At 43.8% G+C, this 132,638-nt stretch overlaps 1 protein-coding gene and 1 pseudogene across 1 annotated transcript; both read left to right on the top strand.

Annotated features, from left to right (window-relative positions):
- The first annotated feature begins 20,280 nt into the window (after window positions 1-20,280).
- Window positions 20,281-101,542, top strand: Gnptab (N-acetylglucosamine-1-phosphate transferase subunits alpha and beta). Its single transcript, XM_004650224.2, has 21 exons — window positions 20,281-20,443; window positions 35,338-35,423; window positions 43,979-44,098; window positions 44,626-44,667; window positions 46,577-46,782; window positions 52,699-52,763; window positions 53,113-53,247; window positions 72,874-73,035; window positions 73,554-73,733; window positions 73,954-74,124; window positions 76,701-76,824; window positions 78,523-78,726; window positions 79,269-80,356; window positions 82,373-82,572; window positions 82,775-82,994; window positions 84,258-84,371; window positions 85,780-85,865; window positions 86,701-86,799; window positions 90,079-90,246; window positions 97,125-97,215; window positions 99,981-101,542. The coding sequence occupies exons 1-21, from the start codon at window positions 20,327-20,329 to the stop codon at window positions 100,056-100,058; spliced, it is 3,756 nt and encodes a 1,251-aa protein (XP_004650281.2). The 5' UTR covers window positions 20,281-20,326; the 3' UTR covers window positions 100,059-101,542.
- A 17,483-nt stretch (window positions 101,543-119,025) lies between these two features.
- LOC123461911 lies at window positions 119,026-119,111 on the top strand (annotated as a pseudogene).
- Window positions 119,112-132,638: the final 13,527 nt, after the last annotated feature.

Raw genomic sequence — 132,638 nt, 5'->3', positions numbered from 1 at the left:
GGCGGCCGCCGGGTCGCGTCCCGCGGTCACCTCCGCGCTTCCTTTCACTTTTGGTTGTTGGCTCGGTGGCGGCGGGGACGCGGTGCAGGATGCCCGCCCGCCGGGCCGTCCCGCCCCGCAGCGCGCCCTGGCTCTTGCGCAAGTCTGGAGCTGGATTGTGTTCCCAGGGGACCTCTCCTCCCCTCGGGGGTTTCCGGGACTCCTGGGCTGCCGCGTGCCCATTCACACCCCCGAGGTCTTCCCTCCCAGGTCCCACTGGTGGTCTTGTTTACCAGGGGAAGAGGGTGGACGCCGCCTGGGGAATGCCCACCCCACCTGCTTCTGCAAGGGGTCCGCCGCGGGAGTCTTGGCAAAGGTGTGGCATGGAGTTTGCCAGGGCACTGAGCACTGGATGTGACAGCCACCTGGATGGTGTGCAACTAAAACCAAGACCGCACAGCTGCAGGCCTGGTGTCGCGGTCACTGAGGTAGGAGGATCAGAGTTCAAGGCTTGCCTGGGAAACTTAGGCCTATCTCAAAAAGGCCAGGCGGGGCTCGTGAGAGCGCTTGCCCAGCGTGGTTAAGGCCCCTGGGCTCTGGAACAGACGGAGCACACACAAGGAGGGACCCACACACGAGCAGAATGCAGCTCAGGGTGACCCCAGCCCTGGCCAACTCTGCCCCCAGCTCTCACCAGAGCTACTTAAAAGTACTTGTTTCCTAGCAAAGAGGCAACCTACAGAATGGGAAAAAAATCTTCGCCAGCTATATATCTGATAGAGGATTAATATCTAGGATATACAAAGAACTCAAAAAGTTAACCAATAAGGAATCAAACAAGCCAATCAAAAAATGGGCTAAGGAGCTAAATAGAGAGTTCTCAAAGGAAGAAATACGAATGGCATATAAGCACCTAAAAAAATGTTCTACGTCACTAATCATCAGGGAAATGCAGATTAAAACTACATTGAGATTCCATCTCACTCCTGTCAGATTGGCCACCATCATGAAAACAAATGATCATAAATGTTGGCGGGGATGTGGAAAAAAAGGAACCCTTCTGCACTGCTGGTGGGAATGCAATCTGGTCCAGCCATTGTGGAAAACAGTGTGGAGGTTCCTAAAGCAGCTAGAGATTGATCTACCATATGACCCAGCTATAGCACTCCTAGGCATATATCCTAAGGACTCATCTCATTTCCTTAGAAGTACATGCTCAACCATGTTTATTGCTGCTCAATTTATAATAGCTGGGAAATGGAACCAGCCTAGATGTCCCTCAACAGATGAGTGGATAATGAAGATGTGGTACATTTATACAATGGAGTTCTACTCAGCGGTAAAGAAAAATGAAGTTATGAAATTTGCAGAAAAATGGATGGACCTGGAAAGTATTATACTAAGTCAGGTAACCCAGGCCCAGAAAGCCAAGCGCCACATGTTCTCTCTCATATGGGGATCCTAGCTACAGATGACTGGGCTTCTGCGTGAGAATGAAAATACTTAGTAGCAGAGGCCAGTAAGTTGAAAAGGAGACATAAAGGGTGGAGAAAGGAAGGGAGGAGGATACTTAATAGGTTGATATTGTATATATGTAATTACAATGATTGTAATGGGGAGGTAATATGATTGAGAATGGAATTTCAAACGGGAAAGTGTGGGGGTGGGGAGGGAGGGAATTACCATGGGATATATTTTATAATCATGGAAAATGTTAATAAAAATTAAAAAAAAAAAAGTACTTGTTTCCTGCCAGCCCCAAACAGGGTGATTTGACCCACTCTGCAGAAAGGACTGGTGTTCCCTAGGAATTTGCAGGTACAGTGACTCGCAAGTATAGCTTGGAGATTGTGACACCACATTTGGTCATAGGTGACCTTACGTGCTTCATTTCAGCCACATAAACATTTCCTGGGTGCCACACGGTGTAAGGGGAAAGCCTACAGAGGTTAAACAGCACCATCAGAACTAGGAGAGTAATCTATAGCTGAAAAAAAATATTCAAAATAGGCCGGGCTTTGTGTCATATGCCTTTAACCCACACCTGGGAAACAGAGGTAGGAGGATCTCCATGAGTTGGAGGCCACCCTGAGAGTACATGGTGAATTCCAGGTCACCCTGGGCTAGAGTGAGACCTTACTGCGGAAAACCAAACAAACAAATAAATAAAATAAAATAAAATTCAGAATAGGAAAAAGAAAATAGAGAGATTCCCAGAGCTGGGGACCAGGGCTCAGATGCTGGGTTAGAAAGGTTATCTAACTACAGAGTTTTCAAAAGGAAAGAATTATTTTATATTAGCGGTATGTAGGGTGGACCCAGGACCTCCCTTTACCACTGAGCCACAGCCCAACCCAATTAGACAAAAGTGAGATTAGCATTTCAGGTCAAGAAAAGAACAGGAGGAAATACACAAACTGAAAACACTTCTCTGGAGCTGAAATGACATTTAAAATACTTGTGAGACAGGGTCAGAGGCCAATTCACCAGAACCTTCCTAAGAAGCTTGGTTCTACTGGTATGTGTGGTTCATGCCTATAATCACAGCACTCTGAAGGGTGAGGCAGGAGGATTTCCACATTTCTTGGTTAGCCTGGGCTACACAGTGAGTTCCAGGCTAGCCTGGACTACACTGTGAAACCCTGTCTCAAAAAAATAAAAACCCAGCCTGGCCTGGTGGCGTAAGACTTTAATCCCAGCACTTGGGAGGCAGGGGTAAAACGACTGCCAAGAGTTCGAGGCCACCCTGAGAATGCAGAGTGAATTCTAGGTCAGCCTCAAACTCACAGCAATCCCCTTACCTCTATCTCCTGAGTGCTGGGATTAAAGGCATGCATCACCATGCCCAGCCCACATTCCTCTGTTTTGGAATGCTAATTTTTATCTGTGCTGTTACATATTGAAAATGTGTAATTTGTTTTTCTATTTTCCAGTGAGTCACAGTTAAGGGATTGGCCTGAGCTGGGCGTGATGGTGCATGCCTTTAATCCCAGCACTAGGAAGGCAGAGGTAGGAGAAAAAAAGAGAGAGATTGGCCTGAGCCTCAGAAGATAGTATGGACTTTTGAAAAGTGTTCGGACTGTAAAAGGCTATGGAGACTTTTGATTTTTCTTTTCTTTCTTTTTTGTTTGTTTTTGATTTTCGAGGCAGGGTCTCACTCTAGCCCAGACTGATCTGGAATTCACTTTGCATTCTCAGGGTGGCCTCAAACTCAAGGCGATCCTCCTACCTCTGCCTCCCGAATGCCGGGATTAAAGACGTACCTATGACGACTTTTGAGGTTGGACGAAGTGCATTTTGCATCACGAGATGATCGTGAGCACACGGGGTCTAACGGCAGAAAGTTGTAGTTTGAATGTGAGATGTCCCCACTTGCTTCCCAGCTAGCGGTGCTTATCTGGCAGAAGTGTGGAATTTTAGGCACTGGGCCTTGCTGGAGAAAGTGGGTCATTGGGGGTGCATGTGTCTTGAGGTTTTAGAGCCCTGCCTCTCTTCCTGCTCCTTCTCTCTTCCTGACTCTGGATGCAATGAGACCAGCTTTTCTTCATAGCCCTGCCACCAAGCTTCCCTACCATAATGCAACATATCCCTGTGAAACCGTCAATCAGAATAAACTCCTTCCTTCCTTAAGCTGCTGGCTGTCAGGTATCTAATCACAGCAGTAAGAAAATACCTAACACAATAGCAATTTGGAATGAATCCAGACCATTGTACGGTGTAGTTTGGGGGATTTTGTATTTTCTGTCTCTCTTCTCACCTTTGTAAACTGTTTTATTCCACATGCTGTCCATACGGCCTCACTACTTATAATCTATCTTTATAAAGAATTGTCTAGCTGGGCGTGGTGGCACACGCCCTTAATCCCAGCCTTGAGTTAAAGGCTACCCTGACACTACATAGTAAATCCAGGTCAGCCTGGGTCAGAGTAAGACCCCACCTCAAAACACACACACACACAAAAAAAAAAGAATGAAAGAAAAAGAAAAAGAAATAGTCTAGCCAGGCCATATGAACCAACGGGTGCAATAGTGGCATGTCTGTTATGGGGGATCCAACTGCTCTGTAACTGGACTGAAGGCTCCATGGGAGGGAATACATCCCTGATTACTGAAAATCTATAACAGGGGTAGTCATGAGCCCTAGGAGTGTAACATCTGCTGATGTCTGGCTAAATGTATATACTATGCTCACCAAACTGCCCAGCAAGCACTTCTCTTACTGCTCATACCCGTATATTCTAATCTCACTTTTGGTTACAGAACCTTCTCTTTTCAGATGGCAGTGACCTTGGAATGACTCATAAGGCACCATGGTGCTGAGAAGAAGTGACAGAGGAGTGCTCAGCACTGAAACATCTCTATCACACCTTCCAAAGCTCAATGGCAGAAGAGGTGGTAGAAAGAATGTAAGAGCCAAAGGAAGGGCAGGACTCCTTACAACATGCTCCTCTAGACACAAAATGACCTGGATATCCATGACCTCACATTGCCTGACACTTCCTACACAAGACCATCACAATAGGAGGAAAAGGTGATGACATCAAAATAAAAGAAAGACTTATTTAGAGGAGGAAGAGGTATGATGGAGAGTGAAGTTTCAAAGCGGAAAGTGGGAGAAGGGAGGAAATTACCATGGGTTATTGTGTACAATTATGGAAGTTGTCAATAAAAATAAACTAAAAAAAAGAAAAGAAGGGCTGGAGAGATGGCTTAGCGGTTAAGTGCTTGCCTGTGAAGCCTAAGGACCCAGGTTCGAGGCTCGGTTCCCCAGGTCCCACGTTAGCCAGATGCACAAGGGGGCGCACGCGTCTGGAGTTCGTTTGCAGTGGCTGGAAGCCCTGGCGTGCCCATTCTCTCTCTCTCCCTCTATCTGTCTTTCTCCCTGTGTCTGTCACTCTCAAATAAATAAATAAAAAATGAACAACAACAACAAAAAAAAAAATTAAAAAAAAAAAGAAAAGAATTGTCTAGGTATGTGCCTGAGGGTAAATCCATGTTTCTACTGAAGTATATAGGCTTTGTGACATCGATTTCCAAGTTATCATGTGGCTTACATTTGAGTTTACTATAGTCTTCCCAGTGGTTATTAACTAATGTAACTAATTCATCATGTGAAAGACTCACTCTATGTGTGTGCATACATGTGTACCTGTTCCTATATGCAAGTGTATATGTGTGTGTTTTCCATGGTGAAGCCCCTGACCTGTGAATGGCTTCTGGGCCCTGTTCCCAGACATGCAAGAAGTCATTCCTTGTATACAAAGTCAAAACTCACCATGTTCCTGGATTACACAGATGGCACAACGATCTTGACCTTCCTGATATCTAAGCTGCACTTGCTTGTTTCCTTTAATTGGCCTTCAAAGTTGAAAGGTGTGGTGGTTTGAATAGAATAGATGGCCCCCGGTATATTCAGTTGTTTGCAGTTTGCATCTGCAGACACCGGGCTGGAGGCAGTATCACTGTGTGGATCTTAAGGTGTGGTGGTCGGTTTCAGATATGCAAAGTATGCCTAGCTGGAGTTCCTGAAGTGTGCTGTGGATTTTGACCTTTAGGCTTGTGCTTCTCTCTCTGCTTGGGCCTGTGAAGGCAGGCCAGCTTCTTCTGCTATTATGGAACTTCCCCTGGATCTGTAAGCTTCAATAAATATCCCTTCCTCCATAACTGTGTCTGGTCTGGAAGTTCATCTCAGTGAACCTGAATATGTCTGCTACAAAAGGTTAATAGCCTTCCCCGAATATAGAGGGAGCTCAAGAGTTAATAACTCTTTCTAAAACTAGCAGACAATAAAGAAGTCACAGAGGTATTTGGCCTCATTAAGTTTGACACCTTCCCTGATTGATTTACTCCCCTAAAGATCAGATGGCCTTGAAGGACCAGAAACCATCTGAGCATCCTCCCTTAGACAATCTTGGCTGAAGAAGCCTATTCTGAGCAAGGACACAAATGGCTCTGATTTTCCTATCAACTGTACGTGGTACAGTCTTTTTCTTAGGATCCTCCTTATAAGTCTGAATCCTAGCCCGACCCAAGGCTTCAGCCTTCATCCCGCAGGCAGACTGCTGCCCCTCGCTGTTTCTCTCAATAAACAGTCTGTCTGTAGGGACCAAGTCCAGTGTTCTCTTTTGCTTTTCTCTTACACTTTCCTTGCAAAATACAGGAGTGATTTCTTTTGAGATTATTCCTCTGGCAAACTCCTGCTTTTCAGATCGTTCTAGAATATATGCTTCATGCAGGAAGGAAGACCATTCTGCCTCGTTCACTGCTGTTATCCAGACGTGGAGCTGGGCTTGAAGCAGTTGCTTAATGAACATCTGTTGAGTCATTTGCCTCAGCAATGGCCTTCTTTGGGAAACCTTCCCTACCACCCCCAGTGTTTGCCCACTGCGCCACTTCTGTACATTCTGGGACTGTTTTTGTTATGTATTTCATGCTGACATGCCACTCTGCCAGCCAAACTCTAAAGTTTTTGTGAGCAGTAACAGAATCACCTATATTTCTATCTACAGTGCTAAGAACTAGCAGAGTGTAAGGGGTTAATAAATGTTCACTGAAACAAATATGCACAAGTGAATTCTCAGCTAATATGGTCATAGACAGTCTTACATACCAGTTGCATGCTAACATCTCACAAGAGGCACTATTAACGCCATGGCACTGAGCACAGCAATCAGAAAGAGGCAGCAAAAGTTGAGAAATGTCCCTTACTCAAAGGGGGAGAGCAGCCGGGTGTGGTGGCACATGCCTTTAATCCTAGCCCTTGGGTGGCAGAGGTAGGAGAATCACTATGAGTTCGTGGACACCCTGAAACTGCGTAGTGAAATCCAGTCAGCCTGAGTTAGCGTGAGACCCTACCTTGAAAAACCAAAAGAAAAAAGAAAAAAAAGGGGGGGTAGGGGAGAGCCAGCACCAAAGCCCTGTGTGCTTACTGCCGTGGTAACAGTGGTGTTATTGCATGCTGGGACAATGGCATCCGAGACTTCTCAGTTTTGTAAGTTTCTGACAATTGATTTTATTAGCACTAAGGGGGAGGGCAAGCATGAGAGAGAAAGCACTTCTGAGAAATTTGGAAATTTCCACTATGACAATGAATGTAAGAATTTCTCGTAAGTTAGAAGAGATGATGTTTTTTTCCTGTTCCCCTTATGCATAGTTTCTAAATTAACTCACAAATATAGAAAATCATATGATCTGACTTTCTCATATGTTCTGACTTTGTCATATAATTTGACTGATTTGAACATTTCTACATAGGACTTAATTTATGTTCACTTGTCATTATCTATGGAGCTACTGAGGTATGCTGTTGGTATTTGTAAAGACGCACTGATTTATTTCTCCATGTAGTACAGATTTTACAGAAAGGGAGGATAGGCTATGTGCTCCTCTTTTTAAAATTTTTTTAAAATTTATTTGCAAGTATATGGAAGAGACAGAGAGGAGACAGAAAGAATGAGTGTGCCAGGGCCTCTAGACACTGCAAATGAACTCCAGATGCATTAGCCACTTTGTGCTTCTGGCATTACATGGGTACTAGAGAATCAAACCTGGGTCATTAGGCTTTGCAGGCAAGCACCTTAACCCCTGAGCCATCTCTTCAGCCCACTGTTTTGGTAATCTATATGCATTGAACAAAATGTCAAAGGGCTGGAAAACGATAGAAACATCAGGTCAGTGATTAACTGTTTGTTTTACTACTCCAAAATAGCAATCATTTTTTGAGGGAAAAATCTCTTTATTAGTACATTTTTTTTAACATTTTAAACTTTTCTTTCCTTGTTTTTTTCAAAGTAGGGTCTTGCTGTAGCTCAGGCTGACCTGGAATGTACTATATAGTCTCAGAGTGGCCTTGAACTCACAGCAATCCTCCTACCCCATGCCCAGCAGTGGCTACTTTAAAAAATATATTTTATTTATTTATTTATTTATTTATTTATTTATTTATTTATTTATTTATTTATTTATTTATTTATGAGAGACAGAGAAAGAGGCAGAGAGAGAATGGGTACACCAGGGCCTCTAGCTGCTACAAAGGAACTCCAGACATATGTGCCACCATGTGCATCTGGCTTACATGGTTCCTAGGGAATCGAACCTTAGTCCTTTGGCTTTGCAGGTAAGCACCTTAACCGCAAAGCCATCTCTCCAACCCAGAAGGTAACTTCTTGTGTCAAAATTTTTGCTAAAGACTTTGACATGTTTGCCAGATATGTAAAAAGAAGCATGATTAGCTTCAAAACCATGAAGCTTTTTAGCAGAAGTCACTCACTGATAAGTTCATCACAGAAAACCATGAAGAAATGGCTCTGTTTCACCTAGAATGAAAGCCACATCTTCAAGAGAAAGAATGTGGGGTTGGAAACAAACTTCCAGGTGTCAGCAGAGGCTATGCCAGTGAAGAGTGAGAGGTAAGCTTTCATCATTTGGAATGCCACCTAGAAATGTGTACCACCACGAAGAAGAGATGAGGAGATAGGGAAGGGATTGGGAGAGGCTAGACAGTTTTTTCTTTCTTTTTTCGAGGTAGGGTCTCACTCTAGCCCAGGCTGACCTAAATTCTCTATGTAGTCTCAGGGTGGCTTCAAACTCATGGCGTTCCTTCTGTGTCTGCCTCCCGAGTACTGGGATTAAAGGGTGTGCCATCACCCCTGGCTTTAGGCAGTTTTTTGTGCTGCATTTTCCAAGGTAACTTCCCAACATAGGATGTGTGAGGAAGCGCTGTTAGTTGCCCTAATGGACCTGTAGTGACAACTAACAATATTCTCTCATTTCCAAGGGCTGGATAGATGACTTAGCGGTTAAGGCATTTGCCTGCAAAGCCAAAGGAGCCCGGTTTGATTCCCCAGGACCCACGTAAGCCACACACAAGGGGGTGCATGTGTCTGGAGTTCGTTTGCAGTGGCTGGAGGCCCTAGTGCGCTCATTCTCTCTCTCTCCCTCTCAATCCCTCTCTCTCCCTCTTTCTCTCTCTGCCTTTTTCTCTCTCCCTCTCAAATAAATAAATAAAAATTTTTAAAAAGAGGAAAATCTTTTTTTTCCTTCATTTTTTTAATTGACAACTTCCATGATTGTAAACAATATTCCATGGTAATTTCCCTCCTTCCTCCTACTTTCCCCTTTGAAACTCCATTCTCCATCATATCCCCTCCCCCTCTCCATCAGTCTCTCTTTTATTTTGATGTCATGATCTTTTCCTCCTCTTATGATGGTCTTGTGTAGGTAGTGTCAGGAACTGTGAGGTCATGGATATCCAGGCCATTTTGTGTCTGGAGGAGCATGTTGTAAGGAGTCCTGCCCTTCCTTTGGCTCTTACATTCTTTCTGTCACCTCTTCCACAATGGACCCTGAGCCTTGGAGGGTGTGATAGAGATATTGCAGTGCTAAGCACTCCTCTGTCATTTAAAAAGAGGAAAATCTTAAAAAAAAATTACCTTTTTATGGGAATTTAGAGTGAAGAATGGGAGAGAAAAAGACAACATTACATGTGTGTGTGCACAGGGTGGTACTGGGATCAACTGCAAGGCCTCATGCACACTGTACAAGCTATGTTAGACTTTTAATAAAAATAAATCTTGGGCTGGAGAGATGGCTTAGCAGTTAAGTGCTTGCCTGTGAAGCCTAAGGACCCCGGTTCAAGGCTCGGTTCCCCAGGTCCCACGTTAGCCAGATGCACAAGGGCATATATATATATATATATGTATATATATATATATATATATATATATATATATATAGAGAGAGAGAGAGAGAGAGAGAGAGAGAGAGAGAATGGCCCGGCATGGTGGTACACGCCTTACGCCTTTAATCCCAGTACACGGGAAGCAGAGGCAGGAAGATCACTGTGAGTTCGAGGCCACCCTGAGACTACATAGTGAATTCCAGGTCAGCCTGGACTAGAGTCAATCCCTACCTCAAAAAACCAAGAAAAAAAAAATAAAAAGAGAGGCACGGTTACACACTCCTGAAACTCTCGTGTGGGGAGGAGGATGGAGACTGGAGAATCACTGGGGCTTGCTAATGGACAGCAGCTCCAGGTGGAGGAAAAGACCCCACTTCAAGGAAAGAAATAAACAGATGAACAATAAGAGAAGGACACCTGGGCTGGAGAGAGGGCTCAGCCATTAAGGCACTTGCCTTCAAAGCCTAAGGACCTGAGTTTGATTCCCAGTACCCACTTAAAACTAGATGCAGAAAGTGACACATGCATCTGGAGTTTGTTTGCAGTGGCTGGAGGCCCTGGCATGCCCATTCTTTCTCTCACTCTCCTTGCAAGTAAATAAATTTAAAAAATTTTAAAAATAATAATAATAAAAGAGGACACCTGATGTTTTCTCTGGTCTCTGCACACGTGAGCATGGAGCACACATCTGTACACCCATGTAAACACCACACAATGCAACCACACACGTACTACACACACACACACTCACACTCACACACACACACATACACACAAAGAGAAAAGAATATTAAAGTTCATAGTGATATATAGAGACAGACATTTACTATTAACAGGTTTCTTTAATGCTTAACCATGTTTATTAAAAATGATCTGAGCCGGGCGTGGTGGCGCACGCCTTTAATCCCAGCACTCGGGAGGCAGAGGTAGGAGGATCGCCGAGAGTTCGAGGCCACCCTGAGACTACATAGTGAATTCCAGGTCAGCCTGAGCCAGAGTGAGACCCTACCTCGAAAAAAAAAAAAAAAAAGATCTGAAAAGCTGGAGAGATGGCTTAGTGATTAAGGCACTTGCCTGCAAAGCCAAAGGACCCAGCTTCGATTCCCCAAGACCTACATAAGGTGGCACATATGTTTGGAGTTCATTTGCAGCAGCTGGAAGCCTTGGCACGCCCATTCTCTCCCCCCTTCCTTTCTCAAATAAATAAAAACAAAATATATTAAAAATTATCTTGCTGGGCTTGGTGGCACATACCTTTAATCCCAACACTCAGGAGGCAGAGGTAGGGGGATCTCCATGAGTTGGAGGCCACTCTGAGACTACATAGTGAAATCCAGGTCAGCCTGAGCTAGAGAAAGTAACTCAGTCTCTGTAGTTCCATCAGGAAGGGAATAGATTCTAATCTTTTTGTTGTGGTTTTGAGGTAGGGTCTCGCTCTAGCCCAGGCTGACCTATAATTCACTGTGGAGTCTCAGGGTGGCCTCCAACTAGCAGTGAGCCTCCCTTTTCTGGCTCCCAGTGCTGGGATGAAAAGCGTGCGCCCCCACACCCAGCTTTCTATTTTTTTTTTAAATTTTTTATTCATTTATTTGAGAGCAACAGACACAGAGAGAAAGATAAATAAAGGGAGAGAGAGAGAATGGGCGCGCCAGGGCCTCCAGCCACTGCAAACGAACTCCAGACGCAGGCGCCCCCTTGTGCATCTGGCTAACGTGGGACCTGGGGAACCGAGCCTCGAACCAGGGTCCTTAGGCTTCACAGGCAAGCGCTTAACCGCTGAGCCATCTCTCCAGCCCCCAGCTTTCTATTTTAACCACACACTCATTGCTATTGAAGTTTCCGTGGCATGCTTGCTGGTACCGGGCCATCTTTGTAAACCAGTCATTGTGGATACTGCCACTTAGTGGTGAAATATATTGACTACTGCCAAATTATGTAATTTGGTCAAGGAATACAGACAGCTTTTATACCTACGTCCACTATGAACAGATCATTCATTTCATTTGTTAACTAACATTTTCGGAGTCCCTAATCACTGAGCACAATAGGATATGAAATGCGAAGACACAGTCCACACCCTGAAAGTGTTTGTGCAACAGAGTCACGCAAAGAAAGTCTACTTAGAACCATCATATTACAAACTAAAACAAATGTGGCCTCCAGCATCTCTAGAGGATTCTAACCACTGTTAGAATACATTGGCTGTTGGTACCAACAAGGAAGAGATGAAAGAGCAGTCTCTGAGGACCCCTGCATCTCGTGACTGCAGTTTTAATGCCTCTGCTTTAAGTGAAGAACAGAAATGGTATGCCATCTCTAGAAAGAACTAGAGCTGTCCACAGTGGAAGTGAACTTCAAATGCAGCCTTGTAGGATCTTCTTGTTTCCCAAGTACCTATCAGTGGAACAGTTGAGAAAAACATGTAGCCGGTTTTTGCAGGATGCTAGAAGAAAAAACAAAGGAAAATCTGTTTTCTCTTTCACAAGCTACTCAGCATTCACATTATCCCTACTGATTTTAACTCTTTCTTTTCTGTTTTTGTTGTTGGCGTTTTGAGGAAGGGTCTCACTCTAGCCCAAGCTGATCTGGAATTTACTATGTACAGTCAGGGTGGCCTTGAACTCATGGTGATCCTTCTACCTCTGCCCCCTGACGTGCTGAGATTTAAGGTGTGCGCCACCACATCTGGCGAACTCTTTCCTTTGGGACCCTCCAGAGGTACAGTCATTTCCATAGCCATTTCCTTATTCTTTTAGCCAGAAAGGTCAGAAGCACGGGCGCATTCACTTTGGTTGTGACATGAGCACTTAGATCAGCCAACTCCAGAATGTGATGCTCTAAGAACAATGCCGGGCACCACTTAGTTGGATTGATGTTATTTTCTTGGCATTGGTTGTTGTGATAGGGTGGTATTGAAGAGCCCAAACCAAAGTAATGCCATGACAGGCTTAAGAAATATTAATATTAATATTAGAATAATATTTCTATAATAATAGAATAATAATAATAGTTCCTATAATAATAGAAATATTAATAGGCCTAAGTTTCTGTTTCCCTGCAGGGCCCAAGTTATGGACACAGCACTTTGCAGTTACTGGAAAAACCACAAACTGCCCAGTACCCAAAATAACCCCGGTAATGGGCCAATCAAAAGGGACCAAGTAGATGTTATACATTCCTGTGGCTATAGATAAGTTTGCTTAAAGTTCCTTAGCAACTATGTAACCAGTCAGCTTGTAACATGTATACTCTTGCTAAATGTCAACCAATCATGTTATAAATTCCCCTTTTCTTTGTTTGAACCCAGTAAAAGCTTCTCCCAAACACCACTCCAGACCCACTGCATTGGTAAAGTCTGGAGCCCAAGCTTAAGCCTGAAATTAAGGTCTTTGCTATTGCATATGTGTCCTAGTCTCTTGGTGGTCTTTGGGGACTCTGTGATCTGGGCATAACAGCATATATTTCAATCAATTCAAAATTTTTATTCCAGGAATTCTAAGTTAAAGCTACCTCCCTAAAACAGATCATAGAGCCCAGGGTTTCTCTAGCCAGGTGTCGTGGCACATTCTTGTAATCCCAGCACCCGGGAAGCTCAGACAGGGGGACTGCCACAAGTTCAAGGACATCCAGGGCTTTATAGTGAGTACTGGCTGGACTGAGCTCCAGTATAGGGACCTATCATAAAACATATACCTATTGTGTTCCAAAAGCTTGGAGGTCAGGAAATGGAGCCAACTTCCAACATCAAGATAGGAGCTTGCTTTTGTAAATAGGTAAGTTCTGCCAAGTATATCACGAGGAATTGATAGTGGTTCCTGGGACCTATTTAGAACCTATTGGCAAACAGAAGCCTTGGGAGAACTTAAGCATGGAAGAAACTAGGAGCCAGCAGAGAAGGGCAAGAAGAGACAGGGAGAGAAAATATATTCATTTGAGTTGCCCGGGCAACTAAAGAAGGCTCAGTGATGAGTTTTGAGGAGTTAACATCCTAAAACTGCATTCTCTTGATAGGTTTTGTTCAGAGTGATTATTTCTAGGCTAAAGAATCCACTCGTTGGGCTGGAGAAATGGCTTAGCGTTTAAGGCACTTGCCTGCAAAGCCAAAGGACCATGTAAGCCAGATGCATAAGAGGGTGCATGCATCTGGAGTTCATTTGCAGTGGCTGGAGGCCCTGGCGCGTCCCTGCCTATTTCTCTCTCTCAAATAAAGAAAAATAAAATATTTAAAAGATTAAAAGAATCCACTCATTGCTTTAAGTAGAAGTGAGTTAAACTGGCCCACCTACAAATCCTTGGGCACACTGAACAGAGGGATTTTGGGTTAAATTTGTAGGGTCCACTGAACTGGCAGAGGCACTGATGGCTCTCTCACTCGCTCTTTCTCTGTCTCTCCCTCCGTCCATGAAAGTCATGCTTCCAGATTAAAGTCCGTGTAAGTCACAGGCGGATCTCTAGCTGCAGGCTTGTGCCTTTAATTCACTGTTACCTTTCAGCTCATAATTCACCCCTCTGAAAACCTGTTGTGCACTAATGGAGACGTCCTTTGCACTAAGCGTGATATTAAGCTTTGCCAGCAGAGGGCGATGAAGGGCTAGATTGCAGAAGTTTTATGTTATGTTTTTAACACCTTTCTTTCTCCGTGGCACGGTGAGTTAGTACGTGTGTGAGAAGGGCAGTAGTGATCTGTCCCAGCCATGCACGCCCAGAGAGCAGTCTCTTAGGGACCTTGTTACTCTGGTGTGTTTGCTGGCACTGTGTCCCACGCTTGACACTCACAGCAGCGCTCCAGCTTCCACTGAAAAACGGCCAATTTCCATGGGATGCAAAAAAAAAGTGCTCAGAAGGATAGTTTTTGTTTGTTTGCTTGCTTGTTGTTCAAGGTAGGATCTCTGGCCTGGGCTAGCCTCGTGGAGAACCCCCAATCTTAGCCTCCCACATTCTGGGATGAAAGGCATGTGTGGCCACTATGTTCAGCTAAATTTATAGTTTTAATTCTTTTTTTTTTAATATTTATTTATTTGTAAGCAGAGACAGATAGAGAGAGAGAGAAAGAACGTGAGTATGGGTACGCCTGGGTCTCTAGCCACTGCAAATGAGCTACAGATGCATGTGCTACTTTGTGCATCTGGCTTTACCTGGGTGCTGGGGAATTGAACTCTGGTTGTTAGGCTTTGCAGGTAGTTACCTTAACCACTGGGCCACCTCTCCAGCCCTAAATTTATAGTTTTGAAAAGATTTGTAAGCAGCAATGTACAAGACCCAGGGTTCAAATTTCCATCACTGAAAATCAAACAAAACAAAATTAAAAAATAGAAACTGGACTGGAGAAATGGCTTAGCGGTTAAACGCTTGCCTGTGAAGCCTAAGGACCCCAGTTCGAGGCTCTATTCCTCAGGTCCCATGTTAGCCAGATTGCCGGAGCCTGCCGGCTGAAAGGGTTCACGCCTGATGGGGAGTGAGGATTAAGGAAAGACAGAAGAAAGAGTGAAAGAATGGACTCCAGTCCAGGGCTGAAGCCAGGACTGAAGACATGGTTTATTTCACAGCATTCCTTTTTATATCTCTTTACAAACAGTTTTTCCATAGACAAAGATTTTATGAGCTTTACAAGTTCCTATCAAAAAACCTTCCTGTTACAGAGTTTTTGCATTTCAATCATTTCTCAGTACAAAGGACCAGCCAAATGGCTGAAGATACCTAATCTTGCTTACAGGTAGGCTGCTATAGTTTTGCTAATGCCTTGTTGCCAGACGGCTTCCTGACACTGCAGATACACAATCTTACTTGTAGGAAGGCTGCTATAGTTTTGCTAGTGTCTTGCTGCCAGACAGCTTTCTGACACTGAGGATACACAATCTTACTTGTAGGAAGGCTGCTATAGTTTTGCTAATATCTTGCTGCCAGAAGCCCAGAGCTATGGATACAAGTCCAGCCAGAATGGCTCCCGACACCAGATCCACAAGGGGGCGCACGCGTCTGGAGTTCGTTTGCAGAGGCTGGAAGCCCTGGCGCGCCCATTCTCTCTCTCTCCCTCTATCTGTCTTTCTCTCTGTGTCTGTCGCTCTCAAATAAATTTTTTAAAAAAATTAAAAAATAATAAAAATAAAAAAATAGAAACTGAAAAAATTGGAACTAAGTAGTATTAAATATGAGAAACTCAGCCGGGCATGGTAGGTCATGCCTTATCTTTTTTTGTTTGTTTGTTTGTTTGTTTTGTTTTTCGAGGTACCACCGGGCTTGGTGGCGCACGCCTTTAATCCCAGCACTCGGAAGGCAGAGGTAGGAGGATCACCATGAGTTCCAGGGCACCCTGAGACTACATAGAGAATTCCCTGCCAGACTGGGCTAGAGTGAGACCCTACCTTCAAAAACAAAACAAATAAACAAAACAAAACAAAAAAAGAATTAGAGGGATGAAAGTTAACCAAGACAGTGCTGGAGAGATGGCTTAGTGGTTAAGACCCTTGCCAACAAAGCCTAAGGTCCTGGGTTTAATACCCCAGGATCCACATAAAGCCAGATGTACAAGGGGACACATGCATCTGGAGTTTGTTTGCAGTGGCTAGAGGCCCTGGAGTGCCAATTCTCTTTTTCTCTCACAAATAAATAAATTATATATATATATGAAAGAAAGTTATCAAAAGAAAGTCACAAACCACTGAAACAGAAAACCACAGGAGCATAGGAGGAATGAAAGAATACACAAAATGAAACAGTGAAAACACAGAGAACAACGTTTGTTTTTGAGATAGGTTCTTATTATGTAGCCCAGGTTGCTCTTGAACTCATGATCCACCTGCATCAGCCTCCTAAATGTTGGGATTACAGGTGTGTACACTATGTTCATGGCCACAGAGAATTTTAAATTTAGGTGAATGATTATAAATTCCCATATAAAAATGATTCCAGTAGAAAGGAAGGGAAGAGGGACTTAATAGGATGGTATTGCATATATGTAAGTAGAGAACAGATTAATGGGGGGTGAAAAGGCCTAAGTGAGGTCAGGGGAAGAGATTGAGTAAAGGAAAGGTGGAGGGAGGGCTAATCAAAATCTAAGAGGATATATTTAAAAAGGAGACATAAAGGGAAGAGAAAGGAAGGGAGGAGGGTACTTAATAGGTTGCTATTGTATATATGTAAGCACAATGATTGTGATGGGGAGGTAATATGATGGAGAATGGAATTTCAAAAAGGAAAGTGTGGGGGGAAGGGAGGGAGGGTATTACCATGGGATGCTTTTTATAATCACAGAAAATGTTAATAAAAATTGTGAAAATAAAATAAAAATAAAAATAAAAAAGTATGCAATGTCACAGATGCTCAGAAAGATGATGTTTGACCACCCTCACCATCCCATGCTCAGTGCCATTTGAGCCAGGCATGCCTTTAATTCCCTGAGACTACATAGTGAATTCCAGGTCAGCCTGGGCTAGAGTAAGACCCTACCTTGAAAAACCAAAAAAAGGAAAATATATCTCATATATATATATGTATGTATGTATGTACATATACATATACATATATATATATATATATATATATATATATTCTTCATAGATTACTAGCTTTTATCAATCCAAAACCTAAGAATATCATCACATAACATTCAAACACTATTACAGAGTCCCTTCTCTTTGATGTAACCCACCTACCTGCAGTTTCCTCCAATATATTTGGTAAATGCCTTGATTTATGGCTTTCTTTGTCCACTAACTAATGAAATCCCATCTATTTTCACTGTGGGAACATTTTGTTGAGGGAAAGCTGCATCTGTATTTACAGGCCATGGTAACTCATATTTCTCATATTTGCCTCAAGAATAAACTCTTGAGGGCTGGAGAGATGGCTTAGCGGTTAAGCTCTTGCCTGTGAAGCCTAAGGACCCCAGTTCGAGGCTCAATTCCCCAGGACCCACGTTAGCCAGATGCACAACGTGTCACATGCATCTGGAGTTCATTTGCAGTGGCTGGAGGTCCTGGTGCGCCCATTCTCTCTCCCTGCCTCTTTCTCTCTCTGTCTGTCGCTCTCAAATAAATAAATAAATAAATAAATAAAAGAATAAACTCTTGAGCTGGGAAATGATTTAATCCATAAAGCGCTTATCAAGTACAGACGCTAAGACCAGAGTGGCAGGGAAAACGCCAAACGTCTGTAAACCCAGGGCTGGAGAGGTGGAGACAGGAGAATCCCGGGTTTGCTAGTGAGCTAGTTTTGCCCAATCATAAGCTCCAGGTTCCATGAGAGACCCTATCTCATAAAATAACTTGAGGGTTGTGGAGACCGCTCAGTGTGGCTAAAGGTGCTTGTTCTGCAAGCCTGCAGACCTAAGTTGGGATTCCCAGCACAAAACCTTATCTGGGGAGGAGTGTCCAGCACTGAAACATCTCACGCCCTCCAAGGCTCAGGTTCCATTGCTGAAGGGGTGGCGGAAAGAATGTAAGAACCAAAGGAAGGGTATCACTCCCTACATACAACTGTCCAGACAGAATTTGGCCTCAATTTCCAAGACCTTGCAGTGCCTAGCAATACCTGCACAAGACCCTCATAATAGGAGTAAAAGATGATGACATCAAATTAAAAGAGAGATTAATGGAGAGAGGGAGGGGATATGACAGAGAGCAGAGTTATGAAGAGGAAAGTGGGGGAGGGGAGGGAAATACCATGGTTTGTTGTCTGTAAGTAGAAGTTGTCAATGATATATATATATATATATATATATATATATATATATATATATACACACACACACACACACACACACACATTAAAAACAAAAAACTGCATCTGGGGGCTGGGGAGATTGCTTAGTGGTTAAGGCGTTTGCCTGTAAAGCCTAAGCAACATAGTGTTAAAAAATGGTCCATTATCTGTAATTTCAACCGGCCCATGGCAATGGGAGGTGGAGTCAGGAGAACCCACAGGCTCAAGAGCCAGCCTGGTGTAGCCCCAGGGAATAAGAGAGACCGTCTCTGGATGGAGAGATGGAGGGATGGTTTAGTCGTTAAGGCGCTTGCCTGCGAAGCCTAAGGACCCAGGTTTGATTCCCCGGTACCCACATAAGCCAACTGCACAAGCTGCAACAGGCATCTGGAGTTAATTTGCAGCAGCTGGAGGCCCTGGCGCGCCCCTTCTCTGCCCCCACCCCGCCTCCTTCTCCCTCTCTTTCTTTCTCAAATTAAGAAAAAACATTTTGTTTTAAAAGAAGAGACTGTCTCAAGGAAGGTGGAAGGCGGGGACCCACATCCCAAGGTTCTCCTCTGACTCCACAGGCAGTGGCACACCTGTGCCCGCACACACACCTGTGCCCGCACACACACACAGACACGCCCTACTACACACTAACACACAACCTGGAGAGCGACAGAGAAAGACACCCGATAGCATCCTCAGTCTTCCCCACGCACACACATGTACACACACCCCCACACACGAACTTCATGGAAGCCTACATCTATCTGCAAACCCCAGTGCTCGGGATGCTGAGGCAGGAGCATAATTGGTTTCGACTTTTTGTTGCTGTTTTTGGTTTTCAAGGTAGGGCCTCACTCTAGCTCAGGCTGACCTGGAATTCACTATGTAACATCAAGGTGGCCTCGAACTCACAGCGATCCTCCTACCTCGGCCTCCTGAAGGCTGGGATTAAAGGCGTGTGCCACCACGCCCGGCTGGGGCTCAAAAAAAAATTCTTAGCCTCTTTTTGTTTTATTTTTACTTATTTATTTGACAGTGACAGGCAGGGAGAGAGAGAGAGAGAGAGAAATGGGCACACCAGGGCCTCCAGCCACTGCAAACGAGCCCCAGATGCATGCGTTACCTTGTACATCTGTCTTACGTGGGTATTGGGGGATTGAGACTCGAACCGGGGTCCTTAGACTTCACAGGCAGGCTCTTAACCGCTAAGCCACCTCTCCAGCCACAAGGGGGTCTTAAAAATTTAAAAATAGGGGCTGGAGAGGTGGCTTAGCGGTTAAGCACTTGCCTGTGAAGCCTAAGGACCTTGGTTCGAGGCTTGATTCCCCAGGACCCACATTAGCCATATGCACAAGGAAACGCACGCGTCTGGAGCTCCTTTGCAGTGGCTGGAAGCCCTCGCACGCCCATCGCTCTCTGCCTCTTTCTCTCTCTCTCTCTCTCTCTCTCTTTCTCTCTCTGTCGCGCTCAAATAAATAAAAATAAAACATAAAAATTTTAAAAATAATAAACTCTTACTTCTTTGGACTGTGACAACTTTGCGTCAACAATACCCTGTGTCATGGGGCTGCCCCCAGGGGGAGCAGGGCAGGGCACATGCCCACCCAGCTCCGCAGCCAGGCTAGCACAGCCCGCCGCGCACGCGCACGCGGGAGGGCAGGCGCCTGTGCTTCCCGCCTCCGCCCTGCAGGTGGCGCTGACGACCGCCCTACGCCTCCGCGGCCGACTCGGGCGGCGCCGGGGCGCCTCGCGGGCCGCGGGTCCGCCTCCGCCGTGCCGAGGGCGTGGGCTGCCGGCTTCCGGAAGCGGCGGCCGCAGGCGCGGAGCCCAGCGCGCGTCGGTCCCCGGAGCGGCAATGCGTGGCCGCCCGAGGCTGTGAGCTGAGATCGGCGGGCCGGGGCCCGTGCGTGGCGGCTCGCTGAGGCCACGGTGGCACGGCTCCGGCTCCTCGGGGCGCGGGGCGGCGCGGGCCGGGGTGATGCTGCTCAAGCTCCTGCAGAGACAGACCTATACCTGCCTGTCCCACAGGTATGGGCTCTATGTCTGCTTCGTGGGCGTCGTCGTCACCATCGTCTCTGCGTTCCAGTTTGGAGAGGTGAGTAGCGGCGCCCCTGCCCGCCGCCCTCCTGCCTCCCCATCCTCCCCGCAGCCCCGGGGGCCAGAACCACCGCCCGCCTCCCCGGCGCGCAGCGAGCGCGCATCTCCTCCGGGTCCCCGCGGCTGCATCTCCAGTGCAAGTCCCACGCCTGGGGGACGGGGAGAAGGCGCTCGATCTGCCGGGAACCCCCTTTCCTTTTCAGCGCTGTCCCCAGTCATTTTAACTTCTCCCTCTCAGGCCTTGTACACTCCCCTCTCTCTAGCTAAGAGTGTCTTTCCGCCTTCTCCACTGCTCTACTTCCCCTTCTGTTTCTCTCCTCCCGCCATCCTGCTAATCTTATCATTAGGCAAATATATTATCTTAATCCCATTTCTTCCTGGATCTCAAACTTTGCCCAAGAAGCTTGTATATCAATACATACATACATACATACATACATACATACATTCATTCATTCATACACACACACACACACACACACACACACACATATATATGTGGAAAGCATATATACATACATATATATGTGTATGTATGTGCATACATATATACATACATATATATGTGTATGTATATATTTGCATTTGAATTTGCGGGCTGAATGGGGATTCAAAGCTTTAAAAGGGATATATATATAAAAAAAAAACTTTCACACGTTTGCTCGGTTGTTCTGCACGGCTGAGGCCAGGCAGAGTGCGGAGGCCCTGCAGATCGGCGTGCGCACTGGTGGGGGCCCCTCTCTTGGCCACACGAGACGCTTCTCCAGGTTAAGCAGAGAGTAGAGCCCCTGTTAGGTGACCGAGACTGGGTAACAGTCTTGGAATCCAGCCCCTGACCCCTTGGGAGCCAGCACAGGTTCTTTGGGTCATGGGATATGTTGATAATTTAGATTATGCAACTTGGGCTTTCTTGATCTGCTCTCCTGGTGAGTGGGCCACCAAGCAGTTGAGTTACATTGTAAACTCCTTCAGGGTCCAGACAACCTGTTTGGTTTCTGAAGTGGACTTGGTCAGGTGCAGTGGACTTTGTGCTCTGTTGGAGACATACCTACAACTCTCTTGCTTGAAGTAAGACTTTGGTTTAAATCTCATTGTTACTTCATTCTTGGCAGTCTAATGTAGCATTTAAAAACATTTTGTTGGGTTGGGGAGATGGCTTAGCGGTTAAGCGCTTGCCTGTGAAGCCTAAGGACCCTGGTTCAAGGCTCGATTCCCCAGTACCCATGTAAGCCAGATGCACAAGGTGGCACATGCATTCTTTCCCTCTCTTTCTCTTTGCCCCTTTCTCTGTCTGTTGCTTTTGAATAAATAATAACAATGAACAAATTTAAAAATACTAAAAATATTTTGTTTTGGGGCTGGAGAGATGGCTTAGTGGTTAAGGTGTTTGCCTGCAAAGCCAAAAGATACCAGTTCAATTCTCCAGGGCCCACGTAAGCCAGATGCACAAGGTGGCGCATGCATCTAGGGTTTGTTTGCAGTGGCTGGAGGCCCTGATGCATCCATTCTCTCTCTAAAGTAAATAAAATAAAATACATTTAGGAAAAAAAATGTTTTTATTTATTTATTTGAGAGAGAGAGAGAATAGATGTACCAGGGCCTCTAGCCACTGCAAATTAACTTCAGATGAATGTGCCAACATGTGCATCTGGCTTACATGGTTACTGGGGAATCAAACCTGAGTCCTTAGGCTTTGCAGGCAAGCGCCTTAACTGCTAAGCCATCTCTCCAGCCCTAATAATAGCATTTTTAAAAGTTTTTTTTGAGCCGGGCGTGGTGGCGCACGCCTTTAATTCCAGCACTTGGGAGGCAGAGGTAGGAGGATCACCATGAGTTCCAGGCCACCTTGAGACTAACTACATAGTGAATTCCAGGTCAGCCTGAGGTAGAGCAAGACAGTACCTCAAAAAAACAAAACAACAAAAACAAAACTTTTTTTTTTGGTTTTCCAAAGTAGGGTCTCAATGTAGCCCAGGCTGACCTGGAATTCACTATGTAGTTTCAAGGTTGCCTGGAACTCATGGTGATCCTCCTACCTCTGCCTCCCAAGTGCTGGGATTAAAGGCATGTGCCCAGCTTCTAAAAATATTTTTATTTATTTATTTGCAAGCAGAGAGAGATAGAAGAAAGACACACACACACACAGAGAGAGAGAGAGAGAGAGGGAGAGAGAATGGGCATGCCAGGGCCTCCAGCCCCTGCAAATGAACTCTAAATGCATGTGGTACCTTGTACATCTGGCTTTACATGGGCTTTGCTGGCAAGTGCCTTAACTGCTAAGCCATCTCTCCAGCCTTGGATGAATTATTTTTATTAAAGATATGCTTTTTACGGACACATTATGTGTTGATACCATCATTTCCCTTCTCCCTGGTCCCAGACTGCTTTGCTTATATTCCCCATGGAGTTGTGGGTTATGACTTGTGAGAACAGAAGTCAGTCATTGGGGGGAGGGTATTGCCTCTGGGTATGACTTCCCAACCTGTGGCTCTTAACAATCTTTCCGCCCCCTCTAATGCAAAATTCCCTGAGCGGAGGAGGTTGGTGTGTTTTTAAGTGTATTTTAATGTTGAGCTCTCAGGAACTTCTGGATTTTTGCTTTGGTATGCGTTGAGAGTGTCCTCAGTGTCTGTCTCTGTCACCCTGGTGTAGATTGTCAGGCTCACCATGAGCTACACTCGTGTTTGTCTCCTCAAATCCTCTGTGGTTTCACCTGGGCCTTGGCTGAAGTGCCAGGGATGCTTTACCTGGATGGATTTTTTTTTTTTTTTTCAAGGTAGCGTCTCATTGTAGCCCTAGGTTGGCCTTGAACTCATGGCAGTTCTCCTACCTCACCCTCCCAAATGATGGGGTAAAAGTGTGTACCACCAGCTGAGCTCTCAGTTTTTTTGCAGGGGAGGCAGGGGTTTGAGGTAGGGTCTCCCTCTAGCCCAGTGGATGATTTATATTTACTTGAGAGAGAAAGAGGCAGCAAGAGAGCCAGGGCCCCCCGCTGCTGCAAACTCCAGACATGTGCATCCTCTTGTATATTTGCTAAGCCAGCCCTTTATATATATATGTTTCTTAACTTGATTATTTTGAGCTGTTGATTGACTACAGTATGAGGGTGACTTAAAAATATCACTTTAGGGCTGGAGGGATGGCTTAGCACTTAAGGAATCTGCCTGCAAAGCCAAAGGATCCCGGTTCAATTCTCCAGAACCCACATAACCCAGATGCACATGGTGGAACATGCCTCTGGAGTTCCTTTGCAGTGGCTGGAGGCCCTGGCGCACCTATTCTCTCTCTCTCTCTGTCAAATAAATAAAACGTATTTTAAAAAACATCACTTTAGGGGGCTGGAGAGAAGGCTTAGCAGTTAAGGTGTTTGCCTGCAAAGCCAAAGGACCTTGGTTCAATTCCCCAAGACCCACATAAACCAGATGCACAAGGGGGCACTTGCGCCTGGAGTTTATTTACAGTGGCTGGAGGCCCTGAAGCACCCATTCTCTCTCTCCCTCTTTGCCTCTTTCTTTTACTGTCTCAAATAAATAAAAATTAAATTAAGAAAGTATCAGTTAAGAATTGTTTTCTTTCTTTCTTTTCTTTTTTTCTTTTTTTGAGGTAGGGTTTCACTCTAACCCAGGCTGACCTGGAATTCAGTTCACTGTGTAGTCTCAGGGTGGCCTTGAACTCAGGGCCATCCTCCTACCTGTGCCTCCCAAGTGCTGGGATTAAAGGCATGTGCCACCATATCTGGCTAGAACTGTTCTCTTGTATACCGTTTTTCCTTTCATCTACCCATGTGCACCACCACACCTGGCTAGAATTATTTCCTTTTATACTGTTTTTTTCCTTTTATTTACCCCTAGGGCAAGTTATAGCCACATCAATAATGTTTGAAAAATAAACAATAACTACATATATTATATCAGAGTAGGAAACTCATTACTGGAAAGGAGCTTGAACTGATGTGGGTGACGACCACTCAATTCATCCACCCATCCATCTGTGGTAGTTTGAAAGTAAGCCCCCCATAGATGCTGGCATCTTAAAGCTTGTAACCAAGTCCCCAGCCACCTGGCTGGTGGAGGTGTCACTGGGGGCGGATCCTAAGGTCCAACCCAAAGGTGCATTTGCGCGTGGATCTGAATTCCAGTCCAAAGGTGTGCGGAGCAGTCTGAGCTGTTTCTTGGTGGTGTTGGCTTGTGGTTTCTCTCTGGCGCACAAGGATGAAGCAACTGCGAGGTCGCACATGCCCACTAGGTGGCGCAAGCGTCTGGAGTTCGAATGCAATGGCCAAGGCCCTGGCGAGACAATTCTCTCTCTCGCTCTAAAATAAATAAGTAAATAAAGAGGATAGACCCGCTTAAAAACAAAAACAAAAACAAAAAAACTGTGTCTGTTTGGAAGTTCATTCCAGCAATGTGAAGCTGTCTCCAACACCATCCATCCATCCATCCATCCTCATGCTCTAAAAGTTATTTTATGTACTGTGACTTTTCTCTGAAAATCAGGCATTTGCTGTTATATGTACATAGTAGGTACAAGGTGCTAGCAGAGATGCAAAGAACTGCAGTCAGGCATTTGGCCATTCTTGTCTAGGTGAAATGAGGCTACTGTGTACATAAAGTCTGTGTAACAATATAAGGGAAAAGCAATTGAATGTCTGAGTAGGTATACAGTAACTGTTTAGAAAAAAAATGGGAAGAAGCCGGGCGTGGTGGCGCACATCTTTAATCCCAGCACTCGGGAGGCAGAGGTAGGAGGATCACCGTGAGTTCCAGGCCCCCCTGAGACTACATAGTGAATTCCAGGTCAGCCTGGATTACAGTGAAACCCTACCTTGAAAAACCATAAAAGGGGGGGGGGGGATTATTGGTTACAATATTTTGGAGGCAGTTCAGAGCCTTTTGCATGTAAGTACAAGGAAAGGAGAGGAAAAGAGAATATTTGGGGCAGTGAGAATATAGGAGTATTTGAGTTCAAGCTTGAGAAATTACTCAGAAGAGTTTGTGATCTCTTTTGCGTCTCGAATTACTTAAACTACTGCGGGTGTCTCATAGAGCTGGCTTGAGAAGGGAGCGTGTTAGCTGGCAGAAGTGGAGACAGAGTGAACGTGTGCTGAAAGTTGGACCAGGGTTCTCCGATTTTGTCACAGGAATCTCTCCATCCCGTTCTCCCCTTCAGTTTACTTTTCAGCCAAGCCTTCTGCGGGTAGGAGCAGAGGTTGCTGCTGCCAACTCTGTCCTACCCGTTTCATAACCGTGGCAACTCTCTCTTCAGTGCCAGCTAGACCCAGAGCTGCTTGCCTAGCTCGAGGAGAGAGTGCCCTTGTTAACCACTGGGATCGGCGCCAGGGCGCTGGGCAGGCCTGAGTCACAGTTGAACCACGTGAGTGGAGATGGCTTCCAGAAGGGTAGTCACCAGGCTGTTACCAAAGGACAGGCCACAGCAGCAGAGGTCCTGGACCGGCTTGAATTCAAACCCGTTTTCTTTCCTTGCCTTTGGCATTAACACCATGTCTGTGATAGCCATTAGCCCTTTAGTAACCTTGGTTTGTTTCCTTGTTTAATACCTTGTAAATTAATTGATTTGTGACACTTACATTCTTAGTTTTTAATAGCTTTATTTATTTGTTTATTTCATTTGCTCTTGATTGCATATTAAACTGTGTTTAATGAATGTATTTTGTTGAGAAATCTTGCTTAAATGCTTTTCTCCCATTCAGAGCTCAACCCTAGCTTCTAACTGATGTTATCTTAATATTTATTTATTTACTTAGTTTGGGTTTTCGAGGTAGGGTCTCCCTCTAGCCCAGGCTGACCTGGAATTCACTATGTAGACTATGGTGACCTTAAACTCACAGCAGGGCTCCTACCACAGGCTCTCTAGGGCTGTTTTTTATTTTTATTTTTATTGTTTTTTTTTAAGCTTTATCTTTATTTATTAGAGACAGAGAGAGGAAAAGAGAGAGAGAGAATGGCTATGCCAAGGCCTCTAGCCACTGCAAATGAACTCCAGATGCATATGCCACCCCATGTGCATCTGGCTTATGGGGGACCTGGAATCCTTAGGCTTCACAGGCAAGTGCCTTAACTGCTAAGCCATTTCTTCAGCCTCTTTTTTTTTGACACCTTACATAATTATAAACAATATGGAATATGGAATCTCTCTTATCTTCAAACTCTGTGTCCCAACAGAATGGCTGGTTCATTCGTTTGGTTGAGTGCTGAGCCAGGCCCTAGAGGTCACAGCAATGAAGGTAGCTGGTGCAGTCAGGTTGGCATTGCTGATAGAAATCACCCAACCAAGAGCAGTTTGTGGGGAAAAGAGGTTTATTTTGGCTTACAGGCTCAAAGGGAAGCTGCATGATGGCAGGGGAAGTCGATGGCATGAGCAGAGGGTGGACATCACCCCCTGGCCCACATAAGGTGGACCATAGCAACAGGAGAGTGTGCCAAACCCTGGCAAGGGAAAACTGGCTATAACACCCATAAGCCTGCCCCCACCAATACATGGCCTCCAGGAGTTATTTCCCAAATCTCCATCAGCTGGGAATCTAGCATTCAGAACACCTAAGTTTATGGGGGACACCTGATCAAACCCCCACAGAAGCAGAGGTGACTTCTATATACAGGAAGCTTGTATTAGGGTTGTTCAGTGAGAGATTGAATGCTGCCTCATCACAGCTGTGAGCCAGGCCGCAAAGATGCAGGGTGTGGCGGGAGAGACCAGTGGTGAGAGCCGACTTGCCTGGTGGCGGGTGAGCTCATGCCTGGGCAGGAATGCCCCAGGCAGAGGATGGAGAGGGCCAGGCATTCACTTTCTTTCCTCCAGAGCCTGTGTCCCAATGTCTAGAGACCTTATAGATGGCAACAACATCTGGGCTTGGAATGGACCGGGTGCTGCTGGCCTTAGTGGTAGAAGGCAGGAATTTTGCAGGCGTGTGGGGGAAGCAATGATGTGGAGTTTGAGAAAGTTGAAGTTGCAGGAATATTCAAGAAGGGTATACGAAGGTCTTGTGGTTAGAGATAGAGAACAAGACAAAGGTGACCTAGGGTGACTGGTTTTGTTGCAGTACTCCCCCCCCCCCCTCGCCCCCAGCATCTCGTAACTAGGTGTTTGGGGCTTTGGCGTTTGTTCAGTGGGGTACCACTAAGGGTTATTTTGTGATGCGTGGTGGCACATGCCTTTGATTCCAGCACTCTGGAGGCAGAGGTAGGAGGATCGCTGTGAATTTGAAGGCACCTTGCGACTACATAGTGAATTCCAGGTCAGCCTGGGGCTACAGTGAGACCGTACCTTGGAAAAAAAACAAAACTGTGATGCATACCTCATCCCACACAACAAAGACTTATCAGGCTCCCAAAATCAATGACACTAGAATTGAGAAATGCTGAGCTGGAGAGAGGCCGCAGGGCAACCTCAGCTGGGAGAAAGGATGGAAAGGAAATGGGTGGACTGGGAGGTGTCGGAGGCCCAGCCATCTTCTCTGTCTTTCAGACAGTCCACTAACGTCTTGATGGTAGACACGAGCAAGAAAGACAAGTTCATGTCCTCTCCCAGACCTTCAGCTAGGCATTCAGGAGTATTTGCTGAAGGAAAAACTGGTATCAGAACTTCCTTTTGCTCATTGACTGTGACTTAAGCGAGTGGAAGACAGGTGGGCTAAGGAAGGTGTCTAATGTCTACAAGGCACCTTGCAAATGCAGGGCAGAAAAAAAAAAGCCAGTGCAGTAAATGCTAATTAAGTACCACCTGTGCCCTCTTGACATTCTTCTGGCCCCGATGTTCGATGTTCATGCAGATAGAAGTAGAAAACCCACCCTGTCTGGTGATAACCTGTCGGTTTCCCCTGGAGATAGAGCAGAACTCACAAGGATTACCTCAGGGTGCTGTGTTCTGGTTAGAGTATGGTGGAGGGGCGAGCGGTTGGATAATTTAACACAGCTATATTTTGTAATTACCACGTCGACCACCTCTGTGCTTTCTTCGAGGATGTAAGGAGTCGTCTGTTCATCGCAGTACGTTTTTTCAGGTTGCCCCAGTCCTGGAACCGTTTGTGATCCAGAAGGCCTTGTCTTCAGCAGGCGCTTAGTCAGCCTGTGGTGATTCATACATAGGCTGAATTAAGCTGGAACAAAAAAGCAGTCTTTCAGAAACATCACAGACTAAGTCCTGCTCGTACAGAAGGAAGGGCTTTCTGTGATCACACCAAAAGCCACATAGTCTCCCTTAAAATTTCTAAGATTGTTTCTTTTGTAGGATTTTAGTTTTCAAGTTTATCCTTTTCTCTGAACATGCCTATTTTTTCCCTTTATTGCTTCATTCCCTTAATATTTTGAGGGGGGGGTGGTTCGAGGTAGAGTCTCACTCTAGCTCAGGCTCATCTAGAATTTGCTCTGTACACTCAGGCTGGCCTCGAACTCATGGCGATCCTCCTGCCTCTGCCTCCCGGGTGCTGGGATTAAAGGCGTGTGCCCCCACACCTGGCTTCCTTAATGTTATTTTTGACTCATTAATCTCACATTGAAGCTTCTTTGCCAACATTTAAGAAGTTATCAGGACTGGAGGGATGGCCTAGTGAGCAAGGCAGACAAGCTCCATTTCTCACCTGTCAAGCCACACCCTGAAGGGATTTGAGGAGAGGTGATGCTGTTACAGCATAGTGGTATGCACCTATAATCCTAGCATTTAGCAGGCTGAGGCAGGAGGATTGTGAATTTGAGATTAGCCTGGGCTATATAACAGTAAGAGCTAATCTCAAAAATAAATAAATAAATAAAGGAGCAGTGCCACACGCGTCTAATCCCAGCCCTCAGGAGGAAGAAGTAGAATCGTGTGAGTTCGAGGCCACCCTGAGACTACATAGTGAAGTCCAGGTCAGCCTGAGCTAGAGTGAGACCTTTACTTGAAAACCAAAAAAAAAAAGAGGGGGTTCTCTGCAGAGATGGCTTAGTGGTTAAGATGATTGCCTGCAAAGCCAAAGACCCAGGTTCAGTTCCTCAGGACCCCGGAGGCACAGGTTAGACTGGAACTCGCCGTGTAGTCCAGGCTGGCCTCAAATTCAGACCCTTGGTGTTACATTACGGACATGCTTCCCCATGCTCAATCCCCGTCCCTCCCCCCTCCCTTGTACTTTAGTTTCACTCCGAGGTTGTGTGTAAATATATATGTTTTCTTACTTAATGTCTTAATCTCTCTGCGATGCAGTGTGGGAACAGAGACCCTTCTGTCTTAATTCACCACGGTATCTGCAGCCCCTAGAAGTCTGATGTCTAGAAGTAAGCCGAGTACAGAAATACCTTCTTCTATCTAAATATGGAAAGGTCACCTGCGATGAGCAGTTTCTAAATTTGAATTTTAAACTATGTGAGTTTAGTATGTGTGTGTATGAAATTTTGAGACTCGATTTTTAAGCCGTTTGAAAGTACAGAAAGTTCCCATATGCTCCCTTCCCCAGAGTAGTTTTTTTATTTTTATTATTTATTCATTTTATTTGTAAGCACACACACACACACACACACACACACACACAGAGAGAGAGAGAGAGAGAGAGAGAGAGAGAGAGGAAAAGAAGGGGCACACCAAGGCCTCTAGCCACTGTAAGTGAACTCTGGATGCATGCGCCTCTTTGTGCATCTAGCTTTACGTGGGTACTTCGGAATCGAACTCAGGTTGCCCTGTGTTCGCCTAAGCCATTCTTCTCTTTTCCTCTCCCACTATGGTCACTGTGCCTTTTCCAGAGTGTTATGTGCTTGGAATCATGCAGCTTGTAGCTTTTTAGATTAACTTCCTTCACCTAGCAATATTTTTTAAAAACTTAAAAAAAAATTATTTGCAGGCAGAGAGAAAATGGGTGTGTCAGGGCCTCTTAGCCACTGCCAATGAACTCCAGATACATGTGCCCCTTTGGTGCATCTGGCTTTATGTGGGTACTTGAGAATTGAACTCAGGTTTTTAGGTTTAGCAGGCAAGCGTCTTAACCACTGAGCAATTTCTCCATTCTATCACCAAACAATATTTTGAATTGCTTCTATATTTAATTGTCTTTTAAAAAATATTTTATTTTTGTTTATTTGAGAGAGAAAGAAAGAAGAAGAGGCAGGGAGAGAATGGGTATACCAAGGCCTTCAGCCTCTGCAAATGAACTCCATACACATCTGCCATCCTGGGGAATCAAACCTGAGTCCTTAGGCTTCACAGGCAAGCACCTTATCCACTGAGCAATATCTATAGCCCATAATTGCCACTGTTTTTGTTGTGGTTTGTTTGTTTTTCGAGGTAAGGTCTCCCTCCAGCCCAGGCTGACCTGGAATTCATTATGTAGTCTCAGGCTGGCCTCGAACTCATGGTGATCCTCCTACCTTGGCCTCCCTAGTGCTGGTATTAAAGGCATGGACCACCGTGCCCAGCTAATTGCCACATTTTGTGACTTGATAACTCACTTTTTTGGTGGGGGAGGCTTTTTTTTTGTTAAGGTAGGGCAGGCTTACCTGGAATTCACTAATTTTAAAAATATTTTATTTGTGTATATTTATTTGACATAGTAAGAGGGAGAGAGAGAAAATGGGTGCACCAGGACCTCCAGCCACTGCCAGTGAACTCAAGACGTGCACTCCCATCGGCATCTGGGTCCTGGGGAATTGAACCAGGGTCCTTTGGCTTCGCAGGCAAACGCCTTAATTGCTAAGCCATCCCTCCAGCCTGGTTTTGGCTTTTTGAGACAGAATCTCATATAGCCTAGCCTGGCAGTTGTGTGTACTGAGGAAAAACATACATTTTTTTTTTTAAATGTGGCCATGGTCATTTATAACAGCAATAGGGAAATCATTCTGGATCATTGGATGACTAACTACTGTGTTAGGTAAATGCTGGTTTCAGAATTGATGGATGGCTGCATTCACAAAGGTTCATGTGGCAAAGCCAGCTCTGTCAAAAGTCCGAGGAAGCTGCCAGGGCACGCTAACTAACCTGGGCTAGAGTCTCATACAAAGCCCAACCCACCAGCAACACGTGAGGGAGCTTCTGGCTACAGAGTGAGGCATTGCAGGATTTGTTCCATATTTGGCACCTTGTTCACAGGAATTTAGTGGGGTGCAGACCAGCTGTGGCTGTCATTTTATTAAAACTGGCCTGCCACTGGTCTTGAATGCTGCCACGGTTACTAAAATGGAGCCCTGGAAGTGCTAACTTTTATTTTCTTTTGGGTTTTTTTTTTTTTCAATTTAAAGATTTTTTTGTTGTTGTTTTACTTTTTTTAAAATTTTTTAAAATTTTTTTATTTATTTATTTGAGAGCGTCAGACAGAGAGAAAGACAGATAGAGGGAGAGAGAGAGAATGGGCGCGCCAGGGCTTCCAGCCTCTGCAAACGAACTCCAGACGCATGCGCCCCCTTGTGCATCTGGCTAATGTGGGTCCTGGGGAACTGAGCCTCGAACCGGGGTCCTTAGGCTTCACAGGCAAGCATTTCACTGCTAAGCCCTTTTTTTAAAAATTTTTACTAGCATTTTCCATGATCTTTTGGGTTTTTAAGGTAGGGTCTCACTCTAGTTCAGACTGACCTGGAATTCACTGTGTAGTCTCAGGGTGTTCTCAAACTCATGGATGCTCTTACCTCTGCCTCCCGAGTGCTGGGGTTAAAGGCGTGCGCCACCACGCCCGGCTACTTTTTTTTTTTTTTTTGCTTAGAACAAACTCACACCCTATGACATATACATTTCCTCAGTAACACACTGTACAGGGCTGCAGGCATGCCAGGCAGGCACTCTACCAGTGGAGCTACATGCCCAGCAAGAATTATTTTCCTCATGTATTAAAGCTCTCTAGAGGTGGCAAGGTTGGTTTTTCTGGTGAGGAAGAAAGCGCGCACTGAGGGCACACAAAGGATATGGGCAGGTCTAGGCCATTTGAGAGGCGCACCCTCTCTTACGCCCACTCTCCATCTTCTGGGAAAACCACTAAGCCAAGAACAGTTTTATGGAGCATATCAAAAATGAACTACATGAAGCAGGGAGTGGTGGCGCACACCTTTAATCCCAGCACAGAGGTAAGAGGATTGCTGTGAGTTCGAGGCCACCCTGAGACTACATAGTGAATTCCAGGTCAGCCTGGGCTAGAGTGAGACCCTACCTTGAAAAACAAACGAACAACAAAAAAAAGGAACAAACTGGCTGTCCTATGGCAAACTACAAACTACATACAGATACTGATGGCGAATCACTTCTGCTTGTACTCAGTAAATTGATAGTTGCACAATTGTGCTATTGGAACTGGACACACTGGTATTTAGTGCTGTACATGGCATTGTTTTTAAGCTGTGGGCTTGGTGTTGTATATAATCTCAAAGGCAGCGCTCACTCTTCCTCCTGGAAGAATTCACAACTGAGTTGGAGAGGCCAGTTGTATGCGTGTTCCGCCTCATTCACCGTGATGAAAATGGGGCCCTGGACCTCAGCAGCTCTCAGCCGCACCCTCCACTCAAGCGACAGTCCCCATTAATCCTCTTCCTCTCCTTCACTGCTTCTTCTAGTCTGGTGTTCAAGTTTCCAAATGCCCCTGCTCTCCACGCCAACTGCTCCCTGGCTCGTGTTAATCCTTCAAGACTGGGAACATTGCTTCCTCGAGGAAATCTTTCCTGGTGTTTTCCTAGAAGAGCCCCCACTCTCGGCAGTGTGGCTGCAGCCAGCTGTCAGCTTCTGCGCTAAAGACCACCGTAGGGCGAGGGGAGATGTTTGCTAAAGGGCACAGTTTCAGCTAGAGAGGATGAGTACATTCTGAAGTCCTGATGTAACAGCTAATAGTTCCACACTCGAAAATTGCCGAAAGTAGGTCTTAAATGTTTTCACCACAACATAGTGGTATGTATGTGAGATAATGGGTCTATTAATTCGATTTAATAACTTCATATACATATATCAAAATGTCATATTATAAGCTGGGTGTAGTGATGCACACCTTTAATCCCAGCACTCGGGAGGGAGAGGTAGGAGGATTGCCATGAATTCAAGCCACCCTGAAGATTACATGGTGAGTTCCAGGTCAGCCTGGGCTAGAGTGAAACCTTACCTTAAAACACAAACAAATAAAAAATGTCATATCAGAAGTATATGCAGTTTTGGTTTGCCAGTTGTACATTAATGAAACCAGGGAAAACCAATGAGTCATAGGTCTTTGAAGTCAGAAACTTAGCTCTTTGTAAACCTGCAGCCTGATAGACTAGACTCTCATTAAATGTGTATAAACCAATACATTGAGTTAAAGGGGTTATTTGCAGTGCTTGTGAGGGGACAGTAAAGGTAGGCAAAGGTCTGATTTTTTTTTTGAGGCAACCCCGACAGACTGGCCCCCCTTTTTTGTAAAATGAGAGAGAGAGGGGAGGGGAGGGAGAATTGATGCTTCAGGGCCTCCAGCTACTGCAATCAAACTCCAAAATGTGTGCTACCTTGTGTGCATATGCAACTGAATGAACTTGGGTCACTTTGTGCGTCTGTCTTACATGGGACCTGGAGAGTCGTACATGGGTCCTTAGGCTGTACAGGCAAGTGCCTTAACCAGTAAGCCATCTCTCCAGCCCAGGGCTTGATTTAAAAAAATTATACATCTATATCTATATCTACATCTACATCTACATCTACATCTGTATGTATGTATGTATGTATATTTTGCAAGGAGAGAGAGAGAGAATGAATGGCACACCAGGATCTCTAGCCCCTACAAACAAACTCCAGATACATGCACCACTTTGTGCATCTGGCTTTACGGGGGTACTAAGGAATCAAACTGTGGTTGTTAGGCTTTATAGGCAAGTGCCTTAGCCACTAAGCCATCTCTCCAGCCCCAAAGGTCTGATTTTGAGGTGTGCAAACACTATGAAAAGTGAACAAGTGTGACAGGACAAACTGCCGCCGCCGCCCCCCCCCCCCCCCCCCCCCCCCCGTAGCCATTTGTGACATAACTAAGTTCTGGCCGAGGAAAGCAGAAGTGGCAGGTACATTTCACGGGGTCTCTTTCCTTGCCTCTCCCTTTCCGTTGACTGGAATGAATCCATGGATGGGGGAGCTCAGACCCCCGTGTCCAGGTAGAGCAGTCACGTCCTAGGAGTAGAGCAGGAAGCTCGAAGACGCTGTGGCAGGAAGAAGAGCGTTCAGGAGGAGGGACAGAATGAAAGGATGCCCTTAGAGACCAGAGCAAAGATGACCTGAGTGATAGAAGGTAAAACAATGTTTCTAGAAAGAGGAAACTCTGCGCCACTGAGTGTATAGAAAGCCATGGGCTTGGGGAGATAACTCGGCAAAGTGCTTACCTTGCAGGCATGTGATCGTGGGCTTGCACATGTGTGGATGCAGAGGACAACTTTAGGTCCTCCAGAATGTTACTGCCCATCTCTGTCTGGGATAGGGGCTCTCACTGGCCCGGAGCTCACCAGTCAGTCAAGGCTAGCTAGCAAGGACCAGAGATCCTCCCGTCTCTGCTTCCCCTGTGCTGGGATGGCAGATGTGTGCTGGTACATATTTTATGTGGATACTGGGGATTGAACTGGGATCCTTTCGCTTGGGAGAGACAAACACTTTACCTTGCTCCCTTTAGCAGTTATTAATGATGGAAATGAAGGTAGTACTGAATTCTTAGATTTTGATGCAAAGAAAGCATTATGTCTTTATCTTTTTTTGTTTGGTTGGTTTTTGTTCGTCTCCACCCCCACCCCCACACACACACACACACACACTCAGGTAGGTTCTCACCATATAACCCAGGCTGACCTAAAATGCACTCTGTTGCCCCAGGCTGCCCTCAAACTCACGGTGATCCTCCTACCTCTGACTTGTAAACACTGAGATTTTTAAAGGTGTGTACCACCACGCCTGGCTCATTGTTTCTTTCTTTTTTTTTTTTTTTTTTAATTCTAGGTGGTTCTGGAGTGGAGCCGGGATCAATACCATGTCTTATTTGATTCCTACAGAGATAATATTGCTGGGAAGTCCTTTCAGAATCGGTGAGATGAGAGACTTTAGAGATTATCTGTTATTTGGACTTAAGCATTGAGTCATGAAATCATTCATGTTTTTGAAATGATGTTTCTAAGTTATATGTGTAGGCATGAAACAGCTCTTAGTTCAAAGAGAGTATGAGATAATTCATTAGTGAACCAAAGATGAGTGACCGTGACCCAGGAACATGGGCCCATTCCCAAGTGTAGCAGCTTTGTGACATTTTTATAGAGTGTGAACCAAGGAACTTTTCACATAGATGAGTGGAAACATCAGCTAGGCAGATTCCAGCAGAGTGGGGAAATCTTAGAATTTTCAGGTACAGTCTGTTAACCTTCTTTGGGTTGGTGGAAGCTAGTGTTCTATTGATATATTCTAGAGTGCTTTACCTGATAATCACTAGGTTGTTAGGGTGGACTAGCTATGGATGACTAGTTAAGGAACTAAAGATAACCCAAGATAAACATTTGGCTCTGGGTCTTCAGCATTCCAACCCTTCACAATCACAAGATCAGCCTTGGAGAATGTTTAACACAGGTGTGGCTTTTTTTTTTTTTTAACCTGGAAACTTCAGTTCACATGTATGTGGTTTTATTTTATTTTATTTTTTGTTCATTTTTTATTTATTTATTTGAGAGTGACAGACACAGAGAGAAAGACAGATAGAGGGAGAGAGAGAGAATGGGCGCGCCAGGGCTTCCAGCCTCTGCAAACGAACTCCAGACACGTGCACCCCCTTGTGCATCTGGCTAACGTGGGACCTGGGGAACCGAGCCTCGAACCGGGGTCCTTAGGCTTCACAGGCAAGCACTTAACCGCTAAGCCATCTCTCCAGCCCGTGTATGTGGTTTTAATATATAAGAATTCTACCCAACTGAAGAAACCTAGAAATTCACCATGTTTTGTGAGTGAGAAGTTTTGATTCCAAAAAATAACCTTGCCTTGCCGTGTTAAGTACCTTGCACTGTGAGATCCCAACCTACCCTGCCAGTTCTGTGAGCGACACAGTTTCATCCACCTTAGGATGGCTGCCAGGCTCACTATTGACAACACTCTGTCAGCCGTGACACTGCCGCAGTCACCGCCATGGCTGGACCCCGTCCCTGTGGTCGCATATCTTGCTGTATCTGTCAGGAGAATGCAAGCAGCCTCACTGTCTGTCTCTCTCTTTAGGCCTCTCATTAGAATGCTGCCTTCAATGTTGTCCTTGTGGATTTTTCTCCTTGTTACCTGCAGGGATTGTTTCTGACATTCCTTACAGATACATTACATGGATATCCCTCTCTCTCTTTCTCTTTTTAAAAATTTTTATTTATTTATTTATTAGAGGGAGGAAGTGAGAGAGAGAGGGAGGGAGGGAGAGAGAATGGGCGCATCAGGGCATCTAGCCCCTGCAAATGAACTCCAGACGCATGCATTCCTTTATGCATCTGGTTTACCTGAGATCTGGGGAATCGAACCTAGGTCCTTAGGTGAAGCCATATCTCTAGTCCCCTCTCTCTTTTGTTTTTCATTTTTGTTTTTGCTTTTGTTTTTCAAGGTAGGGTCTCACACTAGCCGAGTCTGACCTGGAATTCACTATGTAGTCTCAGGCCAGCCTCAAACTCACAACAATGCTCCTACCTCTGCTTCCCAAGTGCTGGGCTTAAAGGTGTTCACCACCATGCTTGGCTTTAGATCTCTCTCTTTTTGGTCTATAAAACTATTATTTATGTCCTAAATAATTTATAACAGTAATGTATTTCTGTATTGAACACAAACACACAGAAAAAATAAAAAGTTTAGGTCTCTGTCTTCCACTCAGAATTCCTTCACCTAGGAGAACTACTCAGTGAATTTTTGCTTTTGATTTTTATTTGCTCATTCTTCTAGCTTCAGGGGGAGGGAAAAACAAACAAAAATTGAGTCCTTTACTTTTTGGTTTTTTTTTTTTTTTTTTTTGAGGTAGGGTCTCGCTGTAGCCCAAGCTAACCTGGAACTCACTCTGTAGTTCCGCGCTGGCCTACAACTCACCTCCTACCTCTTCCTTCTCAGTGCTGAGATTAAAGGCGTGTGCCACCATGCCTGGCTTTTTTTTACTCACTTTTTTTTTTCAAGGTAGGGTCTCACTCTAGCCCAGGCTGACCTGGAATTCACATTGTAGTCTCAGGGTGGCCTTGAACTCACAGCGATCCTCCTACCTCTCTCCCAAGTATTGGGATTAAAGGTGTGTCCCACCATGCCCAGCTCTTATTTGTTCACTTTTATATAGTATTTATTGACCTTCCTTTCCACAAACTCCCCAGGGTAAGTGATAGGATGTGACCAAAATAAACCCAAGGGAAATGAACAGAGGTGATAAATCCTATACAAGACATGGCCTAAATGTATGACTGTAAAGTTCTCTGGAATCTGGCTGAACATTTTCCCCTGAAGATAGGTTTCATAAACCCTTATCTCTGTTTTCACTGCTTCAGAAAGCCTAATTCAATTCAGCTCGTATGCCTTTGTGGTGGCTCATTTCTGAGCACCTCCAGGTTCCACATCATCTGTGAAGGGACATGCTTAAAGCGCTTTCTTGTCTATTTATCTGCTACAAATGCTTATGTAGTTTCAATCAAATAATTTATTTAAAAATTTTTTTTTATTTGAGAGAGAGAGAGCAGTAGAGAGAGAGAGACAGACAGAGAATGGGCGCTCCAGAGCCTCCAGCCACTGCAAACGAACTACAAACGCATGCGCCACCTTGTGCATCTGGCTTACATGGGTCCTCGGGAATCGAACCTAGGTCCTTTGGCTTTGCAGGCAAGTGTCTTAACCACTAAGCCATTTCCCCAGCCCTCAATCAAATAATTTCTTTTAAAAATAACTGCTAGCTAGGCATGGTGGCTTATGCCTACAATCCCAGCATTCAGAAGGCTAACAGGAGGATCACCATGACCTTGATCAGCCCAGGTTAGAGTGAGACCTTGCCTCAAAAATGTCAAAACAGGCCAGGCATGGTGGTGCATGCCTTTAATCCCAGCACTTGGGAGACAGAAATAGGAATACCATGAGTTTGAGGCTACCCTGAGACTACATAGTGAATTCCAGCTCAGCCTGAGCTAGTGTGAGACCCTACCTCAAAAAAAGAGAAGGAAAAAAAAAATCAAAAACACATGTGTAACCTTACTACTGGGAGGCTGGAGCAGGAGGCTTGTTAGTCTAAGGTTAGTCTGGGCTATGTAGTCAAAACCTGTCTCAGGAAAAAAATCAGATGTCCTGCTGGAGAGCTGGCTTAGCAGTTAAAGCACTTGCCTGCAAAGCCTAACACCCCGGGTTCGGTTCCCCAGTACCCATGTAAAGCCAGCTACACAGAGTGATGCATGCATCTGAATGACGCTCACTTGCAGTGACTGGATGCTGTGGGTGCATTCATTCATTCCCCCTCTTTCCTTGCAAATAAATAAATAAACATGGGTTGGAAAGATAGTCTAGTGGTTAAGGCATTTGCCTGTGACATCTAAGGACCCAGGTTCGATTCCCTGGTGCCAACATAAGCCAGATGCACAAGGTGGCACATGTTTCTGGAGTTTTGTTTTGCAGTGGCTGGAGGCCCTGGTATGCCCATTCTTTCTCTCTCTAAATAAATAAATAAATAAAATAGATCTTAAAAGAAAAAACCCACCCAGATGTGCACTCAAGGCTTGAGATCACATCTGTGTATTATTCTAGGTGATGCACACATTAACTGCCTGGGGTTGAGGAAGGTTAGCAGCCAAGCCTTTCATCGGGCTGCTTCTTGGTAGACAAGGACAAGTGACAGGGTAGTTCTTTAACTTTTTCTTACTTTCTTGACAACAAAGTAATCGTGGTACCTGATAAAAAGCAACTAACAATGTTTTTTTTTTTTTTCTCCCTAATGAGAATATTTGAGATTTCAGGTGAAAAATTAAGTTCCACCACAGCAAGCTTAACAAAAACTTTTACAATGTCTTTCTGTGATTAGGTTTTATGGTGTTACCCTCCCCCCCCATATCACAATTGCTGATGTAACATAAGAAGATTATTGAGATAATGTCAGCATTTGGCAGCTCTCGTAACTGAGAAAGCTGTTGTTTTTCGGCTAATCAGTGCATGTTACAGAATCCTGCATACACGAGCCACTCAGAGTGCAGGAGAGAGCACAGGTCTTAGCAAAAGCCCCCGAGCTCATGAGTGTGTTTCCAGAGTCCGGTCTTGCAGCTAGTCCTTCACAAAGCTTTCACTCTTCCCTATTTCTCTACAGTCCTTTTTGGTATTATTTGCCTTGAATGAAAAGAAATCCCCTTCTGTGTGTCAGTAACTTGGGAGTTTGTGCAGCAAATTGCAAGGTATTTTTGTTCAGTCTGGACCTACATTTTGTCACCTGTGAAACATGGATACTAGGTGATGATATGTAAAATCTCTTCCAAGTATTTAAGTCCTGTTTGTTTGTTTATTGTTGTTTGCCTCCTTATAGACTGTAGAACCAAGGGTTACTTAAACTAAAGAATAGTTATAAAAAAAATTCTATCATACTTTTGTCACAATTACTTTGGTTCTGAGTCATAGGTGATTGATCTTCAGCTTCCTTCCCATCTGGGAACCAAGACCATGGTCCAGTGGTCAGAACTAAATGGTCAGAGTCATCTCTGCCAGTCTCCTGGAAAAACAGCTGACTCAAGACCTTGAGACCTTGAGCAGATCATAGGATCTCCCATGTTTCCAGTTTCACCAGAGAATTAAAGTGATCGAGAAATTACGGGCTTCTTAGAAGAGCCAGTATTTAAATGAATTAATGCTTGTTTTCCGTAAGCGAACATGAACCTGTATCTCTTGATTCTATTAAAAATCATAGTGGGGCATGGCACATGCCTTTAATCCCAGCACTGGGGAAGCCAAGGTAGGAGGATTGCCTTGAGTTGGAGGCCACCCTGAGACTACAGAGTGAATTCTAGGTCAGCTTGGGCTAGAGGGAGACCCTGCCTTAAAACCAAAGTAAACAAATAAATAAATCATTAAAAGGAAAACTTCAGAAAAGCCACTTAAAATGTTTTTAAGATGTTTAATTAATTTATTTGACACACACACACACAGGGGGTCGGGGAGAGATGCAAACACAGAGAGAGTATGATGCACAGTGCTTCTTGCCACTGCAGGCAAACTCCAGATGCATGTGCCACTTAGTGCATCTGGCTCTGTGTGGGTACTGGGGAGTCAAACCTGGGCCATCAGCTTTGCAGTCACCTTTCACCAAGCTCTCCCTCCAGCCCTTCTTTTTTTCCCCTTTATTTATTTGAGAGTGACAGAGGCAGACACAGAGAGAGAATGGGCACGCCAGGGCCTCCAGCCACTGTAAACAAAGTCCAGATTGCATGTGCCACCTTGTGTATCTGGCTTACATGAGTACTGAGGAATCGAGCCTCGAACTAGGGTCTTTAGGCTTCACCGGCAAGCGCTTAACCGCTAAGCCATCTCTCCAACCCCGCTCTCCCTGCCCCCCACCACAGCTGTTCTTTAAGTAGAGCTTTGCAGTCTGTCAACATCAGTATTACTTCTTAGAAAAGAATTCTGAAGCGCCACTGGGGGACCTACTTAGTTAGAACTGGGAACAGGGCTGGAGAGATGGCTTAGCGGTTAACGCGCTTGCCTGTGAAGCCTAAGGACCCACCTTTGATTCCCCAGTACCCATGTAAGCCAGATGCATATGGAGGCATATGCATCTGGAGTTTGTTTTGTTTGCGGTGGCTGGCAGCCCTGGCACCTTTCTCCCCCCTAATAAATAAAAAATAGAGCTGGGGATAGAGGCCAGTGATCTGTTTGGGAAATGTTGATGCTGGCTAACACTTGAGGACTTTGATACTGACAAGAAAGTCCTAGCTGGGAAGCTTTTGTGTACTGTTGCCCTAAGGGGAGAGAGCCTGAGGGTGGAGGAGAGAGAGGAAATCACAGGACCTAACATGCTCTCTTCAGTTCTTTCCTAGAAGCAGGGAAACGTGCGTGCATTCAAAATAGTGCAGCAGAGTATACTGAGAATTCCTTCCAGTTCAAAGTACTTTGTAAGCTACATGTTATGAGTGAATTCTCTTTGTAGGGGAGCAGGGCTAAAGAGAGATGAACAGAGAATGAAGGGAATGAAAAGGTGTTTACAAGAAGCGTGAAAGATAAGATCAGGCTGGGACATGGCTCTGCAGTTAAAAAGCAAGCATGCATGGGGGCCTCTCAGGCCTGAGACCCCCTACCCCCAAGTTTGACTCCCTAAAACCCGTATGAAATTCTGGGTGTGGGGCTGGAGAGATGGCTGAGCATTTCAGATGTTGCTTGCAAAGACTGACAGCCTGAGTTTTATCCCCCAGGATTCATGTAAAGACAGATACTCAAAGTGGCACATGCACCTGGAGTTGCTTTGCAGTGGCTGGAGGCCCTGGTGTGCTCGTTCATTCCCTCCCCCCTTCCTCTTCTGCTTGAAAAAAACCCAAAAACTCAGTGTGGCCACACACATTTGTATCCCAGTGTTTAGGGTCAGAGACAGGAGAATCACTGGAGCTCCGTGATAGCAGCTTGGGTTGAGGGAGAGACCCCAGCTGGTATTTCATGACCCCACAGTGGTCACCGGTATCCCAGCAAGTCCTGCGCTGCCCCGAGCCCATCGGCATGAGAACGTGGAGTTCAGAAGGGGACAAAAAGAATGTGACAACAAATGAGAGCAAAACCTACCTAGAAAGAGGAGGGTCCTCACTGGAATGGGGGAGGGGACCAAAAGAGGATAACAGATAACAGGACCAGAATATGATCAGACACCAGTATGTCCCCGGATTAAACTAGCAGTGGAGCAGGCGAGGAAGGAATTTGTCCTTTTGTCTCATCTGTCTTGTGAACCCATCAGAACTGCGAGGCACCTCTGTGCCAGGCACTGTGCTGTTGGGAACAAAGCAAGGAGCCTTTCTGCCTTCTGGGACCTTACGTCCAGGGGAGGGACAACTGTAATCCACCGTGTAGGCAGCTGGTTTGTGATTTAATGTGTTGGGGAGGTGACCAGTGCTGCGAAAGGAAACAGAATGAGGAAGGCTGGGCTTGGGGCCATCCTGGAAGGTAGCTGTGTGGCCCCAAGAAAGCCAGGTCCTCCTCCTAGGCTGTGGATAGCTTCTGTTGTGTGATTAGTTCTTTAAGCTTCTGATTCCTGTTTGGCCATTTGAACCCCAGCCTGTTTATGTGTGATAATACATGAGCAGTATCAGATAATCTAAAGTGAGCTTCCAAGATAGCTCCCAGATCATCTTTAGCACCTCCCCCTCCCCATTGGCATGGTTTTTATTGTAGCATGATACACATACATAAGCACTTCAACCTTTCTTTCTTTCTTTTTTTTTTCCAAGGTAGGGTCTCACTCTGGCCCAGGCTAATCTGGAATTTACTATGTGAACTCTTGAACTCTCAGCCATCTTCCTACCTCTGTCTCCTGAGCGCTGGGATTAAAGGCTGCTGGGACTAAAGGTGTGCGCCACCACGCCCGGCCACTTCAGCCATTTTAAAGTGGACAGTTCGGTAACATCAAGTGCGGTCACAGTGTCAGGGGATTGTGACCACCTTCCGGCTCCATAATTTATTGAACACTCTGTTGCAGTCCGGTTCACATTGCTGGTAGAAATCACCCAACAAGAGTAGCTTCTGGGAAAAAGAGATTTGTTTTGGCTTACAGGCTCGAGGGGAAGCTTCACGATGGCAGGGGAAAACGATGGCATGAGCCGAGGATGGACATCACCCCCTGGCCAACATAAGATGGACCACAGCAACAGAAGGGTGTGCCAAACACTAGCATGGGGAAACTGGCTATAAAACCCATAAGCCCGCCCCCAACAACACACTCCCTCCAGGAGGCATTAATTCCCAAATATCCATCAGCTGGGAACCTAGCATTCAGAACACCTAAGTTTATGGGGGACACCTGAATCAAACCACCACACACTCTACTCGGAAACCCCACATCCACTGAGCGCCCTGCCCCACCTTACCCTACGCTTGCCCTAAGCCACTTTGCCTCTTGGCTAACCCCCAGGGGATCTTTAAAATGGAAAGATAGCAGTCTTTTTACAGGGTACTTGTGAGGACCATATGCTAAAAATTTCATAAAGTTTCTAGCATGATGCAATCCACAGAGAAGCCATTTGACAAATGCTGCCTATCCCAGCTCCAGCAAAACATACAGCTCTGGGATATATGTGTGTAATAGTCCTAGACCCCCCTCCTGGATTATTTTTATTTATTTGTTTATGAGACAGATGGGGAGAGGGAGGGAGGAAGGGAATGGGCACAACAGGGCCTCTAGCTATTGCAAATGAACTCCAGAAGCACTCACTACCATGTGCATCTGGCTTACCTGGCTTCTGGGGAATTGAACCTGGGTCTTTTAGGCTTCACAGACAAGTGCCTTAACCACTAAGACATCTTTCCAGCCTGATTTTTTTTTTTTTTTGCATGTCAAATTTTAACCTATGTTAATTTTAAAGTCTGTTATAATCTTGTCCCTAAATATTACTGGAAGAACTTCATGTAAGATGGAGGGCTTGTGGGTTTACCTTAGGCTCTGCCTACCCATGCCAATCGACGTGGTGTACACCTGGGTGAACGGCACAGATCTTGAGTTGCTGAAGGAACTGCAGCAGGTCCGGGAGCAGATGGAGGAAGAACAGAAGGCAATGAGGTAACATCCATTAAAAACAAAGCACACATTAGCACAAGTAGGTGCACATTTGAAAAGGGCACAGTGATCCTTCCAAGCTGGGATTCCGCTGCTGTGCTTTCTCCCCCACCCCCACCCCGCCCACCCGACTTCTCAGGATTATTTCTTAGGAACCTCCCCATTTATGTCTTTAGAATGTCACCAGCACACCCTGTTTGCAGATCATTGGCACCTTATGCTGCAACCACATTTTCTCTGTGTGAGGGAATGTAAGACCCTCCCAGTGCATAAAAATTGACTGACAGCCTCATTCCATGTTTTACTAGTAAAATGACAAGATTGCATCTTAAGTGAATGAATATTCTTGGTTGCAGTGGGAGGTATAGATTTGTGGAGAGAATTTAATTGGAACTTACAATTAACTTGCATTTAAACATTATGGTGTTTCCTATCGGCGTATTAGTTCCAGTGAAGTAATGAAGAAAACTCGCATTGCAGAATTCTTCTAGTGGACGCATGTGTAACTAGCTATGTTTGCTTTTCATTAGAGAAATGCTTGGGAAGAACACAACAGAACCCACGAAAAAGAGGTAAGCATTTTGATTTCATCTCAAGGAGAAAAATTCATTGAGGGACCAAAGTGGACCGTTCAGATTATGGCTTGTTTTTGTTGGGCGCACTCTCTTTTGCTTAGTATTTAAGCCTCTGCTCAGATTCCGCCCCTCCCCTGCTAGCTGGGATCCACATTAAGTGTATGCATTAGATAAGAAGCTTGGCAGTACTGAAACATGAGACTGAGAACTCTGGGCTTGGGCTTCTAGCCAACCAGAGCCTTCTGGTTTTTGGCAGGGTCGGAGTTCTCAATTTTCTGTCTTGATGCATTATTCTTTTGGGCTCCAGGTTTTAAAAAATATATATTTTATTTGAGAGAGAGAAAGGCGGGGGGGCAGAGAATGGGCATGCCAGGGTCTCCAGCCATGGCAAACAAACTCCAGATGCATGTGCCCCCTTGTGCATCTGGCTTACATGGGTCCTGGAGAATCCTCTGGCTTCCCAGGCAAGTGCCTTAACTGCTAAGCTATCCCTCCAGCCCCAGTTTTTTTCTTTTAGAGATTGTTTATTTTTTATTTTTTTTATTTACAAGGAGAAAGAGAAAGCATGAATGAGAGAAGGAATGGGCACACCAGGGCCACTAGCCACTGGAAAGAAACTTCAGATGCCACTTGGTGCATTTGGCTTTATGTGGGTGCTGGGGAATCAAACCTGGGTTGTCAGGCTTTGCAAACATGTACTTTAACTACTGAACCATCTCTCCAGCCTCTATATGCAGTTTTTTTTGCGGGGTGGGTGGGTTTCAAGGTAGGGTCTCAGTCTAGCTCAGGATGGCCTAGATTCACTTTATAGTTTCAGGTTGGCCTCGAACTCTTAGCAATCCTCCTACTTCTGCCTCCCGAGTGCTGGGATTAAAGGCATGCACCACCACACCTGACCCTATGTGCATTTTTTTATTGTATATTTTAATTATTTATTTATTTATTTTTATTTATTTGAGAGTGACAGGGGGGGGCAGCAGGCAGACAGAGAGCGAGAGAGAATGGGCACGCCAGGGCTTCTAGCCACTGCAAACGAACTCCAGACGCGTGCATCTGGCTAACGTGGGTCCTGGGAATCGAGCCTTGAACCGGGGTCCTTAGGCTTCATAGACAAGTATTTAACTGCTAAGCCATCTCTCCAGCCCCCTATGTGCATTTTTGAGTATAAAATTTATATCCACTATTTACTTATGTGTTCCCGCATCTCTCCTTATCTTTTGGAGCTGTCAGGTTGCTTGTATTATGGACCTGGAAGACAGTTTAGCCCAATGACAAGAATCAGATATATCTGTCATGCTTGATGTATTTGATTTGAGTCACACTTGGCTCTGATATGTCCTTAAAACAAGGTCTCTCAGGGCTTGTTGGCACATGCCTTTAATCCCAGCACTCAGAAGGCAGAGAGGTAGGAGGATCACTCACTGTGAGTCCGAGGCCAGCCTGAGACTACATATTGAATTCCAGGTCAGCCGAGGCTAGAGTGAGACCCCTAACCTCCAAAAACAAACAAACAAGCAATATATATATATATATATATATATATATATATATATATATATATATATATATAGTTTATTTTTATTTATGTGAGAGTGACAGAGAAAGAGGCAGAGAGAGAGAGAGAGAGAGAGAATAGGTGCACCCGGGCCTCCAGCTACTGCAAACAAACTCCGGACGCATGCGCCCCCACGTGCATCTGGCTTACATGGGTCCTGGGGAATCAAGCCACGAACTGGGGTCAGGCTTCACAGGCAAGTACTTAACTGCTAAGCCACCTCTCCAGCCCCCTCCCCAAATTACAACATTTCTGTATAAGCTATAGAAAAAAATTTCAAATTGAGTAGCAAGCTTCTTGTTGTCGGCGGAACCTCAGGAATGGTGTGAGGAACGTGGTCTGTCTCTGCAGCGAGAAGCAGTTGGAGTGTCTGCTGACACATTGCATCAAGGTGCCCATGCTTGTCCTGGACCCACCCCTGCCAGCCAACAGCACCCTGAAGGACCTGCCATCTCTTTATCCATCTTTTCATGCTGCCAGTGATATTTTCAATGTTGCGAAACCAAAAAACCCTTCGACTAATGTCTCCGTTGTTGTTTTTGACACCACTAAGGATGGTAAGTATTTTGGGGGGAGATGTTTTTAAATCATGCCGTCATCACTGATGTTCAGAGTGACAAAATTATGAAGAAAGCAGAATTGGTTTTGTTTTAAGAAATGTCTCCTAGAGTAGAAATGTACACAGAGAAGTGAAAAGAGCCACCACTGTGTGGTCTTTGTGCGCCCTCATCTCAGGAAAGACCCCTTTTAGCCCCATCCGTGCCCTGGTGAAGACCTCCCATCTGTACTCTATTGTGTGGGCACAGAGTTACCCTGGGGCTGATTTGCAACCATATGACTCCTCAACAAGGTTGTTTGCTGACATCTGGCCAGAATTTACCTGGAGCATTCTTGCTTTTCCTTCTTTTCTTTCTTAAGATTTATTTATTTATTTGACAGAGAAAGAGAGAGAGAGAGAGAAAGCATGAATGGGCGCGCCAGGGCCTCCAGCCTCTGCAAACGAACTCCAGACTCGTGCGCCCCCTTGTGCATCTGGCTAACGTGGGTCCTGGGGAATCGAACCTGGGTCCTTTGGCTTTGCAGGCAAGCATCGTAACCACTAAGCCATCCCTCCAGCCCTGCTTGTCCTTCTTAAACATCTGTTTATACAGGTGTTGGGGACTGAGTGCTTGTGTTTCTGTTCTATCAGGACTCACATACAGAAATCCCAACTCTCAACAAGGATGGTAATAGGAGGCGGGTTATTTCATGAGTGGAATTGGCACCCTCATATAACAGGCCCAGGACTCCCCTCTCCCATAGGAAGCTAACAAGATGATTGACTACCCCTGGGAAAGGTCCTTACCAGAACCCAGCGGGTTGGCACCCTGCTCTTAGACTTCCAAAGCTGTGAAACCTCCACTTGGTTTGATTATAAGACAATAGTTATTTGGGGTGGCTAATGAAAGTAAAATAGTAATTCTTGGCAGAAACCTGTGTCCATATCCTGAGAAATCCCATTGTCTCACTTGGCCACTGAGCTGCTGAGCCCACAACCGTGTCCCCAGATGTCCTCTGTTAAACATCCTACCTGCGGGCCCTCTACAACTCAAGCATTTCTTCTGGCCCCTGTCATGCCTTCCCCTCCCCCAGCCCAAAGTTTAGAACCAGCTTTGCCTCCTTCCTACTTCTTTTTTTTTTTTAAACCATCACAAGTCCTTTATTTAATTCATTTAAGATATTTTATATCCTTAAGTGGTACTCACTGACACCACAAAATACAATACTACATAACAAATGTCAAGGGTAATATAAACACATCCATTCATTGAAATACAACATCCTTTAAAAACCATGCCTAAGCACACTGTGATCGGGTGCATGGTGAGAGTCATTACTGGTTGCATGTAAGGATGAAGCACAGAATTTTCTAAATGTCCTGTTCTCTCTCTCTCTGAGTAGCCATCCTCACTGCGAAGAGTGACCATTGCTTCTTTACCCAGAAATCTTGGAAATGTGGGACTCCTTCCTACTTCTTACCTCATAACTAACAGCTAACTTCTTCCTGTCGCTTGATTTTGCTTTGCCAACAAAGCTTAGATTCCTCTCCTGCTAATTTTATTTCCTTCCATCTGAATTCCTTCACAGACCCCTGGAGTAGACTCCTCTCAGCCGCTGTAGAGCTCTTGTCTGTCTCGTGTGTATCTGAAAACCCTGATCTCATGGGTTCACTGTCTATGAAGAGAGTGCATTTGCCTTGCACATGGGCATGAACAGCTCCCCTGGTGCTGAGGATTCTGATTAGCTCGGGCCACAACCACCTCCCTCCTCTCCCTGCCTCCCCCTCATCCCCACCCACCTGCAGTTCTGTTTCCTCCGCGAGCTCCTGGACCAGCACGCTCACAGTGGCTTCCTACCTTCCCATGGACGTGGAGTCAAACTCATCATTTATTTCCAATTACAGTGGGGTTGATGGTAGCCTCTGTAATTTTTTTTTTCTCTGTTATATTTTGACTGAGCCACCACCTTACACATGCCAGTTGATAGCTGGAATCGTGGCATTTAGTTGGAAGGAAAGTCTAATGTTTCTAAGAACATTGCTCTCTCCTTCTGCCCCAGAGGTGCCTTCCAAACTGCGGGGTGCTTCAGCCATCACCCCGTCCTGCCCCACAGCTACTCCTCAGCAAAGTAGCTTTTCCACTCAATCCTGTACCCTTTGATTCATAGGAAACGGTTTCTTCCTGTGGCGGTGAATTTTACCTCTGGATTATACTGGCTTTTAGAAGAAATTATAAGCTGCCTTCTGGTAACTTTGTTTTTTTTTTTTAGTTTTTCGAGGTAGGGTCTCACTGTAGCCCAGGCTGATCTGGAATTCACTCTGCGGTCTCAGAGTGGCCAAGTGCTGGGATTGAAGGCCAGGCTTCCTTCTGGTAACTTTCTTGCACAGGTTAAAGGTGTACCCTGCAGCCATGGAGAAGGAATGTCATCTCTTCCTTGACACATTCTTTTCATTCATCTCTTGGTCCTAGATTGCTCTCCCCAGACTGCCATCACAGAGTGTCTACTGGCTGGGGCTCAGGGGCAGACTCTTTGCCTAGCTTGCACAAACCTCCCCCCACCCCAAAGCCCCAGTGCGATCCATTGCTCTACAAAAGGAATAAAATGTCCAGGCCGTGGTGGCACGTGCCTTTAATCCCAGCATTTGGGAGGCAGAGGTAGGATCACCATGAGTTCATTTCCAGGTCAGCCTGGGCTACAGCGAGATCCTACCTTGAAAAACCAAAAAGAGAGAGACTGGTTGAGAGGGGGAGGGGATATGATGGGGAGTGGTGTTTCAAAGGGGAAAGTGGGGGAGAGGAGGGAGTTACCATGGGATTTTGTTTACAATTATGGAAGTTGTCAATTTAAAAAAACCCTCAGAAAGAACAAAGGAATGAAATGTGTCAACTGGAAATGAGCCTTCTGTGGGGGAAAACGGGCCCATTTATTCAGCAGTGATTTATGAAGTGTGCACTACACTGCGGGTTCTGCCTCAGCGTTGAAGATACGGCAGTGAGCAGAAGGACGTATAACTCGTCTTCGTCAGGGATACACACAGAGAATGAGGAAATTAACACAAAGGAATAAATTATATAGTTCACAGATAAATGAATGGTATAGAAAACAAAAAGCAGGGAAAAGGGGAAAGGAAATGCCAGTTAGGGAAGGGGGTAGAAATTCCGAATTGGGTGGTAGAGGCATGTTCCATGAAGAGAGCGACTTCCGAGTGAAATGTGGGAAGAAAAGATGGAGCCAGTGACATGTCCGACTGCCCAGAGAGTGTCCTGGGAAGTAAAACAGCAAATGCAGAGCCCCAAGACAGGAACGTGTCTGGCAGGTTTGAGGAGGAACCAGTGAAGCTACAGTGGAGCCTGCAAGAGAGGGGATGCAAGATGAACCCAGAGAAGTAGAAGGCAGGCCATGGTGTTACAGCAAGGACTTTCGATCTGACCTGTGCTCCCTAAGAATCGTTTGACTGCTGTGGTGAGAAAGACGGAGGAGGGACAGGAATTGTCCTACTCCAGGCACGCAAGGTGGCTTAGATCAGTGGTGCATGAAGGTGAGAAGGTTTGGATTCTGGACATTTTTGTTTTGTTTTTGAGGCAAGGTCTCACTCTAGTTCAGACTGACCTGGAACTCACTCTGTAGCCCAGGCTGGCCTAGAACTCATGGCCATCCTCCTACCTCAGCCTCTTGAGCACTTGGATTAGAGGTGTGCACCACCACACCTGGTCCATGAATTCTGGGTGGTTTGAAGGTCAGCCTAACAGGGCTTCCTGGTGAGTCAGTGTTGGGGAACAGGTTTTCTCAGTCTTAAGTGCCTAAATGTGTTTGGAATCACGAAAGCGCAAGGGGAATTCAGAACTGAACTTACTTACTGCCAACCCCAACTCGCCTGTCCCCTTAAAACAACTGTATGTGCTAATGTGGAAATGCCTCTTGAGACTGATCTAACTTTTGTTTACAGATTTTATTTTGCTGGATTTGACTCATTGCTCCAAACTGTCAAAAATTTGGGAAGTCCTTAGCCTGTTTTCTATGATAACAGCCTTGTGTAAATCCACACACTTCACAAACATAGCTCCTGCTAATTCCAAAAACTTGCTGTCGATAAGAGCTTGTGGCTGACTTCTAGGTTGGTTATGGCTATATTATTCATAGCCTTCAGTCATTTTGGGGTCGTAATGTACACTGCTGTGTCCAGCCTTGTCTGTTATAACCATGAAGCTGACCTGCAGTGTTGTAAGGACTTTGCTCAGTTTACACACAAGTACATCTTACGTAGACCAGACCTGTTACACTTCACCAATTTATCAGTGCAGAGCCCACTACATATAACAGCGTAGTAGGGGTTCAGGAAAGCCCTTGAAACCCAAACCCTAGGTTTGTGTCTAATTTTAAGCAAACAAATGAATAAAGTGAGGCTGAGAAGGAAATTAGTAAATTACTGTATTTATATAGGGAAGTACAGAACTAAGGGAAGGAAGGTGAACACACCCACTGGTCTGAGAGCCCCCGTGGTCAGCCTGGAAAAGCTGGAGAGAAATGAAAGCACAAAGAGCTGCTGCCATGTGGAGGGCACGAGGGGGTAAAGAGCCCATGTGGAAAGTAGGGACTGGGGGGTTCTCCCCTTGGCTTGGTCCAGTTGGGCCAGACTGAGGAGAAACTCAACCAGAAGTGATGAACGGATGCCGAGAAAAAAGGCTTGTCCCCTCACACCCATGTCTTCATAACCCCATGGTGGGGGCCCTGCCTTCCAGCTCAAGTAAGTGACCAACCACAATGTTAGAGCTAGATTTAAATCATAAAACCTCCCTCCCAGGAGGGGCCCGGATTGTTGGTGGAAAAACAGAGCTAGGGAAGAGATAAGAAGTCATGTCATACTTGGGACTCTAGCAAAGTGGAGGCTGCAAACATAGGCCCAAAGACATTCCTGCTGCTTACTTTCAGGGGTCCAGTCCCCCTAACTGCCTAACAAAACTACCTGACTCCCTTTCACTTATCAGTGGAGACTGAGAGAGTTAGCTGGTAAGTTTACTTGGAGTGGATTTAGAGTTTAAAGCCTATTGTTTCTTCCTTTATCTCTCTCTCTCTCTTTTTTTAAATTTGAGACAGCATGTTGCTTTGCTTATATTCCTGCTGGCCTAATATTCACTGTGTATCCCTGCCTGGCCTTGAACTCATGACGTCCTCTACCTCAGTGTTAAGATTACAAGCTGACCTCCGTGCCTCTTTTAAAAGAAACACAGCCTGTTTCGAAGACGCTTTCCTACTCCAGTGTCCACCAGCTGCGGTTCTGTCTCTCTGCCACCCTGTGCCCCCACCCAGGCGCTTGCCCACTGAGCAGCAGCCCCGGCTCCAGCTCTGTGCTCACAGTACACGTGGGACCCTGGCCCAGGGTGCTGTTCATCTTCCCAGGGTGACATTTGCAGGACCTACCTTCTTCGCCCATCTGAAGGTCGGAATTGGAGCTCCCACCGCAAAACCCCTTCTGTTTCCCTCCGTCTGGACGGCAGCAGCACTGTTGCCGAGTCACAGTGCCCTTCGCTGCTGATTCTCGCAGTTGGCCTGTGTCCTCTGCCTCAAGTAATCTGCGCTGTTTGCACCACCTGGTGAACTTTAGGCCTCTGCCTGGAGAAAGTTGTGTGTAGGCAGCTGCCCGCTGTTAGCATAAAGGCCTCTGCCAGGTGTTCAAGGACCTTCTTGTCTGGTGGCCCTGGTCTGCTGGCACACTCCCAGAGGTTTACTTTAGTCAGCCATGCTTGGTGTAACATCTGTGATTCCTCTGTCAGCTCAACTCTGTTTCTGATGCCCTTATACAGCTCTCCTGGCGATATTTAATGGTCAATTATGTACTTGGTTGTGTTGCTTCCCCTTGGCTGAGCACTGCTGTGCCAGAGGCATAGTTAACTGTTGTTAAAAATTTGCTTGTTTCTTTGTATTATTTATTGTAGTTGAAGATGCCCATGCTGGACTGTTCAAAGGAAACAGCAAGCAGACAGTTTGGAGGGGTTATTTGGTATGTCGTTTTAAACTTAATTTTAATTTGCATCAGCCTAGAACTAAAACACACACATATACACACAGAGAGAACATACACACACAGACAGGATATCACTGTGCAGCCCAGGTTGGTTTCAAACTTGCAATCCTCCTGCCTCAGCTTCGTGAGTATTAGGAGTATAGGCCCAGTTCTTTGACCAGCTTACTAGCATTAATTATTCATGTCAACAAGTACTGATGGAAGTAATGACAGCTTTACTTTGAAGCCTAAATGTCACAGTAGACTTGTACTGGTTTCTCAGCTGTCGGTTTTCACCAGCCTCCTACGTGCAAAGTGGATTGAGTTCTTCCCTCGCTTATTTTAGACCACAGACAGAGAAGTCCCTGGGCTGGTGCTCATGCAAGAGTTGGCATTCCTGAGTGGATTTCCACCGACATTCAAGGAAACAAGTCAACTGAGAACAAAGTTACCAGAAAACCTTTCTTCTAAAATAAAACTGGTAAGAACATAGAAGTGCCACCAGCATGGCCCATCGCGTGGGACCCTCCTCTCGGACCCTTTAGTTCAAACGACAGCCCGCTGCAGTAGGCACAGAGCCTTTGTTCTGTTAGAAGAGCTGAAGATTTTCACTCCATATTCCTTCTTCCCTTTCTTGAGACAAAGTCTTCCTATATAGCCCAGACTAGTCTGTGGCTTTCATTGATCCTCCTGCCTCAGCCTCCAAAGTGTTGGGATTACAGGTATGTGCCACCACACCCAGTGCCAGAAATCTTTGCTTTTATTTGTGTGTGTGTGTGTGTGGTATGTATAGTGTATACACACATGTGTGCAGCATGCACGCGTGTGTGTGTGGTAGGGTATGTGTGGTATGTATAGTGTATACACGTATGTGTGTATGTGTTTGTGTGTGTGGTAGAGTGTGTGGTGTGTTTAGTGTATGTACGCATGTGTGCAGCATGCGTGTGTGTGAAGGCCAGAGTGGACTGCCGAGGGTCATTCTCTGTCGCCCTTCATTCTTCACATCTCTCACTGACCGCGGGGCTGCCTCTTTCAGTCAGATTGGCTGACGAGTAAGCCCAGCGTTTCTCCCCAGTCCACCCCGTTCAGGACTGGAGTTGTAGGTGTGGGTGACCAGGCCTGGCTCTTTGCATGCATGCTGGGAATCAAACTCAGGGCCTCACGCTTGCATAGCAAGTGCTCTTATATACCGAACAGCTCTCCAGCTCCTTTTTTTTTTTTTTTTCCTGTGGTTTATCCAGGTAGGGTTTTGCACTAGCCCAGGCTGACCTGGAATTCACTCTGTAGTCTCAGGGTGGCCTTGAACTCATGGCAATCCTCCTACCTTTACCTCTCGAATGCTGGGATTAAAGGGGTGTGCTACCATGCCTGTCTCAACTCCTCAGTCCTAATTAGGGCAAAACTCTTAATTAGTTTGCTGGTTTCCCAGATAGCAGTGGGATTCATGTGTTTAACCAGTGAGCTCCCACTCTGTGTCTGGTGGTAGCTGCTGGGATGTAACGTTATACAAAACAAACAGGGCTTACTTAGGGTTGTAAGGAAATGAAGGTCTCGGAGAGAAAGACGAGAAATGTCATAAATGCACCAAGAACAGATTCCAGTTTGCATAGTTGTGAAAGCTTTCATTTATAAGAGAATTGTGCTTCAGAGAATTGTGCTTGATAAGGTGGAATTCTTACTTACTATTAGCTGATCGAGGCATTGATGGATTTACAATATATACTTCTTATCTTATCACCCCGGCTGTTAATTCTTGTGGGGAGGTTGACTTGAGGCTCCCCTGTGACAGGCCTTTTCCTTCTCATTTGCTGTCTTCTGAGTCATTTACTGGCAGATAGAGAACCCAGTCCGTTGGGGTGTGCTTCCCAGGTGGCCATATGTCAGGACACTCCCTCTCCTGGTTGGCAATCCAGGTAGTAAATCGAGAGTGTCTCTTAGAAGAGGGGCTTGCAGTCTTTGGCTCAGAAGCCGTTAGGATATGGTCTTTGATTTTATAAAGATGGCTGTCTAAGGGTTAGCATGTCTGATTTATACTTCTTCCTCTTACTCTGTGCCATTTGACAGTTTGGGGGAGGATGACGTGGGGCCAGTGGAGGGGAGCTGGGAAGGAAGTTCTTAATCAATTCTTACATTAATCATGGTTCCTAAAACTTGTCCAAGGGTTCTCTTAAAAAACGTATATATATATGTATATATCACTGGGGCTGGAGAAATGGCTTAGTGGTTAAAGCACTTGCCTGCAAAGCCAAAGGACCATGGTTCAATTCCCCAGGATCGATGTAAGCCAGAAGCACAAGGAGGCACATATATCTGGAGTCGGTTTGCAGTGCCTGGAAGCCCTGGCATGCCCATTCTCTTTCGCTTTGTGCCTCTTTCTCAAATAAATAAATAAATGTATTTAAAATATTTTATTTATTTATTTGCAAGAAAGAGAGAAAAGCAGATAGAAAAAGAGAGAATAGGCGTGCCAGGGCTACCAGCCACTGCAGACAAACTCCAGACACGTGTGCCTCCTTGTACTTCTGGCTTATGTGGGTCCTGGGGAATCGAACCTGTGTCCTTTAGGCTTTGCAGGCAAGCATCTTAACTGCTAAGGCATCTCTCCAGCCCCCAAAGTTCTCTTTGATTCATTTCTTCTCTGCTTACTGGGTTTCTCCTTTTAAGTTGCATTGTTTCATGTTTGTAATACATCAGTAACATGAATGATATTTACTCCTTCTCTTTTTCATATTTTCCCCCCAGAGCTAGTTAGTTAGTTTGCTTTATTTTCACTTCTTTCCCTCTGTTTCCTTCCATCCCTTCTCATTCCCTTCCTTTCCTCTTCTTCATTTTTCTTTTCTTTTTGAGACAGGGTCTTGCTAAATAGCCTTGGTTGGCCTTCAACTCACAATATTGACTAGGCTAGCCTCCACCTTGCAGTGATCCTCCTGCTCCTGCCCCCCCCCCCCCCAGTGCTGGGAATATAGGCACACATCACCGTCTGGCTGTTCCCCATAGTTTTCTGTATTGTGCTGTGAAATATGATGGCAGTAATTGATGAGTCTGAGGCATTTGTGCAAAATATAATAACCCTTAGCTCTATCTGGTTTGAACCTGCTCTAAATCTGCAGTTTTTCTAAATAGGTATCACATCTTCTCCTTCCCCTGAGTTATTTTTAGTACTGCTTTGAGCACATAAAACCATAGATTAGCTTTTTGTTTCAATCAAAGTTTATTTGACTTTTTGGCTCCTTAGCAGTTAGTTCTAGAACTATAGATATAGGTAAGTACACTTTGCACTGACAGCTCAACTCCTGGTAAGAATGGCCTTCTTCATTCTGTTGCTCTTCCAACTGTGACAAGTTTTTGAAGGAGAGGAGAGGTCCATTCATTCCGCTTCTCCATCCTCTGCTCCCGTGTGAGTCTCACAGCTCCTGCTGGGGACAGGTGTGTCCCACCAAGGTGTGATGTGTGCTTGTAGAGGTCGAGTAGGTGGTCTTTGGAGTTGAACATGGAATACCAACGAGTTTCCTCTACAGCAAGAGCCCCTTTGCACAGTCCGTTCCCCAGGTGGATTCCCATGTGTGGGGGGTGCCGGCACCTCTCAAGCGCCTTGCTGTTTGTCTTGACTTTTACAGCGGGAGTTTTCCTAATTCCCGCACCTGAGATCACCTTGGGGTTGGGGGGAAGGCTAGGAGTAATGTTTAGGGTTTTTCTTTCTTTCTTTCTTTCTTTCTTTTTTTTTTTTTTTTTAAGGTAGGGTCTCACTCTAGCCCAGGCTGACCTGGGATTCTCTATGGAGTCTCAGGGTGGCCTCGAACTCACGTGATCCTCCTACCTCTGCCTCCTGAGTGCTGGGATTAAATGTGTGCGCCACCATGCCCAGCTTAGGGTTTTTATTTTTTAAAAACTTATTTACAGGGCTGGGTGCGGTGGCACATGCCTTTAATCCCAGTACTTGGGTGGCAGAGGTAGGAGGATCACCATGAGCTTGAGGCCACCCTGAGTCTACATAGTGAATTCTAGGTCATTCTGGGCTAGAGTGAGACCCTACCTCGAAAAAGAAAAAAGAAAAAAGGACTGGATAGACAGCTTAGCAGTTAAGGCGTTTGCCTGCAAAGCCAAAGGACCTCAGTTCGATTCCCCAAGATCCACATAAGCCAGATGCACAGGGGGCGTATGTGTCTAAAGTGTGTTGGCAGTGGCTGGAGGCCTTGATGCACCCATTCTCTCCCTGTCTCTGTCTCTCTCAAATAAATAAATAAAAATAATTTTTTTTGTTTTTTGAAAAGAAAACTTATTTACACATCATATACAATTATCTTCAATTTTGATGCATAAAGGGCTTGTGGTTTGGGAAGGCCGTGGACACTGGAAAAGAGGAAGAACAGGCATGCCAGCATTCAGCCCAGTTCTTCAAGGAACTGTTTGCTTAAGCTGGACTTCCTGGTTTAATTACAGGTCCTCTGAGGATGAAGTTTCCCATCCAAATAGGTGGCATTTATTAAGTACCTCCTGTGTTCCAGGGACTATGAGAGGGATAGCCAAGAGGATAAAAATACTGAAGATGGGCTGAGGGCAGGGCTCAGGAGTTGAAAGTGCCTGCTGCCCCAGCTGGACAACCAGAGGTTGGATCCCCAGGACCCACGTAAAGCTGATGCCAGTAGTGTTTGGGTCTATAATCCCAGCACACCTATGACAAATGTGGGTGGAATCAGGAGGAACCTGAGGTTCACGGGTAGGTTTACAGAGGCAAACACAAGAAGAAGGTGAAGACCAGTACCCGGAGGTTGTCCTCTGACCACATGCCGTGGCATGTGGACATGCTCACATGCACACACAGACACACAGAGGAGCACTTAAGGTATCTGGGACACACTCAGTTCCAAAAATGAATTTGTACAAGGTACCTGAGAACACCTGGACTTTAGGTCTTCTAGGGTGAGAGGAGCAAGACAGGCTTTACAGAATAGAAACAGCATCCTTAGCAAGAGGATTATTTGAGAGACAGAGAGAAATAGGCCGATAGAGAGAGAGAAAATGGACATGCTAGGGCCTTCAGCCGCTGCAAATGAACTCCAGACACTTGCACCACCTTCGGGCTACATGTGAGACAAAAGGCACACATGAAGAATAGACATCTCAGGTTTATCCTTGGATCCTATCCCTAAAAATCTCATTTTATATATGTAAATGTTCCAAAGTACAAAAACAAACAAACAACACAGCAAGAACAAAATCCTCTAATACCTGAAACTCTTCTGGTCCTAAATATTTTCTTTTTTTTTTTCCTTGCTGAGGACCAAACCCAGGGCCTGAAACTGGCCAAGCAAGCTCTCATCCACTGAGCTAAATCCCCAAGCCCAGTCTGAAACACTTTATCTTATTTATTATTGCTCTTCAGGTGGGTGCTTCCTTGGGTGTGTATTGGTGCACGTGTGTGGAGGCCAAACACTGAGTGGCCGTCCTACCTGATTCCTTTCCACCCTCTTTACTGAGGCAGGGGCTCTCTCTCCCTTGGAACCCAGAGATCACTGATTAGGCTATAGTGTAGCTACCTAGCTTGTCCTGGGGATCCCCATTTTCTGCTTCCTGAGCACTGGGATTTGGGGGGAGGGAGGACTGCCAGGCCTGCATGGCCTTGATGTGGTTATGAGCCATCTCTTTAGCCCCAAGCATTATAGATAAGGGCTACTCACCCTGTAATATTGTCACTAATTAGAGCCGTGGTGACTTTTATGAAAACATCTTCTGCCCCTGCTCTTCTGCTGTATGGTACTTTTTCATTTTAATCTCTAATGTAAATGGTCAGTAGACAACACACCAGCTCTGTAATTGATTTCAGTGCCAGATCACCATCAGGACATGCTAGGATCTGGCAGCCTTGACTCATCATATCCTTGAGAGGTGCTAATTTGTTTTTCACCTGGTGTTTGCAGAAATGTTTTTGCCCTGGAAGGATTGTTAATAACTTAAAAATCAAATCAGTCCAAATTACAAATAGGTTAAATCTCTGAACTTCTGAGTCTTTTGCAAAGTTTTGGGGTCTGGGGGGAATGGATGGATAAAATACTTGCCACGCCAACTCTGAGTACTTGAGTTTAGGTCCCCAGAATCCATGTAAAAGCTGAAAGCTGTGGCGGGCTTCTGTAATCCTGATGCATTGTTGGTGCAAAGAGAGGCAGAGGCAGGAGAATTTTCCCAAAAGTTCTCAAATGAACAACAGAAGGGAACAATAGAGGGTCACCATGCCTCAAATAAGGTGGGAGGCGAGGACCAGCCACATTGTCCTCTGCCCGCCACTCACGTGCTGAGACACACGTGTGCCCACACGCGCGCGTGAACACTCACATACCCTAAATACATACATAAATGAATAAGTGAAAATCAGGTTTTAAAAGTTCTTGAGAAAATGATTCACCTGTATTGGGACTCTGTTTTCTCACTTGCTCTCCCTCTGCACTTGGTACACTTGGGTCCAGTATGGTTCCCGTACCTTGGAGGATGCCCGGCTCTTTGTCCTCTAGATCAGGGCTGCTTAAGCTGATTGGTTGTTTGTTTATTTATTTATTTTTTTCCTTTTTTCTTTTTTTCGAGGTAGGGTCTCACTCTGGCCCAGGCTGACCTGGAATTCACTATGGAGTCTCAGGGTAGCCTCGAACTCACGGTGATCCTCCTTGTTTGTTTATTTTTTGGTATTTTGAGGCAGGGTTTCACTCTAGCCCAGGTGGACCTAGAACTTCACTCTACACGCTGCAATTTTCCCTCAGCCTTTGGGTGCTGGGATTAAAGGCACAAGCTACCAAGCCTGGCCAACTTTTGTACTGTACAGCACCTTCTGAGAAATGTTGACGCAACCACAAGTAATATAGGTATATAAGCTAGAAACACAAATAAAACATTTATGCTAGTGATGCAGATAGGCTTATTTTTACATAAAGAATTGCATGTTGGCTGAATATAATTTGATACAATAGAGCCGAGAGCTTTATACTTTTTTAGAGGTGATATTTTGATTTTATCATTGCCAGTGCTGAGAATACCACTTTGCAAAAATACATAGTACAAAGTGGCAGAAGTATCTTTAGGGCCATTTCAAAACTTGTTGGAAATTCTCATCTAACAGTTCCAGGCGAGAGTGAGACCCTAACTCGGGGGGGGGGGGGGGGCGGGGGAGTTTAATTTCTCAGTTATACTGTATGTCCGTTTTGAAGGTGGATGTACTTTCCTTTAAGAAAACTATTTTTAAAAATTAGATAAACTTTTTTGTTTGTTTGTTTTTTGTTTTTTTTGAGGTAGGGTCTTGCTCTAGTCCAGGCTGACTTGAAATTCACTATATAGTCTCAGGGTGTCCTCAAATTCATGGCGCTTCTCCTACCTCTGCCTCCCAAGTGCCGTGCCAACACACTCAGCTTTAGATAAACTTTGGATTTACAGGAAGAAGCCATCTGTGGAGGTTGTTGCCCAAAACTTTCCAAGCTCAGAACGTTCAACCTCACTGTAAATTAATTTTCAACAGCAAATGACATTTTCTATGAATTGGAAATCCAGGCTAAGGTTGGGTGTGTTGTTACATCTCAGGAATATATTAGCAAAAGATCTTTCTGGAAAACAGTGAAGCTGTACAGGATTGGGCTGCCACCTAGTGGACAGTGAAAGGCCCAAGAACTCAGAAGCTTAGAAATACTATCACACTCCAAAGGGAGCTTAAGCGGGCCCCTGCATACCTCAAACTCCAGGCTTTACTCTCTGTTAGAAGCAAGTAAAGAATCCCTCTTCTCATTATATCAGAGCCCACTCCTAATATAAAACTAGGTAAAAAGGGCATGAGATAGCCCTCAAGGATGGGAAATAAGTAATAAAGTAAACCACTTATTTAGTTTCTGTAAATAACCTGCACCATAAGCCTTAATAGCCCACACTGTAAGCCTTAGTAGCCTTAATAGCCCACACTGTAAGCCTTAGTAACTTGCACCATAAGCTGTAGCAGCCTGCCTCAGACCACCAAGGCCATAGGAGGCTGATACCATACTCTGTTACCCCCACCTAAGGAATTGCACAAGTGCTGACCCCCAAGGTCACAGGAGACTGGTACCACACTCTGCTACTCCCACCTAAGGACCTGCGCAAACGCTGACCACCAAGGTCATAAGAGAGTGATTGGTCCATGAGGGGCTTGAGCAAAGTAAACTAATTGGCTTAGAAACTGTGGGGTGGCACAAACTGACTGGCTAACACCCTGCAGGGGCTCCTAATATTAAATAATGATTGGTCTAATACACAGGCTTTGTTAGAAACCCTATAAAAACTGCCCTGTTCCTGCATTCGGGGCTCTGCAGTCCTCTATCCTTGTGAGGTGTGTGACTGTGGGCCCCAGCGCGCTTGGAATAAAATCCTCTTGCAGTTTGCATCAAGACCGCTTCTCGTGAGTGATTTGGGGGTGTCGCCTTATCTGGGCAGAGCGTGGGGGACCCCCTGCGGGGGTTTTTTCCTACAACAGCAGAGAGTACCTTGTACTTTTCACCCCAAAAGATTATAGTGCCAGATAATTCCCCTCATACTGAGTGTAGCAGACAGCTTCAGGTCGCTGAGATGAACTCCTAGACCTGGCACAGTTATGGAGGAAGGGATTTATTGAAGTTTACAGATCCAGGGGAAGTTTCATAATGGCAGAAGAAGGCGGACCCCTCTTAAAGGACCAGGCAGAGAGAGAAAACACCAAACCACACAGCACACTTCAGGAACTCAGACACTTTGTGTATCTTTTTTTTTTTTAATTTTTATTAACATTTTCCATGATTATAAAATATATCCCATGGTAATTCCCTCCCTCCCCACCCCCATACTTTCCCATTTGAAATTCCATTATCCATCTACTTCCCCATTACAATCATTGTAATTACATATATACAATATCAACCTATTAAGTATCCTCCTCCCTTCCTTTCTCTACCCTTTATGTCTCCTTTTTACCTTACTGGCCTCTGCTACTAAGTATTTTCATTCTCACGCAGAAGCCCAATCATCTGTAGCTAGGATCCACATATGAGAGAGAACATGTGGCGCTTGGCTTTCTGGGCCTGGGTTACCTCACTTAGTATAATCCTTTCCAGGTCCATCCATTTTTCTGCAAATTTCATAACTTCATTTTTCTTTACCGCTGAGTAGAACTCCATTGTATAAATGTGCCACATCTTCATTATCAACTCATCTGTTGAGGGACATCTAGGCTGGTTCCATTTCCCAGCTATTATAAATTGAGCAGCAATAAACATGGTTGAGCATGTACTTCTAAGGAAATGAGATGAGTCCTTTGGATATATGCCTAGGAGTGCTATAGCTGGGTCATATGGTAGATCAATCTCTAGCTGCTTTAGGAACCTCCACACTGTTTTCCACAATGGCTGGACCAGATTGCATTCCCACCAGCAGTGCAGAAGGGTTCCTTTTTTTCCACATCCCCGCCAACATTTATGATCATTTGTTTTCATGATGGTGGCCAATCTGACAGGAGTGAGATGGAATCTCAATGTAGTTTTAATCTGCATTTCCCTGATGACTAGTGACGTAGAACATTTTTTTAGGTGCTTATATGCCATTCGTATTTCTTCCTTTGAGAACTCTCTATTCAGCTCCATAGCCCATTTTTTGATTGGCTTGTTTGATTCCTTATTATTTAACTTTTTGAGTTCTTTGTATATCCTAGATATTAATCCTTTATCAGATATATAGCTGGCGAAGATTTTTTCCCATTCTGTAGGTTGCCTCTTTGCTTTTTTCACTGTGTCCTTTGCGGTGCAAAATCTTTGTAATTTCATTAGGTCCCAGTGGTTAATCTGTGGTTTTATTGCCTGAGCAATTGGGGTTGTATTTAGAAAGTCTTTGCCAAGACCAATATGTTGGAGGGTTTCCCCTACTTTTTCCTCTAGCAGTTTCAAAGTTTCCGGTCTGATGTTAAGGTCTTTAATCCATTTGGACTTAATTCTTGTGCATGGCGAGAGAGAAGAATCTATTTTCATCCTTCTGCAGATATTTATCCAGTTTTCAAAACACCATTTGCTGAAGAGGCTGTCTCTTCTCCAATGAGTATTTTTGGCATTTTTATCGAATATCAGGTGGCTATAGCTACTTGGGCTTACATCTGGGTCCTCTATTCTGTTCCACTGATCTACATGTCTGTTTTTGTGCCAGTACCATGCTGTTTTTGTTACTATGGCTCTGTAGTATAGGTTAAAATCAGGTATGGTGATACCACCAGCCTCTTTTTTGTTGCTCAGTATTATTTTAGATATTCGAGGTTTTTTATGATTCCAAATGAATTTTTGGATTGTTTTTTCTATTTCCATGAAGAAAGCCTTTGGAATTTTGATAGGGATTGCATTAAATGTGTAGATTGCTTTAGGTAAGATTGCCATTTTCACGATATTGATTCTTCCAAGCCAGGAACAAGGGATGTTTCTCCACTTTCTAGTGTCTTCTGCAATTTCTCGCTTGAGTGTCTTAAAGTTCTCATTGTATAGATTCTTTACTTCCTTAGTTAGGTTTATTCCAAGGTATTTTATTTTTTTTGATGCAATTGTGAATGGGAGTGATTCTCTGATTTCATCCTCTGTGTGTTTGTTGTTAGCATATATGAAGGCTACTGATTTCTGTGTATTTATTTTGTATCCTGCTACATTGCTGTAGGTTTTGATTAGCTCTAACAGCTTGCTAGTAGAGTCTTTAGGGTCCTTTATGTATAGAATCATGTCATCTGCAAATAGTGATAACTTGATTTCTTCCTTTCCAATTTGTATCCCTTTTATGTGTGTCTCTTGCCTTATTGCTATGGCTAAGACTTCCAAAACTATATTAAATAGAAGTGGAGACAGTGGACACCCTTGTCTTGTTCCTGATTTTAGTGGAAAAGCTTCCAGTTTTTCCCCATTTAGTAATATGTTGGCTGTAGGCTTGTCATAAATAGCCTTTATTATATTGAGATATGTTCCTTCTATTCCCAGTCTCTGTAGGACTTTTATCATGAAGGGATGTTGGATTTTGTCAAATGCTTTCTCTGCATCTAATGAGATGATCATGTGATTTTTGTCCTTCAACCCATTTATGTAATGTATTACATTTATAGATTTGCGTATGTTGAACCATCCCTGCATCTCTGGGATAAAGCCTACTTGGTCAGGGTGAATGATCTTTTTGATATACTCTTGTATTCTGTTTGCCAATATTTTGTTGAGAATTTTTGCATCTATGTTCATGAGGGAGATTGGTCTGTAATTTTCTTTTTTTGTTCTATCTTTGCCTGGTTTTGGTATCAGGGTGATGCTGGCCTCATAGAAGGAGTTTGGTAGGATTCCTTCTTTTTCTATTTCCTGGAAAAGCTTAAGAAGCAATGGTGTTAGCTCTTCCTTAAAAGTCTGGTAAAATTCAGCAGTGAATCCATCCGGGCCTGGGCTTTTTTTAGTTGGGAGATTATTGATAACTGCTCGGATCTCCATGTTTGTTATAGGTCTATTTAAGTGATTAATCTCATTTTGATTTAATTTAGGTAGGTCATATAGATCAAGGAAATCATCCATTTCTTTCAGATTTTCATACTTTGTGGAGTATATGCTTTTATAGTATGTCCCTATAATTTTTTGAATTTCTCTGGAATCTGTTGTGATGTTACCTTGTTCATCTCTGATTTTATTAATTTGTGTCTCTTCTCTCTTTCTTTTGGTCAGATTTGCTAAGGGTTTATCAATCTTGTTTATCCTTTCAAAGAACCAACTCTTTGTTTCATTAATTCTTTGGATTGTTCTTTTTGTTTCTATTTCATTAATTTCTGCCCTAATCTTTATTATTTCTTCCCGTCTACTACTTTTTGGTTTGCCTTGTTCTTCTTTTTCCAAGGCTTTAAGGCGAAGCATTAGGTCGTTTACTTGCGACCTTTCTAATTTCTTAATATAGGCACTTAAGGCTATAAATTTACCTCTTAGAACTGCCTTCATTGTGTCCCAGAGATTTTGGTATGTTGTGTTCTCATTATCGTTTGACTGTATGAAGTTTTTGATTTCCTTTTTGATTTCTTCATTGACCCATTCATCATTTAGTAGTGTATTGTTTAGTTTCCATGATTTTGTGTATGCTCTATAGCCTTTCTTGCTACTGATTTGTAGTTTAATTCCATTGTTGTCAGATAGAATGCAAGGAATTATTTCAATTTTCCTGAGTTTGTTAAGATTTGCTTTGTGTCCTAATATATAGTCTATTTTAGAGAATGTTCCATGTACTGCTGAAAAGAATGTATATTCTGCAGCCTTTGGATGAAATGTCCTGTATATATCTGTTAAGTCCATTCCTTCTATGACCTCATTTAGTCCAAATGCCTCTCTGTTTATTCTTTCCCGGGATGACCTGTCAATTGATGAGAGTGGGGTGTTAAAGTCACCCACCATTACTGTGTTTGGTGTTATCTGTGGCCTTAGTTCTAATAGTGTTTGTTTGATGAGTTTGTGAGCCCCCATGTTAGATGCATATATGTTTAGGATTGTAATGTCCTCCTGTTGGAGTGTGCCCTTAATCAATATAAAGTGACCTTCCTTATCTTTCTTGACTAACGTTGGAGTAAAGTCTACCCTGTCCGATATTAGGATAGCAACCCCTGCTTGTTTTCTAGGCCCATTTGCTTGAAACACCGTCTTCCAACCTTTCACCCTAAGGTAATGTCTATCCTTTGTAGAAAGGTGAGTTTCTTGGAGACAACAAATTGTAGGATCCTGCTTTTTAACCCAGTCTGCGAATCTATGTCTTTTCGTTGGGGTATTGAGGCCGTTGATATTAAGAGATATTATTGAAAGGTGTGTATTTATGTTTGCCTTTTTTTTTTTTTTTTTTTTTTTTGTGGTTCTGGTTCTACCTGTGCTCTCTTCTGTTAACTAGTATTTGAGTATAGCTTGTTTTTTCTAGGTTCCTTATATGAGTGCTTTTCCTTTTCTTCAGCATGGAGGATTCTATCAAGTATTTTCTGTAGAGCTGGTTTTGTCTTCAAATACTCCTTTAACCTGCTTTTGTCATGGAATATCCTTATTTCTCCGTCTATTTGAATGGATAACTTTTCAGGATAAAGTAACCTTGGTTGACAGTTGTTATCTTTCAGAACTTGGAATATATCACCCCAAGCCCTTCTGGCTTTAAAAGTTTGTGTTGAATAATCTGCTGTAATCCTGATGGGCTTGCTTTTGTAGGTAACTTGATTTTTCTCTCTAACTGCTTTCAATATTTTTTTCTTTGGTGTGTGTGTTTGGAAGTTTGATTATAATATGGCGAGGAGAGGTTCTTTCCAGGTTTTGTCTGGCTGGGGTTCTAAAGGCTTCCTGTATCTGTATTGGCACCTCTTTCCCAATTTGGGGGAAATTTTCTTCTATGATTTTGTTGAAGACACCTACTATGCCTTTGGATTGGAATTCTTCTCCTTCTACTATGCCCTGAATTCTAATATTTGATCTTTCATAGTGTCCCGAATATCTTGAAATTCCCACTCATACTTTTCTATAAGTTTGTCTTTCTCTTTGTTGGCCTGTATTAGATCTGCCACCATGTCTTCTAGCTTAGATATTCTGTCCTCTCCTTCATCCATTCTACTGGTGAGATTTTCTACAGAGTTTTTTATTTCATTAACTGTGTTCTTCATTGCTAGTAATTCTGACTGGTTTTTCTTTATTATTTCTATTTCCTTATCTATGTCTTGTATTGCCTTCTTTATTTCATGAAATTGGTGTCCTGCATCTTCTTTGATTCCTTTGATTTCCTCTTTAAGTTCCTCTTTGACTCCTTTGATTTGTTCTCTGACTTCTTTGAACATATTTACAATCATTCTTTTGAAATCTTTTTCAGGCATTTCCTCTAACTCGTTCTCACTGGAGGTCATTTCTGATGCATTAATATTTTTAGGTGGATTTATATTGTCTTGCTTTTTAGTGTTTCTTGTGTTATAATGTATATATTTTTGCATCTTGGATTAAGTTAATGCTTGGATTTTCTAGCTAGCTGGGTATTCTTAGCTGTATCAATTGATTTGATGTTATATATTTTCAGGGTAGGAGCTTAAGGTGTTAGATGTGGCTCTTAAGACTCTGAGAGTATCTACAAAGGTGCTCCTAGGGGTTGAGTTTCCCTGCTATGGGAGTATTCAAGTAGGCTGAGTGGAATAAAATCCTGGTAGATTCTAAAAGTTAACTAAACACTGTACCCATTCAGTCAAAAACAGCCCCAAGTATGTATGCCAGAGTAGTTATTATAACAACCAGATCCTCTATCAACACAGAGGTTAAGATTTCTGGTCTGTTGAGGGATCCCAGTCAGCTTGTGACCAAGTGAGACCCTTCCCTGGTGCAATCCCAGTTACCTTGGATGATTTTGGTCTCAGTCAAGTTGCTGCCTGGGTCGTCGGGCTGCTGTTCTGATTTCTGGAGCTGGGCACTGGCTTTTCCTGAGGGGCAAACCAAGCCTGGCAACTGTGGCCCTGCAGATCAGCACCCCCGCTGCTGGAACCGCTGCTGCTTCTGGGTCTGCTGCTGCTGGGGCCACTGGTACCAGTTCCGGAGCTGCTGATGTTGCTGCTGAACTCTGCTCCTGCTTGGGTCCCGCTGTCGGCTCAAGTTGGCGTGGCCGGGTCCCAGGACCGCTGCTCTGTTCGCCGGAGCTGGGCTCAGGCGGTGGGGGAGGGGAGGGAGCCGCGGCTGCTCTGGTTGTCTCGCTGCTCCACGTGTTCTTCTACCTCGCGGTCTGCTCCTCCGCTGCTCGCTGCCGCTCTCCCCTCACGTTTCCGAGTTGCGGAGAGCGCGGTGTGAGGGAAGCGCCCGCACCTGGCTTTTCCTGCGGCTGGAGCCGAGCCTGGCGGCTTTCTGGTGCGCCCTGCCGCCGCGGCGGTTGGCGGAGCTGCCGGGGCCGCTTTTGCTGGCCTGTGCGGGCTCTGGATGCTCTGGATCTCTCCTACTTCTCTGCTGCCGCTTCAGTTCCTATACACCTGAGTTTTTAGTAAAAGTGTGTATTTTGCTGAGGTTTTTTGTTCTTTATTCCCCCCAGGCTGCTTTGGCGTGGTACCTACGCCGCCATCTTAACCAGAAGTCTCTTCCACTTTGTGTATCTTTAGATTGGAATTTTAAGTCCACCACCAACCTTAGGGCTGGACCTCAAGATCTCTCTAGTAACACTTCCTCTAGCCAGGTAGATGTACATCTAAATTACAAACTGTAATAAAACACTGAATATATTGGGGGCCATTTAATCAAACTACCACACTTAGAAACATTTCTGAGGTTCCTTACTTCCAGTTGTTGGCACCTTCTTCCTGAATTATTCTGTTTTTTTTTTTTCAAGGTAAGGTCTTATTGCACTGTGTAGCTACAGGCTGGCCTCAAATGCAGAGTGATTAAAGGCATGCATCACCACATCGCGCCTTCTTCCTGGCTTTCAGTGCCTATGTAGTAGGAAACCATCTCTAGACAAGATCGCTAATGTAAGACTAGTTTCAAAGCCAGGTGTGGTGACACATACCTGTAATCACCAGCACTTGGAAGGCAGAGACAGGAGGATTGTCACCAGTGTGAGGCCAGGCTATCTACATAGTGAATCCCACGGCCTCCTGGACTATCCAGCAAGCTCCTGTCTCAAAGAGCCAACACCAAAACAACAACAGAACCATGCCGGTGTTGTGCTTTTACTAAAGAAAAGGAAAACACGAATTGTGAAATAAAATTAGGTATTATTTTAAAATGATGCAACAATGCTGTGAATGTCTTGACGTTTTGCTGAGATTCTCAAGTCACCTTACCAACCTCTAAAACATCTTAATCTGTTATCTTAAACACTTGTTTTTTCCCCTTGGTGGCAGTGTTGGGTTGGAATCCAGGGCCTCACATATGAGACTCAGGCACTCTGCCACTGAAATAAGCCCTTAGCTCTGTTTTCTTCTTTTATCAAGAATACATTCCAGAGCTGGGCATGGTGTCGCACGCATTTAATCCCAGCACTCAGAAGGCAGAGGTAGGATTGCTGTGAGTTTGAGGCCACCCTGAGACTCCATAGTGAATTCGTGAATTCCAGCTCAGCCTGGGCTAGAGTGAGACCCTACCTTGAAAAACCAGGAAAAAAAAAACAAACAAAAAAACATTCCTTTGGGCTGGAGACATGGCTTAGCCGTTAAGGCACTTGCTTGCAGGTTCTATTCTGCAGAACCTATGTAAGCCAGATGTACAGGTGGAACATGCGTCTGGAGTTTGTTTGCAGTGGCTAGAGGTCTCTCCCTCTCCCTCTAAACAAATTTTCAGAAACCTTAAATAATACAAACACTTTCCCAGAGCCAAGTTGAAGCAGAGCAGCACGTTGGGTCTGCCGGCCCAGCTACCTAGGAGACCGCTGCGGGAGAACTGCGGGCTCAAGGCCAGCCTGTGCAAATGCATGACATTCGGTCTCAAAATAAAAAGTAGAACGAGGGCTGGTGATGGCAGAGCCCTTACCAGCATTTGTGAAGCACTGGGTTCAACCCCAGTGCCACAAAAGAAAATGAGAGTGTGTGCACAGTGATAATGAAGTTCGGCTTCATTGATTGACTTAGCGGGATGTTTGAGCTTGTAGCATCTTTCTTAGGTGCTGCTTCCTTGAGATGGGCGCTCCCTGGTGAGCACTGCCTAGACAAGTAAAGAAAATGAAATGCTACCATAAATCCATTTCAGTCAATGCGTGATATTTGCCGAGTTGGGGGGAGAAAAAGGTCCAAAGTTGGCTGAGCTATTGTGTGTTAAGAATATATTAGCCTCAGTTCCTTCTCTGGCTTAAATTTTTTTTAAATATTTTATTTCTGTTTATTTGAGAGCAGGAGAGAAAAGAAAGGGGCAGAGAGAAAGTGGGCATGCCAGGGCCTCCTACCTCTGCATGTGCCATCTTGTGCATCTGGCTTACATGGGTTCAGGGGCATTGAACCTGGATCTGTGGGCTTTGCAGGCAAGCATCTTAACTGCTAAGCCATTTCTCCAGCTATTTTCTGGCTGTTTAAAATTTTCTTTGTTGTTCCGTGGTAGGATCTTGCTCTAACCCAGTCTGACCTGGAATTCATTGTGTAGCCTCAGAGTGGCCTCAAACTCATGGCGATCACCCTATCTCTGCCTCCTGAGTGCTGGAATTAAAGGAGTGTGCCACCACACCTCGCTGGCTTTTCTTTCTTTCTTTCTTTCTTTCTTTCTTTCTTTTTTTAACTTTTTAAAAATCATTTTATTTATTTATTTATTAGATACAGAGGGATAGAGAATGGGCACACCAGGGCCACTAGCCACTGCAAATGAACTCTAGACACATGTGCCATGATGTGCATCTGGCTAACATGGGACCTGGAGAATTGAACCTGGGTCCTTAGGCTTCACAGGCAAGTGCCTTAACTGCTAAGCCATCTCTCTAGCCTCTAGCTTTTTTTTTTCTTTCTTTCTTTATTTCTTCTTCTTCTTCTTTTTTTTTTTTTTCAAGGTAGGGTTTCATTCTAGCCCAACCTGGAATTCACTCTGTAGTCTCAGGGTGGCCTTGAACTCACAGCGATCCTCCTACTTCTGCTTCCTGAGTGCTGGGATTAAAGGCGTGTGCCACCACACCCGGCTCACTTTTCTTTTTTTTAACCTGTATCTTAAATAGTGTCAAAATCTGTAAAATTGTACAGTGGCTAAAGTTTCCAAATAATTTCCATGATAAAAGCATTTTGGACAGAAGAAATTAGGAGATATTTTTCCAATAAATTTAATACTAAGTTAGGATATTAAATTATTGTATTCATTCTAGAATAATGATTTCTTTCCATACAGCGAGCCCTCAGAAATGGTGTAGGAACCACTGAATGGGAGGAAATGGAAGAGAGATTGGATGGTGGGCAGGTACCAGGCAGATTGCCTCCTACACTTCCATTCATAGAGGCAGCAGGGAGTTTGACTGCTGGTACTTAATGTCTGCCCCAGGATTGTTACGGCAAAAGAACACAGTCAGAAAGGCTTTGCACGTGTACATGTGCACCCACACCTATCCCCTATCACTGTTAGCAAAAATTAATGGCCGACAATACGGAAAAGGAGAAAGACAATGGGGAATTCTAACGCTGTCCTCTGGTCTTGAGACCCCTGGAAACTGGGGGAACTGCTTAGAAAGTGAATGAAATAGAATCTGCAACAAATACAGCTGAGATGAAGCCCTTGGTATTTTGTGTTTGCTTCTGTTTTATGCATTGAGAAAGGAGGAAACCATTGGCTCTATCAGAAGAGCCTGTTCAACAGAAGGATTTTTCTGTCTTAGGTGAGTGGTTTCACCTCTCTCCACAGCTTCTGGTATAAAAACTTCTCATAGAAAGTTTTGATACTTACTGCCATTGAAAGCAGTGTGGATGTTGGCTTAAGGCACTGAGCCCTGTTTGTAAAACACGTTGCTGTTCACGATGGCTCCCTCTTAGATTTATGATGGCTCCAAAAACTTTGCCCTGAAAGGCAGTTTTCTGACAAGAAGTCCTTCAGGCAACCATGCCAAAGTCACTTCTTCAGGGATGAGGTGGGAAAGCTGGTCAGATACCCAGTAGCAAATGCAAGTCACCTATTTCAGCAAAGTTACCCTGCATGGTTTTTTCCTCTAGTATAAGTAGATTGGTAATAGCTGTTGGCTAGCATATGTATTTTGCTTGAATACATAGTAATCGATATTTGAGGGCTGGAAAGATGGCTTTGCAGTTAAGGCACATGCCTATGAAGCCTAAGGATCCAGGTTCGATATTCAGGTCCCATGTAAGCCAGATACACATGGTGGCACATACATCTGGAGTTCATATGCATTGGCTGGAGGCTCTGGTGTGCCCATTCTCACCCTCTCTCTCTTTCCCTCTCTCTCTGTCTATAATAAATAAATAAAAATAAATCTTAAAAAATTGTTTGTTAAAGAAAAAAAAAGAACAATGGAACCAGCTTTGAAAAGGTGGGAGGGGCTTCATAGAAGAGTGAGGAGGCCAGGTGTGGTGGCGCACGCCTTTAATTCCAGCACTTGGGAGGCAGAGGTAGGAAAATCGCCGTGAGTTCGAGGCCACCCTGAGACTACGTAGTGAATTCCAGGTCAGCCTGAGCTAGAGTGAGACCCTACCTTGGAAAACAACAACAACAAAAAAGGGTGGGGAATTCTGACCTGTCAGGTCATCTTGAATCTTGCAGTGGCCTTGAGCTATGGCTAAAGCTTTCAGTGGAGCCTGAGGTGCCCTGGTCACCTCTTTGTTTCTTTCTTTCTTTCCTTCCTTCCTTCCTTGCTCACTCCCTCCCTCTCTTTCTCTCTCTCTCTTTCTCTCTCTCTCTTTCTTTCTGTTTTTCGAGGTAGGGTCTCACTCTAGCCCAGGCTGACCTGGAATTCACCGTGGAGTCTCAGGAGCTGGCCTCAAATTCGTGGCGCTCCTCTTACCTCTGCCTCCTGAGTGCTGGGATTAAAGGCGTGCGCCACCATGTCCAGCCTCCCTCCTTGTTTTTAACATCTTGTTGTATTCATCTAGAAAATATTTTCGACCTGCTTAGGGTTTGTTTGTTTTTTTTTTTTTTTTTGGTATTTGTGATTTTGTCTTTTCATTTCAAGATTAAAGTAAAAAGGGTGATGGTACTTAGGAGGCAGAGGTAGGAGGATCTCTGAGTTCAAGGTCAGCCTGGGACTACAGAGTGAATACCAGGCCAGCCTGGACTAGAGTGAGACCCTACCTTGGAAAACCAAAACAAGGGCTAGAGAGATGGCTTAGTGATTAAGGTGGTTGCCTGCAAATCCACAAGACCCAGGCTCAATTCCCCAGAACCTACATAAGCCAGATGTACAAAGCGGTGCATGAGTCTAGAGTTCATGTGCAGCAGCTGGAGGCTATGGTGTGCCTATTCTCTCTTAAAAAAAAAAAAAAAAGTGTGGGGGCTCATGCCTATCAACCAGGTCTGGGAAGGCTGAGACAGGAGGGGTGCCATGAATTCAAGGCTAGCCTGGGCTACATAGTGAGTTCTAAGCTACCTTGGGCTTCAGAGTAAGACTCAAAGAAAAGAAAAGAGCAACAATTACAGGCGAAGCAGTGAAGTCAGCCTCTTTCCCACGTGTGACTCTTGGTACTTGGCAGTTGCAACTGTACTCTGAGGCCAGCGTCGCCCTCCTGAAGCTGAATAACCCCAAAGGCTTCCAGGAACTGAACAAGCAAACTAAGAAGAACACGACCATCGATGGAAAAGAGCTAACCATAAGCCCTGCATATCTGTTGTGGGACCTGAGTGCCATCAGCCAGGTGAGGAGCACAGACTCCCTGCAGCCCAAAGCAAAAGTTGATAGCTAACAGTTCACAAGCCGGTCTATTAGAAGAGGTCTCGGAGAGAGGTGAGCTAGTTGGAACTTGTCTATACTTGCAAGCACTGCCTTTGGCTTAACATTCATTGAAGTGAGCAAGAACTGACTATTAGGAACCATTTTGCAAACTGATGAAAAGTTAGTGTATCTTTGGGAAACATACTGTTTTGAGGTTTTTTTTTTTTTAACCTCTTTTGATTTTATTTTTATTTATTTGAGAGAGAGAAATAGGCCGAGAGAGAGAGAATGGGCACACCAGGGCATCCAGCCACTGCAAACGAACTCCAGACACAGGTGCTACTTTGTGCATCTGGATTACGTGCATCCTGGAGAAATTGAACCTGGGTCCTTAGGCTTTGAAGGTCAGCCCGAGAGCAGAACAGGCAGAGGGTAAGACATGAGGGAGGAGCTGGGACTTAGGGGCACTTCGCGTCTTCATGTGCCCAATGTTTCCTTCAGTCCAAGCAGGATGAGGACGTGTCTGCCAGCCGCTTTGAAGATAACGAAGAGTTGAGATACTCATTGCGATCTATCGAGAAACATGCGCCATGGGTTCGGAATATTTTCATTGTCACCAATGGGCAGATTCCATCCTGGCTGAACCTTGACAATCCGCGAGTGACAATAGTAACCCATCAGGTATATCACGTTGCAAATTCCACAGGTCACGTTTGCCTGTTCTGTCACTTCAGTGTGGTACAAGGATGTCAGACTTTAACCTCCTCACCCTCCTCCGCTTCACCTGTTTGAAACCTTTCCAGTTTCTTCTCTTGTCTTCTATATATATGTAAATGCCAAACCAAACCCACTCAGGTCTCATTCACTCTCCTTTTTATTTGTGTGGTTTCTCTGTTTAAAGGATGTTTTCCGAAATGTCAGCCACTTGCCGACTTTTAGTTCACCTGCTATCGAAAGTCACATCCATCGCATTGAAGGGCTGTCACAGAAGTTTATTTACCTAAATGATGATGTCATGTTTGGGAAGGATGTCTGGCCAGATGATTTTTACAGTCACTCCAAAGGTCAAAAGGTGAGTGCCTAGACAGGGGCTGGTGCCTAGCTGGGAAGCCACTAGCAGATGAGGGAAACCAGTGTATATACTTTAATATTTATTTAAGCGTTATCAAACAAGCATTTTTGACTCAGGAGGGTCAGGAGCTAGAAGACACTTGCTTCCCTAGGTTTTCTCTCTGCCTGCCTCTTTCTCTCATGCTCTCTCTCTTTCTCAAACAAATAAATAAAATATTTTTTAAAATAAAAATAATAAAAGACAAGCCGGGCTTGGTGGCGCACGCCTTTAATCCCAGCACTCAGGAGGCAGAGGTAGGAGGATCGCCGTGAGCTTAAGGCCACCCTGAGGCTGCATAGTGAATTCCAAGTCAGCTTGAGCTAGTGAGACCCTACCTCAAAAAAGCCAAAAAACATTTTAAAAAATTAAAAAAGACATTTCAAATAGATATAATTTCTAAAGGCTAGGGACATATTTATTTTAATGACTTTACTATGCATGTGCATATGTATTTGTGTGGGGGCAGGTATATGTGCATGTATGTTCGAGTGCAGAGGCCAGAAGACAACCCCAGGGGTTCTCAGCAGTCCTGTCCACCTTTGAGACAGTCTCACTGGCCTGGAGTTTGCCAACTGGAGTTTGCCAACTGGGCTACACTGGCTCATCGGCAGGCCCTAGGGATCCTCCTGCTTCCACCTCCCCGCACTGGCATTATAAACATATACCGCCATGCCCAGCGTTTAATTGATCGATTGGCACGTATGTGTGTGTGGAGCATACTGCCCGTGCACATGAGCGGGGAGGCCAGAGGAGAATATCGTGTGTTCCTCCTTTGTTTCCATTCATCGGCCTGTTTCCTTGTGGTGGAATCTCTGGCTCAGCCCAGAGCTGTGTGTTCACTGCCCCTCCCTCCACAGCTCATCAGATAGCAATTCTTTCTGGTGCCTGCCCCCCCCCCCCCCCCCACAGGGCAAGCTCGCAGACACGTGTGGCAGTTTCCGGTCCTCGCAGGCGCTCCTGTTTGTGCATCAAGCACTCAACCACTGAGCCATCCCGCCAGCACCTTCGCCTGTCATTTTCATGTCTGTTCTGCTGATCAAACTCTGGTCTTCCTCCCTGCAAAGCAAATACTTCACTGGCTAAGCTATCTTCTCACCGTCCTCCCTGCTTTTTTTTTTTTTTTTTTCTTTTTTGGTTTTTCAAGGTAGGGTTTCATTCTAGCCCAGGCTGACCTCAAACTCACTGTGTGGTCTCTCACGGTGGCCTTGAAGTCACAGCCATCCTATTACCTCTGCCTTATATTTCACAAGTGAGCTACATTGTGCATAAATGCACTCAGGAGTTACTGGCAGTTGTCACAGAAAAAGAGTGATTTGTGACATCCTTCCCATCTATTTTGGCATAATTTTGTACTCATATGTAAATCTAACACATTGCTGTTTTATTTCTAAGCATGTTATAAAGCATGAGCTGAGTCCTTGCAGTAAGGAAGCAGTAAGCATAAGTACTTTGAGGGCTGGAGAGATGGCTTAGCAGTTAAGGTGTTTGCCTACAAATCCAAAGGACCCTGGTTTGATTCCCCAGGACCCACATAAGCCAGATGCACAAGGGGGTGCATACATCTGGAGTTCATTGGCAGTGTTTGGAAGCCCTGGTGCACCCATTCTCTCTGTGTGTCTCAAATAAATAAATAACATGCATTAAAAAAATAGTACAGGTACTTTGTACTGCAGGGCTTCAAGCCTTTATGTGGGCACAGGCTGCACTAACATGAATGTGAGCAATCAGCCTTGGAAATCGTTACCTTCCTAGAATCTTGGGTTTGAGAGAGAGAAAGGAAAGGAAAGGAAAGGAAAGGGGAAGGGGAAGGGGAAGGGGAAGGGGAAGGGGAAGGGGAAGGGGAAGGGGAAGGGGAAGGGGAAGGGGAAGGGAAAGGGAAAGGGAAAGGGAAAGGGAAAGGAAAGGAAAGGAAGAAGCTAAAAGAGAAGTAACAATTTTTTTTTTGTTTGTTTTTGTTTTTTGAGGTAGGGTCTTGCTCTAGCCCAGGCTGACCTGGAATTCACTATGTAGTCTCAGGGTGGCCTTGAACTCATGGCAGGTCTCCTACCTGTGCCTTCCAAGTACTGGATTAAAGGCGTGCACCACCATGCCTGGCTAAATTAATTGTTTTGTTTTGTTTTTGAGGTAGTGTCTTGTTCTAAGCTCAGGCTGACCTGGAATTCACTATGTAGTCTAAGGCTGACCTTGAACTCAAAGCAATTCTCTTACCCCTGCCTCCCAAGTGCTGGGATTAAAGGCATGCATCAGCAAACCCTAAATTAATTTGAATTAAGGGGTGTCAGAAATCATTTTGCTGGGCTAGAGAAATGGTTCAGTGGTTAAGGCACTTGTCTGTAATGCCTAATGACCTGGGCTCAGTTCCCCAGTACCCATGCAAAACCAGATGCACAGAATGGAGCATGCATCTGGAGTTATTTGCAGCAGCTGGAGTCTTGGCACACCCATTCACACACACACACACACACACATATACATTCTCCTTGAAAACAAATTAAAAACAAGAAATTATTTTGTGTTTCACTTTGATTTTATCGTAGGTTTATTTGACATGGCCTGTGCCAAATTGTGCTGAGGGCTGCCCAGGCTCCTGGATTAAAGATGGCTATTGTGACAAGGCCTGTAATAATTCAGCCTGTGATTGGGATGGTGGTGATTGCTCTGGTAAGGATGTATGGAATGTGATCTGCCCACTTTTTCATTCTCTCTCTCTCTCTCTTTCTCTCTCTCTCTCTCTTTTTTTTTTTTTTTTTTTTTGGTTTGTTTGTTTTTGAGGTAGGTTCTCACTCTAGCCCAGGGTGACCTGGATCTCACTATGTAGCGTCAGGCTGGCCTCAAACTCACAGTGATCCTCCTACCTCTGCCTCCTGAGTGCTGGGATTAAAAGCATGCTCCACCACACCTGGCCACACTTTTTCATTCTTAATCATGATTGAACACATGTTATTGACTTACTAAACCACACATTGAAACAGCCAGGAATTCAGAGACTTTTTTTTTGGTTGGTGTCCCCAAGTCCCTAATTTCTTCATGTTATTCCTTGCTCAGGGCATTTTCTGAGGTTGGCTTTGTACTTCAGAATACCTTCTCTTTTCTTATTTAATTATTCTAGAATTCTCTTAATTATGTAAACTCAAAATCACTGAAATTGGTTCTGTAGGAACCAGTGACAGCGGCTTTCATCAGGAGATGGCCGTGGGCTGTGAACTGGTGAAAGGTGCACAAGAACTACCTCTTCTCCTTCGCCGCTTCCCTCGCACAGACTCACACTGGGTCTTGTTATGGGCTGATGTTTGTTCTGCCTTCACTTAAAGCATTAAACGGCAGAGCTTTGGTTATTATCCACTTGGATTGTTGGTTACTCGCGATAGAATGTGTACACAGACACTGTCATCCTAACGTTCTGAGTGAAGAGACAGGCTGAGAGATGTGTTGACTGTGGCAGGGAACAAAGCTCCCGGCTCTGTTAAGTCCTGTCCGTCAGTGAACACAGGTGTGTAAACCAGACTGTCTAAGCATTGGTATTAATAATGTTAATACCCATGCAGTACTCGTGTCTGGGCGTGGCTTTGGCAGTTCTGGTAGTCATGGTCCTTGGGATAGTCCCCCGCCCTGGCTTCACCATCCCTGTAATGACCACTGCCACCCACAAGTCTGAGTCGCATGCTGCTGCCAAGCAGTGATCCTTTTTTGTCTTTTCTGAAGCCCCATGGACCTCTCTACTAACGAATGGGATATAGGGCTGGAGGGATGGCTCAGTGATTACAGCGTTTGCCTGCGGAGCCTAGCAACCTGAGTTTTGATTCCCAGTACCCACATAAAGTAAGAATGGGATGAGTCTTTTAACCTACCTACCTACCTTCCTTTTTTTTTTTTTTTGTTTGTTTGTTTTATTTTTGAGGTAGGGTCTCACTCTAGCTCAGGCTGACCTGGAGTTCACTATGTAGTCTTAGGGTAGCCTCAAACTCATGGTTGATCCTCCTACCTCTGCCTCCCCAGTGATGGGATTAAAGGCATTCGCCACCACGCCTGGCTCTTTTTATTTTTTTGCAAAAGATTTTTATTTTTATTTATTTATTAGAGATAGACAGAGAGAGAGAGAGAGGGAATGGGCATTCCAGGGCCTCTAGTCACTACAGATGAACTCCAGACGCATGTGCTACCTTGTGCATCGGGCTTACGTGGGACCCGGAGAATTGAACCTCGGTCCTTAGGCTTCTCAAGCAAGTGCCTAAACCGCTAAGCCTGGGATGAACCTTTCTGACTGCAAGTCATGCATCAGTCTTATTAGTAAGAAATGAGGAGCTGTCTTCTTTGGAAGTTGTGAGCCCAGCCAGATTCTCCCTTCCTCCCCCCGTACAGGTAACAGTGGAGGGAGTCGCTACGCTGCCGGAGGTGGGGGCACCGGGAGTATGGGAGTCGGGCAGCCCTGGCAGTTTGGTGGAGGAATAAACAGTGTCTCTTACTGTAACCAAGGATGTGCAAATTCCTGGCTCGCTGATAAGTTCTGTGACCAAGCCTGCAACGTCCTGTCCTGTGGGTTCGATGCTGGTGACTGTGGACAAGGTATCATCATCGCCATAAAACATATTTGGATGTCGTTAAAGTAATTCTTCTCTCTGCATCTTTTTTCTAGTTGCACACCTAGACTCGTTGAAAGGAACACAGAAGATATAGACCCTTAAGATGGGTCTTTTCCTTTGAATAAGCTAGAAATAGGTGGTTTTAATTGGGAAACAGGAGCTCAGTGATTCATTAAATATGGATGTGTTGAGCTTTGGGTTTTATTGCAAAGTTATTAATGGAGAGCATTTGGCAGAAAGGTATTATTTTTCTCTTAAATGGACAAAAATATATGGAAATGGATCACTGGAAATTATAGGTAAGAATCAGGCCATAGTTCTATATTGAGTTAAATCATTATGGTTGCCACGGATGGTAAAATAAGATGGTAAAAATTCTCATATGCTCAAAGCTATGAGATTTGAATTTCTGACCATTTTAATAGAAAATAAGTTTTAGAAGATACAAACTCAATCCTTAAGAATTAAGAAGGGAATAAAAAATGCCTAATTGAAAAGAAACCATGCTTGTCTTTTTTTCTCTAGATCACTTTCATGAACTGTATAAAGTAACTCTCCTCCCAAACCAGACGCACTATGTTATCCCAAAAGGTGAGCGCCTGCCTTATTTCAGCTTTGCAGAAATAGCCAAAAGAGGAGTTGAAGGTGCCTACAGTGACAACCCAGTAATTCGACACGCTTCTATCGCCAACAAGTGGAAAACCCTGCATCTCATCATGCATGGCGAGATGAACGCCACCACGCTGCATTTTAACCTCACCTTTCAAAGCATGAGTGATGAGGAATTTAAGATCCAGATATCGGTGGATGTGGACACGAGGGAGGGACCCAGACTGAACGCCACAACCCAGAAGCCCTATGAAAGTCTGGTTAGCCCAGTAACACCTCTTCCAGAGGCAGAAGTTCTTTTTGAGGATATTCCCGAAGGAAAACGCTTCCCGAAGGTCAAGAGACATGATACTAACACAACTGGGAGACTCCAGGAGGAGGTGAAAATCCCCGTGGTAAATACCTCACTCCTTCCAAAGGAGGCCCAGTTGAGTCTGAGCAACTTGGACTTGCAACTGGAACGTGGGGACATCACTTTGAAAGGATACAATTTGTCCAAGTTGGCCTTGCTGAGGGCTCTTCTGATGAACTCATCGAATATTAGAGTAAAAACTCCAGCTATACAAGCAAGTGACAATTTGGAGGCTCCCCCCAAAAAACTGACTCACCAAAGCTCAGACCACTTTGTTACTGCTCAAAGATTACAGAGGTCAACAGCTGTTCCAGCTGGGCCAGCGCAAGTGAATGGTCACCACCAGGATCTGAGGGTACCTGTGGTCTCGGAGACCAAAGCAAGAGTTAAGTTAAAAACTCAGATCCAAAGTGTAGCCGGCGTGAGTATGCCCGAAGAACAGTTGTCACCTCCACGCACCTCACCAGAAAGTCGCGTGGCTAAAGAGAAGCTCGTAGGGAAAGGCAAGGAGGGAGATGGGGTGGCGGACAAGGCTCAGGCCCCCCTCGCTGTGGATGACGTGGTGCCTGGGAGAAGGCTGCAGCACCACACCGGAAGTTACCTTGGGTTTTTGCCTTGGGAGAAAAAGAAGTATTTCCAAGACCTTCTTGATGTAAGTTAGAGCCGGCCTTATTCTTTGTCATGCTCAGCAGACATAAATAACTCTGTGTGATGAAATAATAATAAGAGTGACCATCAGCTTTTCTCTATGCTTGGCACTGAACTAAATGGGGTTTTTTGGGGTTTTTTTTTTGTTGCTGTTGGTTGTTTGGTTTTTCGAGTTAGTGTCTCACTCGAGCCCAGGCTGACCTGGAATTCACTGTGTAGTTTCAGGCTGGCCTTGAACTTAACCTCTGTCCCACCCCCAAGTGCTGTCTTTAAAGGCATGCGCCACTACGCTTGGCCTAAGTGCTTTTTATTAAACCCGATTCTATTAAACCTGCTTTCCTGTAACCCTCACAACAAAAGTGTCATTGCAGACAAACTCCAGACCTGCAGACACATGCACCACTTTTGCACCTGGCTTACACGGTGCTTAGGGAATTGAATCTGGGCGGGCATGCTTTGCAAGCAAGCACCTTTAAGTCTCCTCAGCCCCTAACAGCGGAATTCTTGCCTGTCTTTCTTTCTACAGTTCCCCACCTGTTTTTTCCTTTAAAAAAACAAAAAAAAAAAAAGACAATAGCAAGAGTATAGGTTAGTGGTGAAAATTGCAAACAGTGCATAAAAAGGGAAGGTCTTCCTCAGTCTTCCGCCTTCTGATGGATGCTGTTCATAGCTTGATGAGAGTCCTTCCAGTGCTTTTCTGTAGGTGTGAACATACCAGCTCTGTAGCTTCTTTTCTACACCAATGAAATCATACTACACACTACACACATGCTCCTCTGAGGTTGCCTTTGGATTTAGTAGTATGTGGGCAAACTACCCTTGCCAGCATCACTGTTCTTTCTAGCAGCTGCCGTTTATTTCCAGTGTTTCGCAGTGACAGCATTGCAATGCATATTTATGTTCATCTATATTCTGCTTAAGTTTTTATTTCCATAGGTAGAATTACTAAGCTAATGAGCTTCGTGCTAGGACATTTCATGCTTTGTAAACCATGGCAACACATCACTTTCCCAGGGCGCACAGGTGTGCTTGCTGCTCCACAAGCCAACCCACACTGGCCAATGTCAGCTGGTTTACATGGTCAGCAGTTTGGAACGCAAAAATATAACTTCTTCTGTTAAGTATATTCAGAGTCTTTGCCAGTGTTCTTTGTCCATTAGTTCTGCCTGTTACCTAGTTGGTCTCTGTACTACTAATACTCTGATAGAGTGAAACCAGATTGTTTCCTAGTCCTTGTGTTTGAAGCTCTAAATACCTGCTGCTTTGATGTTGCCAGCAGAAATAGCTTCGCGTTTGAGTATTTTACCACCTGGGCTGGAGATATAGCTCAGCAGTTAAGGCACCTGCCTTCAAAGCCTAATGACCCAGGTTCAATTCTCCACTACCCACGTGCAAAAATGGCACATGCATTCTGGAGTTCGTTTGCAATAGCTAGAGGCCCTGGTGTACCCGTCCCCCCCCCCCACCCGCTTGCAAATAAATAAATTACTTTTTAAAAATAAAGTATTAGCTGGGTGTGGTGGTGCATGCCTTTAATCCCAGCACTTGGGAGGCAGAAGTAGGAGGATCACCGTGAGTTCGAGGCCACCCTGAGACTACATAGTGAATTCCAGGTCAGCCTGAGCTAGAGTGAGACCCCACCTCGAAAAACCAAAAATAAATAAATAAATAATATTCTTAAAAGTATTATAACAGTTATATGTAAATCATTTTTCTAAAGGTTCCATCCAGTTGGCCTTGAAGCCTGGCCAGTGACTAGTTCTTCAAACATACCCACAGATAGATAGATGGGCCTCCAGTCACAGCGGCTGCTGTCAAGCCGTGTCGGCAGTTCAGCACGCTGAAATCTGCTTCTCAATCTACTTCTCGTAAGATCGTTAAAATGGCCTGTTAGTATGAACTCCGTTCACCCTCGTGGCCAGTTACGGACTAGTTATTATCATGTTTGCCTTTTTCTCTTGTTCCTAGAGCACACTCCCACTAAAGATAAATGTTGAGTTACATGGAATTCTCCCTTCAGGAAGAAGAGTCCTTGAAGACACAGTTGGCATACTTTACTGATAGCAAATATAAGGGGAGACAACTAAAAGATACATTTGCAGACTCACTCCGATACGTCAATAAAATTCTAAATAGCAAGTTTGGATTCACATCCCGGAAAGTCCCTGCACATATGCCTCACATGATTGACCGAATTGTCATGCAAGAACTGCAAGATATGTAAGTCTTAGTTTGTGCTTCCATTGTGTGCTGTGGGTTAAGGCTACTGGAAAGTGCATATTTGCTGTGTGTTAAATTCATGACGCTAATATTTAAAGACACTGTTTCTATAAAGAGGGAATAAAATATTTCTGTCTTCATAAACATTTGATACCATATATTCTCTTAATATTCAGAGGTCATATGTGTTATATTTGGACAGGTTCCCTGAAGAGTTTGACAAGACATCGTTTCACAAAGTCCGCCACTCTGAGGACATGCAGTTTGCCTTCTCTTATTTCTATTATCTCATGAGTGCGGTTCAGCCCCTGAATATCTCTCAAGTATTTGATGAAGTTGATACTGACCAGTCTGGTATCTTGTCTGACAGAGAAATCCGGACACTGGCTACCAGAATTCATGACCTGCCTTTAAGCTTGCAGGTATTGTATTATTTTATTTTTATTTATTTATTTATTTTTAATTTTTTTGTTTATTTATTTGAGAGCAACAGACAGAGAGAAAGAGCAGAGAGAGAGCACGAATGAATGGGCACGCCAGGGCCTTCAGCCACTGCACATGAACTCCAGTTGCGTGCACCCCTTTTGCATCTGGCTAACGTGGATCCTGGGGAATCGAGCCTCGAACCAGGGTCCTTAGGCTTCACAGGCAAGTGCTTACTGCAAAACCATCTCTCCAGCCCTTTTTTATTTTCCTTTATTGGTGAATTTTATTTATTTATTTATTTTGAGGTAGGGTCTCTCTAGCTAAGGCTGACCTGAAATTCACTATTTAGTCTCAGGGTGGCCTTGAACTCATGGCGATCCTCCTACTTCTGCCTCCCAAGTGTTGGGATTAAAGGTGTGCGCCACCACGCCTGGCCTATTGTATTATTTTAAATGTCTCCTTTTTCTACATTCCAATTTAATGCAAGGCAGAATAATTCTGAATGTTGAATGTATAAACCCCTACCCAGTCCATTCTTAGTGCCAGAATTTAAACCACATTTGGGAATTGTATGAGATTACTTTTTGTAGGTAGAAATTCAGTAGAGATTAATCGCCTGTGATCTGGGAAAGAGCCAGGCCTTCAGTACCCATGTGTAATTGTATGGTACACTCACTCAGGGCTTCAGGTGTGGCTGACTGGAGATCTCAGCCAGGCCTCTATATAAGAGCATCCTTCATCCTCAAGAGGAGAAAGCTCATGAATGGGGATGCCAAGATGCATTCATTGGCAGAGCATCCCTTCTTGCGATGCTCGGACTTATTTAGATAAGGATGAATATTGGTGTTGTATTTTCTCATTCAGCATTTTTGAAAAAAGGTGTTATGATACTTAAGAATCACATGCTTTGCTGAGTGTGGTGGTGCACACCTTTAATCCAAGCGCTCGGGAGGCAGAGGTAGGAGGATCACCCTGAGATGATTACATAGTGAATTCCAGGTGAACCTGGGCTAGAGCAGGACCCTACCTCAAAAAATCAAAAACAAAATAAAATATGCTTTTAAGCAACTTATGCCATTTTCAGAAACTTTTATGTAATTTTTATTTATTTATTTATTTATTTATTTTGATTTTTCAGGGTATTGACTCATTCTAGTCCAGGCTGACCTGGAATAATTTTAATTTTTCTAAAGCTTGGTTACTACCTATGATGTACATAATAGGTTTATATTTTTATTTTTTTTATTTTGCTTTGTTAGGATTTGACAGGTTTGGAACACATGCTAATAAATTGTTCAAAAATGCTTCCTGCTAACATCACTCAGCTAAACAATATCCCTCCAACCCAGGAAGCGTACTACGACCCCAATCTGGTAAGTGGCCCGGCTTCTTACATATACAACCTTGCCAGGTGTTCCTTACACCAGCTTCGCAGCACATCTAAAACTAGAGGCAGACTCTGCTGGCATGTGTTTCATGCACAATCAAAGCATGGATAACCCAGATCAGTAAATCTTGCTTTGGAATCTCCCCTCACCCCACAAATATGCAAGCCAGTACTCAGAATGGTCACGTAGACATGCTGATTGCTACGGGCTGCAGAAAGGGTCCCCGAGCCTTCTCTTAGAAAGAGACCATTCCTGAGATCGTAATCCAACCGTGGAAATAGTCATCTGATGGCATGGTGCTGCGTCGTTCACCTGCCCAATTCCACACCAGCCCTTTCTGTTGTCTTTCTTTCCTCTTCCGCTTTTCTTCTTTCTCTGCAGTCTTTGAGATCGTAGTACAACTTTACCTATACCAGTCCCTACAGGTCACACACACTGACTGAGAGATTTATTAGCAGGATATATGGGTACTTTCCAGATTTGTGGCATGATACTTAGAATTGGTCCTTCAGGGCTAAGAGGTAAGTCAGGTGCCTGGCTACCCTTACTTGTCGGTGTGTTAGTCTGTTCTGGAGGCGTATGTAAATGAGCCATTTAGAGCATAAGTATTAGTTATTATGTAAATGAGCCATTTAGAATATAAGTATTAGTCATTCTGGCAGCATTAGTTCACATTACCTGAGTTAACTCCTGCAAGTGTTTCACTTTGTGTTAGAAATTAATTTTATTTCTAAAAAATTGGAACCTCACTTTTTTTTTTTTTGGTTTTTCGAGGTAGGGTCTCACTCTGGCCCAGGCTGACTTGGAATTCACTATGTAGTCTTACGGTGGCCTTGAACTCGTGGTGATCCTCCTACCTCTGCTTCCCAAGTACTGGAGAAAGGCATGTGTCACCACACCTGGCTCAAGGCTATTATATTTTAATTAATTAATTAATTAATTTATTTATTTATTTATTTATTTATTTGCAAGCAAAAAGAGAGAGAGAGAGAATGGTCATATTGGGGCCTCTTGCCACTTCAAATGAACTCCAGATACATGTACCACTTGGTGCATCTGGCTTTATGTGGGTACTAGGGAATCAAACAGGCCATCAGGCTTAGCAAGCAAGTATCCTTAACCACTGAGCCATCTCTCCAGCCCCCTAAAGCTATTTTAAAATAATATAGAGTAATATGTAACTAAATTAAAACTGTTTCTTTATAAACAACTGACTAGCCCATGGGCTATGGGATGCCAATGTGATTTTGTTTCAAATACTACATAAAAATGTTCACCGCGCTTACCAGGGATTCTGGAATCCCCTTAAATTCTGCTCTGATGTCAGGATCCCACTGGCCTTGCTCTTCTTGTCTCATTCCCAAATGTCTGACTCATTTTCTTTTTCTCACAGCCACCAGTGACTAAAAATCTGGTCACCAACTGTAAACCTGTAACTGACAAAATCCACAAAGCATACAAGGACAAGAACAAGTATAGGTAAGTGGTTCATACACCCGCCTTTTGTTTAGTTTAAGGATAATTAAAACATCTGACATTTTCATAACCACAGTATTTTAGCTATGAAGCATTCATTTAAATTTAATGGGCTGGAGAGTTTGCTTAGTGGTTAAGGCACATGCCTACAAAACCTAAGGACCCAGGTTCAAGTCTCCATGTCCCACGTAAGCCAGGTGCACATGGCACATGCATCTGGACTTTGTTTGCAGTGGCCAGAGGCCCTGGCATGCCCATTATGTCTGTCTGTCTCTCTCTCTCCCTTTCTCTCTGTCTCTAATAAATAAATAAAAATAAATCTTAAAAAAAAACACTTAAGTGATTGATTTCTCTCCTGGTATTGTTTTTTCTTGGGGGGGGGGGTTCGGAATAGGGTTTCACGCTAGTCCAGGCTGACCTGGAATCTCAGGGTGGCCTCAAACTCATGGTGATACTCCTACCCCTGCCTCCTGAATGCTGGAATTAAAGGCGTGCACCACAATGCCTGGCCTCTCCTGGTATTTAAAGAAAGAGTCAATCTTTTTTAAGTCTACCAAAGTTTTAAAAAATGCTTTCTTTCTGCTTTTTATATCCGCATGTGTATTAAACTCTCTTTTTAAAAATATTTTTTTTAACTTTTATTAACATTTTCCATGATTACAAAATATATCCCATGGTAATTCCCTCCCTCCCCACCCCCACACTTTCCCATTTGAAATTCCATTCTCCATCATATTACCTCCCCATTACAATCATTGTAATTACATATATACAATATCAACCTATTAAGTATCCTCCTCCCTTCCTTTCTCTTCCTAAAAATATTTTTGACAATTAGGTTTGAAATCATGGGAGAAGAAGAAATCGCCTTCAAAATGATTCGTACCAATGTTTCTCATGTGGTTGGCCAGCTAGATGACATAAGGAAGAACCCCAGGTACTTATTTTCCTTTTTTAATTTCTGATTTAAAAAATAAGCTTTTTGTTTGTTTGTTTTGGTTTTCCGAGGTAAGGTCTCACTCTATCTAGCTCAGGCTGACCTGGAATTCACTATGTAGTCTTAGGGTGGCCTCGAACTCACAGTGATCCTCCTACCTCTGCCTTCCGAGTGCTAGGAGTAAATGCGTGCGCCACCACACCCAGCTGTAAAAATATGCTTTTAATTCTGCAAATAAACATGACTGCAAAGGGAGCGGGACTAGAGAAGGATGTGACTTATTGTAAGTCTGGAGTAAGCAGAACAACGCTGGTGGTGGGACAGAGGCTTGCCCGAGAGGTGGGCGTGGTGAGTTGAGGTCAGTTCCCCAGACAAGGACGAGCCCAAACTCCTGTGAGCAGTGAACCAGCTGTTCATGCGTGGGGCGGGCGGCAGGCAGCTGTCACTGTCAGCATTTCTAAAAAGGTGCTTCTGGAGAAGTTGTTTGCAGTTAGATCTCCCTTCACAGTTCAAAATCAACTCCACACAGCCTCCAAGGGAAAAAGGAAACAAAACAAAAAACAGGTTATCATAAATGTGAGAACTTTCAGTAAACTCCACCCATTCTTTGAGATGAACAAATTTTCAAGTTTACATAAACTTTGAAAATTTTCCAGCCTGGCCCTATTTGATGCCTCCACTGTTTTGATAAATACTGTTTACACTTTTTGCTTTTTCTAGTTCTAGGAATGGAACCCAGGGCCTTATACATTCTAGGCAAGCGCACTACCACTGAGCTATATTCCCAGACAGTTAAAAACGAAACGACTTTAGTAGGAGCTGGGGAGTTGACTCGGTGGTTAAAAGTGCTTGCTGTATGAGGCTAACAGCCAGGGTCAGATCCCTGGAACCCATGAAAGTACAGAGGTAGTACAAACGTGTGAGGTGCAGCCAGGAGAAGCCCCAAGTTTGCAGGCCAGCCACTTTAGTGTTTGCAGCCACAAAACAAGACACACCCTGTCTCAAAACAAAGTTAAGATTGAGAACTGACGCCCCAAGATTGTCCTCTGACACATAGAATTTAGTAGGAAATAGTGTTTCATCAGTTTCTTTGAGGTGAGGGAAAACTTAGCATATAAAATGAATACTTTTTATTTGGCACACCTGTAACCCCAGCATTCAGGAAGCTAAATTCATTCAGGAGGATTGGATTGCCAGTTCCAGGTCAACCTGGTCTATTTTGTCTCAAAGAAAATCAGAAGAAGTCAAGGTAGAAGCGGGGAGTCTTTTCATTTCTGAATTTTGTCTTATTTAAATTGGGATCTTAATGGTAAATAAACATAAAACATTCAGATATTTAAAACCATTATTTTTTTTCCTATAAATCCCATTCTTATTTTTTTAGGGGTGATCTTGAAGAAGTTATAATTTTGAGAAACAGAAAAGTGCTTAGTGTCTTCAGTAACCCAGTAAAATAGTTGAGGTGCTACAAGTTAACTACTCCTCACAAGCAATCCATAGACAACTTTAGGACGTTTAAAGGGACACATGCCAGGCCAACCTTCTTTCAGTGTTTGCTCACTTTATGGCAGGCATGGAAGCTCAGTCTTCAAACTGGCTATAGCTTTCAGGAATGTTCATAGGGTCTGAGATGGGCAGGGCCCGCCCTTGGCTAGGCTTGGTCTTCCTCAGCTCTCATGCCCACTGCTGAGGAAGTCCTCTGTAGGCCACCAACCATGAACACACATCTAAGAACTTTAATGTTGACCAAACAATGCCACCTAACACATAGCCTTTGCTCAGGTCCCTTTACAGCTCTTGTCTTATCTTTTGTTTGTCTGTTTGTCCTTCATTTATTTATTTCTTATTTTATTGTTTCAGATTTCAAGACAGAGTCCCCCTCTGTACATCTCAGACTTCAGTGATCCTTCTGCCTCAGCCTCCTGAATGTTTATCTGGGATACAGTCAGGCTTCATGTGTTGCATTTGATTGACATAGCTTCTGAGTATCCTTCGATTGAAAGCAGTGGGTTTAGAAAACAGATATTTAGTGAACTTCCATGACTTCAAAAATCAAATTTTTAGCTGGGCATGGTGGTGCACTCTAATCCCAGCACTGGGGAGGCAGAGGTAGGAAGATTGCCATGAGTTTGAGGACAGCCTGAGACTACAGAGTGAGTTCCAGGTCAGCCTGGGCTAGAGTGAGACCCTACCTTGCAAAATCCCTCTATCCCCTCAAAAAAAACTAACAAAAAATAAACTTGTATTGGATCTTGTTTCATCTGAATACATCCACTCCTCCTTCATCACTACATACTGACTCTAAGTATATGTTATTATTTATCTGTGTATTTCACAGTGTTTATATCTTATAAAAGTGTAACCACATGCTGTTATCACCCTGAAAATCAGTAACGGTCTCCTAATATCATCATCTATGTGGTCACTTTTCTGCACTTGTCTTTCATAAGCATTTATATTTGTTTTGTTTTAAATGTAGTAAGATGGTATCAAATAAATCTATAGGTTTTCATCTTCCTTTTTTGAAACTATATAATGTTTTGAATGTGTAGAACTTTGATCCTATGTGGTCAATAGATTCCCAACACTTTGTTCTTCTCTGGTCGTATCTCAGTTCTTAACTATTCTATATCTCTTCTGTTTCCCACGAATTAGTATTTGGATCTGAAGCTGTATCAAATTTGTTTGATTTTGTTAAGTTTTCTTCCAAAGTGTTGTTATCCTAACCCACCATCTTCCTGGGCCCTAGGCTTATAAGCAAAAAGTACCATGATAACCTGCTTTTTGCTGAACTCCAGCAGCTTACAGCTTCGTTGGATATATATTAACTAAATATCATCAAAGTCAAAGAATCTATATCTTTAAAATCTCTTTCAGTTATCTACATGACCATATTGTAACTACCAATTCGAAGAACTTGGTTTGGGGTTCTTTGTAATTTTTTTTCTAGCTGCTAACCACATATTCCAGTCAGTTAACCACATTTACTAGATCCATACTTCAGGGATGGAGTAAATGGAAGTCAGTGGCTTGTATATTCCCATAACTAGATGGCTCTTTCAAGATTTGCCTACGTTCTCTTGTTTTACACTATAGGAATTTCCAAAGGAAAAAAAATTATAGAATATTATTCTCCCAGGGAGCGTTGTCAACAAATGTAACAATTTTAGGCACCAGCTATTTAAAATACATTTGGAACCCACACCCTTCCTTTTGTGATATCAAAGTCATACTTATGATGACCATTGACCCCAGCTGGCTATCTATCTGTCATTTCAGGAAGTTTGTTTGTCTCAATGACAACATTGACCACAACCATAAAGATGCCCAGACGGTGAAGGCCGTTCTCAGGGACTTTTATGAATCCATGTTTCCCATCCCCTCCCAGTTTGAGCTGCCAAGGGAATACCGGAACCGCTTCCTTCATATGCATGAGCTGCAGGAATGGTGAGCTTTCAGTTTCCTGTACGGTGGTGTCTGTGCGTCTGTCTTTTCATGTAGCATTCACATGTATACTTCAGAGCGCTGACATTTCTTGTCTGTGTTAATCACTGTGTAATTTCTTTGGGATAACATAGCTACGATTTTTGTCACATTTACCATTCAGAAGACCCTCTGTGGAATTGTGCGGGATCTGAAGAGCATGCAGCGGGGTGGTTTTCCGGAGCTTCCTTTGTTCAGCTGTTTGTTGACCAGTGAGCGAGTGAAGGGCCTAGAAGAGCTCGTTGCTTAGTACAGAGTGGCAGGCAGTGGAGTCAGCGTGGCATGACCAGCCTGTCAGGCCAGCTTTCAGAGCCAGCTCCAAAACACCACAGACCACGAGGGAAAGGCTGACTGACATTTGTTAAGTGTTGTTTAGAAAGTCCGATAAGAGTTACGAAGGATGAAAACAAGAGAAGGCAAACATCAAGGGTAGCATCTTTTACAGTACAAAATGAAAGTCTTACGTATCACACATTTCACATTGGCATTCACACATTCAGATGCATCACTGTAGCGAGACTGCTTTCTCATCACTCCATAAGGACACTCCACACCCAGTAAGCAGTCACGCTCACGATCAGCTGCAGTAAACCATTTGTGTGTTCCCGATGTTGCTTATAGAAGGACTCATGTGCCACATGACCTTGTGTACTTAGAGGAACAGATCTTTAAAAAATATTTTATTTTTATTTATTTACTTGAAAGAGAGACTGGCAGAGAATGGGTGTGCCAGGGCCTCTAGCCACTGAAAATGAACTCCAGATGCATATACCACCTTGTGCAGCTGGCTTACATGGGTACTAGGGAATTGAACCTGGATCCTTTGGCTGTGCAGGCAAGCACCTTAACTGCAAAACCGTCTCTCCAGCCCAGAGAATAGCTTCTTGCATTTGTTTATTTTTGTCTGTTTTTCAGTGCTGAGGGTAACGTTCACATCCATGTGCATGCTAGACAAGTGCTCTGACAGTGAGGGATACCCCGAGTCCTTATTTTTTTTTTGGGGGGGGGGACAGGGTTCTCTTTATAGCTCAGACTGGCCTGGACATCCCTATGTAGTCCAGACTGGCCTCTTAACTTGTGGCCCTTCTGTCTAGTCTCCTGAGTGCTGGAATTACAGTTGGGTGCCACCTGCCTGGCTCTGAAGAATAGCTCCTTTGATGTTGGAATAGCAGGTACTGCCTCGAAGCAGAGCAGCAAGCCATTATAAAGAAAGGATGGTCTGAAGCCGGGTGTGGTGGCGCATGCCTTTAATCCCAGCACTCGGGAGGCAGAGGTAGGAGGATCGCTGTGAGTTCGAGGCCACCCTGAGACTACAGATGAATTCCAGGTCAGCCTGAGCTAGAGTGAGACCCTACCTCAAAAAAACAAATAAAAGGATGGTCTTTATTTGGTGGTTTACCAGATTGAAGGTGGGAAGAGCCAGAACTTGCCTAACTTTTAAAGCTTGACCAACTTAGAGACTGTGTTGTCTCTGGCCTGTAGTGGTGATGGGAAGGCCACTGGTTGTCATTGCAGTGTGGTGACAGTACTATATGTACTAGGAAAAAGGGGGAGAATCACTGTTTTTTCTTCCTACTATGCTGAATTTTCATTCCTCCTGCATTTGTTCATTCAACTGATGTATTGCATATCTGCGGTGGGAATAATGACTACTGTTGTAGACAGCTCCGTGTTGCTGGGACGAGCATCCAGTCAGACAGTTTATGGAGGGAGGGATTGACTTCAAGCTTACAGATCCAGGGGAGGTTCCGTCCATGGTGGAAGAAGCTGCTTCCTTCCACACGTCCAAGCAGAGAGAGATGGCTGCAGCCAGCAGACACCGACAAGCAGCCAGCAGGAACACCCCCAAACACACCTTAGGGCGGGATCCAGGATCCTCCCCCAGTGGCACTTCCCCACTCCCACAGTGGGAGACCCAAGTTACAAGTTAAATTTTTTTTTAATTTTTTTTTTTTTATTTGAGAGCGGCAGACACAGAGAGAAAGACAGATAGAGAGAAAGAGAGAGAATGGGCACGCCAGGGCCTCCAGCCTCTGCAAATGAACTCCAGACACGTGCGCCCCCTTTGTGCATCTGGCTAACGTGGGACCTGGGGAACCGAGCCTCGAACTGGGGTCCTTAGGCATCACAGGCAAGCACTTAACCGCTAAACCATCTCTCCAGCCCACAAGTTAAATTTTAATAAAGGCCCCTGCCTGGGTGGGGCCATACATTTACCCCATCACATTCTATCCACCACAGCTGCCAATACTGAGTGTTTAAGTAGCAAGCGCTATTCTCAGAACCTCTCATGCGTGCTCTTACTAAGCTGTGGCAGGTCCATTTAATTCTCATTCTGTGCACAGGAGCTGTGGCATGGACAGGAGTGGCTAGCACAAGGTTTCCTGGCTCGTGGGTGGAGAGCCCAGGTGGGAGGTGGGCGTTATGTTTCCCAGGTCCTGCCCATGCACGTGTGGTGAGCCTGGTAGGTCCAGCAGCTCTGCCATCAGAGTAACTAGTGTCTTGGGTACCAGCCACCTCACTGTATAGTAGATCTCTTCTCTCTATAATTAGAGGGGCTGTTGAGTAATTTATTCCCACACACAGCAGATCCAGATGTGTTCTCTTCATCTTCATCCATCGGAAAGGTAACTTTATCTTTGAACCTATGATGATTTTTGACCCTTTGCCTGCCTCCCTGTGCTGGGGATGGGCTTGGAGAAGTTCAGTCTGTCCGCAGTGGTAGACACCAAGCAGATCATTGTGAGGCAGCACACTGACAGTGATGTGGGGTCCATGGTGTGGTATTCTGAGGACAGATAGCTGATCCTACTGGGAGAAGGTAGCATTTGGACTTGATTTTGTTGACGTGAAACACAGCTCTCACCTCAAAGGGAATGAGAAAAAATTTATTCTTGAGCCAAACAAAAGTGACCATGGCCCAAGAACGTGGATTCAGGTTGTCCCAAATACAATTTTCCAATGTGAAAGCCCTTTCATGAAATGTATTGTTACAGAACAAAAGCAAGTTATACATCCAAATATTTTAAAAATACATTGGTGGATGTTTGCAGCAGCTAGAGGACCTGGCGCACCCATTCTCTCCCTCCCTCCCTCCCTCCCTCCCTCCCTCCCTCCCTCCCTCCCTCCCTCTCTCTCTCTCTCTCTCTCTCTCTCTCTCTCTTTCTCTCTCTCGCAAACAAATCAATAAAAAAATTTTAAAACTTTAAAAAATACATTGGTGGGAACATCTGCTAGATGGGTCACAACAAGCAGGGAAGTCTCTGCTGTAGGCCTTAGACATTACCTGAGGAGACTCTTAGCCTTTGGGCTGGTGGTTTGTTTATTCCAAAGGCTTTACCTGTTAAAGGTCTCCGTGACATAAGGGGACTAATGGTGGTCTAGATGGTTTGGCTCTGGAGCTGCAGCATTCCAGCTCCTCACAACCATGAAGTTCTGGTCTGGGAACATTAGTTCACAATTGTGAATTACTATAATGTCTTCTCCAGGTAGGAAAGGCCATTTCTGATAGAAGGAATGACATGTGCTGAAACATGTTTCTAGGGCAAGGAGAGATTCTGAAAGGTAGTATGCAAAGTAGATGTTTTTCTTCAATGATTAGCCACCTCCCAGGAGAGAGATTTTTAGACATTTGTCATGATCATGCTTGGAGGTTGGACTGGTGAGGAAGTTGTGTGCAGACCAGCAGTAGCATTCAGTGGTCCTAGAATGCCACCTGTGAGCCAAGAACACAGCCCAGGGGGTGAAGTAAGAGCAGGAAGCAGAGCTGGAAGAGACCTTAGATTGTACCATCTTGAAAGAGCTTGCTGCTCATATATCATAAAGGGAAGTTGTGATTAAATCATGGGTTTTGTCTTCTACAGTAGTAAGGCATGGCTTCTCACCCTGTGCACTGTCCTGGGATTCAGAGCCAAATCATCTAGGACCATCATTAGTCCCCTTATGTCACGGAGACCTTTAACAGGTAAAGCCTTTGGAATAAACAAACCACCAAAGACAAACTGTTTAGATGATTGTGTTAGACCTCCGAATCTAGGTTGTGACCAAGTTGACCTTCAAGCGCCTGGTTGAGGAAGACAGGAGTGGGCTTCGGAGCAGGTCAGGAGGCCTGTTGACCTGTGTTGCGCAGTTCACGTTGATCTGATCAGGGCCGCCCTGGTTGGTCGGAGCAGGGACTTCTTGGCACTCGCCCAGCTCCTGTGTGGGCCCTCCCTGCTCGCCCACCCCCTAGCCCTGCTCTCAGGAAGTGAGACTTTTCCTCTACTTTTCTGGGACCCATGTCCTCTTGTTTCACATTCCCACAGCGTACCCTATTCCTTTCTCAAGTCTGGCACATATCTTCCTGTGTCCTCTGTTAAACTGAGCCTCCTTCAGGGACCAAGGAAGTGTTTTACTGGCTTCTAAGTCCACGATGCCTCCCAAGCACTGAGTAGGTGCCCAGTCGATGGACTCTCTGTTGAGCATCTCTCCTCCCTTCTTGCCTCCCTCCCTCTTTTTCTTCCTTCCTTCCTTTCCTCCTTTCCTTCCCTCCTCTTTCTATATTTATTCATCAAGGTAGGGTCTCACTCTAGCCCAGGCTGACCTTGATTTCACTATGTAGTTTCAGGATGGCCTCGAGCTCATGGCAATCCTCCTACCTCTGCCTCCTGAGTGCTGGGATCAAAGGCGTGTGCCACCACGCCCTGCTAATATATTCATTTTGAAGTTAGCATACAAAGTAACAGTTCTCACGGCATTCCGTGTGTTCTTTGTTCTCATGCATCTGCCCGCACGCTGCGTCCCTGCCTCCTTGCTTGCCCTCTCTTCTGATCCCCTTAATCCCCCAGACCCAGTGCTCCTGCTTCTGTCCTTATGTCACAGCATGAGTTCCACAACCCTCTTTTGTTCTCTTCCCCTCATGGTCTTCCTAGTTTCATGACCTACATTCATGATACACATACAAATAAAGCTTCAAGTGTGCGATCTGCATGCAGGAGGGGTACAGCGTATTTGTCTCTCAGAGTCCAGCTTATTTGTCTTTGTGTGATGATTTCTGGTCACATCCGTTTTCCTGCATATGTGATGATTTCTTTAAGATTGATTTTTATTTATTTGAGACAGAGAGAAAGGGTGAGAGAGACAGAGAGTGAGAATGGGTGCACCGGGGCCTCTAGCCACTGCAAATGAACTCCTGACACATGCACCACCATGTGCATCTGGCCTTACGTGGGACATGGAGAATCGAACCTGGGTCCTTAGGCTTCATAGGTGTGTGCCTTAACCACTAAGCCATCTTTCCAATCCTGTGATAGTTTCTTCACAGCTTAATAAAACTCCATTTGTGCATGCATGTGTGCCACATCTTCTCCATCCATTCATGTAGGCTGGTCTGTCTCCTGGCTGCTGGGGTAGTGCAGCAGCATTAGACATGGGTGTGCCAGCATCTCTGTGGCACACAGGTTCTCAGCAACACTTTGATGTGAGAGTTGACTGATGTAGTCTGTGGTAAGAAATACAAGCCAGCTTGTGACCTGAATTGACAGGCATCTACTCCCTAGCAGTTGTGGTCAAACAAGCCTGAATTTAGTAATTATCAGTTTATCTTTTTAATTTTTTAAAAAACTTTTATTTAATTGAGAAGGTGGAGGTGGGAGAGAATGGAAGCACCAGGGCCTCTAGCCACTGCAGACAAACTCCAGATGCATGCACAACCATGTGCATCTGGCTTATGTGGGTACTGGGGAATTGAACCTGGGTCCTTAGGCTTCACAGGCAAGTGCCTTAACTGCTAAGCCATCTCTCCAGCCCTCTTCAACAATTTCCAACTTCATGTGCCACCACAACTGGCCAGCTTATCTTTTTGTTACATTTTTTATTTTTGTTTATTGATTTGACAGAAAGAGGGAGAGAGACTGGGTATGCCAGGGTCTCCAGCCACTGCAAACGAACTCCAGACGCATGTGCCCCCTTGTGCATCTGGCTAACATGGGTCCTGGGGAATCAAACCTGGGTCCTTTGGCTTTGCAGGCAAACAAACGCCTTAGCTGCTAAGAACTTGTACTCACTAACTGTATGCCCAGCATCATCTCAGGGTCCCATGGAGCCTACTTTCAGAATGTCTCTTGAGCATCAGTTCTTTCCTTCTCACTGCTGGGAGACTACCCTCTGTTCTGTTCTCCTGCCTCAACTAAAGCTCAGTTGTGTACCTCATCCATCCATCTTTCAGAGGCCTGTTTGGACCCTCATTATATCACCTCTCCACCACCATCACTTCATCTTTCCCATTGGGGTGTTAGGGGAAAGCCCACTTCCTCAGCAGCTGCAGTTCCTTCCCGGTACTCAGCTCCCGAGCCGCACCAGCCCCTCAGGGCTCGGGCGGTTGGTTCTTCAGGCGCTCATTCGCTGTCTCCGCAAGGCTCCTTCCGACTCTCACAGATGACAGAAATGTGAGCGCCTTGGTAGACCTGTCCTCATTTCTCCACGCTTTCCCACATATCTTGAATCTGCTGTGGGGGCAAGTCAGTGCTCCTCGGGCTTCTACAAACTTCCAAGCAGAGGCACCATCTTGTTCATCCACAGGAAGCTTTCTGTGGGAGCTCACTGCAGTGAGTGCAGGAATAAATGAATGTGAATGAACAAGTAAAAATAAACAAGCTATTTTAAGGTCCATAAAGAGTTTTCTTTTGTGGATAGCTTTCACTACTTAAAGACAGTATTTATTATGACATGACAAATCTGAACTCACATTAGAAGTGTGTATCACATTAACATTTTATCATGGCCTGTAAATAATGACTTAGTACTTCATAATAGTTTTTGTGAAGCTAATAGATAAATCAGTTCACTTTTTCATCTCTGAACAGGAGGGCGTATCGAGACAAGCTGAAGTTTTGGACCCATTGTGTGCTAGCAACATTGATTATATTTACGATATTTTCATTTTTTGCTGAACAGGTAAGCATTATATATTTTACATGGGCAATATTTCTTGGTAAACTAGATCTGAATCTTTTAGAAAAATGATAGAAATTCATGACAAAAATAAGTGTAGTGTTACACACCTATAATCCCAGCACCTGGGATGCTGAGGTCAAAGGATCTCAAGTTTGAGGCCAGCCTGGGCTACTTAGTAGCAAGACCTGGTCTCTTAAAATACAAAAAAAGAAAAAGAAGAAGGAGGAGGAGGAAAGGAAGGAAGGAAGAAGGAAGGAAGGAAGAAGGAAGGAAGGAGGAAACTAAAGTAAATATACAATAAAATTTAATTTTAATTTTAATTTCTCCTATTAGCTTATAGCTCATATGTCAAAATGTGCAACATACACTATTCCAGACAGCCATCATAACAGTGCTCTTTTTACCTAAGCTCAGTGGATCAACTTGCAGACTTTGGCCTCTATGTAGTGGTGATGCACACACTGGCAGTCCCGTCTTATCTCTTTTGCAGCACCAGATTGTCCTTCTCTCTTTGTTGTCATCCTTTTTTTGTTTTCCTTTGGTTTTTCAAGGCAGGGTCTCACTCTAGCCCAGGCTGACCTGGAATTCACTATGCAGTCTCAGGGTGGCCTCGAACTCACGGAGCTCCTCCTACCTCTGCCTGCTGAGTGCTGGGATTAAAGGCGTGCACCACCCACGCCTGGCTTTTTTTGTTTGTTTGCTTTGGATTTTGGTTTTTGGAGGCAGGGTCTCACTCTGGCCCAGGCTGACCTGGAATTCACTCTGTAGTCTCAGCGTGTGCCAGCATCCCCGGCTTCTCATCCTCTTATACCTGGCTCACCTCTGCCCACCTGGATACACAGTCTGCCTCCCTGACGAGGGAGCAGGAATAGGAGGAAGGTGTAGAGGAGAAAGTTATGGGATAAGAGAATCTGCATCAGGCTACAAGACTGAAGAAAAAGAATTGGAGGACAGGAATGTGTGGAGACCCCTTTCCCTTCCTGTACAACAGCCCACGTGCCACCTACTTAGGACCAGGCCCCTCCTTCCTGCCCTCCTCAGCACCTTTCCAGACAGACAACTTTGCTGCTGCTACAGCTGAGGCCCAGCTCACTGAGCAAATGCTTTGTGCAAAGCCCTGAGCAAACGGGGAGAGGAAAGATGAAGCAAATACTAGAGAGCCAACTGAAAACTCTAAAGAACAGAGTTGTGTTTTGTTTCTCATGTCAGCTTTACTACAGTAGCTAGGTTTTCTATTTTAGATAAGGCCCATATAATTGTGGGATTTTTTGTTGTTTTTTTTTTTTTGTAGTGGTGGGGGGAACCCAAGTTGTAAGCAGCTGATAATACACAAATAAACGTTTTGCATTATAACCCATTCATAAATTATTCTCTTTGTTTTGAAATAGGTTAAAGTTAGAGTAAGTATAGAAAGATATTGGTATGATTTTAACATTTTTAAAATCTTATATTACACATATAGTTGTATTCAAACCTAGAGACAGTGTTAAATGAAGCAGCTTCTTTTCAATTAAAAAAATGGAGAAGAGAGCCAGACATGGTGGCGCATGGCCTTTAATCCCAGCACTTGGGAGGCAGAGGTAGGAGGATCACCATGAGTTCAAGGACACGCTGAGAGTACATAGTGAATTCCAGGTCAGCCTGAGATAGAGTGAGACCCTATAAAAAAAAAAAAAAAAAAAAAAAAAAAAAACACCAAAAGAGAGAGAGAGAGAGAGAGAGAGAGAGAGAGAGAGAAGGGCTGGAGAGATGGCTTAGCAGTTAAAGCACTTGACTGTGAAGCCTTAAGGACCCAAGTTCGACTACCCAGAACCCACATAAGCCAGATATATATGGTGGCACATATGTCTGGAGTTCGTTTGCAGTGGCTAGAGGCCCTGGTGCACCCATTCCCTCTCTCTCTGATAAATTAAATAATAAACACTTCTTGCCAGGTGTTAGGGCACACACCTTTAATCCCAGAGCTTGGAAGGCAAAAGTAGGAGGACCACTATGAGTTCAAAGCCATCCTGAGACTACATAGTGAATTCCAGGCCAGTCTGGTCTAGAGTAAAAACCTTACCTAAGGGCTGGAGAGATGGCTTAGCTGTTAAGGCACATGCCTGCAAAGCCTAAGGACCCTACTTCAATTCTCCGGGTCCCACATTAGCCAGATGCACAAGGGGGCGCATGCGCCTGGAGTTTGTGTGCAGTGGCAGTGGCTAGAGGCCCTGGCACACCCATTCTCACTCTCTCTCCTTCCCTCCCTCTCTCTTGTCTCTAATAAATAATAAATTTTTAAAAGTAAAATCTTTTTAGCCGGGCGTGGTGGCGCACGCCTTTAATCCCAGCACTCAGGAGGCAGAGGTAGGAGGATCACCGTGAGTTCAAGGCCACCCTGAGATGACAGAGTTAATTCCAGGTCAGCCTGGACCAGAGTGAGACCCTACCTCGAAAAACCAAAAAAAAAAAAAAAAAGTAAAATCTTTTTTTAAAAAAGGACAAAATGGACAAACATCTAGAACATAAATATCTTTGACTAAAGACTTATATGTCTTAGAAAAATGACATGCACATCAAAAATCAGTTTAATCTTCTTGTAACTCTGGGCATATACCTCGCAATACTGTGGTTACTTTTGTTTTCAGGAAGAGTGGAGGCTAATTTGTTGTTTAAGACTGTGGGAATGATCAAGGGTATATGGTCTCAGAAGAAAGTTTGATGCACATAACACACTTTCATCAGTATGGAAAACTAAAAGGTGTTTTCTGTCTTCCATGATGTAGTTAATTGCTCTTAAGCGGAAGCTGTTTCCCAGGAGGAGGATACACAAGGAAGCTAGCCCGGATCGAATCAGGGTATAGAGGATCTTCACCTGACACTCATCTACCTCAGCCTTCTCTGAGCATCTTCACCTTCTCCCGTTTGTGATAGGATGCTCAGTCAGCCTGGCCGGAAGGAGGGACGCCTCCAGATCACGCTGTTCGGCGACACGGATGGAGCCACTGCTCTGGGGTTATTGAAACTCACACACGGAAAACGTGTGTTGAGCAGCTCTGAACTGATTGTGCTTTTAAAGCATTTGCCCAAGGACCTGTCCACCTCTTTGTAAAAATCCTCACTGACAAGCTGCTAATTTCCCAGCACAACCAATTACAAACTAACATAAGAAGCCCACACCAGCTTATAAGATTGCTTACAGGCCTCAGTCTTTGCATTCCAAAGCCTTTTGGTGTAATTTTCACTTTTTTCCCATTTCCCATTTTTAAAGTAAGTTGCTGTTAAGTGAAAGTCATCTTTCCTTCTGAAAAATACTGAATCAGGATGTCTAAACATGTTTTTATAGGTGTTATTTAAATAATGCAGGAATGTCTCTTCCTTTTGGCGCATCTAAATTGTTGACTTTATTAACATTGAAGTGGTCTCGAAGCACTGGTGACTGCTGAAGAGCTCATGACTGATGGTGGAGATGCTCTGTGCTTATTTACCTCCACCCCTGAGAATGCTGTGACTTCCTGTCCCAAGGGCTAGAGCTAAGTAGCCTGCTTACCAGATGGGATTACGTTTCGGAAATGTACGTATTCAAACAAAAGTGCCTCACTTTAGAATAAGTAGTGCTCATGCACAGGCACATTACCATGGTGTCTAGTTTAATACTCACTAATATATTCCAGTTGTTCACCCTGTGGATTTTGTATAGAGCAGAGCTCAATCAACTTTTTTTTTTTTTCTGTAAAAGGCCAGATAGTAAATAATTTTAAGACAGATGTGTCTCTGTCACATAGTCTTTTGTATTACTGCTTAGGATTTTTTTTTTCAACCACCTTATAAAAACAAAACCCATTTCTAGCTTGTAGCTGTACAAAAACAGGCCAGACTCAACCCGCAGGCCATTGTTGGCAGGCCAGATAATTAGCCTCGTTTTCATGGATGGGTAAACCCTGACATTCAGCCATGTTCTGTTAAGTCATCACACCATGCCTTTTTTAAAAAATTATTTTATTTATTTGAGGGAGGGAGAATGGACATGCCAGGGCCTCTAGCCACTGCAAACGAAGTCCAGACACATGCCACTTTCTACATCTGGCGTATGTGGGTCCTGGGGAATTGAACCTAGGACAGGCAAACACCTGAACTGCTAAGCCATCTCTCCATCCCTACACAGTGCTTTTGTGCAGTCCCAATTCCATGAGCCCTTTTCAAATTCTGACAGGTATTTTAGATCATGTTCTTAGCAGTATTCTTCCCAAATGGCACACCTGTTTTGTAAACAGAATTTGAGATGTAAATACTGTGTTTGTGCTTTAAGAGTTATGTACTTCAAAAACTAAAGTGTCATAAAAAGTCACATTTGCCTGTGTTTTAAGTCTTTGAGGATCAGTTATACTGCTACCCAGATTCCGCTGTCACTTGAATGGCTGTCTGTATGTGGGGTGAGGCTATCAGGCTCTACAGTGAGCAGTAGGACAATTCAGTGGGAAGTAGTATAAGCAGAAACTAGTGTTATGACACACTAGATTGTTTCTTTGTGGAGGAGATGGGTTCTAAGTGGAATTTGTCTTATCTGGGTATCACTGTAAAAACACACAATTTGTTCTGGGAAGGTTATAGGGAATGAACATTTGAATGCAATGGTGACTTTCATAATTAAAATGATTACAGGCTACTCCTAATGAGTTTGACTTTGGGATAGGTGTCTGAATGAGAATATTCATAGACACATTTAATTCAGTAGAAGTTGGTTATGTAGGCAGCAACGTTCAGCATTTTTGTTTTGTTTTCTTTTTTGAGATAGCCTGGAATTCACTATGTAGTCTCAGCTGTAGTCTGAGGCTGGCCTCGGGCTCATGGTGATCCTTTTACTTCAGCTTCCCAAGTGCTGGGATTAAAGGCATGTGCCAACATGCCCGGTGCCTCCAGCATTTTTAAAACCTTGAATATTAGTAGAAATAAAATTCTACAATAGGGCCTGGAGAGATGGCTTAGTGGTTAAGCGCTTGCCTGTGAAGCCTAAGGACCCCGGTTCGAGGCTCGGTTCCCCATGTCCCACGTTAGCCACATGCACAAGGGGGCGCACGCGTCTGGAGTTCGTTTGCAGAGGCTGGAAGCCCTGGCGCGCCCATTCTCTCTCTCTCTCCCTCTATCTGTCTTTCTCTCTGTGTCTGTCGCTCTCAAATAAATAAATTTAAAAAAAAAATTCTACAATAGTTCGGGATATGCATTGGTCCATTTGTGTTACTATAGCAAATTATGTGGAAACCTGACATAGCAGCTCCCAGCTGTAATCCTGCACTCAGGAGGCTAGGGCAGGAGGATTGCCATGAATTCAGGGCCAGCCTGGACTACATAGCAAAACAAAACACAGGAAACTGGGTAGTTTATAAAGAATAGGAATCCATTTCCTCTTATTTCTGGAGGCTAAGGAGTTGGGCTGCTGGCAGGTTCAGTTGTGTGGGGCATAGCGCCCTGCTTCTAAGTTGTGTGGGGCAGAGCACCCTGCTTCTAAGTTGTGTGGGGCAGAGCACCCTGCTTCTAAGTTGTGTGGAGCAGAGTGCCCTGCTTCTAAGTTGTGTGGGGCCGAGCGCCCTGCTTCTAAGTTGTGTGGGGCAGAGCGCCCTGCTTCTAAGTTGATGCTCGCATTGCTGTCCGCACATGGCAGCAGGCCGAGGGACACGAAGGACAGATTCTCTCCATCAAGCCTGTAAGCACAGAAGCCCATTCACAGAGGTCTCATGAGTTAATCACGCCCTGAAGGCCCCACCCTTTGATACCAGTCCATTGGTGACTATCAACATGAATTCTAGAAGGAGCTATCAAACCATAGCATTCTGTGGTACAATAAAAGGAACACTGGGGCTGGAGAGATGGCTTAGTGATTAAGGCACTTGCCTACAAAGCCAAAGGACCAACCCGGGTTCGATTCCTCAAGACCCACGTAAGCCAGATGCACAGGGTGGCACATGGCATCTGGAGTTCGTTTGTAGTGGGTAGAGGCCCTGGTACTCCCATATTCTATCTGCCTCTTCCTCTGTGTCTCTCAGGTAAATAAATAAAATATTTTTAAAACAAATAAAAGGGACACTGTCTCTGGGCCCTGACCCTCAGCATGGTGCTTCCAAATCCCTAGACCCTGTATGCAGTTTCAAAATGACTATCTGGGTATTGGGGTACAGGCCAGTGATAGAGCACTTGCCCAGCATGCACAGGTCTGCTTTCAACCCCAGTACCACAAAAAAAAAAAAAAAAAGTCTGGACCAAGCCTTACTTTCCATTGATGAGCAGAGTCAGGACCAAGATGACATGATTTGATCAGTGTCTTAGCCAGTTAGAAGCAGAGGTGGGGTTACAACCCAACCCAGATTGTCTCTTTTCCATCCCCACTAGGCCTTGCTACCTTCCATATGGTAGTGGCATATGTGAATTGTCACTCTGCAGTCAGACTACTGGGGTTTAAGTGTAATATAAGGTATTTATTTATTTATTTATTTATTAGAGAGGAAGAGGCAGATAGAATGGGCACACCAAGGCTTTCAGCCACTGCAAACGAACTCCAGACACATGCATCACTTTGTGCATCTGGCTTATGTGGGTACTGGGGAATCCAACCTGGGTCCTTAGGCTTTGCAAACAAGTGCCTTAACTGCTAAGCCATATCTCCAGCCCACATAGAAGTTTTTGAGTCCTCAATAGGATAGAGACAATAGCTGGTAATCTTCCATGCAAACCAGCCTAGATGTCCATCAAAAGATTGTGAATAAAGACAATGTAATACATGTATACAATGATGTGCCCATTCTCATATTCTCTATTACCAAATAAAAATTAAAAGATTATTTTCAAGAGATTAATTTTTTTTATTTAGTTTAAAGCAGTGAGAAAAAGAAGAGGGCAGAGAATGTGTGTGCCAGGACCTCCAGCTCCTGCAAATGAACTCCAGATTCATATACCATTGTGTATCTGGATTTATACAGCTACTGGGGAATTGAACCAGGGCCATTAGGCCATGTAGGCAAGCACCTTAACTGCTGAGCAATTTCTCCAGCCCTGTAAGAGATTTTCTAAAGTGTTTATTTATTTGAAGAGTATGGGCACACCAGGGCTTCCCACCATTGCAAATGAATTCCAGACACATGTGCCACTTTGTGCAGAGCCATCTCCCCATCCCTCAAATTATTTTCATGAAAGAAACAAATGAATCTACATGTATTAGAAGAACAAAGTGGGTAAATTTTTAAAAATAGAGCCTGGAGAGATGGCTCAGTGGTTAAGGGACTATTCTGGTCAGAGTTGAAAGACCTGAATGCAGTAAGAACCATGGACTGTGAGGTTTGATTTGTGAGGGTGAGAAAGAGCTTTGCAAAGCCTGATGGGTTCTAGTCCCCAGTACCCACATAAAGCCACATGCACAGAGTGGTGCATGTGTCTGGAGTTCATTTTCCCAGCACATCCATATTCTTTCTCTCTTCCCCTCCTCTCCTTCCCTCTTTGCAAATAAGTAAATAAAAATATTTTTAAAAATCAAAGTAGTGAGACTACAGAACACCAAAAATAAATCAACAACATCTGCAGAGCATATATAAAGGATGTTGGGGGCTGGAGAGATAGCTTAGCAGTTAAGGCATTTGCCTGCAAAGCCAAAGGATCCTGGCTCAATTCTCCAAGACCCACATAAGCCAGATGCACATGGGGCACATGCGTCTGGAGTTCGTTTGCAGTGGCTAGAGGCCCTGACACACCCATTCTCTCTCTCTCTCTGCCTCTTTCTCAAATAAATAAATTAATTGAATTAAAACTACAACAACAACAAAAAGGATGTAGAACTTGCTAACTCACCTAAAAAGCACATAAATCCAAGAGGGATGTTTGAAGCGCTAAGAAAAAAACAACTCAGCCCAGAATTTGTGCCCAGAAAATGACCTTCCAAACTGACAGCAAAGCAAGGACAATCTCAACAGATTCCTACTAAAAGATCTTTACCAAATGTACGTGTACAGGAGCAGGGAGATAGGAGAGGATAGTTTAAGGTCCAAGAAGGAATGAGAGCACTGTACGCAGCAGTGCATGGGTCACCCATGGTCTGGAAGAGTAATGGTCCCAGTGATAGCACCAGCTCAGGAGTTAAAATCAGGACACAGTGATGCTTGCTTGCTTGCTTGCTTGCTTGCTTGCTTGCTTGCTTTCTTTCTTTCTTTCTTTCTTTCTTTCTTTCTTTCTTTCTTTCTTTCTTTCTTTCTTTCTTTCTTTTTTTTTCAAGGTAAGGTCTCACTCTAGCTCAGGCTGACCTGGAATTCATTATGGAGTCTCAGGGTGGCCTCAAACTCACAGGGATCCTCCTACCTCTGCCTCCCAAGTGCTGGAATTAAAGGCGTCAAAGGGAAACTGGCTATAATACCCATACACCCACCCCCAACAATACACTGCCTCCAGGAGGCACTAGTTCCCAAATCTCCTTAAACTGAGAACCTAGCATTAAGAACACCTAAATTTATGGGGGACACCCGAATCAAACCACCACAATCTGCCCCTGGCTCCCATAAACTGATAACCATCCATGGTGTAAAATGCAATGCATTCATCCAACTTTAAAAGTCCCCATAATTTTTATCAAACTCAATGATATTCAAACATCCCCATAATCCAAGGTCTTTAAGCCATAATACCAAAAAAAAAAATCTCCAAAAAACCTATAATGGCACAGAATACACAATCACACTGCAAAAGAAGGTATTGAGCATAGCAAAGAAATATTCAACTAATACAAATTAAAAAAAAAAAAAAACAGGGAAAACATCAAACTCTGTAGCTCAAAGTCCAACAACTCTAGTCAGTGATAGATCTCCAAGCCCAATAATTCTAACCAGCAAAAAGTCTTTGGAGTTCCAATTCTATCCCTCCAGCTAGGTTACTCACAGTCCTGGAAAACTTCCTTTGGAGCCGGCAGCTCTCCTTAGCAGCCCTCTCATGGTCCCAGCATCTCCACTGGGTCTTCTCTGCAATCCATGGTTCATCCTCATGGCTCCATTGGGTCTCCATGCAGGCATCCAGCAAACCTGCTCCACACTGCCCATGGCCATTTCCAAAATACAAGACCATGTTGTAATTCAATGACCCTTTCTTTCTTGCATTTCTTACACTCCATAATACCAGGTAGAGTGCCAATTTGTAAATTCAGGGGGGATAAAACAGACTTTGAAGAACAGGACACTCCTTAGGCCCCTTCAAATGAGACTACATTCTACCTGTTGCCCCAGTTCAGGTCAACTGACCCAATCTCAAAGGTTGTAATCTCTCATATAATTGCAGGTAAATGGGCAGAAGTTTCAGCCCAGTGATTTCATTTCTGGGTCATATCCCTTTGTACATACCAATCAGTTTCTATGCAATGCAACCATGCAAAACTTCTCAGGTCACACCATAACAGCAAGCCTCTCACACAAACTGCTTCTAGCCCAGTCCAGGCAAAGCTCTTTCTCATCCTCATAAACCAAACCTCACAGTCCATGGTTCTTATTGCATTCAGGTCTTTCAACTCTGACCAGAATAGTCCATCAAGCTGTACTTACAGCACTGCAAGGTGTCTGTTAGGCCAAGGTTTCAAATCCTTCCACATTCCTCTTGAAAATCAGTTTCAAAAGACCAAAGCCACAGTCAGGTGTCTAGCAGCAAATGAAACCACTCCTCGGTACCAACATTACTATTGCAGTAAGGTTCATATTGCTGGCAGAAGTCACCTGACCAAGAGCAGATTTGGGGATAAAGGGGTTTATTTTGGCTTATAGACTCAAGGGGAAGCTCCATCATGGCAAGGGAAAAAGCACAGGGTGGCCATCACCCCCTGGCCAACATATGGTAGACAATAGTAACAGGAGACTGTGCCAAACACTGTCATGGGAAACTAACTATAACACCTTTAAGACCATCCCCAACAATACAGTGCCTCCAGGAGGTGTTAATTCCCAAATCTGCATCATCTAAATTTATCATCTAAATTTATGTGGGATACCTGAATCAAACCACCATCCTATGCTCAGAGAAATCAAAGAAGAACATAAACTCCTAAAGGAATCCCACAAGAACACAAAAAATAGTTTAACAAAATAAGGAAGTCAATATAAGATATGAGTAAGGAATCAGAAATACTAGAAATGAAAAACACAGTAAGTCAAATAAAAAAACTGTAGAAAATATTTCCAATAGAATAGATCAAAGAGAGGACAGAATATCTAAACCAGGAGATAAGATGGCAGATCTAGAGCATTCCAACACAAAGAAAGACAAATAGGAAGGTATGAATGGGAAATTCAAGATATTAAGGACACTAGGAAAAGATCAAATAGGAATTCAGGGTAAGCTGGGCATGGTGGTACACTACTTTAATCCAAACATTTGGGAGGCAGAGGTAGGATTGCCATGAGTTCAAGGCTACCCTGAGACTACACAGTGAATTCCAGGTCAGCCCAGGCTAGAGCAATACCTTACCTCAAATCCCACTCCATCTTCAAAACAAGAATTCAGGATATAGATGGAAAAGGATTCCATTCTAAAGGCATAGTAGGTTTTTCAACACAATCATAGGAGACAATTTCCCCAAAATAGGGAAAGAGATGCCAATATAGATATAAGAGGCATTTGGAACACCAAATAGACAGACCAGAAAAGAATCCTTGTCATATTATAATCAAACTACTAAACACACAGACCAGAGAAAATATACTAAAAGCATTACAAGAGAAGCATCAAGTCACCTATAAAGGCAAGCCCATTAGGATAACAGCAGATTATTCAACAAAAACTTTAAAAGCCAAAAGGGCTTGGGATGAAGTATTCCAAGTACTAAAAGATAATAGCTGCCAACCAAGATTACTATATCCAGTAAAGCTACCCATTATCTAATTGATGGAAAAATAAGGATGTTCCACAACAAAAACAGGCTAAAGGAATATATGACCACTAAGCCAGCTCTACAGAAAAATCTTGAAGGTTTCCTTCACACTGAAGAGAAAGAAAACAACATACATGGGAAAATAGGAATAAATAAACTCAAATAATAGTTAATACAAGAGAGTAAAGGAAAAATAGGAAGCACTCCAAAAAAAGAATGACAAGAATAAATACAGACCTTTCAATAATAACTCTTAACATCAATGGTCTCAATGCCCCAAGCAAAAGATAGACTTTCAGACTGGATTAAAAGGCAGGATTTAGGCTGGAGGGATGGCTTTGCAGTTAAGACATTTGCCTGCAAAGCCAAAGGACTAGCTTCGATTCCCCAGGACCCACGTTAGCCAGATGCACAAGGGGGTGCATGTGTCTGGAGTTCATTTTCACTGGCTGGAGGCCCTGGTGCGCCTATTCTCCCTCTCTCTCTCCCTCTTTCTCTGTCAAATAAACAAATTTAAATATAAATATTTTTTTAAAAGGCAGGATTCATCTGTTGCCTCCAAGAAACTCTCCTCTCTATAAAAGAGAAACGCTACCATAGGGTGAAAGGATGGACAATGGCATTTCAAGTGCATGAACTTAGGAAACAAGCAGGTGTTGTTATCCTAAGATCTGACAGAATAGGCTTCAAAACAACATTAGTTAGGAAAGATAAAGAAGGTCATGTACATTAATTAAATGAACAATCCATCAAGAGGACATCATAATTCAATTTATTTATTTATTTATTTTAGTTTTTCGAGGTAGGGTCTCACTCTAGCTCAGGCTGACCTGAAATTCACTATGTAGTCTCAGGGTGGCCTCGAACTCATGGCGATCCTCCTACCTCTGCCTCCCAATTGCTGAGATTAAAGCTGTGCACCACCATGCTCAGCTTTCTCTTTTAATTTTTTTAATTATTTGAGAGAGAGAGAGAGAGAGAGAATGAGCATACCAGGGCCCCCAGCCACTGCCAACAAACGCTAGATGCATGTGCCACCATATGCATCTGGCTTATGTGGGCCCTGGGGAATTAAACCTTGGTCCTTTGGCTTTGCAGGCAAATGCCTTAACCACCAAACCATCTCTCCAGCCCTTATAGTTCAATTCTAAACATATGTGTACCAAACATGGGTGCTCCCAGTTTCATTAAACAAACACTAGTAGACTTAAGGTCACAGATAACACCAAGCACAATAGTAGTAGAAGACTTTAATACCCTACTAACACCAACTGACAGGTCATTCTGGCAAAAAGTAAGCATCTGGATTAAATGATGTCATAGAACAAATGGAATCAACATATCTACAGACCATTCAATCCAAATGCTGCAGAATGCACATTCTTTTCAGTAGCAATGGAGCATTCTCTAAAATAGAACATATATTAGAATAAAGCAAATTTAACAAATACAGGGAAATGGAAATACTTAGCTTATACTCTATTTGATCACAATGGGATTCAACTACAAACCAACAATAGCAAGAAAGACATATACAAACTCAGTGAAACTAAATAGTGCAGTACAGAATGATGAATGAGTCATTGAAGAAATTAAGAAGAAAAAAAATGTATAGTATCAAATAACCATGATAACACAATATACCAAAGGATACAATAAAGGCAGTCCTAAGAGGGAAATTTATAGCTTTAAGTGCTTATATTAAGAAATTAATGCCAGGTATGGTGGCACATGCCTTTAATCCCAGCACTTAGGATGCAGAGGTATGAGGATCTCTGTGAGTTCAAGGCCATCCTAAGAGTACATAATGAATGCTAGGTCAGCTCTGGCTAGAGCAAAATCCTACCTCAAAAAAACAAAAATAAATAAATAAAATAAAAATAAATCTCCCAACTAAAAAGGCCCAGATAAACTCACTGGTGAATTCTACCAGACCTTCACAGAAGAACACCAATGTTTCTCAAATTTTTCCATAAAATAGGAAAGTAAATCCAGGTGCAGTGGTGCATGCCTTTACTCTCAGCACTTGGAAGGCAGAGGTAGGATGATGATCACTGTTCGAGGCCACCCTGAGTGAATACCAGGTCATCCTGGGCTAGAGTGAGACCTTTACCTTGAATAAAACAACAACAACAACAAAAAAAGAGAGGAATACTAATGAACACCTTTTTTAAAGCCAGCATTACTCTGATACCAAAACCAGACAATGACAGAACAAAAAAAGAAAATCACAGACCAATCTCCTTCATGACCATACATGCAAAAATTCTCAACAAAATATTGGCAAACAGAATACAAGAATATATCAAAAAGATTATTCATCCTGACCGGGTAAGCTTTATCCTAGATATACAGGGATAGTTCAACATATACAAATAATGCATCATATAAATGGTCTGAAGGACAAAAATCACATGATCATCTCAATAAATGCAGAAAAGACATTTGACAAAATCCAACATCCCTTCATGATAAAAGTCCTAAAGAAACTGGAAATTGAAGGAACATATCTCAACAAAATAAAAGCTCATTATGACAAACCTTTAGCCAGCAATATTTTTTTTTCTTAAATTTTATTAACATTTTCCATGATTATAAAAAACATCCCATGGTTATACCCTCTCCCTCCCCCACTTTACCATTTGAAATTCCATTCTGAATCATATCCCCTCCCCATCTCAATCAGTCTCTCTTTTATTTTGATCTTTTCCTCCTCTTATGATGGTCTGGTGTAGGTAGTGTCAGGCATGGTGAGGTCATGTATATGCAGGCCATTTTGTGTCTGGAGGAGCATGTTGTAAGGAGTACTACCCTTCCTTTGGCTCTTACATTCTTTCCGCCACCTCTTCTGCATTAGACCCTGAGCCTTGGAAGGTGTGATCAAGAAGTTACTCAGTACTCCAGTCACTTCTTTTCAGCACTGTGATACCTTCTGAGTCATCCCAAAGTCACTTCAACCAGTTCTTTTGTGAGACACATGACACTGAGACAGCAAGTTATCACCAGCAGAAGAAATTATGACTTTTATTCACACACGTGAATAAGATAACCAAGGGGATATTTATAGTTATCAAACTTCCCAAGTCTAGGTGTCCTTTGAGTGGCCTCTAATTCCTTTCTTTGCTGTACATACATCTGTTGGCTGGCAGGCTTATGTGGTGAAATGCACTGGAGCTTGAGTGTGGGTGTCCTGGGGGTGGGGGTGAGGGAGGAGAAGCTGGAGCTCAGGTGCCTCTCTGCAGCCTAAGAACCCCCTATCCCAGAGAAAAGGCAGAGGTCTCAGACAGCAGCTTGTGTCATTTTCTACAGATGTAAGGGTCAGACTGATTAATAAGGCTCTGGGGAAATGCTGCCCACACAGCCACCCTGGCATAAGGGCTTCCGGCTGCTTCTTCTCCTTCTGCCTGTTCTACCAGTCTGCTTTCATGGACTCCCAGGTTAGACCTTTGAACATACACACTCTGAAATTAGTTTTCTGTCACAGAACAAGAAATCTGATGAAGTCTTCAAAGTACTGCTAATGATACTGTTTTATTTTTATAATAGTTTAACCAATAAATCTAGGTTTTCTATTTTTTAAAAAAGAGAAAAATCCTAAAATTCATTTGGAAACAAAAAGAAAAGTAATCTTGCATAGCCTAAAGGATTCTGAGCAACAAAACTATATAAGGCTTGTCATATCACCCCACCTGACTTTAATATATACTATAGAGCCATAATAACAAAAACAGCATGGCACTGGCACAAAAACAGACATATAGTATCAATGGAGCAGAATAGAGGACCCAAAAGTCAACCCCAGGCCATCTGATTTTTGAAAAAAAAAAATCCAAAGATATTAATTGGAGGAAAGACATCCTCTTTAACAAATAGTGTTGGGAAAACTAGATATCTATATGTAGATGGATGAAAATAGATCTTTATCTCTCCCCATGCACAAGAATCAAGTCCAAATGGATCAAAGACCTTAATATAAGACCTAAAATTCTGAAAGTGCTAGAGACAAAGTAGGGGAAACAACACTTCAACATGTTGCCATATGTGGTGGTTTGATTCAGGTGTCCCCCATAAACTTAGGTGTTCTGAATGCTAGGTTCCCAGCTGATGGAGATTTGGGAATTAATGCCTCCTGGAGGAAGTGTATTGTTGGGGCCTGGCTTATGGGTATTAAAGCCAGTTTCCCCTTGCCAGTGTTTGGCACACCCTCCTGTTGCTGTGGTCCACCTTATGTTGGCCAGGGGGTGATGTCCACCCTCTGCTCATGCCATTGTTTTCCCCTGCCATCGTGGAGCTTCCCCTTGAATCTCTAAGCCAAAATAAATCTCTTTTTCCCAGAAGCTGCTCTTGGTTGGGTGATTTCTACCAGCAATGTGAACCGGACTGCAACAGTAAAGTGGTACCAAGGAGTGGGGTTGCTGCTAGACACCTGACTGTGTAGCTTTGGCCTTTTGTAGCTGATTTTCAAGAGGAATGTGGAAGGAGTTGAAACCTTGGCCTAAGAGATGCCTTGCAGTGCTATAAGTACAGCTTGATGGACTGTTCTGGTCTGAGCTGCAAGACCTGAATGCAGTAAGAACTATATGGACTGTGAGGTTTGGCTTATGAGGGTGAGAAAGAGCTTTGCTTGGACTGGGCTAGCAGTTTGTGTGAAAAGCTTGCTGTTATGCCTGTGTCCTGAAAAGTTGTGCAGGGTTGCTTTGTGTAGAAATGAACTGGTGTGAGCAGAGGGATATGGCACAGAAAGAAAAATCTTTGGGTGAACTGTTGTCTGGTCAGCTGCAATTGAGAGATTACAACCTTTGAGACTGGGCTAGCTGACCTGCGCTGGGGCAACAGAAAGAATGTCGACTCTTTAGAAAGGGCCTGAGTGCTCAAGGAGTGTCCTGTTCTTCAATGTCTGCTTTATTCCCCCCTGGATTAACAAATTGGCACCCTACCTGGTATCGTGGAGTATAAGAAATGCTGGAAAGAGGGTCATTGAATTTGCAACATGGTCTTGTGTTTTGGAAATGGCCATGGGCAGTGTGATGCAGGTTTGCTGGTTGCCTGCATAGAGACCCCATGGGGTCATGAGGATGAACCGTGGCTTGCAGTGGAGACCCAGTGGAGATGCCGGGGCCATGAGATGGCTGCCAAGGAGCTGCTGGCCCCGATGAAGTTTCCCAGGACTGTGAGTAGCCTAGCTGGAGGGGCGGAATTGGAATGCCAGAGACTTGTTGCTGGTTAGAATTATCGGACTTGAAGATTTGTCACTGGTTAGAGTTGCTGGACTTGAAGATACAAATGTTTGCCCTGGTTGTTTTAAACCTTGTATTGGTTGAATGTTTTTATGCTATGCCCAATGCCATCTACTGCAGTGTGAATATTTATTCTGTGCCATTATGGTTTTTTTTGAGGTTATTTTTTGGTATTATGGCTCAGTTAAAAGATCTTGGACTATGGGGATGTATGAACATCTTTGGGATTGATAAAAACTATGGGGACTTTTAAAGTCAGGCTGAATGCATTGTATTTTACATCATGTATGGATATCAGTTTATGGGGGCCAGGGGCGGAATGTGGTAGTTTGATTCAGGTGTCCCCCATAAACTTAGGTGTTCTGAATGCTAGGTTCCCAGCTGATGGAGATTTGGGAATTAATGCCTCCTGGAGGAAGTGTATTGTTGAGGCCTGGCTTATGGGTATTAAAGCCAGTTTCCCCTTGCCAGTGTTTGGCACACCCTCCTGTTGCTGTGGTCCACCTTATGTTGGCCAGGGGGTGATGTCCACCCTCTGCTCATGCCATTGTTTTCCCCTGCCATTGTGGAGCTTCCCCTTGAGCCTCTAAGCCAAAGTAAATCTCTTTTTCCCAGAAGCTGCTCTTGGTTGGGTGATTTCTACCAGCAATGCGAACCGGACTGCAACACCATAGGAAACCCTATTTGCTCAGGAAGTAAAATGGCTAATTTGACCTCATGAAATTACAAACCTTGAGCTGAAGAGATGGCTTCGCAATTAAAGTGTTCACCTGCAAAGTCAAAGGATCCTGGTCCGATTCTCCAGGACCCATGTAAACCAGATGCACAAGGGGGTGCATGCATCTGGAGTTCATTTGCAGTGGCTGGATGCCCTGGCGTGCCCATTCTCTTCCTCTCTCTCCCTCCCTCTTTTTCTCTCTCAAATAAATAAATAAAAAATATTAAAAATTACAAACCTTTTGTACACCAATGCCACTTAATAGAGCAAAGAGGCAACCTACAGAATGGGGAAAAAAATCTTTTTTTAAAAAATTATTTATTTATTTGAAAGTGACAGACAGAGAAAGAGGCAGAGAGAGACTGAGAGAGAATGGGCATGCCAGGGCCTCCAGCCACTGTAAACGAACTCCAGACCCATGTTCCCCCCTTGTGCATCTGGCTAATGTGGGTCCTGGGGAACCGAGCCTCGAACTGGGGACCTGAGGCTTCACAGGCAAGCGCTTTAACCGCTAAGCCATCTCCCCAGCCCGGAAAAAAAAAAAAAATTGACAGAATATTAATATCCAGGATATTCAAAGAACTCAAAAGACTAAATAAGAAGTCAAACAACCTAACACTCCCCCCCCCCAAAAGGGCTATTGAACTAGAGTTCCTAAAAGAAGAAATACAGATGGTCTATAAACATCTAAAGACATATTCTACATCCTTACCCATCAGGGAAATGCAAATATCTACTTTGAGATTCCATCTCACTCAGAAGTTACCATCAAAAAAAAAAAAAAAATGATAAAAACAGCTGAGGCATTCCTACCAAAGTAGAGCTCGAGTAAAAAATGCCCACCCAAGCTTGGTGTGGTGCACACCTGTAATCCTAGTGCTGGGGAAACTGAAGCAGGAGGACTGCTGTGAGTTCGAGCCTACCCTGGGCTCTGGAATTAGTTTCTGTGTGATGCTCAACTTTGAAATTAATCCCGTGCTTAAGAAGCTGAGGCAGGAGGCACCGGCAGCCTGGGCTGCGGAGAGCGTTGTCTCCAAAAAAAAAAAAAAAACCAAAAAAACCACTGTCCTCTCCCCTACTACTGTTTGCTGGGTGAGTTTAGCAATTAAGCCAAAGGGAAAGAGGGACTTGGGAATTGGAAAGAAAGAAACTGGTGTTGGGCTGGAGAGATGGCGTAGCGGTTAAGCGCTTGCCTGTGAAACCTAAGGACCCCGGTTCGAGGCTCGGTTCCCCAGGCCCCACGTTAGCCAGATGCACAAGGGGGCGCACGCGTCTGGAGTTCGTTTGCAGAGGCTGGAAGCCCTGGCGTGCCCATTCTCTCTCTCTCCCTCTGTCTGTCTTTCTCTCTGTGTCTGTCGCTCTCAAATAAATAAAAATAAAAATTAAAAAAAAAAACTGGTGTTTACAGGTGGCATGAGAATGCTCCTGAGCGCTCTGGAGACTCGGGGAGTACACTTGGTCCAACAATGGAGAGTCCAGAAGAGCAGCGGGGCAAAAAGGAAGCGTGCACCGCCCCCTGGCCCCCACCCCCAACTTTTACACACAGCAAGAGCTATAGAGGGGGAGGAAGTCTGCTGCTATGGCAACCAGCAAATAATCCTGTCCAGGGGAACTTGGCTTCTCGCCGCCCCATGATCCCACTCCTGCTTCCTCCGATGCCCAAAGCTGCCCAATCGCCCCAACCGCTGCTGCTCAGCAGCCAGGGAGGGCCTGGTCTGTCTCCAGCTAGGGGTCCCGAGAAGACATCACTGGTGTTCTCAGCACATCCACGGACTTGCAATCTCCGTGGAGCAGCATTCTCCCCAGAGACTCTGCCGTCCAGGACAGGAGGCCTCCACACCTGCCCACTCAATAAAGCCCTCCCTGTGTCAAAATTAAAAAAAAAAAAAAAAAGTGTGTGGGGGAGCTGCGGGAGAGATGGCTCAGCGGTTAAGGCACTTGCCTGTGAAACCTAAGAAACCAGGTTCGATTCGCTAGTACCACATAAAGCCAGATGCACAAGATGCTACATGTGTTTGGAGTTTGTTTACAGTGACTGGAGGCCCTGGCCCACCCATTCTCTCACTTTCGCTCAAATAAACAAAAGTATTTTAAAAAACAAAGTAGGATCTGTGTGCTCATTGTTGCCTCGTTTGCATATTGCCTTAAAGTTTTCAAGATTATTAAAATAAATAAATAAAATAAAACGCCCCGCACTTAGCCAGGAAGGCGCACTCCAGAAGTCTGCAAGTTAATATTCATGCGCAGGCGCCAGAGTCGTCCCTGTAGGGGGCGGGGCCTCAGCGTCCCTCGTAAGCATGCGCAGGGCGTTCGGCCAATCAGCGCGGAGCCTGCACGAGCGTGCCCGGCTTTTCTCGCGTGCACCTGACGGCAAGTTTCCTCGGTGCGGTCGCTGAGGTGGTGGAGGACTCTGCAGCGCGAGCCGTTAAGGTGGACACGCCGGCTCGAGACCAGGCTGTGCTGCTGGGCCGGTCTCAGGGTTTTCTTTCAGCGGGAGGTTGGGGGTAGAGGCGGGCGTTTGTCCCCGGAGTCAGGGCCCCAGGCTGAGGTGACATTCCCCTGCCTCTGCAGGAACAGGTGGTGGGGACGTCTGCAGGCCCGGTTGCCTGGGAAGCTGGTCTTCACCCGTGAGCCCCACGAGGGCCGGCATCTACCTCACGACCCAACAGCCTGGCCCCCTCCCCCACAACCCTCACAGGCCCGGCCCCGCCCCCCACAACCCACCCGAGGCCTCGCCCCTCCCCCACAACCCACCCGAGGCCTCGCCCCTCCCCCACAACCATCACGAGGCCTCGCCCCTCCCCCACAACCCTCACGAGGCCTCGCCCCTCCCCCACAACCCACACGAGGTCCCGCCCCTCCCCCACAACCCACACGAGGCCCGGCCCCTCCCCCACAGCCCCCAGAAGGCTGTCCCCTCCCCCACAACGCTCCCAAGGGCCAGCCCTTCCCCACCACCCTCTCGAGGCTGGCTATGACTTGGTGGAGGGTGGGGCGGCCTCGAGCTTTGGCGGGCGTGCAGGCAGAGCCTGGGCCTGCCAGGAGGACAGGCGGGGCAGCGAGGGCAGCCGGGCCTACCCTGAGATTTTCCGTTGAGCCAAACCCCGCCCCCATCTGCGCGTCCTCAGTGTGCGCCAGTGTTTCCCTGAGGTCAAGAGGTCATTTCAAAGTTTTGAGACTAAATGTCCGTGTACTCCAGGCTGGCCGCCATTCTTCTGCTTGCTAGGATGAGGGGCCAATGTGTGCCATTATGCCAACCTTTTCTTTTTCCGTTTTGAAGGAAGCTTCTCAACTCTAACCCATGTTGGCCTGCAACCTTCAATCCTCAGCCTCCCATATAACCTCTCCTCCTGCCTTCCTTCTTTTCACCCCATTCTGTCCCCTTTTCTAATGTGGTTCTCTCCCTCCCTCTCCAACCACTGCCTTCCATTCGCTCCCTTTCTGCATTCCCCTTCTACTCCCATTTCCCTTCCTCCTCCCGAAAAGGAAGAAAATTCCTTCCTGTCTTCTTTCCTACCTTTTTCCTCTCCTTCCCTCCTTTCCCATTCTCTCCTCTCCCTTCCCCCTCCCCCTCCCCCCACTTTTGAGGGTGGAACACAGGTACCCTGCATGCTAGGTATATGAGAGCTACTGAGCTCCATCCCTAACGCTATAGAACTAGACTTATATTACTATGAAACCAGTTTTGGGATGCTTCTGACCTATCATATTAGGAACAATAATTTTACTTTGAGACTGAGGTACAGACTAAGATGTGCTCAGTTTCATTAGAGTCCGATATTATTGGGCCCAAAATTCTTATCTCCCCATGGTTGAATACAAGGACACTTGGAATCAGGATTGGAACCATCATTATTGTGGGTTTTTTTTCCTCCATAACCAAGTTGACAAGTGATAAATTGTTAACTTTTGGCCCAATAAGAAAGAAAACTGCTAACATTTTACTCAACGAAGATCATTCCTATTGGATCTTATTTGAGATTTTTTTTTTTTTTAACGGAACAGCACCGCCAAGATTTGTTTTTTTTTTTAATTTATTTTATTAACTTCCATGATTGTAAACAATAGATATTTGTTTTATCAATTTATTTTAATGATGTCTGCATTTTTGAGTTTTGAGGGTAAGAGTGATGACTTCCTGTGTAGAACCCACATAAATAGCTCAGCAGGGTCACATGAGTCTGTAACCCCAGTCCTATAAGGGAGCAAAGACCAGAGAATTGCTGGAGTAGCCCAAAATGGCACTCTCTCCCATCAGTAAAAGACTTGGGCCAACACCAGACATATACTCCAGCCATGGCAGGCAAGCTCTGCCCCTGGCAACCACATGCAGACACCACATACACACCACATTATACACACAAGCCTCCCCCACTCCCTGCCAAGAAAAGTTTGAGAGATTTGAGGTGTTTTGGGGTTTTTTTTTTAAACCAGGAAGCATATAAATATGGAGCACAGCAGAAGAAGGCATTTTGAAAAATGTGGGAAGCCACCATTGGAGAATAAACCTAAAAAAGCCTATAATTTTGAAAAAGAAAATAAAAAACTGAGTAGTTCAGAAGAGGATATGGCTAAAGGTATATATTTATGTTGGAGGTTGACTGTGTTCTATAGTTAATTTGTTTGTATTACACTTAAAAACAAGCATTTGTTAATTATTTTCATTTACTTTAGCATCTGATTATGCCTTTCTATTAGTTATGGAACTTCATAAAGTATCTCTTGCCTTGGTAGTCCCAAAATACCAAAAATACCTTAAAAATAAAAACCTTTTATTTGAGAACGAGAGATTGAGGGAGAAACTGGGCATGACAGGGCTCTCAGCTGCTGCAAAGGAACTCCAGATGCATGTGCCCCCTTGGGCATCTGGTTTATTTGGGTACTGAGGAATTAAATCTGGGTCCTTTGGCTTCATGTGCAAGCACCTTAACTGCTAAGCCATCTCTCCAACCCAACAAGTAACTTTTACTATGCCTGTCTATAAAATGCACATGAGATCAGTGACTCCCCCTACAAAAACATTCCTTAGAAAGTGGAACAAAATGAGTGAAAACTCTTAACATGAGTCATAATCTCATCTTTCAGAGAAAATGTGGTAATTATTTATCTACTTTGTTTTTGTTTTTCCAGGTAGGGTCTCGCTCTAGCCCAGGCTGACCTGGAATTCACTATGTAGTCTCAGGGTGACCTTGAACTCAGGACAATCCTCCTACCTCTGCCTCCTGAATGCTGGGATTAAAGGTGTGCGCCACCACACCCAGCTATTTATCTACTTTTAAAATTTATGTTGGTGGGCTGAGGAGATGGCTCAGCAGTTTAAAGGGCGCTGCAAAACCTGTAGTCCTTGGTTTACTTCTCCAGTACCCATGTAAATACAGATGAACAAAGTGACTAGTTTGTTTGCAATGGCAAAAGGCCCAGGCATGTCCATACTCTCTCCCCCTCTTTCTGTCTCTCATATTAATTAATAAAAGTATTCTTTAAAAATTATGTTGATGGGCTGGAGAGATGGCTTAGCGGTGAAGCACTTGCCTGTGAAGCCTAAAGACCCTGGTTCGAGGCTTGATTCCCCAGGACCCATGTAAGCCAGATGCACAAGGGGGCGCATGCGTCTGGAGTTCGTTGCCAGAGGCTGGAGGCCCTGGCGCGCCCATTGTCTCCCTCTCACTCTCTCTCTGTCACTCTCAAATAAAGAAAAAATAAAATAAACAAACAAAAAAAAAACAAAAAAAATTAAAAAAAATTATGTTGATAAAAATCCTGAATTGCAAATAAAGATATTAAAATTTTCTAAAATAGCATACTTAATTTCAAAAATGTTTTTATTGTCAATACAGAAAATAATCCAGGAATTGATAAGCGTGGAAAGAAAAGGCCTTCAAAAGAAATAGTTGGCGATATGGGGTAATATGTTCAAAGATAATTTTTGCCTATTCAATAAAGTGCTTCAAGAAAAAGTTACTTGGTTGTCTAACAAGTACTGTATGTACAATATGTGGTAGGTGAAATTTCTTCCAAAACAAACACGTATTATGAATCTTTAAAAATTGTTTGCTTGTTCTTGATAGTGCTAGGGATCAAACCTCAGGCCTTGTGCATTTTGAACAAATGATCTACCACTGAATTACATGCCTAGCCTTGGTTTAATATTTTTTTAAGCAAAATATTTTTTTATTTATCTTTTGAAAATTTCACACAAAAATCTATTTTGATCATATTTACTGCCATTATACTCTCTTATTTCTGCTAAACCCTTTTTCTTCCCAACTACCCCCTCATACTTCAGTGAATGTTTATGTTTGTAACTCACTGAGTTTAATTAGGATGGCTTGCATGAACATGGGTTGAGGGTTATTTACCAGAGCATGGACAGCTTACTAGTGACTCTACTACTGAAGAAAATAACTTCTCCTCCCCAGGCAACCATAACTGCCAGTATCTCCACCGAGGTAGAGGAGTGAGGCCTCATGAACCCCACCTGCATTTATGATTGAGTGTGGATGGGCCCAATAGTTTGCAAGTAATCACAGCTGCTTTGAGTTCATGAGTACAATGGCGGTGTTGTGTCCAGAAGGCAGCATTTCACAGTATTCACCCAGATCTTCCAGCTCTTATGTTCTTGTCCTATTTCCTACAAAGTTCCCAGAGCCTTGGAGTGGGTAACATAGATGTCACATTTAGGGCTGAACACTCAGCACTTATTTTCAGTACTTTGGAAAGTTGTAAGTATCTGCATTTGATATTTTAAGTGGAATTTTTTCACAGGGGAGAAGTACAGAATATGCTGGAAAAATTTAGAGGTATGTTTTTGGACATATTTTTAGATTTAAAACTGTACAGACATGTATGTAATAGGAAATGTTAACCAGTATACTATATCAATTAATGACTTGTTCTCATTTATAGGGTTGTGCACAAATATGATTTAACATCATAGATCTTAACCTTTCCCATAATACGAATGAAAGGCAAAAATGGTGCTTTTAGGATTAAAAAGGAATTTTTTTTTTCAAGGTAATGGTTTTGCTGTATCCCAGGCTGACCAGGAATTCAGTATGTAGTCTCAGGGTGGTCACGAACTATAATATATATTTTTTAACTATTAACTTGCAGTCAGAGAGAGAGAGAGAGAGACAGGGGGAGAGGGAGTGGGAGTGAGGGAGAATATGAGTACACCAGAGACTCTTGCCACGCAAACAAATTCCAAATGCCTATACCGTTTTGTGCATCTGGTCTTATGAGGGTACTGGGAGTTGAACCCAGGCTATCAGGCATTGTAAACAAGCACCTTAACTTCTGGGTCATCTCTCCAGCCCAGGAATTTTTAATTTTTATTTATTTATTTGAGAGAGATAGAGAATGGGAGTGCCAGGGCCTCTAGCCACTGCAGAGGAACTCCAGAGGCATGTGCCACCTAGAGTATTTGGCTTATATGGATACTGGGGAATCAAACCTTAGGCTTCATAGGCAAGCACCTTGGCGACCAGCCCCAGCCCAAGCCCAAGAATTTTTTTTTTAAATGTTTTTTTTAAATTTTTTATTTATTTATTTGAGAGCGACAGACACAGAGGGAAAGACAGATAGAGGGAGAGAGAGAGAATGGGCGCGCCAGGGCTTCCAGCCTCTGCAAACAAACTCCAGACACGTGCGTCCCCTTGTGCATCTGGCTAATGTGGGACCTGGGGAACCGAGCCTCGAACCGGGGTCCTTAGGCTTCACAGGCAAGCACTTAACCGCTAAGCCATCTCTCCAGCCCAAGCCCAAGAATTTTTAAAGAATTGAGCTAGGTGTGGTGGCACATGCCTTTAATCTCAGCATTCAGGAGGCTGAGGTAGGAGGATTGTGAGTTTGAGCCCAGCCTGAGACTACACAGTGAATTCCAGGTCAGCCTGGTCTAGACGGATACTCTACCTCTAAAAAGGAAAAAAAAAAATGATGGGAAAAGTTCTTTTATACGTTGTATTCATAGACTATGTGATATAAAAAATTGTGGTTGAATGAATGTATGTCCCCCAGTAGCCTGAGGTATTTTTGATTAAGCTTGAAGCTTGGGTCTCCAGCAGCCCTGCTGGAGATGGTGTCACTGGGGATGGATCTTGCAGTGCAGCCCTCAGGTGTGTTCAGAGCAGTTTGAGCTCTGCCTGTTCATGTTTGCTGGTGTTAGCTTCTCTCTCTGCTATGATGCATGCTGGAGTGAGCCAGCTTCTTCTGCTATTGATGGTGCTTCCCTTGAATCCTGTAAGCCTGAAATAAACCCTTTCCTATTTCTGGTCAGATGTTTGTCCCAGCAATGCAAAGTTAACTGTAAGAATACTATCTGTATATCAGTTCTTCATCTATTCAAGTTATTTTTCTAGGGCTCTAACTGTATTCCTTCATTAATCGAGGATGACATAAATTGAAGCCTTTAAGATAACTGATTATATTAATAAATTATGTAATTTAAAGTGAAAAACAGCTTAAGACTTATAATCAGATCCCAAAGACCTTAAGGTTTAAGGTCTATGCTAAGTATTAGTTATATGAGCTTTATTAGGAGACAGTATTCTTTTTGGTGTATTTGATTATTTCTGAGACAGAGTCTTTTGTAGCATTCTCAGGCTGCCATAACTATGTAGTCCAGGATGACCATCTAACACACCTCATGGGTTGAATAAACCCATACTTACATTTGTCTTAATAATATAGTACAAAATAATTTTCTTTTTTAAAAAAATTTTATCAGCATTTTCCATGATAATATTAAAAAAAAAATCCCATGGTAATTCCCTCCCTCTCCCCCCACACTTTCCCCTTTGAAATTCCATTCTCCATCATATTACCTCCCCATCACAATCATTGTACTTACATATATACAATATCAACCTATTAAGTACCCTCCAAAATAATTTTCTTAAGGCTGGGATACTCAGTACCTACTATATGTGAAGCCCTGAGTTCAATTTCTAGTACTATAGAAGAGAAAAACGAAACAATTTCTTTCAACATTAAATTTTAGTGAATATTTATTTCCAATGTAGCTGATGTTAAAAAGACTCTTCTTGCCAAGAGAAAAAGAGTACAAATCTATACCAAAGCTTCTTTTAAAGCCAGCAGCCAGAAATTTGAACAAGCTTGGAAAACACAACAAGAGCAATGGTAAGGCATTGTTTTAGTACCATGTTTGTATCATTTCTTATTATATATTGGTGTGAATTGATTAAGAAAAAGACTGTTTTTTGTTTATTAGTCTCTAGCGAAAATGGCCTGGCTTTTCCTTTAAGACAATCAGTCTTAAAACCTCATGCCTTTATAGAATGGAGATATATTTTTTAGAAGCCAGTAAAGATCTTTATCTCCTTTTAAATAATAGTTGAAGGGTTACTATTAATTTATATTCATTGTGGAAATATATTAGCTGAGGAAAAAAAGGTAGATGTTATAAAAAAACTACTACTTGAACACTTGAAAATGTAGAAAAATGTTAGTTTTATATTGTAAATAATTTGTATATTTTAACTGACTTGATTTACTGAATCTTCGCTCTTCTAAAGTATTTCTACTTGGAAATCACTTATTTATGAGAACTTGTAATACTCAGTGTAAAACAATGAAAAACTACTTGGAGATAAGATGAATTTTTCTGGAAAATTAATACATATGAGAAAAACTTAGATTTTTAAGAGCTAAAGGAAACTTTTCTGTTAGCTTGTTACAAAGAATATTTATAGAATCATCATTAATCTTTTATTTTCCCATCAACTTACTTCTGCTGTTATATCCTTCCTTTTTATACTATAAATTGCTAATTCAGTTTTGTTTTGAATGCTCTTTTCACATTGGTATGAAATGGGAGTGGCAGTACTTATTCTATTTTACAGGCATAAACTTAACAGTGAGTACTCTCAGCAGTTTAAGGATATGTTGAAGATTTGGGATTCCGAGGCACAGAAATATGAAGAAGAAGAAGAAACAGTAATGGTGGTACATAACTTACTTTATAACTAATCTTCTGTATAACCGATCTAATTTTAGTTGTTTGCCCATTGTTGTAGCGAGGTTTGCATTGCTGGCAGAAATCACTCTACCAAGAGCAGCTTGTGGGGAAAAAAAAGGTGTATTTTGGCTTACAGACTCAAGGGGAAGCTCCATGATGACAAGGAAAAACAATGGCATGAGCAAAGGGTAGATATTACCTCCTGGCCAACATTGGGTAGACAGCAGAAACAGGAGAGTGTGCCAAACACTGGTAAGGGGAAAATGGCTGTAATACCCATAAGCCCGCCCCCAACATACACTGCCCTCCAGGAGGTGGTAATTCGCAAATTTCCATTAGCTGGGAACCTAGCATTCAGAACACCTAAGTTTATGGGGGACAGCTGAATCAAACCACCACATTCTTCCCTGGCCCCCATGAACTGATAACCATACATGATGTAAAATGCAATGCATTCATCCAACTTTAAAAGTCCCCATAGCTTTTATCAATTCTAATGATGTTCAAACATTCACATAGTCTGAGATCTTTTAACTGAGCCATAGTACCAACCCACCTCCCCCCAAAAAACCTATAATGGCACAGAATACACAGTCACACTGCAAAAGATGGCACTGGGCATAGCAAAGAAATATTCAACCAGTACAAGATTTAAAACAACCAGGGCAAACATCAAACTCTGCACCTCCAACTCCAACAATTCTAGTCAGTGACAAATCTCCAAGTTGGATAATTCTAACTAGCAACAAGCCTCTGGAGTTCCAATTCTGCCCCTTCAGCTAGGCTACTTACAGTCCTGGAAAACTTCATCTGAGGCCAGCATCTCTCCTTAGCAGCCCTCTCATGGTCCCAGCACCTTCAGTGGGTCTCCACTGCAACCCATGGTCCATCCTCATGGCCCCATCAACTCTTTATGGCAGACAATCCATCAAACCTGCTTCACACTGCCCATGGCCATTTCCAAAACACAAGACCACGCTGAAACTTCAATGACCATCTCTTTCCTGAATTTCTTATACTCCCTAATACCAGATGGAGTGCCAATTTGTAAATATAGGGGGGAATAATGCAGACTTTGATGAATAGGACACTCCTTGAGCATTCAGGTGCCTTCAAAAGATTGCATTCTTTCTGTTGTCCCATTGCAGGTCAGCTGGCCCAATCTCAATGGTTGTAATCTCTCATACAATTGCAGCTGAATGGGCAGCATTTCAACCCAAAGATTTCATTTCTGTGCCATATCCCTCTGCACACACCAGTCTGTTTCTACGCACTATAACCTTGACATGGGCATAACATAACTTGACATGGCCTTGCACACGAATTGTTTCTAGCCCAGACCAAGCAAAGCTCTTTCTCACCCTCATAAGCCAAACCTCACAGTCCATGGCTCTTACTGCACTCAGGTCTTTCAACTCTGACCAGAATAGTCCATCAAGCTGTACTTACAGCACTGCAAGGCGACTCTTAGACCAAGGTTACAAATCCTTCCACATTCCTCCTGAAAATCAGCTCCAAAAGGCCAAAGCCACACAGTCAGGTGTCTAGCAGCAATCCCACTCCTCTGGTACCAACTTCACTGTTGTAGTAAGGTTTGCATTGCTGGCAGAAATCACTTGACCAAGAACAGCTTGTGGGGAAAAAAAAAGTTTATTTTGGCTTACAGACTTGAGGGAAAGCTCCATGATGGCATGGGAAAACGATGGCATGAGCAGAAGGTGGACAACAGCAACAGAAGAGTGTGCCAAACACTGGCAAGTGAAGCCTGCTGCCAACAATAAACTGCCTCCAGGGGCCATTAATTCCCAAATATCCATCATCTGGGAACCTAGCATTCAGAACACCTAAGTTTATGGGGGATACCTGAATCAAACCACCACACCCATTCCTGAACAAATCATTGTAGTATTATGGTATACTATTTTTTAGGTGTTGGGTACTAAATACAGGATCTTCTATCAGCTATGTAGGCACACTATAAATGATTTAAAGTCCCAACCTAGAACATGGTTTACTCTTAGTGGCCAAACTGTGTTACCTCTCCATTTCCATGGGTAATGGAAGGCAACTGAATCATATGTAACAGCTCTCAATTTTTCCTTTCATTGTTTATTATTTTTTCAACTTAAAATCTGAGATACTAGTCATATTAAATAATTATGGAGTTGGTTGGTCAGCTCAATTTTAGAAATGCTAAATTTGAGATGTACATGAGACTAAGGGGAGGTGAAATAAACCACTTGTGTATCAAATTGTAGTTCAAGATAAGAGATAAATGGACTAATGATACGAAGTTGAAGATTCTTAGCTTAAAAACAGTTAAGCCATGAAACCTAGATGAAATAATGTAATAATTATAAATGTAAGGAAGTCTGAGGACAGATTCCTGGAATACTTCAATATTAAGAGTTCCAAGAATAAATGGGAGCCAGTAAAGGCTATCAAGAACAGGTGGACTACTAGGTGAAAAGCAAACTACACCAAGATAAAAGCCTTTTTTAAGTAAGGCAAGAGCATCAATTATGTCATTTGTCTATAGGCCAAACAAAATAGATTTGGCAATGTGGAGGTCATTACTGTACTGAATCAGAATGATTTGGGTGTAAAAAAGTACAAAACTAAAATGAAAAAAAAAAAAACCTAAAATGAGTTCAAGACAGAATAGGAAAGAGGAATGTGGTAGCCTGAAGACAAAAGGAATACAGAGGGCTTTATTTTCATTTATTTACTTATTTATTTTTTTGGTTTTCCAAGGTAGGGTCTTGCTCTAGCCCAGGCTGACCTGGAATTCACTATGTAGTCTCAATGTGGTCTCGAACTCATGGTGATCCTCCTACTTCTGCCTCCCAAGTGCTGGGACTAAAGGCATACATTACCATGCCTGTGTTTTATTTTTTAAGATAAATGAAATAGCATGTTTTTGTGCTAATGAGAATCTAGAGGACACATTTATTATGATTCTAAGGATTGTACCTATGGTTTCCATTATGTTAGACAAGGAAGGAGCCTAGGATACATTGTATACCCAGCCTTTTAATTACCCCCCCCCCCAGGTAGGTGTCACTCTAGCACAGGCTGACCTGGAATTCACTGTGTTGTCTCAGAGTGACCTCGAACTCATGGCAATCCTCCTACCTCTGCCACTAGAGTGCTGAGATTAAAGACATGCACCATCACACCAGGCTCCCAGCCCTCTTTTTAATCTTTTGAGACAATGTCTTATTAAACTGACCGGTCTGGCCTTTTACACACACTGTAGCCCAGTCCAGATAGGCCCGAAACTTTCCATCTTCCTGTTTCAGTCTTCCACAGATTACAGGCCTGCCTGCCTTGAGGGAGAAATTTAAAAACAAGAGTGGGGATAATTGCTGAATTCTTGAGGATAGGACGTGTGAAGAAACTAGATTTAGTTCAGGGCATCCTTAGAGACAGGAGAAAAGGTACATGAACATCCATACATGTAGGTGGATGGTGGTCAATGAAACTTTCTCTTTAAATTGTATCTGTTTAGTGGATACAATTACCAGATGGTGAAAATTGTTGTTACCATGCAGAGTAGTGAGAATTGTATTTTCCAGGGTTGGGATTTAGCTAAGTAAATGTTGAAGAGTAAGAGCAGAACAAGGTGATATGCAAAGGAGTAATTATAATGCTTGGCTGTTTAAGCTGGGAAAGAGGAAAGTGAGGAAAATAGGACTATGGATGACAATGAAAAGTAGATAGGATGAATTGAGTTTGGTTCCTGCCAGATTATTGAGCTACATTCATGGTTAGAGCCTAGATTCTGGAAATTTAGTTTGGGACAAAATTCTGGTTTATGCCACCATGAGTTGTGAAACAATGGACAATTTACTATTAAGCAAGAGGATTGAGTTCATATAAAATGAATATACTGAAAAGGGTTCAGACTGGCGTCTGACACAGATAATATATTTTGCCATTCTTAATACTATTGAAAGGTTATTAATGATGGCTAAATATAAAGTACAAGATTAAGTAGAATAAAAGACAGTCATTTGCAGAGAACAAATTAAGGAACAGAAACATCAACATTAGGGCACTATGTGACATTGAAATTACCAAAAGTAAGACATGCCTTGGGATTGAGAATGTAACTCAGTTGGTTGTGTATTTGTCTAACATGTATGAAGCCCTGAATTTGATCCCTAGAACCATAATGAATTGGGTATGTTGATTCATGCTTAGCATTCCTGGTATTCAGGAGGTGGAAACAGGAGGAGCCAGGAGTTCAAGACCAGCCTGGTGATACATGGACTCTGTCTCAAAAACAAAGCATGCCTTTAAGAGTTCCTACATACTCTGTTTATGGTGGGCAATGCCTATAATCTCAGCTACTTTGGAGGCTGAGGCAAACAATCATAAATTTCAGGCTAGCCAGCCTATGCATTGTGAGGCCTTATTTTAAATAGACAAAAAGTAGCCGGGTGGGCGAGGTGGTACAAGCTTTTAATCCCAGTACTCAGGAGGCAGAGGTAGGAGGATCACAGTGAATTCAAGGCCACCCTGAGATTACATAGTGAATTCCAGGTCAGCAAAAAAAAAAAGATAAAAAGCATTTCATACTCAGTGACTGGCAGGGCTATCATGTTAGTGGTTAAAATAGAAATCACCTAAATTTAGAATAGTTGGTAAAGGTATTAATTTTAAAATGATATCTTTTAAAGTTTTTTAAAAAATATTTTATTATTAAGTAGAAACTTTGTATGGACACATCTTATGTTGGTAACATCATTTCCCTCCTCCCTGGCCCTACTCCACTGAGAGCCCTCCTTGGTGGGATTGCTGGTATACACTGTGGAGTTGTGGTTATGAGCTGTGAGAGCAGCAGTCTGTCATTGTTGGAAGGGCTGTTTCTGGATATTCCCTCTGGCTCTTACAATCTTTCCTCCCCCACCTTCCACAAACTTCCATGAGCCTTGGTGGGTGTGCTTTAATTCTACTTTAGAGTTCTCAGCAGCGTCTGGATTTCTGCTTCGGTGTGTCTTGAGAATCCTCATTGTCTGTCTCCATTACCCTGGCCCAGGTTGTCAGGATCACTTTGGAAGCAGCACAGTTGCTCATCTGGACAGTTCCTCTATGGTTTCCCCTGGGCCCTGGCTGCTGCTGTGTGAGGTGGTTCATCTCCTGCAAGGGAATCAGCTGTCTATTCTTGTCTTGATTGTCCTCGGTTGTACCTGCTTTTTGATTCACCCCCACCCCCCAACTCCTCAAGGATGGTTGTGAGTCCACCATCTTGACTAGAAGTCCTTTTAGACTGGTCTTTTAAGTTTAATATGGAATTATTTTTGCTATGTTTAAAATTTTAGTGTTGGGAATATAGCTCAGACATTGAGTGGCTGCTTAGCATGAAGCACACAACAAACTTACCAAATTGTTTTCTTTTATATTTGTAGGATTTTATTCACCAACTTCAAAAAAATATACAACAATATGCAAGTGTTCAGAACCAGAGATTCAAAAGAGTTAAGCTCCTGCATGATCAGTTCATAAAGGTATGTTATACATGGTAGCATAGATTCATATAAACCATAATTTAAATAGGTGTTTTTCCTTAGGAATGTTGTCTGCCTTTGCATAGATAGGATCTCTCATTGGCCTGGAGTTTGCCAAGTAGGCTAGACTGGTTGGTCAGAGATCCTCCTGTCTCTACCACTGGGATTACAAGGAAATGCCAACATGCTCAGCTTTTCTTTGTTTAATTTTTAAAATTAGTTTTGGAGCTGAAACTCAGGTCCTCATGCTTGTGAGAAAAGCATTTTACTGAGTTACCTTCCCAGCCCTTCCCATTTTAAATGTTTTCTGACTAAAGTTATATCTATAGAATTCTAATGGTTTTGTGAGGATTATTAGGCCAGGAAGTGTTAAGTTTGAAGTTTTACCTAGAAATGTGTTTACTACACATCAAATAAACATATTAGTCATTGTTCAATTTTAACAAAAAACAGCAAATCTAAAAATTATTTCTGTATATTCTTTTGTCTTTGAATCTCTAAGTTATTGAGTAGGAGGTACTCAATTGATTTTTTTTTTTTTTCCCTGAGGCAGGGTCTCACTCACTGTAGCCCAAGCTGACCTAGAACTTACTCTGTAGCCCCAGGCTGGCCTTGAACTCACAGGGATTCTCTTACTCCAGCTTCCCAAGTCCTGGGACTAAAGGTGTGTGCCACCACACCCAACATGGAAGTACCTAACTTGTTATTATTTCTTGTTTTCAAATGTATTATAGAGGTCTCTTCTGGCATATTAGCTTTTAGAATTATTATAGTGACCAAGAATAACTATGTGCCAATTTATAATCACAAAAATAGCTTAGTTGAGGCCTAAAATGTGTATATATTTGCTGATACGTATTATATATGCATACATTCATATAAGCAAATTGTGGTCTAAACAGTAAATAGTTCAAAAATATTTGAAAGAACTTTTAACATAATTTATATTAACAGAAATATTATTTTTTAAATTTTTTGTCATTTTTATTTATTTGAGAGCTACAGAGAAAGAGGCAGAGAGAGAGAGAGAGAGAGAGAATGGACACGTCAGGGCTTTCAGCCACTGCAAATGAACTCCAGATGCATGCGCCCCTTGTGCATCTGGCTAATGTGAGTCCTGGGGAATTGAGCCTCGAACTGGGGTCCTTAGGCTTCACAGGCAAGTGCTGAACCACTAAGCCACCTCTCTAGCCTGAAATGTTATTTTTTTAGTGTTGAAAGAAGAAAGTTTATTTCAGAGTAAGAGGCAAAGAAATCAGAAAGAAAAGCAGATTCCTCTGTGAGGAGCGAGCTTCCAGACCTGGGGAGAAAACCAGAAGTTATGTTTAAGTGTTTCTAAGTGGAGACCTTGCCAGTGTGCTCTGATGTTTGCTGAAAACAATTTTCCAGTTGGTAGGTTTGATAATGAATTAAAAAAGACGTCTTCCAAATACCACTGTTACCATTTAAGGTAGAAATGTTAGTATAATTTTAACACCTAATATCCTTTATCTTTCATATTTAGTTTTTGAGATAATTCTTACATTAACAGCTTATTTTTATTTAATTCCTACTGTTATTATCCTAATTCATTCTTTGCTTGTACTGTTAAACATTGTCACCATCATTTGTTTGAAGTATTAAAACTCTTTTTAGGGCGAGCAGATGGCTTAGCAGTTAAGGTGCTTGCCTGCAGAACCTACTGATACAGGTTCAGTACCCAGTGCCCACATAAGCCAGATGCACATGATGGCACATGCCTCTGAAGTTCATTTGCTGTGGCTAGAAGTCCTGGAGCATACATTCTGTCAAAAAAAATATCTATATATAGATATATATTTATATCTATATATATATATTATATATATATATAGATAGATATAGATATCTATATATAGATAGATAGATATAGATATGGCGCCACCATGCCTGGCCCTAAAAGTAAAACTCTTTTAAAAAATTATTTTAGCTGAGTGTGGTGGTGCATGCCTTTAATCCCAGCACTGAGGAGGCAGAGGTAGGAGAATCGCTGTGAGTTCAAGGCCACCCTGAAGACTACATAGTGAATTCCATGTCAGCCTGGGCTAGAGTGAAACCCTACCTTGAAAGAAAAAAATATATATTTTGGGCTGGAGAAATGGCTTAGTGGTTGAGTTTGCCTGCAAAGCCTCAGGACCCAGGTTTGATTCCACAGGACTCATGTAAGCCAGATGCACAAGGTAGTACATGCATGTGGAGTTTGTTTACAGTGGCTGTAGACTCTGGCATGCTCATTCTCTCTCCTTCTCTCCCTCTGCCTTTCTCCTGTCCTCTCTTTCACATAAATAAAGTTTTTTTTTTTTTTAATTTGAGAGAGAATGAATATGGGTACACCAGGATGTCTAGACACTGCAGACTCCAAACACATGTGCCACCTTGTGCTTCTGGCTTTACATGGGTACTGGGAAATCAGACAGAGGTCCTTCAGCTTTGCAGGCAAGTGCTTTAACAGCTGAGCCATCTCTACAGCCCTGTACTATTAAAACTCTTAACTACTTTGTTTCTTAGTCTATTCTTCAATGGTCTGCCCATGAAAATCTATAAGTAGCTTTGAATTCTAAATTCTTAGTTATTTAAGATTCTCCTATGACATTCTTTAAAAGCTTTTTTCTACATTTATTCATTACTCCCACTTCTACATTGCTTTCTCTGAACCCAATGATTGTGAACTAACATGCGTTTGGTTATACTCTTCCTAGATTATTTTCATTTCCTTTTTATTTACTGAAATTTTACTTTTTCATCAACTAAACTGGAATTATTCCCCACTTTCTACTATATATTTATAGAAAGCTACATTTCCATTCTTAATACAAAGTTTTATTATTTATATATTTCTTACTCAGAAAAGGAGATCATGCATTATTCTTTTTTAGTTTTCCCCACAGCATCTAACATAGCACTTGTTCTTTTTGTTGGTTTTTGAGGTAGGGTCTCACTCTAGCCTAGTCAGATCTGGGATTCACTCTGTAGTCTCAGGGTGGCCTCAAACTCATGGTGATCGTCCTACCTCGGCCTCCTCAGTGCTGGGATTAAAAGTCTGTGCTATCATGTCCCATAGTACTTTTTATATGGTGGCCAGTAGGATAACTATTTACTT

The sequence above is a fragment of the Jaculus jaculus genome, chromosome 6 (assembly GCF_020740685.1).
Source record: "Jaculus jaculus isolate mJacJac1 chromosome 6, mJacJac1.mat.Y.cur, whole genome shotgun sequence".
Lineage (NCBI taxonomy): Eukaryota > Metazoa > Chordata > Mammalia > Rodentia > Dipodidae > Jaculus > Jaculus jaculus.
This window is presented reverse-complemented; position numbering and strand designations above follow the sequence as displayed.

Excerpts from the sequence above, each read along its gene's own strand:
- Gnptab (XM_004650224.2), top strand. The coding sequence starts at position 20,327 with ATGCTGCTCAAGCTCCTGCAGAGACAGACCTATACCTGCCTGTCCCAC. Across the intron at positions 80,357-82,372 it reads ATTTCCAAGACCTTCTTGAT|GAAGAAGAGTCCTTGAAGAC; the intron begins GTAAGTTAGAGC and ends TTCTCCCTTCAG. Across the intron at positions 97,216-99,980 it reads TTTCATTTTTTGCTGAACAG|TTAATTGCTCTTAAGCGGAA; the intron begins GTAAGCATTATA and ends TCCATGATGTAG.